A 106,395-nucleotide genomic window follows, 5' to 3' on the forward strand; every position below is an offset into this window, starting at 1 on the left:
GATAGTCAGGTTACATGGGGTGCCAGCGAGCATTGTGTCTGATAGGGATTCTAAGTTCACTTCGGTGTTCTGGAGAGCGTTTCAGGCATAGATGGGCACTAAGGTGCATATGAGTACAGCTTATCATCCCCAGACAGATGGACAGTCGGAGAGGATGATCCAGACGCTAGAGGATTTGCTGAGGATGTGTGTGTTGGAGTGGGGAGGCCATTGGGCAGATCACTTGAGCTTGGTAGAGTTTACTTACAACAACAGTTATCAGGCAAGTATTAAGATGGCTCCTTATGAGGCTTTGTATGGGAGGTCGTGTCGTACACCGTTATGCTGGACTCAGGTGGGGGAGAGGAGCATTTACGGGGCAGATTTTGTTCGGGAGACCTCAGAGAAGATTCGGGTTCTCAAGCTGAACATGAAGGAGGCTCAGGATCGGCAGAGGAGTTATGCGGATAGGAGGAGGAGAGATCTTGAGTTTCAGGTAGAAGACCGAGTGTACCTCAAGATGGCCATGTTGCGGGGTCCGAACAGGTCATTGACTGAGACTAAGTTGAGTCCAAGGTATATGGGTCCTTTCAAAGTGATTGAGCGTGACGGACCAGTGGCTTATAGACTGGAGTTACTTGAGGTTATGTGTGCATTCCATAAGGTTTTCCATGTTTCTATGTTGAGGAAGTGTCTCCGTGAGGATGATCAGTTGTTAGCTAAGATTCCTGAGGATCTTCAGCCTAACATGACTTTGGAGGCGAGACTAGTGAGGGTTCTGGAGAGGAGGATCAAGGAACTTCGGAAGAAGAAGATTCCTTTGATGAGAGTCCTTTGGAACTGTGATGGTGTTGAGGAGCAGACTTGGGAGCTGAGGCGAGGATGAAGGCAAGGTTTAAGAAGTGGTATGAGAAGCAAGCCGCGACTTAAGCTTGTCTGGCCTGGTCCCATCTGTAATCCGTGGCTGGAGCGGGAATGGAGTATTTCATCCCATCTCTCTTGTTTCCTTGGTCGCTTGGGGTGGTTGGTTGTGCGACTAAGTAACAAGATGAGGTGGTGCTAGGGGTAAAAAGTTTCCGTGAGGCGGGGGTTTTTGGAGGAAAGTTTCCTGAATTAGAATTTTCCAAAAGTGGAAAGTGGGAAAAAGTGGAAAGTTTTATGTGAGTTAAAATTTTGTCCATTTTAGTGGAGGAAGCCGTGGAGGGGCTTGTTTGGTCTTAGTAGCGGACTTTTTAGTCATTGTGTGGCCTTAGTGGCAGTCTTTTGAGACATTGTGTGGCCTTTGTGGCGGGCTGTTTAGCCAGATGTGTGGCCTTTGTGGCGGGCTGTTTAGCCAGATGTGTGGCCTTTGTGGCAGGCTATTTAGCCAGATGTGTGGCCTTTGTGGCAGGCTGTTTAGCCAGATGTGTGGCCTTTGTGGCGGGCTGTTTAGGCAGAGTGCCTGTTTAGGCGGTCCTTCGGGACAATTGGTCTTTGTGACGGTCCTTTTTAGGACATTGGTGTGGTCCTTGTGACGGTCCTGTTTAGGACATTTGTTTGGTCTTTGTGACGGTCCTGTTTAGGACATTTGTTTGGTCTTTGTGACGATCCTGTTTAGAACATTTGTTTCGCCTTGGTGGCGGTCCTGTTTGGGACATTTGTTTGGCCTTTGTGGCGGCCCTTGCGGCAGTGAGATGATCAATGTGTGGTCATGAGGTATCCCAGTGAGGGGATATGTGGTTTGTAGGACATTGAGATATTTTACACGAGCCACGGGAAGGAAACCTGGATAGGGATAGGACTAAGACGTGTTTAGAATTGTTTGCTCGCGACTCTTGGGGGACTTAGGTTCTCCTAGTACTGCCATATTCTGAGACTTTGTGGCTAGGGGATATGGTTGGTATATCAACTTCGGATGACGATCCGGGGGCGCGCTGTAGGGTGGCAACCCGAGAGATGAGTATTGGATTTTCCCTTATATATTATGGCATGCGGGCTTTGGCCCGATGAGGAGCCAACATTATGGCATGCAGACTTAGGTCTCATGAGGAGCCAATAAAAACTCAAGGTTTAGGCCTATGAGTAAAGGAAAGTCCAAAAGTCGAGAGCAAATAATGCTTAGAGCGTGGGTCTATCGCCTAGAGGTGACCTTTCATAGATCGGTCGGAGGAGTGCGGGTCGTGGAGACGGTGGCACGGGAGTCCTTGACTGATGGTTGGTTGAGATTCGAGGACGAATCTATATTGGTGGGAGAGAATTGTAACACCCACGAGCCAATCTCTTTGTTTTGGGGGTGGGTGTCGATCGACACCAGTAATTTCTGGTTCGACCAGATGGATTCAATTGGCTTTTTTGGATGGTTTGGTTTAGGAAAACCACAGAACCGGACTATTAAGTGAGAAAAACGACCTAGGTCGTGTTTTATTGTTGTCTCGCCGCTGAATCAAAGCGGAAAAAGAAGAGAAAAGTTGGTTCTTGAGTTTTTGGTGAGTTTTGTGAGATTTTAAGGCTTTGTGGGTGAGATCTTGCTGTGAGAGTGAGGATTCAAGGCTAGGAACATGTGGGAAGCTTTCTGGGAGTGTGGATTCGTTCATTGTTGATCAGAATCTTCCTACAGAGAGGTGAGTGCATGACCATGGCTAATCTAAGCCTTTGATTTCCTTGCTCTTGCTTGTTTGTTGTTGTTTTGTGTGTTTTTCTTGCTGGGATTGGTTGCTACAGGTTCATATGGATGTTTTCGGCTTGGGTTTTGAGTATTGGACGATTTGGTGAAGGTTTGGGATTCGACTCTCGGCTTCGTGCGGAATGCAGTTGCAGAGGTAGTGTCGATCGACACCAGCAGAACGGCATCGATCGACACTGTGGGGTAGTGTCGGTCGACACCAATGCTAGTGTCGGTCGACACTTGGCTGGTGTCGGTCGACAGTTGGCTGGTGTCGGTCGACACCTCCCTTCCAGCGAGACGATGTTTGTTTTCCTGGTTTGTATGTTTTGTTTGTTGTTTGTTTGGAACATTGGAATCATTGTTGCTTTTGTGTATAGCCCAGTAGATGGGAGGATTACCTCACTGAGTATTTATCAAATACTCATGCATCTCAATATGTGTTTGTGGGGCAGGTAAAGGCAAAGTGTGATCGTGGAATCAAGGCGATGAAGAGGAGGATGTTCTAGGGACTCGATTATATGTTGTCTGGCGTTGCTAGGTTGGTAGAGTTGGGTCTTTAGAATCATTGTTAGGTTGCCAGTTTCATGTTTCCTGATGTTTGATTATTGGATTGTTGTTATGGATTATTATTGGTTATGTTATTATTAGATATTTATTGGTATTGTTATTTCGGCTGTTGATTGTGGTTGTAGATAGGTGGCTAGTGGGTATGGGACCACTAGTTGTAGTTTATATTATATTTATATTTATTATTTATTAATTTAAAAAAAAAACGGGTCAGGTCGTTTCAGTTTGGCATCAGAGCCCACTAGCCCTCCGCTAGCTGCCTCAACGGACCGTCCGTGGACCCCACTAGCCCTCCGCTAGCCGGCCCAACAGACCCCAAGCTGGCCCTACAGGGCATCGATCCTAACCCATCACTGTGGATATCCAAATCCACCAGTAGGTTATTGGTGCGTCATGCGTTCCTCGAACCCTGGTCCCCACCCTTTAACAACCTTCCCAGAGGACAAGTTGCCACCAATTGAGACCTTTCTTTTTTCCTTCAAGATCCAAAACTTGTTCCGTCTTACTTGACCAGAAGTGTACCGTTGACTTTTCTCTCTTTGTTGGTGCATTAGGTGAATCATCCATACTACCAAGGTTGTTGATGATCATGCCTTCTTTCGCAGGTTCCTCACTATGATCTTTTCTGATCTCTTTTTGCTTTGGTTCGTCGGCTTCCGTTTTCTCACTCGGTGAATTTGTTATTTTCAACAGATTATCCTGAACTAGCAACTCCTTATGCTCCTTTGGTGATGGTAACGAAACAAAAACAGCTTTCTCTTCCTTAGAAACACGAGACATCCTTTCTTGTTGGTGATGGTGCGGAACAAATCGCTTCCTCAACATAGACTTCAATTCTGCCCAAGTCTCAATGGGGTGTTCTCCATTTCTCCTCTTGTTTATCACCAACTGATCCCACCAAGTAATAGCATAATCACAAAATCTAGTGGCTGCACATCGTACCTTCTTCATCTCACAATAGTTTTGACAACTAAAAACCGACTCAATCTTTTTCTCCCACTCAAGATATGCATCTGGATCGTTTTTACCTTCAAAGGTTGGAATTTTAAGCTTTAAACCACCTAAATTGTCATTTCTTGTACCAAAAGGATTAACATCACCTTGATCACGATTTCTATGACTTCGTCTAAGTCGTTTGATGGATCAATCATCTTCTTCATGGAACTCCTCTTCTTCAATTTCCTCCTCGGGCCAGTGAGTCCTCCTTGAACGTTCTCTCCTGGCTGCGGCTCTAGAATTGGTTTGTTGGCCATTCTGAATCTCGTCGACCCTCTGGTGTAGTTCTTCTAGACCTGTAATCATAAGGTTAGTAATAGTGTCTTTCAATGCCCTCATTTGCAAGTTAGATAGCCCAGCAACATAATTTCTTGGCCGATCTCTTTCTCCATCACTTTCCATGGTTTCCTGAAAACTTAACACCAAAACTTAGCAGATAAAAAATCCTCACACACAAAAGTGTTTCTCTCAATTTTGGTAGGTCACTCAAGAGCTTTCTCTCTAAGTTCTAAGAGAACAAATCCAAGCAACCCAATAGAATTCCCAAACAACAAAGGAAGAAGGAAGATAGAAAGACAAGAGAATTTTATGAAATCTGTTTTAAGCCAGCAGGATTTCTCCAAGGCTGGATTTCTCCTCAGCCAGCAGGATTTCTCTTCCACCACCTAGCCAAATGCAAATATTATTTTTTTTTTTAATATAAGGATTTATTTTTCTCTTTTTTTTTTTTTTTTTGAATATAGAAATGGCCTAGGTAAAGAGATGGCCCAGATTTGAGATAGAAAGAAGAAGAAGTATTTAGAAATGGAAGATGAGAAGATGAACAGACAAATACCGGTTGAGTGGCTCTGATACCACTTGATACACCCAAATTCGAGGATCACTCAGCCGGATTAGAAAAGATAGATACTCGCCAAGGTGCAAGGTGCAACAAGGGAGATTTAATGGAATGAGGGGTCACACAGCAGTTGCGGAAGGCTGCTGATATTCCCAACTCCAATGGCTGCTAGATATGACTCACTAGTCCAGCAAGAGGAGGTTGTTGCTTGGATATTACACACCAAGAAACAAAGAAATGTTCTAGACAAAGAACAAAGAGATAAACTCATAAAATAAAAAGGAAATTGATTGATTATTCTCAAATGAGATTATATGAGTTTATATAGGGATAAGAAACTTGGTAACAAAGCCAAGTATTAATTGTTCTTGAAACTAAAAGATAATAAAGATAGTAAGTTGAATGAAGATTCAACCCTTGGTGCATGTCTCTCTTCCCAAGGTGTCTTTCCCAAGGTGTCTTTCCCAAGGTGAGTTAAACTCCATTTTCGTCATCCCTCTTTGACCACAAAATAAAGTGATTATTTTGGGCTTTCTTGGACTTGTATTAGACTCAAAGTGGGCTGGACTAGATAGGTATTATCCCCAATATTTTTTTCCATGCTCTCGTTGGCCATAAGCTCTTGAATAATCCCATTTAGTGCATTTCTTTAACTTCTCTCTCTTTCACTCCTTGGTCCAATTTTGCTGATGAGAAACAAAATGGGATGTACCATTTCTTTACCTTGGACTTAGTAGAAACAACACCTGGTTGCCATACATAATTCTGGAAGCTTTTAAACCAATTGGACCTCAAACTCTTCAAGTTAACAACTAAATTAACCTCCTTTGGCAAATGGAATGTATCCCAAATGGTTGTTTGGCTGGAAGAATTGATCTTCAACTGTGTTCGTGTTGAACAAGGCTCAAGGATCTTCTTGGATGGTCTCATGATCATATCACTGTAAAGAGTGTCAAGGTCGTGTCAGTGGAGAGGAAACCATACTTCCAACATCTGTGGACTGAAGATGATGAGATGCTTGTTTTACAAGGTGATGATCCGACATTTGTCAAAGCTTGTTATCACAAGGCCTTTGACTTGTCTAAGCTTGTTTGGGAAGAAGTCAAAGAATGGCAAGTCAAAGAATGTTGAGTCTTCTTCTCTTGTTGGAGCTTTAGTGGGTTTTGGTATGGATGAACTTGGTGCTGAAAAAGGTGTATGTAGGCTTTTTTCAGAGGATAAGAAGATATTTGAGGAGCAGTTCGAAGCTTTGCAGTCTAGGAAATTAACTTTCACTTGGAGAAGGCCGGGTTTCTTCATCAACTCTTAAGAAAGATGGATGAATCATCTCGTTAGAAGATTTTATTATTAGTTTAAGCTTTATTTGTTGCTCTCTGAAATGGAAATTTTGTTAAGCTTTGCTGAAAGAATTATTCTTGAACTTTTTGTTATCAATTAGCAAACTAGCATATTCTACATACTAGTATTGTTCATGGCTTCATAAAGTAAAGTATGTTGTTAGGTCAACTGAATTAAAAAAGAAGAAGTTGTAAAGTCGTAAAGCAAAATCTCAAAAGGCACTTGTGAGTGAGAGAGAGTCGTGTAAACACTTATCGCACGATGTCAAGGAAACGAGAAGATGAACCGCCTACAGTTTCTGTAAGCGGCGAAGAACTTTTTTCGTCGAGGGAAGAGAATGAAGTGTCTTCTAAAGAACCATCAGCCGTGATGAAGGCTGCTCTGAAAGTGATTCCAAATCGGGATCCGAGAAGGTTGTGACGAAGCCTTCTGTCGCCACCACAAAGGAGAAGGACGAGAGGGTTGTGACAAAGCCTTCTATCACCGCAAGATTGATTATAACACCCCCGAACCGTCCTATGACCACGCAGGCCAACAGACAGCCACGGAACGCTTCTGTGGGAACTGCACTGGGGTGGTCCAGCCGAGGGACAGAAGCTGCAGCTTCTCGACCGGTCCTCCCTAGATGCAATTCCGCCCGCGACCGAGATTGCTTAGGCTTTGCAACCCTCGCAGCCTGGTGCGTTGTGTTGGCCCGGACAAGGCTAGTACCACTCGAACCCACACAAACATAAATAAAAAAACCAACTTCCATACTTTAATTACTTAACGAAATAAGTTCACAAAACATTTACAACATTTTTGGTACCAGGATCTAGAGCCAAAACGCGATTGTTCTACAACAACACAACATCTTGCAAAGGCAATATAACACTACACCGGCAGGCCTAACGTCATGTGCTCCCCTCTAAGGCTTTCCCCACTAAGGTTACCTGCAAAACAAATTATGGAGTCTTGAGTGCTAATCACTCAGTGAGTTCGGGAACCTAACAAGAAACCAAACCCAACCCCAACCCCAGCAGGCAACACACAACATGCAAACTAAACAAGCTACCACTACATGCAACACTCAAATGCAACATGAAAGCTACATGCAAGAAAAAAAAAGCAAAAAAATATGCAAGTTAGTCATGCAACAAAGTATACTATCAAAGTATACGCATGCGGAAGCTAACAACTCTTTTTCATCTTCAAGGTCCCTTCACTCCTTCACTCCATCACTTCATCACTTCATCACTTCCCCCATACCCGTGAACACCTATACTCACAGCCACAAAGGCACGCGAGTATAGAACATCACCTGCGAGTCCCTCTCTTCAGGCGCACTCGACTACACCATCGTGTAATACTTGGCCCTAGGCTGCCATCCCGTCTCTCCGAGTCTTATCCACCCTGATTACAGCCTTTGGGAAGTCTTCTACTGCAAAACCTCAACACACCACCAAGCAAACATGCAAGGTACACCAGCTACATGCAACAACAACAACATGCAATGCACACAAAGCAACATGCAACAACAAACAAGCAACATGCAAGCCTAAGAATCTAGAGAAAATCTAGAGACTAAAGCTAGACACAACATCACACCAACATGCAAACAAGCAATAAACGAGACTTAACTTCCTAGAACTCAATCTAGAAGAAAAGAAACAAATCTACCCAATAATGCCTAGATTTAACACAAAAATCCTTAGCAAACTCATCACTACCCAACAAACCTAAACGCATAAGTCTATCACACAAAACTTAAGGAAAAACACCTAACAACCCAACCTATCATGTACCATATCACATGCTTCGAGACTCACCTGGTCTTGGATCTACTCGGAATCCTAATGCTAACTAGCAAGAACTGGACGCGTACAGATCCTACGGCGACACACGGATACGGACGCGAAATGCGGCCTTGGTTGACGCTAGACAGACGCAGCTAAGGACGCGCGGGACAGAAAAACTCTACCCGGAACTCTCTCTCTTTCTCACTCTTTAACTTCTCTCTAACTCTTTTCTAAGCGTGGAAGGCAAACGAAAACGTCTTCCTAAAGGGCTCTATTTTTAGCGGAGAGTGTGAGTTTTGGTCTTGCTCTTCCTTCACTCTTTTTTCTTTCCTTTCTCCCTTTCTCTCCTTTCCCTCTTTTCTCTTCTTTCTTCTTTACTTTGCGAAAATGAGAAGGAGAGGGCTTCTTTATATAGAGAAGTTGGGTGGTGGCACTCGCCAATGCATGTGGAAAAATTGCCTTCTCTCCTTTCTCCTTGGGTGGGCAAATGGCAAGAGAGAAAACTTGCATGCTGAACACTTGGAGAAATCGAGCAAGATTTATTGATGATGAAGAAAAACGTGCGATATTACTGACTTTGCAACCCACTACGTCTCTTGAAAAGTTGAAGGTGATGGTTTCAGAAGACTATGAAATAGAGCAAAGTATGTTTGATGTTGGATGTCACCGATGTTTGAAAGGGGAGAAACAAAAAAAGGGTTTTGATGGTTGTTGAAGTCTCTCAATCAATTAGAGGTTTAGGTTTCCTATATTATTATCTTATTTTTAAAAATGAGGGTAAAACTGGGTAAAAAGCATATTAAACCTTATATAACCAAACCTACAAAAATAAAGTGTAGATGGACAAAGATTTGGAAAAAGATCATTTATTTCCAATTTTCCCTTTATTTTATCATCATTTCATATACATTCCTATTGTATACTTTGGTCTTCTGTGTGTAGTGTTTCCTTTGCCGCACCCAAACTCATGAGAAGACGACCAAAGTTTCAAGAATATTGTTGATAACATACAATTCAATTTGGGCTAACCATCACCATTCTTGAATTTACGAAGATTGTTCTCATACTTATTCTTCAAATCCCTAAGCTTTTCCATAAATTGAACCTTACTACATTCAAACCCTCTTCACATCCCTTGACACTCCTTCGTCTGACTCACGACACAAGAGTCTTTGGATTCGTTTACAACTTCTTCTTTTTTTTTAATTGACCTAACTACGAATTCATTAGATTTATTCTCGGAAGAGTTTCACCAAATATATATATTTAATTGCATTTCCAAATTTTGCAAAAAATAACCGAGTACTCTAGAAAAGATTATGTGTTAAATTTTACAATTACATTGCACACATTAACTGTCAGTGGGAGTAAATTGAAACATAGATTTTAGAAGCTAGAAGATTATGTAGAATATAATAAATTTTGGATTTTAGGAGACTAAAGTGAGTTTTTGGATTTTTTTGGTGAAACTGATATTTTATTTTATTTAAAAAAAAAGCAGTTTGTGATTTTGTGAGATTTTAAAGAATAATACTATTGATTGTAGAAGATTTTTAAAACAAAATATTACAAGACAAGTCACATTACCGGCAGGCCTAATGTCCTGTGCTCCCCTCTAAGGCTTTCCCCACTAAGGTTACCTGCAAAATAAATTATGGAGTCTTGAGTGCTAATCACTCAGTGATTTCAGGAACCTAACAAGAAACCAAACCCAATCCCAACCCCAGCAAGCAACACACAACATTCAAGCTAAACAAGCTACCACTACATGCAACACTCAAATGCAACATGAAAGCTACATGCAAGAAAAACAAGCAAAATAATATGCAAGTTAGTCATCCAACAAAGTATACTATCAAAGTATACGCATGCGGAAGCTAACAACTCTTTTTCATCTTCAAGGGCCCTTCACTCCATCACTTCATCACTTCCCCCATACCCGTGAACACCTATACTCACAGCCACAAAGGCACGCGAGTATAGAACATCACCTGCGAGTCCCTCTCTTCAGGCGCACTCGACTACACCATCGTGTAAACTCGGCCCTAGGCTGCCATCCCGTCTCTCTGAGTCTTCGTAATCCACCCTGACTACGGCCTTGGGGAAGTCTTCAACTGCACAACCTCAACACACAACCAAGCAAACATGCAAGGTACACCAACTACATGCAATAACAACAACATGCAATGCACACAAAGCAACATGCAACAACAAACAAGCAACATGCAAGCCTAAGAATCTAGAAAATCTAGAGACTAAAGCTAGACACAACCTCACACAACCATGCAAACAAGAAATAAACGAGACTTAACTTCCTAGAACTCAATCTAGAAGAAAAGAAACGAATCTACCCAATAATGCCTAGATTTAACACAAAAATCCTAAGCAAACTCAACACTACCCAACAAACCTAAACACTTAAGTCTATCACACAAAACTTAAGGAAAAACACCCAACAACCCAACCTATCATGTACCATATCACATGCTTCGAGACTCACCTGGGCTTGGATCTACTCGGAATCCTAATGCTAACTAGCAAGAACTGGATGCGAACAGATCCTATGGCGACACACGGCTACGGACGCAAAATCTGGCCTTGGCTGATGCTAGACGGACGCAGCTAAGGACACGCAGGACAGAAAAACTCTACCCGGAACTCTCTCTCTTTCTCACTCCCTAACTTCTCTCTAACTCTTTTCTAAGGGTGGAAGGCAAACGAAAACGGCTTCCTATGGGGCTCTATTTATAGCGGACAGTGTGAGTTTTGGTTTTGCTCTTCCTTCACTCTTTTTTCTTTCCTTTCTCCCTTTCTCTCCTTTCCCTCTTTTCTCTTCTTTCTTCTTTACTTTGCGAAAATGAGAAGGGGAGGGCTTCTTTATAAAGAGAAGTTGGGTGGTGGCACTCGCCAATGCATGTGGAACAAATGCCTTCTCTCCTTTCTCCTTGGGTGGGCGAATGGCAAGAGAGAAAACTTGCATGCTGAACACTTGGAGAAATCGAGCATGAGTTGGTGGAAGGAATCTCTCCTTTCTTCTTGTATGAAACTCCATTGGCCATTTCTTAAGAAGGAAATGATTATGTCTCTCACTTCTTTTTGCATGAAATCTCATTGGTCACTTTTTAAGAAAAGTAATAATTATGTCTCCACTTTCTTGCATGCAATTTCATTGGGAAATCAAGACGAGATGAATCTCCTCCTTCACGCGCTCCACATGGATGTACAAACATTCCAGGTCGCGGTTCTGCATCGAAGTCAACGGTACGGCGTATGGGTCAATGGTCCGGTCAACGAACGGTGTATTGTCAACGATCGGATCATTGTACTGTCACGGATGGACTTGCGGTACATGGTACCGTCCATGGTACGTGGTACGGTACATGGTACGTGGTACGTGGTACGGTACCATCGTCAGTTTCTCGGCCCTTTCTTCTTCTGTCTCGACGGTCTTTCCTTGTTCAGCCTCCTTTGTCTTCCCACCTCCCTTGGTCCGATGAATTTTGACTTTGGATTTTTACTCTTAGCACGGTCACTACATTCTCCCCTCCTTATAGGAATTCGTTCTCCAATTCCATTGAACTCCTCTGCTCCTGCTTCTAATGCGTCTTGCCTCATTTCTTCTCTTCTCCTTTGTGCACTTGAACTTGACTAACTCTCTTGATCACGAACTTCCTTTCAGCCACCAATCCAACTTGCTCGACCAAAATCAACTCTCACAGGCTCCTCTAACTGGCTAAGGAAAAGGGTTCAACCTAGTACACTAAGGTTTCCCTACACGGCCTAACACTAAGGGTTCTCTAACAACGCTTAGCTAGAAGGCTCCCTACACACAACAACTAGGACTTGACTAGCACCACTAAATGCTACAAAAGCCTAGACCCACAACAACAAACACACAAACACACCAACACACAACAGGACAACAAACACGCAAACACACAAACACACAATCACACAAAGAGGGAGTTAGCACCCAAACTTACCTTCCCGACGACCACAAGATCCTGAAGGTTTACAGGTTAACTACCTAAGGGGAAGGATACACACGATCCTCTTTAACTTGCCACTTCACAAGTGGCTCATCTTCGGGACTGGTCAGTGGGGGATATCTTTCTTCTGGTACTTCTACAATGGCATTGATCATCGGACATGATGCTTTGTAATGGCCACTCTCGCCACAATTATAACATATGATGGCACTAGGCGATGACTGTAACGCCCCCGAACCGTCCTATGACCATGCAGGCCAACGGACAGCCACAGAACGCTACTATGGGAACTGAGCCGGGGTGGTCCAGTCGAGGGATGGAAGCTGCAGACTTCCCGACCGGTCCTCCTTAGCACAATTCCGCCCGCGACCGAGACTGCTTAGGCTTTGCAACCCTCGCGGCCTGGTGCGTTGTCTTGGCCCGGATAAGGCTAGTACCAGTCGAACTCACACCAAGATAAATTAAACAACTTTCAAACTTTTATTACTTAACGAAATAAGTTCACAAAACATTCATAAGTTTTTGGTACCAAGCCTAGAGCCAAAATGCGATTATTTAAAATACAACAACAAAACACCTTGCAAAGGCAATACAAAACTACACCGGCTGGCCTAACGTCCTGCGCTCCCCCTCTAAGGCTTTTCCCACTAAGGTTACCTGCAAAACAAATTATGGAGTCTTGAGTGCTAATCACTCAGTGAGTTCGGGAACCTAACAAGAAACCAAAACTCAACCCTAACCCCAGCAAACAATACACAAAATGCAAGCTAAACAACTACACTACATGCAGCAGTCAAATGCAACATGCAAGCCAAATACAAGAAAAACAAGCAAGCTAATATGCAAGTTAGTCAAGCAAACTCCAAGTATACTATCATAGTATACGCATGCGGAAGCTAACAACTCTTCTTCATCTTCAAGTCCAAGGGCCCTTCATTCCTTCACTCCACCACTTCATCACTTTCCCCATACCCGTGAACACCTATACTCGCAGCCACAAAGGCACGCGAGTATAGAACATCACCTGCGAGTCCCTCTCTTCAGGCGCACTCGATTACACCATCGTGTACTACTCGGCCCTAGGCAGCTATCCCGTCTCTCCGAGTCTTCGTAATCCACTCAGATTACGGCCTTGGGGAAGTCTTCTCCTGCACAACCTCATCACACAACCAAAAAAAACCTGCAAAGCATACAAGCTACATGCAAGCAACAAACAACTACATGGAAGCCTAAGTAACTACAGAAATATCTAGAGACTAAGCGCTAAACATGCAAACAACTAACACTTACATGAAATGCACACAAAGCAACATGCAACAACAAACAAGCAACTTAAGAACTAGAATGAAATCTAGAGACAAAGAGCTAGACACAACCTCACACCAACATGCAAACAAGCAATAAACGAGACTTAACTTTCTAGAACTCAATCTAGAAGAAAAGAAATGAATCTACCCAATGGTGCCTAGATTTAACTCAAAAATCCTAAGCAAAACTCAACTAAAAGCCCACCTATCATGTACCATATTACATGCTTCGAAACTCACCTGGACTTGGCTGAAAGAAACGACTCTAACAGACTTCTAGTCCTAACTGGTGAGACCTAGACGCGAACAGCTCCTACGGTGGCACTCGGCTAACGACCTATGCGGACGCGGCTAACAACTCGCGGAAGAGAAAAGCTTCTAAGGAAGAACTCTCTTTCTAACCTTCTAACTCTAACTTCTCTCTCTAACTCTCTAACTTTCTCTCTTTTTCTCTAAGGGTGGAAGGCAACGACAATGGCTTCCTAAGGGGTCTCTATTTATAGTGGAAAGGTGTGAGTTTGGGCGGCTGGAGCAACCAATGCATGGCGAGCAAGTGTTCTCCTTTTCGCAAACTTGGTGAGCAAGTTTAAAATCTCCCATGGAATATTCTTGTCTCGCAATCTTTTGGTGCATGCTTCGTCATTGGGCGATTCATAGGTGAAGAAATGATGATGCTTCCTCCTCCTTTATTTGCATGAGAGACCATTGGTCAATTCCAAAGGTGGACAATGATGTTGTCTCACTCTTGTTTCAACCATGAAATGATGATTTTGCATGCAATCCCATTGGTCAATTTTGTGAAAACATAATGATTATGTTTCTTCACTTTTTGCATGAAATCCTATTGGTCAAAATAAGGAATCTTGTCTGGTCGCGACGCTATACCGTGGTGCAGTCGACATTCCTCGTCACGGCACGGTCTCCAAACTGCGGCAAGTCCCAGACGTCTCTGCGGTATGTCTCGGCTCTTTGGTACGCGTTACATCCGCGGTACGTGGTACGGTACATGGTACGGTACATGGTACATGGTACATGGTACGTGGTACATGGTACATGGTACATGGTACATGATACATGGTACATGGTACCTCGGCCATCTCCTGGTCCGTCCAGAATTTCTCGGACACTTCTTCAGCAAATCTTCTACCTTCCTTCCTCGCCTTCTTTTCATGTCCTTTCCAGGTCCTTTGGCCAGGGGTTTTTATTTTAAATTTTACTCCGCGGTGATGGTCATTACATTCTCCCCCACCCTCCCTTATTAGAATTCGTCCTCGAATTCTAGTGAACTCCTCTGCTCCTCCTTCTAATGCGTCTTGACTTGCTTCTCTTATTCTTCTTGTGCGCTCGAACTCGACTAACTCTCTTGATCACGAACTTGCTTTCAGCAACCAACTCTACTTGCTCAACCAAACTCAACACTCACCAGCTCCACTATAAGGCTAGGAAAGGGTTTAACCTATAACACTAAGGTTTCCCTACACGGCCTAACACTAAGGGTTCTCTAACCACTCTTAGCTAGAAGGCTTCCTACACACAACAACTAAGACTAGACTAGCACCACTAAATGCTACACAAGCCTAGACACGCGACACACCACAAAACCACATACACACAAACACACAAACACACAAGCACACAAAAAGGGAGTTAGCACCCACACTTACCTTCCCGGCGACCAACGGTCATGAAGGTTTAAGGGTTAACTACCTAAGGGGAAGGATACACGCGATCCTCTCTTACTTGCCGCTTCACCGGTTGCTCATCTTCGGGACTGGTCAGTGGGGGATATCTTGCTTCTGGCACTGCTACTATGGCATTGTTCATCGGACATGATGCTTTGTAATGGCCACCCCTGCCACAATTATAACATATGATGTGAGATGGCACTGGGCGATAACTCCTTTCTGCCTTTGAGCACTCTCGAAAATAATGGCCCGACTCTCCACATGAGTAACACACAACTCCTCCTTTCTTTGGCTTTGGACTACGCCCTTCTTGGTTGAATTGACTCCTCTTTCGACTTTTGCCATCACTTGACATCATCTTCGCCTTGTTCTTCTCTTGGTCTTGACGGATGGCTTCCTTCTCCATTTCTATGTTCTCCTCCATGTTTACAGCTCTCTCAGCCAACTCATCAACTCGTTGGTAAGTTACAGACATGAGCCTACCCTGGATGTCTGGTCGTAGCGCATGTAAAAAGTGACGTGCCATAACTGCTTCATCTTCTCGTCCTCGGTACACGTACTTCCGTAGTCGAGTAAAGATTGATTCAAGTTCTCGAACGCTCTTCTCGCCTTGTTCCAAGCTTATGAACTCATTCTCTAATCTATCTCTAGCCTCCGGTGGAAAATACTTTCCTTTAAACTCCTTTCGAAACTCCGTCCATGTTGGATTTGTTTGACCATAGTGTCTCTTCACACTAGCCCACCAATCACTAGCATCATCCTTCAAGTAGTATACTGCAACGTCTTTCTTGTAGTCTTCTTGGCATCGGGTTGCGTCAAAATTCTTCTCCAGGTTTTGCAACCATTGATCTGCTTCAAACGTGTTTGATCCTCCTCTAAAATTATCGGTTCCCAAATCTTTCATGATCTTCACAATCTTCAGGAAGCTCGGGGCCTCTGATGCACTTGGGCGTGACGATTGTTCTCGCATATGTGCTAATATCTCTTGGAACACAGATAACATAGGGTCTCTTGCTCCACTCTCTGAACGTCGTGGCTCTTCGCGCGCGCTCCGTTGTCTTGGCTCCTCGGGTGCACTCCTTTGTCTTGGCTCCGCTGGTACACTCCTTTGTCTTGGCTCTTCAGTGACATTCATTTGTCTTGGCGGCACCCTCCCTGGTTCATATGGTTCGTGATATGCAGATCACACTCCATATGGTGTTTGATGGAAATTTGATGGTTGTCGACCAGTATTGTTAAATCGCGGATAAAACCAATCTCTTCATCTAAAACACCAAATAATGATTCCATCATGTATATTGATCTTTCATGGGATCTAGATCGGGATGAAGATCCTTGCGACCCACTTCTTCCGGAACTCGACCTCTCTGTCGTTAGATCGTCAGTCTCTCTTGATTTTGTTTCTCCCTCGATATCATATGGATCACCCTCCAATGGTTCTTTACACTCCTCTTCGACTTCATATGGATCATCCTCTAACGGTTCTTGACAGTCTTCTTCAGCATCAAATTGATCATCCTCCAATGGTTCTTGCCATTCTCCCTCGACATCATATTGATCACCTTCTAACGGTTCTTGCCATTCTCCTTCATTATCAAATTGTTCACCTTCCGATGAGTCTCGCCACTCCTCTTCATCAGCTCTTTCATCAGCCCACGACCATCCATCTTCGCTTCCACGGTCATACATCTGCACGAGCATCCAAGAGTAAGTCCTAATCCCATCTACCTAGAATGCACAAGGAAATACCGCTTTCCTAAAATTACCTTTGCGACTCATTTTGACTGGGTAAAAAATTTGAAAACATGTTTTCCGCGAGCATCATAACCATGCTCTGATACCACCGTTGTAACGCCCCTGAACCGTCCTATGACCACGTAGGCCAACGGACAGCCATGGGACACTACTGTGGGAACTGCGCTGGGATGGTCCAGCCGAGGGACGGAAGCTGCAGCTTCCCGACCAGTCCTCCATGGATGCAATTTCGCCCGCGACCGAGAATGCTTAGGCTTTGCAACCCTCGCGGCCTGGTGCATTGTGTTGGCCCGGACAAGGCTAGTACCATTCGAACCCACATAAACAAAAATGAAACAACTCCCATACTTTAATTACTTAACGAAATAAGTTCACAAAACATTTACAACGTTTTTGGTACCAGGCCTAGAGCCAAAACGTGATTATTTTAAACTACAACAACAAAACATCTTGCAAAGGCAATATAACACTACACCGTCTGGCCTAACGTAATGTGCTCCCCTCTAAGGCTTTCCCCACTAAGGTTACCTACAAAACAAATTATGGAGTCTTGAGTGCTAATCACTCAGTGAGTTCGGGAACCTAACAAGAAACCAAACCCAACCCCAACTCCAGCAAGCAACACACAACATCCAAGCTAAACAAGCTACCACTACATGCAACACTCAAATGCAACATGAAAGCTACATGGAAGAAAAACAAGCAAAATAATATGCAAGTTAGTCATGCAACAAAGTATACTATCAAAGTATACTATCAAAGTATACGCATGCGGAAGCTAAAAACTCTTTTACATCTTCAAGGGCCCTTCACTACTTCACTCCATCACTTCATCACTTCATCACTTCCCCCATACCCGTGAACACCTATACTCACAGCCACAAACGCACGAGAGTATAGAACATCACCTGCGAGTCCCTCTCTTCAGGCGCACTCGACTACACCATCGTTTAATACTCGGCCCTAAGCTGCCATCCCGTCTCTACGAGTCTTTGTAATCCACCCTGATTACGGCCTTGAAGAAGTCTTCTACTGCACAACCTCAACACACAACCAAGCAAACATGCAAGGTACACCAACTACATGCAATAACAACAACATGCAATGCACACAAAGCAACATGCAACAACAAACAAGCAACATGCAAGCCTAAGAATCTAGAAAATCTAGAGACTAAAGCTAGACACAACCTCACACCAACATGCAAACAAGCAATAAACGAGACTTAACTTCCTAGAACTCAATCTAGAAGAAAATAAATGAATCTACCCAATAATGCCTAGATTTAACACAAAAATCCTAATCAAACTCAACACTACCCAAAAAACCTAAACGCATAAGTCTATCACACAAAACTTAAGGAAAAACACCCAATAACCCAACATATCATGTACCATATCACATGCTTTGAGACTCACCTGGTCTTGGATCTACTCGGAATCATAATGCTAACTAGCAAGGACTGGACGCGAACAGATCCTACGGCGACACACGGCTATAGACGCGGAATGCGGCCTTGGCTAACGCTAGACGGACGCAGCTAAGGACACGCAGGACAGAAAAACTCTTCCCGGAACTCTCTCTCTTTCTCACTCTCTAAGTTCTCTCTAACTCTTTTCTAAGGGTGGAAGGCAAACGAAAACGGCTTCCTAAGGGGCTCTATTTATAGCGGAGAGTGTGAATTTTTGTCTTGCTCTTCCTTCACTCTTTTTTTCTTTCCTTTCTCCCATTCTCTCCTTTCCCTCTTTCCTCTTATTTCTTCTTTACTTTGCGAAAATGAGAAAGGGAGGGCTTCTTTATATAGATAAGTTGGGTGGTGGCACTCGCCAATGCATGTGGAACAAATGCCTTCTCTCCTTTCTCCTTGGGTGGGTGAATGGCAAGAGAGAAAACTTGCATGCTGAACACTTGGAGAAATCGAGCATGAGTTGGTGGAAGGAATCTCTCCTTGTCTCTCCTTTCTTCTTGCATGAAACTCCATTGGCCATTTCTTAAGAAGGCAAAATGATTATGTCTCTCACTTCTTTTTGCATGAAATCTCATTGGTCACTTTTTAAGAAAAGTAATGATTATGTATCCACTTTCTTGCATGCAATTTCATTGGACCATCAAGGGGAGATGAATCTCCTCCTTCACGCGCTCCACACGGACATTCAAAAATTCTAGGTTGCAGTTCTGCGTCAAAGTCAACGGTACGGCATACGGGTCAACGGACGGTGTACGGTCAACGGTTGGATCATGGTATGGTCACGGATGAACTTGCGGTACATGGTACAGTCCATGGTATGCGGTACTGTACATGGTATGTAGTACGTGGTACGTTACCATCGCCAATTTCTCGGCCCTTTCTTCTTCTGTCTGGACGGTCTTTCCTTATTTGGCCTCCTTTGTCTTCCCAACTCCCTTGGTCCGATGAAATTTGACTTTGGATTTTTACTTTTAGCACGGGTCACTACAATGATCCTCCAGCTGATGTGCACAGAAAAGCCCGAGAAGGCGTAGTTGGAGGCATAGCGAAGTAAGATCCCTAAGTTTATGAAGATATCAGGGAACGACGTGAAAAAGCCTCTTGCTACAGTTGGGGATATCTCGGCGATGTAGACAGGCGCGATCATGACACCAAGCCCAATCCCAATGCCGACAAAAGTTCTTCCGATTATCAAGACCTCGAAGGACGGAGTCACAGCCATCACTGCAGCACCGGTCTAGAAGACAAGAGCAACCAAAGCCATGGTCCATTTCCTATCGATGGAGTCGGAAGTCCTACCACCGGCTAAGCTTCCGAAGAGAGAAATGATGTTGAGGCTTCCAATGAGTACTTCAATCTGCACGTCCGTTATTTTATGATCCTGCTGAATGAACAACATCGCACCACTCATTACCCTAACATCTGACATATACCAAAAACAGAGGACACACCTTTTAACAAAAGTATAGAAGAAGAAGATGAAGAAGAAGAAGAAGAAGAATTGAATTGGTTGTATATATATATATATATATATATATATATATGTAAAAGTCTCACTGTAGCCGAGAAGAACATTGTTCAACGACGCAAAAAAAGCACAAGCCATAACGTATTTTCTGGTTCTGCTGTTTCTTGCCTCTGCTTCAAGATGAGTCTGCGATTCATCCGCGTCGGAGTCCATTCTCCTATACTTATTCATCTTTCTTCCGACGGAGACCACCGGAAAACCCTGAGCCACCGCCATTTGAAAATGGACAAAAAAAAAGTGAGCATAGTTTAGGAAGGCTGACTATCACACCTCATTGATGATTCCATCGCCTCCAACACAAATTATACCTAGAAGAATCATTAAGATCTCATAAGTAACAGTAAATACGTAAGATAAAAATATGCATATTAGAAGCAGTGGTACCAACCGTCTGAGCACAAGTTAATATCGACAGTGGAAGCCAACTCTCTCGCATGGCCTGCTTTAGTTGTCTTGACTACCTCCAACTTAATCCCGGCCAGCTGACAGTTTACAAAATTACACCCAAGGTAAGAAGAACATAATATTTTTATGAAAAATGCAAAATGGGGTTAGATAATTGGAAATGTTCTCCAGAGTATAGAATATGTAGACAATTTCATATAAAACCTAAGTTCTATTAGTACCTAAAAGTGGAAAGTTATGTTGATGTTGGAAATAGTACCTTGAAAATTGGTTCCACTATATTGTGGAAAACTTTGATAGATCGTCCATGCCCTGACCTAGGGTTTAATATGACAAGCATTTTAGGTGCACTCTTACACCTGAAGACCAACTCAGGAGGGGTATCAATTGGGACCGAAAATAAGTCAGACGAAGCATGTTTCTTTGAGACTAAAGGATGTGACAAACAGTTGATAAAACATTGTTGATCTCCAAAACTGGCCACCCATTGAACTGCTTCTTCTACCGTAGGTGCAACAAAGCGGAAATCCTTGCGGCTTCTCTTAGGTTTCGCGAAGCAAGAAAGACAACAAGAACCTTTTCCAATTGGGTAAGCATGCACAGTGAAATGCCTAAGGCCAACATTGTATGTCACCTAAAAAAATTAAACAAAACATAGATAAGTTTGTTGACTCAGTTCACTCAATACACAGAGTTACTTAGTTCATTGCAGGCCAATTAATTTCAAGAGAAAGAAAAACCTACGGAGACAACGTCGTCAAGCTGTAGCATGTCAAAACCCCAAACCAAGGCCTTGCGTGTAAGATTTGCATCAACTGCATTTTTATTAGAGGTATCCGTGGCAGATGGTTGTTGTACCTCAGTAGCATCTTTCCCAGTTGCAGATTTTCTCTTATCCAACACAAGCTTCCCAGCATAAACAAGACTACCTAACAAATCCGATTTCTCATCCCCACCAACAATATCAATCCGATTCCCATCAGGTTTTGGTTTCACCTGTTGTGGATCACTAGTCCTAATATAGATATACAATGCAATTTCCAGGACATCTTTTTTTAATAATATAACGTATTTATAGAATTTTCAATTTTCTAATCTCTAGCTATGACTATCTTAAAATCCTCTCTCGGATCTATTGTTTAGGTTATAATAGAGTTAAGGTCGTTTTTGGGTAAAAGAATGTCTTCTACAACTGTCCGGAGCATGAGAGAACGTTCTCCTTCTTCCTATTCACTGAAGATCCAAAACTTCTCCCAACTTGAGAAATCAAATCTTTTCTCTGATGGCAAATATCAATCCCGTATCTTCTCCTCTGGTGGCTACGACTGGTACGTATGCATGGCAATGCATAGTCACTATAGTGCGTATGAATGTAATGTCGAAAGATGATCTTATTCATTCACAATGGGATGGTATATATACATATTATACAGAGGAATTAGGGTATTAGACAATAGTTATTGAGAATATACAGTTGACATAAGTGGAGATTCTAATGAAATCATATCCCTTTGATTACTCCTTAATAGTGCGTGTCCTTAAAACAATATTTTCTTCATGCTCTTCAAAATTTGAAGAAGATGCATTATCTTAACTTACGCAAGCGCAGGAAACTGATATTGTATCCGAAAGGAACGATAAGGACAACGGGAGTGACTTTATTTCAATGTATTGAAATTAGATAGCACTAGCTTGTCCTCCAAACCATAAAGTGAGGTGTTTGCGGATTTTCGGTTTTTGTCTTTAACAAAAAAGCAAACAAGTACTTTACCATTCATGGTATGTATATATATGTACATACATATCTCTTATCTTACTATACATATGTATCTTCTTTTATTCTATTTCTAATCATTAAAAATATGTGTACAGATGTAGAATCAAAGCCGTTCAATAGTTTAAGATCTATGTGGGGATTGCCACAAGTGCTTCCGCTTAATATATTCAAAGACCCTGATAATGGATATGTCATTCAAGATCAATGCGCGCGAGTTTGGTGTTGATGTCATTGTTGCTCCACCTACTAATTGGGAAATCATCTCTTTTAACGACAAACTCCCTCATCCCAAATTCTCTTGGAGAGTTAAGAATTTCTCTGAGCTGAAAGAGCATTGTTATTGGTCGCGCAGTTTTACAATTGAGGGAAGAAAATGGTAAGTACATGCATATGGTATATGAATATGATTACTCTTTTTTTTTCCTCATTTTTTCTTGAGAAACTTCTCTTGTCTTAGTGATTGTTTACATGTGCATGACATATCTAGGATTCTAAAGTTGTATCCCAATGCCTACTTAACACGGGACGGGACCAAGGAAAATGGATCTCCATTTTTCTGACTCTCGAAGAGAGTGAAAGACTTGACCAAGATGAAAAGATTTTCAAGCAAGCTAATATTCGAGTGCTAGACCCACGTGGATCCAACCATTTATCACTTTCAAGTAGGTCTTGTAAGCATAGTTTAGGAAAGCAAAAGTATAAATTAAAATACAAATTCTTGATATTCTCAAAACATAAGATTCTGATCAAGAACCTAAGCTAATCTTACAAAAAAAAACATATGGAAGTGTTGGATATTATTACATATTTTATTTCAATTAAATTTGTAACTCTTCGACAATCACTAACCATTAGAAAAATAAAAAATAAAGACCATCAATCCATTATAGTAAATAGAACACATGAAAAGTACCAAAAAAGAAAAAGAAAAGATATAACACATGAATACTTGGTTTGAAGCGTTTTCTAACATCAATTCATCATATCATAATTCATACAACAACAACACAACTAATAAACATTCCCGAAGTATATTGATTCGCTGTTAAAAAAAAAGATTTTAAGTTTATTTTATCATCATTTCATGAACATTCCTATTGTATACTTTGGTCTTGTGTGTGTAGCGTTTCCTTTGCGGCACCCAAACTCATGAGAAGACCAAAGTTTTAAGAATGTTGTTGATAACATACAATTCAATTTGGGCTAACCATCACCAATCTTGAATTTACGAAGACTGTTCTCATACTTATTCTTCAAATGCCTAAGCTTTTCCATAAATTGAACTTTACTACATTCAAATCCTCTTCACATCCCTTGATACTCCTTCGTCGTTCTCACGACACAAGAGTCTTTGGATTCGTTTACAACTTCTTTTTTTTTTTTTTCAATTGACCTAACTACGACTTCATTAGGTTTATTCTCGGAAGAGTTTCACCAAATATATATATATATATATATATATATATATATTAATTGCATTTCCAAAATTTGCAAAAATAACCAAGTCTAGAAAAGATTATATGTCAAATTTTACAATTACATTGCACACATTAATTGTCAGTGGGAGTATATTAAAACATAGATTTTAGAAGCTAGAAGATTATGTAGAATATAATAAATTTTGGATTTTAGGATATTAAAGTGAGTTTTTGGATTTTTTGGTGAAACTGATATTTTATTTTATTTTATTTTATTTTTGTAAAAAACAAAAAAAAACGCAGTTTGTAATTTTGTGAGATTTTAAACAATAATACTAGTGATTGAAGAAGATTTTTAAAACAAAATATAACAAGACAAGTAACATTACAAAAAAATTCTCCAATAACTCTAATGAAATATCATATATATAACAACATTAAAGATGAGAAATACCAACAAGTAGAATGCACTAGCTATGTACAATGTTTTTTTGTAACATCCCTAAACTCAATTGTGGGTCATTTTAAAAATTGCAGCTCATTAGGGCCCAATAAATTGCAAAATGAAAAGGGTTTATGGTTAGTGGGTTACTTTTGCAAATGCAATTGAAAAATGGCAAGTCAAAGAATGTTAAGTCTAATGGGAAGAAGTCAAAGAATAGCAAGTCAAAGAATGTTGAGTCTTCTTCTCTTGTTGGAGCTTTAGTGGGTTTTTATATGGATGAACTTGGTGATGAAAAAGGTGTAAGTAGGCTTTCTTCAGAGGATAAGAAGATATATGAGGAGCAGTTGAAAGCTTTGCAGTATAGGGAATTAAACTTTCACTTGGAGAAGGACGAGTTTCTTCATCAACTCTTAAGAAAGATGGATGAAGCATCTCGTTAGATGCTTTTATTATGAGTTTAAGTTTTGATTGTTGCTCTCTGAAATGGATGTTTTGTTAAGCTTTGCTGAAAGAATTATTCTTGAACTTTTTGTTATCAATTAGCAAACTAGCATATTCTACATAATGCTTTTATTATGAGATTAAGCTTTTATTGTTGCTCTCTAAAATAGATGTTTTGTTAAACTTTGCTCAAAAGAATTATTCTTGAACTTTTTGTTATCAATTAGCAAACTAGCATAGTCTACATGCTAGTATTCTTCATGGCTTCATAAGCATACATTTATACTATTAAAGCAGGAGTACTCATGGACCAACTTTTGGACCGTGACTGACTTTGTTTTGGTAGTTTTTAAATAAAATGGTTAGTAATCAATAATTACTAATACATTAGCATATCATGGAATTAAAACTTTCTAACCATTCAAATTAAGTCGGATCCTGCGCGGGTCATTTAATACTCGATTAGTTGATCCGATTTTCTCATTAAACACTAACCATTGATTCTCAAAATTAAATTAAATCTTGGCCACTGATTTTTCAGTGGTTTTAATTTAAACCATATATTTTGATTTCAGTAACTGCAAATCTAAACAATCTTTTGAGATAATTTTGCCTAAATCTTAATCGATTAGAATATTTAATTAAGGAAAACATATATATCAGAATTAAATAAGGAAAATGTTTAAATACATCATAAATCAAATCTAAATTTCTAATTCTTTGTAAATATTTTTAAAAAAATGAATAACAAGAAACGAAAATTACAATTAATATTTGTGCATATTTTTCCTCACAGTTTAGGAACATATAAGTAAATCCAGTTTAATTTTGAAAACAATAAACTAATTACAATTTAACTAAAAATTAAATTACTTTAAGAAGTATTTTAAAATAGTAAAGTATTCATTATAGCCTTAATAATAGAAAGTTAATTAATATATAAGATATGTGAAATTAATAAAAATAATTTCAAATTTATTTTAATGGATATATAAAATATATTTAATATCAACTCAATATATCTAAAATAAATTATATGTCAAAAAATGTGACAAAAGTAAAAATTTAGTTATGTTTTAACCCAAAATTTTTGGTTGATAAAAATTGTTTAATAGTTAATTATTTAAAAAAGAACAGTTATGGGACATAAAAAAATTTACGGATAGGGACGAGATGAAACAGGAAGGGACAGTACAAAACGGGATGGGACGAGATGTCTTTGCCATTCAAAAATATTTACGTGTAGGTTATATATGTGCAATAGTCCAAACTAAAATCAAATTAAAATCTGTTATTTAGATTTAACACCTATAAGCACACCACTATCGCTTAAAAACTGCAAAACAATCATTGTATATTTGTTACCGTGCAAAGTATTAGTGATGTCTAAACAACGTACTTATCTAAATATGTTTTAACATTTAATATGTAAGTAAACCAAATATACAATATTCAACACTATTTAAAAATACATAAACCAAAATATTTTATTCATTCGAAATATACATAAATTAATTACAATATATGTCATCTTGTGCTGTAGCACGGGGTATCACCTAGTCATCGTTAAGAAAGATGGATGAAGCATCTCGTTTGATGCTTTTATTATGAGTTTAAGCTTTTATTGTTGCACTCTGAAATAGATATTTTGTGAAGCTTGCTGAAAGAATTATTCTTGAACTTTTTGTTATCAATTAGCAAACTAGCATATTCTACATACTATTATTGTTCATGTCTTCATACATCATCAATAAAACTTTTAGACACAAAACTCAAATTGGTTTATTCAATAAACTCAATACAAATTCGTTTTATCTATGTCTCACTCACACCAATAAAAGTGGTAAGTGTTATTGGTTGGCAAAAGAAGTAGAAGTGATAAAAGTGTTGTTATTGTAATGTTGTCTCATTCTTTGTTTGATAATCCGAATCTTGAAACCTTAACCATTTAGAATATGCAATGGTTCTATTACTCTATATACCATCATCAAAGGCACTTAGAAGATCTGTCTTACTTTCTTTGGATCTAAAGCACGAATATCTCTTCTCTTCTGCCTCTTCTACTTTAACATGTTCATTTCTGCGCCCAAAGTATATATAACATTCAAAACTCTTGTTACTTGCGCATAAGACGCTCAGCATCTCCAAGCTCAACTCAACATCTTTTCTTTCCAGCCCTCCATGAGGCTGAAACATCAACTCTAACTGCTCCAGCGACTTCCCACTTGTCTCTGGGACTAGCACATACACGAAGATAACCGAGAGCGCAGACACCAGGGAGAAGACAAAGAAGGTTCCTCCGACAGTGATGGCACGTGAGACGGAGAGGAAGGACATGGCCACAAAACCGCTGCACACCCTGTTCCCAACCGCCCCAAGCGCAGAGGCCTGGGCTCTTAACCGTAATGGGAAGATCTCGGAAGTCAAGACCCAGCAAACAGATCCCATCCCTATAGAGAACAAGGTAACATTCCCACAAACAAACAGAAGCGCCAAGGTTATGCCAAGAGTTCCTTGGCCGAGGAATGTGAGCGTGAAGCTTAGACAAAAGAGACACCGAGTCATTCCAATAGTGCTCACATAGAGCAGTGGTTTCTGGCCAAGGCTATCGATCAGGAAGGTGGCAAATAGTATGAAGACTGTTTTTGTGACCCCAACAACCACAGTTGCAGCAAGCAGTTTTGTCTCCCCATGTATCCCTGCTTCTTTCATGATCTCTAGGCTGTAGTAGACGGTGGCGTCGATACCTGTGATCTTCTGGAAACATTGGATCCCAAACCCAACGATCAGAAATTTTTCCTTACAACATGAGATGGGCTTAGAAGCTCACGCCACACCGGTCTCTCCTCGTCGCCGCTGCCTTGTGTATGTGCAGCCGCCAGTTGTATCTCTGCGAGATGCTCTTCCACCTTGTCATATCGCTCGTTCATTTTCATGAGCACCTCTCTTGCCCTGTCCACTCGGCCTTTCATGACCAGCCACCTCGGCGAATCAGGGATCACGCACAGCGCAAATCCTATGAAAACGAAAGGAAGAATACCAACTGCAAGCATGATTGTAACGCCCCCGAACCATCCTATGACCACACAGGCCAACGGACAGCCACGGAAGATTCTATGAGAACTGCACCGGGGTGGTCCAGCCGAGGAACGGAAGCTGCAGCTTCCCGACCGGTCCTCCCTGGATGCAATTTCGCCCGCGATCGAGACTGCTTAGGCTTTGCAACCCTCATGGCCTGGTGCGTTGTGTTGGCCCGGACAAGGCTAGTACCATTCAAACCCACACAAACATAAATAAAACAACTTCCATACTTTAATTACTTAACGAAATAAGTTCACAAAACATTTACAACGTTTTTGGTACCAGGCCTAGAGCCAAAACGCGATTATTTTAAACGAGAACAACAAAACATCTTGCAAAGGCACGATGTCAAGGAAACGAGAAGATGAACCGCCTACAGTTTCTGTAAGCGGCGAAGAACTTTTTTCGTCGAGGGAAGAGAATGAAGTGTCTTCTAAAGAACCATCAGCCGTGATGAAGGCTGCTCTGAAAGTGATTCCAAATCGGGATCCGAGAAGGTTGTGACGAAGCCTTCTGTCGCCACCACAAAGGAGAAGGACGAGAGGGTTGTGACAAAGCCTTCTATCACCGCAAGATTGATTATAACACCCCCGAACCGTCCTATGACCACGCAGGCCAACAGACAGCCACGGAACGCTTCTGTGGGAACTGCACTGGGGTGGTCCAGCCGAGGGACAGAAGCTGCAGCTTCTCGACCGGTCCTCCCTAGATGCAATTCCGCCCGCGACCGAGATTGCTTAGGCTTTGCAACCCTCGCAGCCTGGTGCGTTGTGTTGGCCCGGACAAGACTAGTACCACTCGAACCCACACAAACATAAATAAAAAAACCAACTTCCATACTTTAATTACTTAACGAAATAAGTTCACAAAACATTTACAACATTTTTGGTACCAGGATCTAGAGCCAAAACGCGATTGTTCTACAACAACACAACATCTTGCAAAGGCAATATAACACTACACCGGCAGGCCTAACGTCATGTGCACCCCTCTAAGGCTTTCCCCACTAAGGTTACCTGCAAAACAAATTATGGAGTCTTGAGTGCTAATCACTCAGTGAGTTCGGGAACCTAACAAGAAACCAAACCCAACCCCAACCCCAGCAGGCAACACACAACATGCAAACTAAACAAGCTACCACTACATGCAACACTCAAATGCAACATGAAAGCTACATGCAAGAAAAAAAAAGCAAAAAAATATGCAAGTTAGTCATGCAACAAAGTATACTATCAAAGTATACGCATGCGGAAGCTAACAACTCTTTTTCATCTTCAAGGTCCCTTCACTCCTTCACTCCATCACTTCATCACTTCATCACTTCCCCCATACCCGTGAACACCTATACTCACAGCCACAAAGGCACGCGAGTATAGAACATCACCTGCGAGTCCCTCTCTTCAGGCGCACTCGACTACACCATCGTGTAATACTCGGCCCTAGGCTGCCATCCCGTCTCTCCGAGTCTTATCCACCCTGATTACAGCCTTTGGGAAGTCTTCTACTGCAAAACCTCAACACACAACCAAGCAAACATGCAAGGTACACCAGCTACATGCAACAACAACAACATGAAATGCACACAAAGCAACATGCAACAACAAACAAGCAACATGCAAGCCTAAGAATCTAGAGAAAATCTAGAGACTAAAGCTAGACACAACCTCACACCAACATGCAAACAAGCAATAAACGAGACTTAACTTCCTAGAACTCAATCTAGAAGAAAAGAAACAAATCTACCCAATAATGCCTAGATTTAACACAAAAATCCTTAGCAAACTCAACACTACCCAACAAACCTAAACGCATAAGTCTATCACACAAAACTTAAGGAAAAACACCTAACAACCCAACCTATCATGTACCATATCACATGCTTCGAGACTCACCTGGTCTTGGATCTACTCGGAATCCTAATGCTAACTAGCAAGAACTGGACGCGTACAGATCCTACGGCGACACACGGATACGGACGCGAAATGCGGCCTTGGTTGACGCTAGACAGACGCAGCTAAGGACGCGCGGGACAGAAAAACTCTACCCGGAACTCTCTCTCTTTCTCACTCTTTAACTTCTCTCTAACTCTTTTCTAAGCGTGGATGGCAAACGAAAACGTCTTCCTAAAGGGCTCTATTTTTAGCGGAGAGTGTGAGTTTTGGTCTTGCTCTTCCTTCACTCTTTTTTCTTTCCTTTCTCCCTTTCTCTCCTTTCCCTCTTTTCTCTTCTTTCTTCTTTACTTTGCGAAAATGAGAAGGAGAGGGCTTCTTTATATAGAGAAGTTGGGTGGTGGCACTCGCCAATGCATGTGGAAAAATTGCCTTCTCTCCTTTCTCCTTGGGTGGGCAAATGGCAAGAGAGAAAACTTGCATGCTGAACACTTGGAGAAATCGAGCAAGATTTATTGATGATGAAGAAAAACGTGCGATATTACTGACTTTGCAACCCACTACGTCTCTTGAAAAGTTGAAGGTGATGGTTTCAGAAGACTATGAAATAGAGCAAAGTATGTTTGATGTTGGATGTCACCGATGTTTGAAAGGGGAGAAACAAAAAAAGGATTTTGATGGTTGTTGAAGTCTCTCAATCAATTAGAGGTTTAGGTTTCCTATATTATTATCTTATTTTTGGAAATAAACACACTTTCAAAATATATTTATATTTTTCTTATTTTGATTTTTTAAAAATGAGGGTAAAACTGGGTAAAAAGCATATTAAACCCTATATAATCAAACCTACAAAAATAAAGTGTAGATGGACAAAGATTTGGAAAAAGATCATTTATTTCCAATTTTCCCTTTATTTTATCATCATTTCATATACATTCCTATTGTATACTTTGGTCTTCTGTGTGTAGTGTTTCCTTTGCCGCACCCAAACTCATGAGAAGACGACCAAAGTTTCAAGAATATTGTTGATAACATACAATTCAATTTGGGCTAACCATCACCATTCTTGAATTTACGAAGATTGTTCTCATACTTATTCTTCAAATGCCTAAGCTTTTCCATAAATTGAACTTTACTACATTCAAACCCTCTTCACATCCCTTGACACTCCTTTGTCTGACTCACGACACAAGAGTCTTTAGATTCGTTTACAACTTCTTCTTTTTTTTTAATTGACCTAACTACGAATTCATTAGATTTATTCTCGGAAGAGTTTCACCAAATATATATATTTAATTGCATTTCCAAATTTTGCAAAAAATAACCGAGTACTCTAGAAAAGATTATGTGTTAAATTTTACAATTACATTGCACACATTAACTGTCAGTGGGAGTAAATTGAAACATAGATTTTAGAAGCTAGAAGATTATGTAGAATATAATAAATTTTGGATTTTAGGAGACTAAAGTGAGTTTTTGGATTTTTTTGGTGAAACTGATATTTTATTTTATTTTATTTTATTTTAAAAAAAAGCAGTTTGTGATTTTGTGAGATTTTAAAGAATAATACTATTGATTGTAGAAGATTTTTAAAACAAAATATTACAAGACAAGTCACATTAAAAAAAAGTTCTCCAATAACTCTAATGAAAGATCCTATATATAACAACATTAAATATGAGAAATACCAACAAGTACAATGCACTAGCTAGTACAATGTTACAATGTTTTTTTTAACATCCCTAAACTCAGTTGTGGGCCATTTTGAAAATTGCAGCTCATTAGGGCCCAATAACTTGCAAAATGAAAAGGGTTTATGGTTAGTGGGTTACTTTTGCAAATGCAATTGAAAAATATATATATTTAGTGAAACTTAACCTAATTGAAAAATATATATTTGGTGAAACTAAACCTAAAGAATGTCGTTAGGTCAATTGAATTAAAAAAAAAAAAAAAGTTGTAAAGCCGTAAAGCAAAATCTCAAAAGGCACTTGTGAGTGAGAGAGAGTCGTGTAAACACTTAATCTCACGATGTCAAGGAAACGAGAAGATGAACTACCGACGGTTTTTGTAAGCGGCGAAAAAGTTTCTTCGTCGGAGGAAGAGAATGAAGTGTCTTCTAAAGAACCATCAGCCGTAATGAAGCTTGTTCTGGCCGCCGCAATGGATAAGTATATTAAAACATAAATTTGAGAAGCTAGAAGATTATGTAGAATATAATAAATTTTGGAATTTAGGAGATTAAAGTGAGTTTTTGGATTTTTTTGGGAAACTGATATTTTAGTTTATTTTATTTTTGTAAAAAAAAAAGCAGTTTGTGATTTTGTGAGATTTTAAAGAATAATACTAGTGATTGTAGAAGATTTTTAAAACAAAATATTACGAGACAAGTCACATTACAAAAAAAATCTCCAATAACTCTGATAAAAAATCCTATATATAACAACAATAAAGATGAGAAATACCAACAAGTAGAATGCACTAGCTATGTATAATGTTTTTTTGTAACATTCCTAAACTCAAGTGTGCACCATTTTGAAAATTGCATTAGGACCCAATAACTTGCAAAATTAAAAGGGTTTATGGTTTATGTGTGCAGGACTGGTCCACAGGGAAAGCCAACGATTTGGGCCTCTAATTTTGAAGGCATCTTTAACTAATATATATGTAAAAGTCCTTTTTTTATTGTATATAAGATATGTATAAGGGCTTTTATATTTATATGTAAAAGGCTTTTCTTTGTTGGATATGTAAAAAAAAAAAAGCTTTTAAAATTGTGGCCTCTATATAAAACCTAAAACTTTAAAACACTGGTGCACAAAAAAAAAAATAGGACGACGTTACGGCTTCTGACTTTTTTTTTTTTTTTTTTTTTTTTTTTTACGGCTTCTGACTTTTGTTGCTAGCACATATGTGAGCGAATTTGTAAACGTTTTCTTTTTGTAATATCTGAAAATGGCACATTTTTTAATTTTTGCGTAGGGTACTCGTGCAATGTATAATGTATGTACGCATACATACCGCCGTCTTGTTAACAAAACTACAGGAGAGGAGACTTTGTGAACCCTAAGTCCCTAAGAGAAGTCAACCATGTAGATACTTGAGTCTCTTGTTGTTGATGCCATTCGTTCGTAAAAGAAGCAAAAGAGGTCGTGATGTTGTTGTGGTGATGAGTCTCGTGGAGGAGAAACGTACCGTACGGACCCGTGGTTCTCACTGGTCACCGTCGATCACCGCCATTGGTCAATCAGCCACCGTGTGTCACTGGAGATGTCACCCGCTGACACCGGAGCAGCCGTAACCCATCGTCGAGGCCATTATAGGTAAGGAAACTTAGATTTGTTTTATAACTTGGCTGGAAATTACCGACTGTTGTAGACCTAATCCTTCATCTGTTGCTTGCTTGTGATGTATGTTGCTGCGCCATGGGGAAGTAGCCACCGTGTGACTAAACCGCCACGTTGAGTCGTCGAGTAGACCCGCCGAGAAAAGTTGCAGAGATCTCAGTGTGTGTTTCAGTGTTTGTGTTGTGTTGTTTTGTTGATTATTAAACCGATAGCTTAAACCAAGCTAAACCAAGAGATCTCATGTTTAATTAAACCACAGTAGATTGGTAACGTGATAATACACGTACGGGATTATGGAGTTGTGCGATTAGTATGAATTGGGTTTGTGGAATTGATTAAAATCGGTTATGTAGTTACGGAGATAAATTGGGATTGCAAAACCGGAACGTATTATATCATAGTTGTGGGAATGAAATTGTGGTGTATTAAATTATTGGATTTCGGTCTAATTAATTTAATAGGGAAACATCAATTAACAATTAAACTGGATTTTGGTTATTAGATTAAACCATAGATTATTATTGGAATATAATCTTTGATCGATTAATCTAAACCATGCTGATTAAGAAGTGTTGTTGAACCGTATTTGCGTTGTTGTTATTTCTAAACCGAGGATTTGACCCGTTTGGCTAAGGTGAGAACTAGTTGGATAGTTACTTACTCTAGAGTTAAGTTGAGCATACCTACAAGTTGCATATATTATGAATAACTGTATTTTTTTGTTGAGTATATTAATATTTATTAGTATATAAATATATTTTTATAAAGTATAAGAAAAAGAATTACTATCTTAGAGTTGAATATTGAACTGAAATGGATATTTTATGTGTGTTGATTGATGATGGCGTCATTACGGAAATGCATATTTGTTTGTGGTAAAATAAGTGTTTGTATGTGAGGAGATAGGTGCCAAGGGCACGTAAATGCGGTGAGCCGCAGAGAGTCATGCAAGGAGAGATCCTTGTAGTTGTGTGGTGGTCTACGGGCACAGAATGCGGGTAGATCAGGATTGGCTGACGAGTGTGTTGTGCGTGGAAGAAGTGCAAGAAGCAAGAGGAATCCGGATACGCAAGCGAAAATGTGCAGGAAGAAGTGCGAAAGCATGAAGAATCCAGTAACGCACGGGTTGGCGTGTCATGACACGTGTTATCATGGGATGTAATTCTATTTGTGTGATGTGTGCGTATGTTTGTGTGTCACAGGATTTAGGACACAGTGATTGATGCTTGTCTGTTTAGACTTTGGGGTTGTTTAAACGTACTTGGATGTGGAGACTTCGGGAGCCTTGAGGCTTTCCCTCACTGAGTAATTATCAATTGCTAATCTCTCTCTTTCTTTTGCAGGTTTGTTAAGTCAAGTGTTTGTTTTGTATCATTAGTCGGTGGATTTGCAATTAAAGAGTGTTTTTAGGTCGGGCTATGAAGTCAACCTTTTGACCAGCTCCGGATACTGAGTTCGGGTATTACAATTTTCCTAGAGCTTCATAAGAAACTACCTTTAACGAACGATCCAGAGTTAACATGTAAACAATGAAGAACTTATTCATTTGATGCTTTCAAAAAAAACGTCAAGAAAAGTTATGAACCCACTGAAGTTATGGACATATAAATCCTTAATCCAATTCCAAAAAAAAAAAAAAAAATCTCAATTCTTATTATCTTTTTGCTCATTTTTTTTTTGCAACAAACAATAAAAATGGAGGATTTTGGATAAAAAAAATAAGGAAAATACACAATAAGAATATGAGAGAAGATTATGTGGAATTTTTAGATTATGGGAGATTTAAATGAGTTTTTACAATATTTGGTGGAAATGCTAGATTTTTTATAGTAAAAAAAGAAAAACAATTTGTTATTTTGTGAGATTTTTTAAAGAATAATAATAGTGTTTGTAGAAGATCTTTAAAACAAAATATTACAAGACAAGTCACTCTACAAAAAGTTTCTCCAATAACTCTTATGAAAGATCTCATATATAACAACATTAAGAATGAGACATACCAACAAGTATACTGCACAGGTCTCTCTCTGTACAATGTTTTTCCTGGAGCTTCATAAGAAACTACCATTAACAAAAGCTACAGAGCCAACATGTAAACAATCAAGGACTTATTCATTTGATGCTTTCAAAAAAACGTCAAAAAGTTATGAACTTCATGAACGCATTGAAGTTATGGACATATAAATCCTTAATCCAATTCCAAGAAACAAAAAAAAATCCCAATTGTATTATCTTTTTGATTTTTTCTTTTAGTAAACAAAAACAATGGAGGATTTTTGGATAAAAATATGGAAAATACACAATTGATTGAGAGTCAGGAATCTGGATTCAATATATGAAATGGAAAAGTAGAATCTTCATTTAAACCCAGTAACGTTTTGAAATTGAAGAACAAGAGACATATTAGAATAAGAACAAGAGAGATATGACTATGTAGAAAAGAACGACAATTTTTTTTCTTGTGTGATTTTTAGTTTATTTTTGTTATTAATAACAAATCCTATGAAATAACCGTTTTATTGGTAAAATATGCTCTTTTCAAGTACACAAGTTTTCAAAGTCTCATAACATATGTACTTGAAAGGAGAAAATCTCACCTATCAAAATGTTATTTCATAGGATTTTATTTATTAATAAAAATAGAATAATACTAAAAAATCAAAAAAAAAATTATTATTCTTTTCTACGTAGTATCTCTTCTGTAGGGGAAAATAATTAGAAAACATAAACTAATATCTATATTAGTATCTTATTATATAAAGCTTGATGTCAAAATTACTAATTAACGAGATCATGACACGTGTCAATTGTATCATTCAGATATTGACATGTGTCAACTACAGATTTATTAGCTTGATATCAAAATTACTAATTAATGAGATCGTGACACGTGTCAATTGTATCATTCAGATATTGACATGTCTCAACTACAGATTTATTAAAAATTTAAAATGTAAAAATTCAAAACTTACCATAAAAGATGTTTTATATAAAATTAAAATAGATAAAGAAAATCTAATTTTATTTTAAAAAATTAAAAAGAAAAAAACTTTTGTAAACTTCCAAATATAAAACAAAAGTTTTTTTAACAGTTTTAAAAATATTAACAGATTTAAAATTTAGAATGATCATTATATAAAAATTATATATATATCATAAAATTCGAAATTATAATAATATTTATTTATTTTAGTTTTAAGTTGCTAAATTCACAAAAATTACTTTTTATATAAGATAAGAAAAATGATTGTGAAAATTATAATTACTAATTAACGAGATCGTGACACGTGTCAATTGTATCATTCAGATATTGACATGTGTCAACTACAGATTTATTAGCTTGATGTCAAAATTATTAATTAACGAGATCGTGACACGTGTCAATTGTATTATTCAGATATTGACATGTGTCAACTACAGATTTATTAAAAATTTAAAATGTAAATATTCAAACTTACCATGAAAGATGTTTTATATAAAAGTAAAATAGATAAAGAAAATCTAATTTTATTTAAAAAATTTTAAAGAAAAATACTTTTGTAAACTTCCAAATATAAAATAAAAGTTTTTTTTAACAGTTTTAAAAATATTAACAGATTTAAAATTTAGAATGATCATTATAAAAAAATTATATATATATATATATATCATAAAATTCGAAATTATAATAATATTTATTTATTTTAGTTTTAAGTTGCTAAATTCACAAAATTACTTTTTATATAAGATAAGAAAAATGATTCTGAAAATTATAATTACTAGTTAACGAGATCGTGACATGTGTCAATTGTATCATTCAGATATTGACATGTGTCAACTACAGATTTATTAGCTTGATGTCAAAATTACTAATTAACAAGATCGTGACACATGTCAATTGTATTATTCCGATATTGACATGTGTCAACTACAGATTTATTAAAAATTTAAAATGTAAAAATTCAAAACTTACCATAAAAGATGTTTTATATAAAAGTAAAATAGATAAAGAAAATCTAATTTAATTTAAAAAATTTTAAAGAAAAAAACTTTTGTAAACTTCCAAATATAAAACAAAAGTTTTTTGTAACAGTTTTAAAAATATTAACAGATTTAAAATTTAGAATGATCATTATAAAAAAATTATATATATATATATATCACAAAATTTGAAATTATAATAATATTTATTTGTTTTAGTTTTAAGTTGCTAAATTCACAAAATTACTTTCTATATAAGATAAGAAAAATGATTGTGAAAATTATAAAATTAATTATTGCTTCTAAAATAAATGTAAATACTCACCTTTACATAAAGAAAAAGATTGTTGAAGTAAAAAAAAAAATCGTCTCATATTTTTTCACCAATCAAATAATTTATTTAAAAAAATTGCTATTGTAACATATAAGTTAGAAGTATGTAAGATTAGCATATGCGTTTAACTATAAAAATGTTAAAGTGATGTAGATAGTAGATTTGTAAATGAATATACATTTGTGTATTATAACAAAAAAAAAATAACTATTTTCTATAACTAAAATTTTATCTCTTTACTTTTATATATTGTTTATACTCACAAAAATAATTAAATATATATTCTTTGTTAAATTTAATATGTTCATAAAGACAATTTGTTGGTAGTAGTCACTAAAGAGTATATTTTATCAGTAAAATATATTTGTGTATACAAATACACTTTTAATGGTAATGTAGATAGTGGTGTATTATAGCAAAAAAAACTATTTTCTATAACTAAAAGTTTATATCTTTACTTTTATACATTGTTTATACTTACAAAAAGAATTAAATATATATTCTTTGTTAAATTTTATTTTATTTTGACTTTGAATTCATCTACAACTATTTTCTTTAACTAAATTACTTGGTTAGTTGCCCAAGCTGGAGAGAAGGGTTTACAAAAGAAACTTCAGAGATAAGAGAACACGAAGCACGGGGAAGACAATCTGCCTTCGTATTTGATGCATGCAGATCCAAGAGATGGAGAATAGTAGGAAGGACTCCAGCGAGTTAAACTCATCGAGCAGGTTGGAGAAAGACGACCAATCTTCAGGGGACTGCACCATAGTAAGTAACTCAGCACAATCAGTCTCGAAATATTGACAAGCGATCCCTGCAGCATGTATCCGCTCCATGGCCCACAACAACGCTTCTAACTCCGAATGTAGGGGGAGGGACTCCGTGTTAGACACTTGGCCCCCACCAGCCCAATCTTTAATGCACATTGGTTTCTTTCCAAGAACCATCAATCTGACAACCAGATGAATAAATCTGGACATCTGAAGACGGAGATGGAGCTGACATGACCACCGTAAAAGAGAACGCCTATTCTCAGGCTAACTTATCACCCGAAGCTTGAGCAATTATATCATTCGCCTCGATCTCTAAACCTTAGAAAAACTCTTTAATTGATGGCCTTACAAATTACCCATAAAATCTATGGTAATTGAATAAGGCAGGATCCCCCTATTGAGAGGCACCCCTCCAGAAAACAAAATCCAAATTCGAGTAAACCGAATCATATGGAAAATCTTCTGACGAGAACAGAGTTGGAGATAAATTCCAAACTTCACATGAGCGAGGGCATTCAAAGAAAACATGATTAATAGTCTCAACCGCAGAGTCCTACTTTTTACACCAAATATCACATTGGATACCTCAGTGTGTCTATTTAATTTTATCTATAATTTTTACTTATTAAAAATATTTATTTTATATTATTTGTTAAACTTAATTTTATTTTAAAAACTCTAAACTCGCACATTGGACGGGTCCTAATCTAGTTTTTGAAATAAATTCTCATTTCAAAAAAATTACAAATAATATCATTAACTTTAATATTTTTTAATCAAAACTTCAAAATCAATTATAGGTAAGATTATCAAAACTTAAAATCAATTATTTATTTAACAACATATTACAGGGCAGGATAACAACATAAAATCAATCGTCTGTTATTGAATGTGAATATAACCCCGCTGCGGAGGTCGAAAAAAAAACCATCTATGATCATGAGGAGAGTCTCGTCGGAGCCGAAACTCTGATCGGATCATCTCTACCGTCGCTCTCCATGTCTCACCCACCTCCGCAGCGGCGCCGGTCAAAACCTTCAGTTTACCATATACACAGTCATGTACATATAAGCTTTCTCATCATCATCTTTTGAAATGATCACTTGGAGGAGCTTGTAAAAGGTGATGGCAACTGAAACAAGAGATCTGCTTCTTTCCATAAAACATCCAATACGACATTCGAAGTTGCTCTTTTTAAAAAAATATATATCAAAATCACTTAAAATTCAATAATCAAATCTTAACAAATTCTAAAATTCAAATCTCACCAAATGCTAAAATCACAAATTCAATAACCAAATCTCCTACAATTACACTCAAATCTCTCAATTTTTTAAAATATTAAAATCACATCAAATCTCCTAAAATATTTGTCGACTAATTAAAGAAAACATTATTTAACGAAAGATGAAACCTATGGAAAACTGGAGGAAACACCCTGTGATATCTTAGGGTTTATATAATAAAGATAGTGAGTAATGGTGTTTTGAGCCAAGAAAGTAAAAAAAGAAGATCAAAAGAAATGAATTTGAGATTACATCTTGGAGAGATGAAAGAAACATTTGATATGGAGAAAGCAGTGTGTAACCATGGTTTCTTCATGATGGCTCCAAACGTGTGGAACCCTTCATCAAAGTCACTACATCGACCGTTAACCCTTTCGGATTCTTCTTCCACGGATGTGACCATTTCTCATCCCTCCGGACTCTCAATTCTTGTAATCCAAGTCCACGGCATCAATAATGTTTCGAGAGTGGACGAATCACTCATCTTGCAACAAGTGGGGAGGATGCTGAGGTTGTCAGACAAGGACGAACGTGACATTGTTGAGTTTCAACAAGCCCATGAGGCCGCAAGGAAGAGTGGTTTCGGTAGGATTTTCCGCTCTCCGTCTCTCTTTGAAGATATGGTCAAATCTATTTTGTTGTGTAATTCCGATTGGGGTAAGACACTACTCATGGCTTCTCGTCTCTGCAAATTGCAATCAAAGCTAGCTGACGGCACAGTTAGGCCTCTTAGCGTATCAAAAAAGAGAAAACTAAACCCAAAACCCTGGAAGGCAGCTAATGGAAACTTCCCGAGTGCCAAGGAAATAGCAAGCCTTGATAAAGATGTGATAAATGAGCACTGTAAACTTGGATACAGAGCAAATCAAATAGTAAACTTAGCAAAGAAGGTTGAAAATGGTTCACTGAATCTTGAAAAGATGGAAATGGGAGAGATGGAAGTGGATGAAGTGGTTGGGAAACTGAAAAAGTTAAAGGGCTTTGGTCCTTTTGCTAGTGCTACAGTGCTTATGTGTATGGGTTATTACCATCTTGTTCCATCTGATACCGAAACCTTAAGACTCTTACGTGAGGTATATACTTAACTCCCTTTACATTTATCACTAATCTAATTTTAATTTGTGTCATTTAATGTTTGGAGGTGCATGAAAAGGAGGAGTGTTCGAAAGAAACGCTTGAGAAAGCAGCACAATCATTTTACGACCGATTCTCTCCATTCCAGTGCTTAGCCTACTGGTTAGTTTCTAGTCTTTTATATTTTTATTTCCTAAGCATAGTTTTTGAATCTTTTATATGGCTTCTCTTCTTGCAAATATATATATACATATATATATAGGTTTGACTTGATCCAAAACTATGAAACAAAACTTGGGAAGCTTAGCAAATTGAGTCCCAGTGACTACAACAGTGTTAGCGGATGCTGCCACATGAAGCAGCTTAAGGCAAACTGAATGATTATCTTACTTCTTCTATTGATTACATTATATTAAAGTTTTGTTTTGGGACTTTTTTTAATTATTATTCGTCTCTCTTGCATGGTGTGTTCGTTGAGGTTACCATCTTAATAAATTAAAAATCCATCATCTGTTTTCCAACCCAAGAAAGTTCTTTGGATTTCCTAATTAATCATATTATGCATGTTGGTTAATGTGATTTGATTCAGTCTAAATGACGTCACCGATACAAATTACTTTTGCTTTAAAAATTTGAAAAAAAAAAACAAACAGAGACGCAAAGCTTTGACATGGTCTACTACCCAAATTCTGTATCAAAAGTCTGCTTGTGTTGAATCATGAAGCAGCACTTTAAGCTCCTCTCCTGCATCTGCATACATCCCAAAACACGATCAAAAACAGAAAATCAGATCAGATCAGGTCTTCAAATGTTCATGCACACACAGTTTTTTGTACCTCTAACTCGGTAATCATTCTCATAAGATCATGGCATTGCTCCAGCATCAGTTTCTCCTGTGCAGCCACTTCCGCAAGTTGGGAGGCCAGTGGAACAATACCACCCTCCATCTGCTAATGAAAAGTTTTAGTTTATTACACTGGTTAGATACTATTGAATCTTGTCACACTTCTCCGCAGAGCCGCAAAAACTTACCGTGGGAGCATAACTATTTAAAGTTGAAATAATAGCATCAGTGACTGTTTCTGCGGTCTTAAACATAGTTACAGCTGATTCAATGTTCATCTGAAAACCGCAGGAGTTGTTGGAAAAGAAAAGAGACAATAAACAAACTTGTTTTGAGTTCAAAACATACCAGAGGAACATGATTTTGTATCTTGATTTACCTTTGCACCTTCTTTGAGGGGAAGCCTGGAAAGAACAGAATGCAGGGATTCTCTAGTCATAGACAGAGCTGAAATGTGTTCTCTTTCCATGTCCTCCCAAGCTTCAAGATGCTTAACCTGTTTCATATATATTGTATCAATCCGGTTTAAACTCGCTTACCCCTCATGGCTTGGAATTTAAAGTAAATGGAGTTGGATACGTACTTGAGAAAGCAGCACATAATTCAGCTTCATCTCCAGGTTTTTCTTCTGCAGTTTGATTCTCTCTTGCAGAAACAAATGTTTTAACTTGGTCAGAGCATCCCACGCACAGAGTAGCTGGTTCTGCAATGAAGAAAACCATGGAGTAGAGGTGATGATGACTGTATATTGCTGCATGGAGTAGAAAAACATTACCTTTTCTTGGGAGGCTACGCTATTGTTTGCAGCACAGGCTCTAGCATTGACAAACCTCCACTGAACCAACCGGTTATTCATAAGCTTCAGCTTATGAACAGATTCTGCGTCACATGTCTTTGGTTTTAGTGGTGAAGACTTGTTCTTGCTCCTAAAGAAATCGAAGCCAAGGTTGATTAGTTTACCCACGCCTTTGCCTCTCGGAGGCTTAAGTTTTGAACTTGGAACTGTCACTGCCTGAATGTCCAATGACCTTCCTGGTGAAAGCGCCCACTGAGACATGGAACTTCCGTACCTTGCCACTGAATTATTCCTCTTCATCCTATTCTCAATGCCCCTAAAGCTATTGGCTCTCTGCAAGTCTTCTTGTGACCTTGGTTTGGTCTCATTGTTGTTCCCTTTGCTTGGTCTAGCTGTTAAATCACGCAGATATTTAGAAGAGACCTTGATACCAGGTTTATGGTTCCGGGACGAACGGTTAGTACTAACACTTGAAGAATAGGATACATCGCTCAACTCTGAATCTGATTCATCGTTTAAGGACTCATATAGTAGAGAGCATGAGTTCGTCGTTGATGATGCTCTGTACAATGCACATCCATCAACGGAGAATCTGCCAGGGAGTATGACGCTGCCCTCATCATCGATCCGCGGTGAAGGCCTACGGTTTTCTTTTGTGTCAACTTCTATGCTACTTTGGTTAGGTAACCCGAGACAAACTTGTGTGCCAATTGACATCCTATCATGCTTTTTCATACCGTTGTTGTTCTGATCATCTCTCTTTGTAGATAAATTAGAAGTGGAGTTTCTGCGGTTGGGAGAAGAAGAAGACGCGGACGGAGAGGAGAGAAAACGTGAACTAACCTCGCGGGACTTTCCTCTTCTTGCTTTGAGTTGCTGTTCATGCTCACAGCCCTTCATTGTTACTCTGCTTCCTGAGTGAGAGAGAAGAACGCTTGTCAACTTTTTTGTTTTAAGAAGATACATAGAATCTTTTTGAACTTTCAAAAAAAAAAAAAAAAAAAAAAAAAGCAGGATTTTCGAAGTTGCGGCTCAATAGACGAGTTGGTTGCCAACATTATAGCAGTTGAAGTTTGAAGCAAAATAAAAATAAAATAATAATAATAGGAGTGAATAGCTGATGATGCTTCATTGAATTTGAATATCACATTCACAAGATACAGTAAGTGATGGTGCTAGAGCATACAAAACTCTTTTAGCAAGTGTGTCTCTCTGTAACCAAAAGTGGAAGAGTATATGTAGCTGACTAAGAAGAAGTGGAAGTAAAAAAAAACTAAAGACCCTAAGGAATCAATGAAAATTGCATTGTTGCATAAAAGGGTGACTGTAATCAACGTATTTCTCCCACAGTGGTTTGTACTTTTCTAAGCCGATCTTCAACCACGGCTTTAAGTTGCCATTGAAGTGAAGAACAGCTCCTTTCTCTATGACACGAGCATCGACATTGGTGTATCCTAATCCCAGGATATGCCAGGACGCGTCCAGTGCCTCTGTTAAGCCGTAAAAGGTGAGAAGCCCTGGAGGTAGTGTGCCAAGTTTCCATAGGGTGCGGTCCACATTCTTTTCTTGCCAGTAGTGGTATATGCCGGTCACATTTCTCTTCCTCCATTCAACTAAATCAAAGACGTTCATCCCAAACGCCCAGCCACACGCATCTGGATCAAAGTGAGAGCGGATGAGGGGATGGGAATAGTTCAAGTACTTGTGGTAGCGGTGGAAGGTCTCCATGCATGTCTCAACAGCCCCGTTGACATTTTTGTTTAAATCGATGGAAAAGAGAGCGGAAAGATCCTTCTGAACAACAACATCATCATCAAGAAAGACCACCTTCTTGAGCGCAGGGAACACTTGCGGGATGTAGAACCTAAGATGGTTGAGCATGGAAAGATACTTGGGGTTTCTGAACTTGATTGGCGTGCGGCCATCGTCGTTGTGCCCAGAGAAGTAGTAGCTCTGCGTATCAGAGTCTTGGAGCTGCTTGAGGACAGGGACATAGGAAGCATTGAGCCAAGAGAAATCCTCGAATTTCTGAACCTCCACGGTGACTCCTCTGAGGTTGTCCATGCTCATGGCGAACCAAGCCTTCATTGCAGCGTAGTTGATCTCGTTGGTGACAAGATGAAACACGACTTTCTCAGGGGACTTGGAATTGAGAGCAGTGGAGTTAACCACAACAGAGGTAGCAATGATGTTGTCAGAGAAGACACAGAAATGGTAGAGCGAGTTATCGGTGAGCTTGTTGGAATCATCAGCCTTGAGGCTTCTCTCCTTAGTCTGTAGGTTCTGAAACCATTCGGTAGTGAGACGAACACCAAGACAGTAGAGACTCTTGGGGACTTCCTCGGCAGCAATCTGTCCGTACTTGGAACTCTTGTCAGCAAGGGAACTCATCTGCTCTTCAAGAGACTGGATGGAGGCCTTGAGCCTCATAATCATGGTGGCACTATCGTAGTGAAGCAGCTGCTGGGCTTGGTATAAGAGAAGAGCCATGTCACGAATAGTAGGCTCGGACTCCAAGACAGTCAAGGGCCTTCTACTAGTGGCAGCAGAGGACAAGAGCAGCTGAGAGTTACGGATCTGAGCACTCAAGTCCCAAGCAAACTGAAGATTCTTACTTTCTTTAGCAATGACAACGAAGGCTTTAGCAAGAGCGATCTGGTCATTAACTTGACGAGCAACGGAAGTAGGACTCAACATTTCCTCAGTCATGTTCATACCCTCTACAAATTTGTCATTACGGTAGCGTCGCTGCCCCAGATTTTTTAACAAAAATCAAACAAAAGGAGAAATCCAAATTTGAGTCCGAATTGAATGAAATCCACAGAAACAAACAAACAAAAAAAAAAAAGAAAGAAGAGGGTGGTGGTACCTTGGGAATGGAGGGTCTGGGTTCAATATGACGAGCTTTGGAGACAAGGAGGAAGAAGAGCAAGAGGACAAAAGCAGAGAGTACCCACCAGACTACATTCGAGATCTTCCGACGGCCAGCTCTCCTGAAACTATCTCCTCGCCTCCTCATACTATTACACTACTACGCTCTATGTAAAACCCAGATAGATCTTATAAATCGAATGAAGAACTCCTATTCGGGATCTGGGGATTTTTTTCTTTTTTTCTTGGTCGAGAGAAGCTAACCAAAAAAAAAAATTAATTCCACCGACCGACCGACCGACCGACCGACCGACGACCATCTTCTTTCGCTTCGCTGCATAAAGACATATTTACCCTCCTTTTATTTTTGTTTAGTTTTTGGTGGTGAAAGAGAGAAAAGAAAGAGAAAGACCGTTCTTAAGAATTTTTGTGAGTTTTTTTGTGTCTTTTCTTGAAAGATCTCGTCTGTAGGGTGGAGATCTGTGGTTGGAATCATGGTAGGAGTTTGCTACGAGACTTTTTCGTGAGTTTAAATCCAGTTTTTATCATTCTCAAAGGTAAGTGCGGGACTTCTAAGCGAATTGATGGTTGATTTGTGTGGATTTTCGTTGTTAATTTCTTGTTTAATTTCGAAGAACCTAGACGGCGGCGAAGGCTTGTTCACCAGCGAAGCCAGAAGAAGGTGGAGACTGGCGACCTCCACCCTCTGGGGCACTATCCCAGCCTTTTTGCCGGCAGATTCAGAGTCCTCCTGCTCTTCTATGTTTCAATATGGACTGCGTTTTGCCTCTGGAGAACCCTCTCCTTCCTCGTCAACTAAGTTCTGCGTGGCGGAGACGAAGACGATGGCTAGTGATGAACCCTTCAGAGACGCGATTATCCTCCGTTATTGGACTCTCGCTTCAACGTCGTGTCACCTTTTGAGCTTGGCAGAACCAAAGCTGCTTCCATCAGAGAGGCTGAAGCTTCATGCTTTCTCTCCGGTTAGCCACTGCACAATTCATCTTCCCGAGCCATTCACAGCAGCCTCTGGATCTTTGTGGATGAATCTCATACCTGTTTTCAGCTTGCTAGCACCTCATGGTTTCCTGCCCAATTTCCAAACGCCCAGGTCCTTTCTATCTACCCTATTGTTGCCTATTAGACATTGCCTAGGTTCATTGGTTAATCTAGATGTTCGAAGACTGCATCTAAGACTCCGGTTACCTAGAATGTTTGGGATTTACATAGGCTATGCTAGAATCCTGGTTAATGCTCCCTTTGTGTCATTGTTTGCGACTTCTTACAACTGGAAAAAACAAGGTTTTCTCAACTATTTACCACTAGCATTTCCAGTTCTCAACCAAAACCCCTCAACCGAATCTTGATAGTAGTATCCCCAACCGATCTGACCAACCCTGAAGTTTATCGACTATTAGCAAACTGGCTACATGCTTTGTGTGGATTTCTTAATCTCTTTGGTAAAGGGCGCCATATGAGAGAGAACCCACCTATACTGTTACGGTTTGTCTTACATTTGTGGCTTGGTCCACCTCCTTTTTCCCTGGTATGGTGTGTTGATAAAGGTTTGCAGCTCTATGGTCTTGTGCCCTGGACCTCAATGTTCTCATCTGACGAAGCTAAGCAACCTGCTTTCAGCAAGTCATCCACCAACCGAACCCTATCTATGTCATCACCAACCCGATTTGTAACCCACCAAATCAGTCCAAAGGCTTTGTCTTTACACCTTAATCCGGTGAGACTCTTGGCTCTGTTTCTTTCTTCAACGTCGAAGTGTCCTATGACCAAGACTATTATGCCATTCGTTGACTCTCTTGAGGATGAGCAATCAAGTAACCGTGACCTCACATGTTTCAAGCTGCCTTTGTGTGCTTGTATCACAGCTCTCATGGATCTTTACTTGATGTTGTATGTTTTCATATCTTTGTTTAAGGCTTTGGGGAAAGCCATCCTTTGTACTCTTTTAAAACTTTGGGATTCTGCTCCCTATCTTGTATTAGTTTGATTTGAATGAATGAAGCCATGGTTTGACAAAAAAAAAAAAAAAAAAAAACTGTAGAAACATAGCCGAAATGAGAGTATAATGTACTATTTTGTAATTATCATCACAAATTTTTTCAAAAATATAACCAAAGAGTCAAAATAATAAAGAAAGAACAAAATTACTTACAATTTACATTTGGAATGGTGGCGACTATGACTTGCAGCTGAATATAGAACGATGTAAACGATGGTGAGAGGACACATTAGTCCTGAGCATTCGATTTAATCAGGTTATTCGGTTCGATATTGGTTTTTTTTAATTTCGGTTATCTAAAAATCTTGCTGAAATAACCCAAATTAAATTTCGATTCGGATTATTTGGTAGTCGGGTTAGTCGGGTCGGTTTTTGAGTTTTAAATCAATTCTGAATTGAACCGATATTTTTTCTATTTCGGTTAATATTAACCGAATTACAGCAAAATAATGTTAATGAGCTCAAAAAAAACAAATCTAATTACAAACTAATTAAAAACCCGATTAACAAAAATTTACAAAAAAACAAAATAACAGGCCCAACCCATTAACAATTAGGGTTTTCGATACATTGCTCATGGTGAGCAAGCGGCAGGAACGGCGATGCCAACCACGACGGCGGCGATTAACTTCCCTCTCTCTCTCTTCGAGATGAGAGATCCACTTGTTGGACTGGAAGGACTAGGTCATGCTTAGAGATGTTGTGGTGGGTAAAAAAACCCAGTCCGGCCCAAACTTGAAAAAAACCCGCCCAAAAAAAACCCGAATTCATAAAACCCGAATGGGTTTTAAGTCTTCTGGGTAAACCCGAACGGGCTTTTAGTTTTGTGGGTAAACTCATGGGTACCCGAATGTTTTTAGTGTTATGAGATGTAATTTGTATTTTGCATTATGTATTTTTGTGTGTTTTAGCTTTTTGGTACCAAATATGATTTATATTATGTATTTTATTTATTTTATGACAATTTTCAAAAATTTATAATCTTATATCATATAGATAAAGTATACCAAATACATTTAAGAGTTTTGTTAAGAGAGATAATATTTGTTTGTGTATTTGTTTGTATTGTTCTTTCACCAAATATGACTAAAGTCAAATTAAATCTTAAAGTCGTATGATACAATCATATTTTGCCACTTTGGGATTTTAGTTTTAGGGTTAACTAAAACTAAGTGTCGGCCAAAAAATAAAAACGACATCGTTTTGTCACATGTGATTTTTTATTTTTAAAATCTCGTGGGTACCCATAACCCAATAAGATAAACCCGAATGAGACTTTCCAATTTGGGTACCCAAACCATTTAAAGCCCACAAAAATTTAACACAAAAAGGCAGATTTTTGGGTTTCTTATTTTTTATGGGTCCCGGGTACCTATTGGGTTAAAACCCACTATTAACATCCCTAGTCATGCTATAGTCCAAAGGCGCAAACTATAGATCTACGAAAGAAAAAGAGAAGTACATCACAAACTGAATCAATAAATCACGAACTGAATCAATAAATGGCACAATAAGAGAGGGACAAGAAGAGATGCATACCTTGGGTTGGATGTGAGTCTTCTCGATATCCATTTGCGGTACAAGAAGAACAAAGAAGAAGGACTGAAACGATGGCTTCAAGTGGTAAGAAGAACGAAGACGAAGAAAGTAAAAGGAGGAAGAAGAAGAGGGTTTCTTTGTGAGGAGAAGCGGAAGACGGAAGAGATTAGAAAACATAGTTGCATTAAGAAAATAGGGTTTTGTCTTTTATATGGTGTTCCCTTTAACCGAGAAAACCAATCGGTTATCGTCTACCGAACCGATAACCGAACTCTAATTATAAATCCGCCGATTGGTTTATAACAGTAAATCGGTTCGGTACCAAAAACCGAAATCGTCGGTTTATTCGGTTCAGTTTAAACGGTTTTGGCCGATTGCCCAGGACTAGAACACATAATATGAACTTTGACCATCTTTTCCTTTGTACTTGACGATTTTTTATTATATATTTCTTCAACCAAAGACACATTGTTCCACGCTTTAAACACTAAACTTAAGTATCAAAAACTTAAATTAGATTTTTTTAACAATTAGTAAAAAGAAACAAAAAGATGGCCAAGTGCTATAAAAATAACTTCTATGAGTTCAGAATGTGTATTTGATTCTTATATTTATAGGAAAAGCATGTCACTTTCAGAATATGCTTCGAAAATCCTAATATATGCTTGATTGTTATAAATGTAAATGATACCAATATATTTTCCGAATAAAAATTTTCCATAAAGATTTGGTTAAGTAGCTATATTTTTGATGCTTTGAGTAATTAGTTAGTAAAAACAGAAAAAAAATTTAAATTTTCAAAGTAGGTAATTAGGTAAATATGAGGTTAACGTAATAGAAGAAGCAATCTAGGTAATATTGAAAGATATTTGTGATTTTAACTTAATGATTAGCATTTAATCGATTTTAAATATGGTTACTTTCAAAATCATATTATTCTCACAAAGATTTAGTGATTAAATATTTTTTAGGTGTTATCACAATTATAGTCAGTACTAAATATGCAGAAATTAGTCGGCTGGAAAAATTCTTATGTTGTTATTAAAATATATATATATATATATATATATATATATATTCAAAACTCATGAAATTAAGGGGGTGTATTCAACTTCACATTTTAAGTGATTTGTGTCGAATTTACAAATTTTATGTTATTCAATCATGAATTAAAAAAGTCTATTTAATCCACTGTTATTGAAGTGATGATTTAAAATTTTATTTTAAAATCTACTGTTATTCAAAACAGTTTGTGGAATGAAATTTTAATAAGTTTTAAAGATTCTGGAGGATTTGAGAGGATTTGTTTAGTTAAAAAATACAGAAATCAAAATCTCATGGTTTTAGGTGGGATTTGAAACAATTTTACCATAAATCATATCAACTTCCCACAAATCTATCAAAATTCCAAATTTACTAAATCCCATAAAATCCTCCAAAATCATGATTTAATACACCCCCATAAATTTAAAATAATCCTGAACTTGAGATAATTGCGGGATCAATATCTCAAATATTTGGTTATCAAGACAAACATTAATGTAGACGATTAAATCAATTAAATTACATATTCAAAATTTATGAAAACTGCAATATTTGTAATTTTAACAAACTTTGACACCAAATTTTTAAAAATTTATCTTATTATCACAATTGATGTTTTTATTAAAATTTATGGAAACTATTATATATAGTAGTTATTTTGATTTATCTTGTATTTAATTAATTTATTTACTTTAAAAAAAACAAAGAAAGTAAAAAGAATAAATAGGCCAACGAAAGGGGTAAAGAGATAAAACAAAAAAAAATTATGCGGAGGTTCTTAATTTAGAAAGACTAAACAAATGGGGAAGCAAATAAAACAAAAAAAATAATCTATAAACTTGACATCAACAAGAATCAAACTTGGTACCTTTGACATATGTACCCACTATACTTAACCACCAGACCATTTGTACTTTTCGCAACAGATGACAAAACTAATTTATCTTAAAGGGTTTGAGAGATAAGGAAAAAATTAGGAAAATGTAAGATCCGACACGGTAATCTGCGCGTTTACCCAGCTGCCAGAAAAACCTACCTCCATCTCCCAAGTATTCTGACTTCCAATCAGGTTCCTCCTCCAAACAGTAGCCACATGAGTTTTAAACCCAACACGGTGTTCCATGGCATCATTCTCTTCAACCCCATGCCTCCACTCTCTTTATTGGTGCATACTTTCTCCCAGCTGAATTTGGCTCCTCTGGCCGAATTTGGAGCTCCTTGCCAAAGACAAAACATTCTCTCAATCTCCTCAATGCAATTTCTAGGGAGCAAAAAGATGGATGTCCAGAAGGTAATAGTAGAGTAAATGACCGACTGTATGAGTTGTAACCTCCCTGCAAAGGATAAATGTCTGACCGGCCAGGCTGAGAATATGTTCCTAGTCCTATTTAGAGGAGGATGGTAGTTTTGTCTCCTTATTTTTCTAGAGGATAGAGGCACCCATACGTATTTCATAGGGAGTGAACCTTGAGTGAGTCCTAGTCAAAATGCTGATTATTCTGAAAATTTCCTCTATCCAAAAAAAATTGGTTTTCTCTCTATTAATCCACAAACCTGATTGAGCTTTAAATTCCTCAAGAATATCCAAAATTTCTTGGAGAGATTGCTCTGTCCCATCAAAGAAAATCAGTATAAATTAAGTTACTTATATCTAGTATCTTTGCTTCTAAAGGTGCATAAACATTAATTACTTCTTCTTTACAAAATCAAATTACAATCCTTTTCCCTTTTGTAGCATGTATGATGAGATATAAATTATGATTCTCAAAAAGTAAGTGAAAGATGAAACGGTATTTTAACATTGTATACGTCCACGATTCTTTCAAAAGCAAATTTTAAAGTATCATTTTTGTCAAAAGCTAGATAGTAGATATATTCAGGTCCGTTAACACGAGTACTTCGAAAATTTAGACTAACGCAGGTTGAACTACATACGTACATGTCCACATTATCATTAAATCGAAAAATTTCGTTAACTCATAAACTTTGAAATATTTATACATGTCTTACGTTCAAAATGCAGATTTATCACTACTTTTTTTTGTTATAATTGATCAGGTATTCAGGTTAATCATTCCTCGACACCAAAACAAGTGTTCACCCACGTTATAGGTTTTGATTGGTTGCATATCTTAACTCTGCAGTAATTTATCTGGGGGTTGGGATAGCCGGATAGGTAAAACGCGTGTCATCGACAAACCTTATACATGATTCAAAAGGCTAGCCATAATAACCTACATCCATCTCAACCGCCCAAAATTCACCTGCATCTATCTCGCAAAAGATCAACGGTGATTAATTCTTTGGTACGACACTTAAGAGTAGCAGTTCATTAATAACAAATCTCAAAGCATTCTTTTTGTTTTCTCTCCTTGAAGAAAGTACATGCAAAATCAATGGCTCCGAGTCCGAGGATCACAACAATCACCGGCCAAGACTACTCTATCGATTTCTAAAGGTGCATAAACATTACATATTCTCTATATTTAAATCAGATCCTTTTCTGGTCCTGTCCCTGTGATGGTATATGCCTATTTAGTGAGATATATCATATATATTGTCTTAAATTTCTATGAATCAACTAAGTTAAAAATAATGGCTCACGAGCCCGGCCCTTTCGTTATTTTGTTTTTTGGTAATTATATATATATAGGCCTTAAAACCCCTAATTATCGGCCCTTTCATGTTCTTCCGATAATTACTGTTTTAAGGCTTAAAAATCCACTTAAATGCTATACTGCCAATCAAGACTCAAGACTCAAGAGGCTCGGTTAAATAAAACGAAACCCAAAGGAGTTAAGACCTCTTCACTTCCACCAAAAAGCAAAACCACCGAAAACTCTTCATCTCCCTCAAAACTTGAAATGGAGAAGACGACTCAAGCGACTTCCCCCAAGGTATCGCCAATGGTTTATTTTATCATTTCATGAACATTCGTTTTGCAGACAGAATCTTATAATTTGGTCTTGTTTGTGTAGCGAAAACCATTGACGACGTTAATTGACTCATACGCTGTACAATGTGGAAAGTGTAAGAAACTGAGATATATAGAGACACAAGAAAAGTATGAGGAGACTCGAAGTAAATCACCAGAGACATGTTTTGAATGCAAGAGTTGTGAAGAACCTGGATTTGTGGTTGTGGACTGTGATTCCCCTGGTGTGCGTTGGTTTGTGGATCAGCATGGTATACCCAAAACCCCTCAAGGGTTGAAGAGGCTGTTGGTTGTCAGAGAAAACGGCGAGAGAGTGGATGTGTATTACGAATCTCTCCAACAAAAAAGACTAAGGAGTCTCACGGAAGTCGCTAAGTATATTAAAAGCAACGAACAATTCAAAGACGTAAAGATTCAAGACGTTTCCTTTGCCGCACCCAAACTCATGAGAAGACCAAAGTTTTAAGGATGCTGTTGATAACACAAGATCTCAATATGGGTTAAGGTTTATCATGTCTCTTTAGCTTTTTCTTCTTCTGCATATGATGAACAAACTTAAGCACTAGCCTTTTCTTTTTAATGTTTGTTATGAGTCTTAAGTTTTTTTTTTTGTTATCTATTTGCTCTTAAGGGATGGTTTATAGAGAATCAACTGTATCATTTTCTAAGGATGTGTTGATGCTAATGAAAGACTCAAAGATGGTAGTAGAAATCAAAATATACACCTAAACATCATTTTTTTGGTATAGAGTTGAGAAACAGAGATCAAAAATGCCATGAGGAAAAAAAAAATCAGGGAAATACTATTCACCCCAATTCGTTCATTTCATTTTTTCAACCAATCAAATTATGCCAACTAATAAAAAAATTAGTATTTTTAGAAAACTAGAAATATTATTAAGTTTTGATTCATGAGGTTATATGTTGGTTTAGATTTATAAATATGGTTTAGATTTTACAATATAAAAGAGAATAAATATTAGTTTACGTTAACAAATGAGAATTAAAATTTAGATTTTATAAATAAAAAAGATTACACATCCAGTTTGAGTTGACAAATGAGAATTAAAGTTTATATTTTATAATAGAAAATAGATTACATATCGGTTTGAGTTGACACATGAGATTAGGGTTTAGATTTTACTGTTAAAAGAAATTACATGTCGGTTTAGATTTTTAATGATATTTTAAAATATACTCCCTCCGTTTCATAATATAAGATGTTTTAGAGAAGTTTTTTGTTTCATAATATAGGATGTTTTCAATTTTCTATGCAACTTTTAGATTAGTTTAGTATTTTATATTATGCAGTATTGTTTCTGATTAGTTGAACTTGTTAAAAGTAAAGACTTCTTATTCTGCGTGCTTTAGTTAAAACATCATATATTTTGAAACGGAGAGAGTATATTTTATATATCATATTTTAATGATATTTTAGAGATTAAACATCATATATTATGTATTGTTCGAAAGTTTTCGCTTAGGACCCTCTTTCTAAACTAGTGTCTTCCATTAGGGGTAGAAGAGAGATTTGACCGGAGTAAAGCACTCTCCATTACGACCTTTCAACCTGTTTACGCGTGTTTAATCGATTTTCACCAAGATTATCTCAAAGGAAACTAGGGTTCTTATGCTGATTTGGGTGTAGATTACTTTTCAAAGGAAATTTTAGGACGAAGGAAGTAGATTCGACGGGCTTAAGGTGTGGGCGTTGAATCGCAGGTCTAAACAGCTAAAGTTTAGTGATTGGATTTTAGATCTCAGATCTAGAAGTAATCGGGTTTGAAGTAAGTCATGTCTTCTGCTATGGATAGAGCGCTCATGGCTATGTCCTTGGAAGAAGAAGATATCCCGTTTGAGATGCCAAATTTACCAGAGTACTCGTCGTGTGAACAAAATGCTCTAAGCTTGGTTGGCAGAACTCTAAATCCAGAGTGTCAACCGATGGATCAACTGATCCGGAATATGCCTCGCAAATGGCAATAACTTGGAAGGACTAGAGGGGTTGCCCTGTCAAAGGAAAGATTCCAGTTTTTTTTTCACATCGGAGCATGATCTAGAAGAGGTGCTGGAGAAAGGTGTCCATACCTTCAATGAGTGGATGATAGTAGTCGACCGGTGGTACGAGAATCCTCCAGATAACTATCTACAGTTCACGCCCATGTGGGTTCAGATGTGGAATCTTCCAATTAACTACTATACAAGGGAGGCGCTTACAACCTTAGGAGAAATAGTTGGGCAGGTCACAGAGGTGGCTTTTGATCCTAAGAAGCCTCAGATCCAAGACTATATCAGGGTTAAGGTTTTATTTGATGTTTTGAAGCCTCTGAGAGGATCAAAGATAGTTAACTTGCCTAAAGGGGGTTCGACTTCTGTTAACTTTGAGTATGAAAGGGTGCAAAAAAGGTTTTTTGAGTGCCAACGGATGACACACGATAGAGAGTCTTGTCCTCTTATCCTCAGAAAGAAACATGATGCAGAAGATGCTAGGAAAGCAGGGATACCTGAAACACATATTTATGTATGGTTGGTTGAATGATGTATGGAATGATGACTTATGAATGAATGGATGGCAGGGTGTTTCAATTCCCCTTATGCAATTGTAGTATAAGAGGTGTCAATCCAATCTAAGTGTTTGTGAACAATCAAGATGTGCATATGAGTCTAAGTCAAGCCAGATGTAAAGGTTGTTTGTCACTAACAATCCTATGATAAAATGGAAAGTGCAGAAAGTAAAACTACAAGAACTAGGAGCTAAATGCAAATGGAACAGAATGATTATGACAAACAGAAATAGAAACTATGGAAATGCAAGTATTGAACTAATGCAAGGTAAGTAATGAACAAGATACTAAATGAATGTAACAGAAATGCAACTAGAATGAAACAGGACAAACATAAATCATAAACACAAGTTCTGGGTTGGAACTCGAGCAAGCACTCGATCGAGTGTAGATCGAGTGCAGGGTCGAGCTGGACTAATACGCAAAACAGAGCAACACAAAAAAAACAGAGCAATACCAAAACGAATCAAACAACAGGATTTAAGCTAAGAAATCAATAAACAAGAAAGGTCTTGAGGAGGGATTCATGGGTTGGACTATGATTGAGGTCATCTAACTTGGTCAACAAATCTCAAACAACTTGAGCTAATCTCTAGACATATATTTCTAAGACATGTTTAATCCACTCTCATGGCAAGAAACAATCAAACTCATGCATCTCTAGACTTGTTCTCACAAAGTAAAGAATCTACACAAGCAGGCATTAAGCAATATGTCAAAAATCAAACAATACTTCTAATTTCTTAGCAAGCCTAATGATAGTCTCTAGATCTAGCTTTATCTATGCTCCTTAGACATTGATGTGATGCTAAGAGGCTTGAAATCAGATCCTACCCTCTCAGATATAGGATCAGCATTAAGAACATCTAGCCTAGAAGAGATCTAAAACAATCAAGCTTGACCAAATCCAACAAACCTCAAACACAACCCAGCCTAACCCATCCTCAAGATCCTAAGCAACTACTCACAAGCATACATGATGAACAATAAAGTCATAAACCCAGAAAATACTGAAACTTGCATCATTAGAAAGATAAATCAAAGATCTACAATATTGAAGAAAGAACCAAACTCAAATTCTCAATATTAAGAAAGTTATGAAACCAACAATATTAAAAAATTTAGTCTTTTTCTCCTTTAAAAGAAGTACAAGATCTAAGAAAATTAAAATGCAAAAGGAATAATCCCAAAAAGGTAAAGACTAGGTTTTTGACTCTCTAAAAAGCTGGACTTTTTTTGGTGGCTGCAGGTACAAGCCCTTATATAGAAAAAATAGTGGAAACCCTAAAAACGCTAAAAGACAAAATAGCCAGGCGGCTCGACCAATTCGACCTGGTGCTCGGTCGAGTTGGCTCCTCTTGTGCTCCTCCCACTCGATCGAGTCCCTCTCAGCACACGGTCGAGTGTCTGGTCGAGTGGGCAGTCGAGTTGGACTCCGGACCTTGGTTCTTCAGCCTTAGCTCCTTTGTTTTCTCCTCATGATTGCTTCACTTCTCCTCAGCATTGCTTCCATGCTCCTTAAGCTCCAAAATCACCTGTTTATGCATGAAAAGATGCAAATGCAATGCAACTAAACTCTAATGCAAGAACAGTCCTAAAGTTATGCAATAATGGTCAAAATGGATAGCAAAAGATGCAAAAGATGTGAATATATTAAGGGAAAACAGGGTAAAATATATGAACATCAACACCGCCAAACTTAGTCTTTGCTTGCCCTCAAGCAAATAATCAAGACATAAGTAGGTAGGTGAGGGTTGAAAGTGGGATCTCAGCTCCTAAAGCTTGCAAATAGACCATCTAGAATCAATGTCCAAGTTACTAGTACTATGATGCAAGTTGAATGAGCTGTACTTAGAGATTTTAGACAAGCATATCACAACCTTTACTGATTTGAGCCTTAGATGTCCACATGCATTCAAATCAACCATTTCCTTTAACATTCATTAATCAAGAACATGAATCAATTCTATGCAATGCTTAAACTCATTTGGCTTGGTAGTAAAAGGTTTAGAGACAATGATGGTCTCTCTTTAGAGTGGGGCTTATCAATACCAAGGTTCTCTCACAAAAATAGATTGAGTTTTAGAAGAATGCTAAAGGTAAGAACACTTAGACACATACAAGAACAAAACCTTGTCTACCCAAAGGCACCCAAAGTGTTTATCCTATCAATCTAAACCCAATTGATCCTAGTGCTACCCTTTAACTTCTTCTCTTCTCTTTCACCCTTTTCTCTTTTGATTTTAAAGTTTTAGGAGAGGTTTCTTATTTGATCTTTCTAGTGGAATGAGAGATTCTTACTTATTTGCTATGGTTTTATTTTCTTCTTATTCTTAAGACATAAAAGCATTTTGCTAAACTCTTCTTTTTCTTTCTTTATTATCTTTGACTGAAACCATCTTTAAATAATATCATACTTCCTATTCTTTCACTAGACTTTGATTTTACTTAAAAATATTCCCCTCCTAAAGACTCTAACCTTTTCTTTCTCTTTTCCTCTTTTCTTTTCTTTCTTTTTCAAACAACCAAATCCCAAACCCAACAATGAAATCACCTAGTCTTATCTAGTTTGGAAAATACAAACTAGAACTACACAAGGCATTATTTTTGTCAGTTCAAACCTAACACTTTCTACCAAGCTCAATCCCAAAAAGGCCTCACACACTCAAGAATAAACATGGCTTGAAAGAAGGGTTGGTTAAGGGTATTGGAAACTGATTTTAATGATTCAATCAGCTACTTGGATCAACAAGAGTGGTAAAAAGGAGAAAGATGATCCAAATATGTATATGGTATCCATGAGTTTAAAGCAATGCACACATTGATATTTAACAGTCAATATTAAGTTCTTATAAGTAGGAAATGGTGTCAAATCACAACATGCTTCAATTTAGACCAAATGCAATGCAGGAATTCAAGGCTTGGTTCAATATTATGCTTCTAACCACTCAACTAGCATCAAAGTACTATTAACTTGGGCATTGATCCTAGTCTAGTGAATCAAGCAAACTAACAAGGCAAAGCTCATCATAGATCCCTAATGCAAATAATATACAATCCTACATGAAACATGCTAAACAAGATCCTAATATGCAATGGAAACTACATGAACACTCTTTTTTTTATAAAGATTTTTGCAAAAAATTTCAAATTTTTAGAGTTTTTCTATGTCTTAGATGCTATGCAAATACTAACATGATGATGCTAAAAATTTGAAATAAGAACACAAAACACAATATCAAATGCTATCTCAAACCCTCCCCCAAACTTAAATCACACAGTCCTCTGTGTGAAAGAAATTTGTAAGAGGATTTAAAATCAAAAACAAAACACAACATCAAATGCAATGGTATTTACAAGGGGAGGTGATAGTGGTACCTCAAGGATTGGAGAAGAAACTGTCCACATCCTCTTGCATGCTGTCAAAGGTGTAGTTGGGGTCTTGCTGATGACTTGGAGGTGGAGATTGGGGCAGCTCGACGATGGGAATCGACTGGGACTCGGTCGAGTACGTGCTCGAGTGGGGGGGGGGGGGTCGAGCTGGACCGCGAGTGTCAAAATTCTGACTTTTTGCTGGTAGAACTGTTGGTAGAGTGCTGGATCCATGAAGTAATGGGGTGGGATGGGAGGGTAACCTGGATATCCTGGATAAGAAGCTGGAGGTGGGAAGCCATAAGGTGATCTGGGCTGGAACTCGGCCGAGTGCATCTGGGGTGCTCGGTCGAGTGGGTGCTCGAGTGACCCGGTCGAGTGCCTCGAAAATTGTTGGTCTCGGCTACTTGAACTCCTCTTCTATGATTTGGCTCGTACATTGAAGCTCTAGCTGGTTCCACAGGGTTTACAACTCTTGAGAGTGCTCTAGTTGAGCTACTCCTCCTCAAAGGGCTTGAATGGCTTGGAGATGAGTTTGCACTCTTCAGCTCAGCAATCTCCTTTTTTAGGCCCTTGATGGACTTAGCCATATTGGTCACCTTCTTCTTAAGCTTATCAAACCTCTTCCCATGCCACTTGCTCCACTTTTGTAGGAGAGTCAACCTCTTGCTAGTCTCTCTCACTCCTCTACTATCCCTTGGGTTGGACTCATAATCTTCAAAGTAAAATTGCTCCTCCCCATCAGCCATTTGTACATCTCCAGCTTCATCAACTCTAGGTTGAACTATCCCATCAAACAAGAACTCATCAGCTGGCCAAAAGTCAATGTTAGCTCCTTTTTGAATGGTGGTGAGCTCTTGGTTAGGTAAGATCAACTGTTTTTTCCCAACTGTTGGAAGCTCAAAGTTGAAGATGTGATTTCCTTGATGCATTTCCTTGCCCAATATGAGAGTAGAGGTGAGGTAGCTTGAGTCAATCCATCTTGGCAAAACCTTCTCTCCTCTAAGTGGGACCTTGGCAGCCTGTAGTATTGGAGTGATGATGCCTCCAATGGCTAAGGCTCCTCTTGACCCTTTGTTTTGTAGCTTGCCTACCCAACTTCTCAAATATATCATGTGGTCAATGAGCACCATTGCAAGTTCAGTCTCCACAGTGGTCCCAAGAATGATGGTTCCATTTCTTGCCTCAAGGATGATTCCATTGAGAGCCATGTCAATTATCTTGAGCTCACCCTCATTGAGATTTCCAGTCTCCTTCATAGCAAAGAATGTATTTGCTAAGGCCTTGTGGAAGTACCTTAGGACTGGGCTTCTTATCTTTGAACTCTTGGTCTTGGAGGATGAATAGGTGATGTTGTCTCCAATGGTTTCCCAAATGGCATAGAGCTCCTCTCTTGGTATCATCAAGCTCCTATTACTACCAACTTCAAAACCAAACACATTTGCTATCTTCTTCAATGAAAGCTCATAGTTCTTTCCCTTGATTGTGAAAGCAATATGACCAGCTCCAAACTCATCATTCTTCCTTGCATATGTGTGCAGCTTGACTGTGGCTAGAAACTCACAACTTTCTTCTTTATACCCCTCCATGCAAAGCCCCATGAACTTGATTAGGTTTCTCTTCTCAAACAGATATTCCACATCTTTATCAATGGCTAGGATCTCCATGGTTTCCTTGTGTGGATACCTAGTTCCTAGGAACTCCATTCTCATGAAGGCTTCATAAAGTTGTCTCTTTGTGAATCCACAAGATTATGCTTCTCCATCATCCTCTAACTCTTCTTCTTCACTTTCTTCCTCACTTTCACTTTCAATCTCCTCTTGTTCAATCTCAACTGCTGGCCTCTTCCCCTTGGCCTTGTTTCTCCTCATGAACTCACTAAGAGTTGGCTCCCTTTCTTCTTCACTTTCAGTTCTCTCAGGATCTTCCTCAACTGACTGATTTCTTGAACACGGCATCTGACTCGATCGACCACTCGGACCACCACTCGGTCGAGTGCATGCTCGAGTAGGGCATCGAGTGGTTCTTCCAGCTTCTCTCCTTGATTGTAGGCGATCATCACAACGTTCCATGGAGCTTGCAACCGCTTGTTGAGACTTCCTAGTAATTCTTGAAGACATTTTCGAATAGAACTGAAGGGAATAGACTCAAAGCTTAAGGTTAATAGGTTAGTGACCCAAAAACTTAAAAGAGCTAAGCTTGAGCAAATGATGAACTTTGAGAGAGATTTTAAAACTTGATTTTAGTTGTTTTGAGCAAATGAGAGAGTGTGAGAGATATAGGATCGTGTGAGGCTCTATTTAAAGAAGCTAAGGGGACAAGGAGACAAGGGTGGAGCGTCCATACCATTCAAATTTGAAATAGGAATCTTTGACCTGCTTTTTGATGCCACTCGACCCTACACTCAACCAGCACGTGGTCGAGCTCCTTGACCAAAGTTTGAAATTTCCAAAATTTTCTTCTTTTTCTTCCCTCCACTCGATCATTCTAGAGAAATGAGAATCGAGTGGGCCTTACTTCTTTGCCAACTCGGTCGAGTACCTCTCATGGGCTGGTCGAGTGGGCTTGCGAATCTCCTTCCCCAAGTCCAAATCTCTCCATACTCATCTACACTTTCATTGAAAGGCCTGTCCAACACAAACATAAAAGAAAACACATCAAAACTACTAAGAAAATAAAGCATATTTACAAAGGATACCTTAGGGACTTCCTCCCTAGTGAGCTTGTTTAGAGTCACTAAGCTTGAATTTGGTTGCCTTCTTAGGCTTTGTTTAGATACCAAGGAGGTGATGAAATCCTCCCTGGTACTTCTTGATCACTGTGAGTCTGATCCTTGATCACCTCACCCTTAACACACAAACTATATTTCTTCTTGATTTTGAGCCTTGGTCTTGCTTTCCTCAAAGACCTCTTGTTTAGCTTGACTTGGAGATCTTTAACCATACCAGTCAACTCTTGAACTGACCTCCTAAGCTTTTCCATAGAATCTTCTTGAAGAGAGAGATTGTCCTTTGGAGTTGCCTCTTCACTTAAACCTTCATGACCACGTTTGTCCTTCATAGTAAAAGGTTGATCATCAATGGTAGGAAGGTTGGTTGGGTTATAGATGTTAAACTTCATAGCTATACCCTCAGAAATGTTCAAGGTCACAAGACCTTCCTTAACATCAATAACAACTCCAACTGTGGCTAAGAATGGCCTCCCAAGGATGATAGGATCTTCAGGTTCCTTTTCCATCTCCAATACCACAAAATCTGTATGAACCCTTGCTTTTCCTATCTTGACTAGAATATTCTCCAACTTGCCAACCACATCTCTGTTTGAACCATCAGCTAGGCATATATGAAGGTTGGTGGACTTGAAGTCAGTGCGCCCAAGCTTTTGTGCTATAGAATAGGGCATCACACTGATAGATGCTCCCAAGTCACATAAGCACTGGTTGTAGTGAAGATAACTAAGTGTGCAAGGCAGATAGAATGGACCTGGATCCTTAAGATTAATTGGGATGATTACTCCTCCAAGGTCTTCAAGATCCTTCTCATCTTGAGCTTGAGCCTTCTTCTTTGATAATTCAAGCAAAAAATCCTTATAGAGAGGATATGGATCATACTGTTCCAAGGCAGGTCCTCTCTCTTCTTCTTGGTAAGCAATGATGATCTCTTGTATGGCCATCACTTCTTCTTGTTTCTCAATCACAACCTCTTCTTTCAAAGCTTTCTCTTCCTCTTGTTGCAAAGCCAACATTTCTTTTTTCTCAATGATTTGCCTTAGTTCCTTAAGCTTTTGTGCCTTGAAACGCCCTGGGAATGCTAGTGGAGGCTTGTAAGCAGGAGGGATGTACTTAGCAGGCTTGACAGCTTCTGACTCTTCAGCTCGATCGACCACTCGAACACTCACTCGGTCGAGTGCTTGCTCGAGCACCTGGTCGAGTGCAATACCGGATTCAGACTACTTTGCATAGACTTCACTCTGAGCTTCAAAAAATGACCAATCCTCCCCAACTTGAACTTCACTGTCCCCAGTGACTTTTTCTTCAAAGATATGAATGGCTTTGGCAGTAAACTCCCTTGTGTTTTGAACTGCTTTTCCAGGGAGTTGGGTGGGTTTTGGAGCTGAAGTAGATGCTATATTGATCTCCATATACTTCACTCTTGAGTTCAGACCTTCAAACTTCATATTGAGATCATTATACTGTGATGTTAACCTTTGATTCAACTCAGCAAACTGTTTGGCTTCCTCAATCTTTCCATTGGTTTGCCCAATCAACAGCTGTTGTATCATTGCTCTTAGGTCTTGTTCCTGGCCTTGGTTAGTCTGAAACCCTGGTGGGGGACACAATTGGGGCTGGAACACTTGTTGGTGCTGCTTGGGTGCATAGTTGTTCTGTTGTTGAGGCTGAGGAGGTGGATAGACTTGGTCTTGAGGGTTGGCTACATTAGTGCTCCTATAAGAGAGGTTGTTCTGCTTGAATCCTCCACCTTGGTTGTAGCCTTTGTATCCTCCTCCTTGGTTCTGCATATAACACAACTCAGCAAACTCCCTATCTCCTTCTTGGACTGGAGCTTCTTCTTCACCAATGAAGTGAATGGTTTTTGACTGGCTTAGGAGAATCTTGTCAAGCTTCTCATTGACCATCTTTAAATCATGCTTGTGTTTGTCCTCTTGATCAGTGGAGGGGATCCTTATGGTTCTATCATAATCTTCATTATAATTACCATCTGACTGAGCAAGGTTCTCAACCAATTCCCATCCTTCTTCCACATTCTTGTTGAGGAAGTTGCCATTTGAAGCTGTATCAAGAAGCATTCTTATTTTGGGAAGCACTCCTCTATACAAAGTGCTTAGAAGGGACTCATTGCTGAAGCCATGGTGAGGACACTGAGTCTGGAATCCTTTAAACCTTTCCCAAGCTTCACAATAGCTCTCATTATTCCTTTGAGCAAACCCAGAAATTTCATTCCTCAACCTAGCAGTTCTTGCATTGGAGAAGAACTTGGCCAGAAAAGCTTTCTTGCATGCATCCCATGTGGTTATAGCTCCAGTAGGAAGAGTCTTCTCCCATAGATGAGCTTTGTCTCCAAGGGAAAATGGGAATAACCTTAACTTGAAGCCATCTTCACTTACTCCATTGATTTTTGTGAGTCCACATATTCTGTCAAACTCATCAAGGTGATCTAGAGGATCCTCCATTGGCAACCCATGAAATTTGTTGGCTTGTATCATGGAGATCAATCCACTCTTGATTTCATAATTATTATTGGCCACAGCAGGAGGCACAATACCAGCTCTTTGGTTGTGTGTGTTAGGTGCATCCCCAACACCAATGTGTCTAGGTCTATGATCATGGTTATCTTGCTGCTCCATGACTACTTGTTCTTCTTGTTCTTGAACTACTCTTCTTTGCTTATGTCTCAAACCGTTTTGTAGCCTATGGATGTTGTCAATAGGCCTTTGAAGACTGTCTTTGCCTTTTGACCTTGTGTGCATCAACAAACTCGAGTACAGACTCGAACAGGTACACGGTCGAGCGCAGGCTCGTGTGGGTGGTCGAGTCGACTAGGAAGTGATGGCTATTTGGATCCGGCTTCTGACTCGATCAAGTGCTCGACCACTACTCGGTCGAGTGGTGGTCGAGTGGTTGGTCGAGTGGGTACCTGAAACTCAAGACAGCCAAGCAAAGGAAGATTCGAGTTCAGTAACTTCACAAGTGTATAAACGAACTTAATCTTAGACTAATAATGATCCTAAATGTCACAAAACAAACTCAAATGGGCAACGGCGCCAAATTGAAACACATATTTTTGTATGGTTGGTTGAATGATGTATGGAATGATGACTTATGAATGAATGGATGGCAGGGTGTTTCAATTCCCCTTATGCAGTTGTAGTATAAGAGGTGTCAATCCATTCTGAGTGTTTGTGAACAATCAAGATGTGCATATGAGTCTAAGTCAAGCCAAATGTAAAGGTTGTTTGTCACTAACAATCCTATGATGAAATGGAAAGTGCAGAAAGTAAAACTACAAGAACTAGGAGCTAAATACAAATGGAACAGAATGATTATGACAAACAGAAATAGAAACTATGAAAATGCAAGTATTGAACTAATGCAAGGTAAGTAATGAACAAGATACTAAATGAATGCAACAGAAATGCAACTAGAACGAAACAGGACAAACATAAATCATAAACACAAGTTATGGGTTGGAACTCGAGCAAGCACTTGATCGAGTGTAGATCGAGTGCAGGGTCGAGCTGGACGAATACGCAAAACAGAGCAACACAAGAAAAACAGAGCAATACCAAAACGAATCAAACAACGATCAAACAACATGATTTAAGCTAAGAAATCAATAAACAAGAAAGGTCTTGAGGAGGGATTCATGGGCTGGACTATGATTGAGGTCATCTAACTTGGTCAACAAATCTCAAACAACTTGAGTTAATCTCTAGACATATATTTCTAAGACATGTTTAATCCACTCTCATGGCAAGAAACAATCAAACTCATGCATCTCTAGACTTGTTCTCACAAAGTAAAGAATCTACACAAGCATGCATTAAGCAATATGTCAAAAATCAAACAAGACTTCTAATCTCTTAGCAAGCCTAATGATAGTCTCTAGATCTAGCCTTATCTATGCTCCTTCGACAATGGTGTGATGCTAAGAGGCTTGAAATCAGATCCTACCCTCTCAGATATAGGATCATCATTAAGAACATCTAGCCTAGAAGAGATCTACAACAATCAAGCTTGACCAAATCAAACCAACCTCAAACACAACCCAGCCTAACCCATCCTTAAGATCCTAAGCAACTACTCACAAGCATACATGATGAACAATAAAGTCATAAACCCAGAAAATACTGAAACTTGCATCATTAGAAAGATAAATCAAAGATCTACAATATTGAAGAAAGAACCAAACTCAAATTCTCAATATTAAGAAAGTTATGAAACCAACAATATTGAAGAATTTAGTCTTTTTCTCCTTTAAAAGAAGTACAAGATCTAAGAAAATTAAAATGCAAAAGGAATAATCCCAAAAAGGTAAAGACTAGGTTTTTGACTCTCTAAAAAGCTGGGCTTTTTTTGGTGGCTGCAGGTACAAGCCCTTATATAGAAAAAGTAGTGGAAGCCCTAAAAACGCTAAAAGACAAAATAGCCAGGCGGCTCGACCAACTCGACATGGTGCTCGGTCGAGTTGGCTCCTCTTGTGCTCCTCCCACTCGATTGAGTCCCTCTCAGCACACGGTCGAGTGTCTGTTCGAGTGGGCAGTCGAGTTGGACTCCGGACCTTGGTTCTTCAGCCTTATCTCCTTTGTTTTCTCCTCATGATTGCTTCACTTCTCCTCAGCATTGCTTCCATGCTCCTTCAGCTCCAAAATCACCTGTTTATGCATGAAAAGATGCAAATGCAATGCAACTAAACTCTAATGCAAGAACAGTCCTAAATCTATGCAATAATGGTCAAAATGGATAGCAAAAGATGCAAAAGATGTGAATATATTAAGGGAAAACAGAGTAAAATATATGAACATCAATACCAGTTGTAAAATTGGTAAAGGCTCCGGTGCTGAAAATGACTGACCCTTTATTTGGAGTGCTGAAAGAAGATCAAGTGGGAATTGATCCTGTTTCAGGGAGACCTGGGATCTCAGCCACTGTCTTGGAAGGAATGATACAATACCTAAGAGTCTCTTCTGAAGAAGAAAAGTTGCTCCGGATTGATAAAGTGAAGACGTCAGTAAGGGAGGTGGAGAGAGATCTGTTTGCTCAGAAATCAATACTGCGATTAGAGCCCCTACCTTTCTTCCATCAGGATGTCAATAAAGGAAAAGGTAGAGTTTTCAACTATGATCTTACTGGGAATGCAGAAAAGGAAAGGATGGGAATTACTAAAATGAACGATAAGAGCCAAGCGGTAGGAGAGGATAGAATGTGGCTAGTGAAGAAGGATCAAGGGGAAACACAGGAAGTTCCTCAAACTGCCTTAGCTTTATCTCAACCTTTGCAGAATAATCCAACAGTTTATGGAGCCTACCTTAATGAAGCTGGTTCCTCTAGGATTGTAAATCATAATTCAACGGTTTATGGAAGTACCTCATTTGTGGCTGGTTCCTCCGGGATTGAGAGTGGCAAAGGGAAGAAAAAGGACAGGAAGAGACCGATGAAAAATGCCAGGAAGCCTAAAATATCTAAAACAGATTCAGAGAGGAATGAGGAGGATATGAGGGAAGGGATACAGATGGGCTTATTGGTGAAAAGAAAAGCAGATGATGAGGATACAAGCACTGTAAAACAATTAAAGCTTAATCCTCAAGAGGTGGTCCCAAAGGGGGGACTGCCTACTTTCTACTGAGCGTTTTAAGCTGGAATTGTCAAGGATTGGGACGGTCTCATGACTTGACAATTCCTCGTCTAAAGGAGATGCATAAAAAGCATTTCCCGGAGATGTTGTTCTTGATGGAAACGATGCATAAATGAGACGTGCTAGTGGATCTATAGGAGTGGATGGGGTATGATCGTGTATATACGGTGGATCCGGTAGGGAAGTGTGGAGTCTTGGCTTTGTTTTGGAAGAGCAGTGTAAAGATGGACCTTTTGTTTGTGGATAAGAATCTGTTGGATGCTCAAGTACAGTTTAGAGCTTTCAACTTTTTTGTGTCGTGTGTATATGGTGATCCCGATAGAAAGAAACGAGCTCATCTATGGGAAAGGTTATCCAAGATTGGGATCGGAAGAAGGGATAGGTGGTGTATGTTTGGGGACTTCAATGATCTGATGCATAATGGAGAAAAGAATGGAGGGCCTAGAAGAGGGGATAAAGAATTTGTACCCTTTAATGATATGCTGAGAGTGTGTGATATGACAGAGCTTCCTATTACTGGAAATCGGTTAACATGGGCAGGTAGAAAAGGAGATCATTGGGTACAATGTCGACTAGATAGGGTTTTTGGCAATAAAGAATTCTTAAAACATTTCCCAGTGGCCAATCAAGCCTTTCTAGATATGAGGGGATCAGATCACAGACCTGTTCTGTTAAAGCTCATGGCTTCTCAAGATTCTTATAGAGGACAGTTTCGATTCGACAAGAGGTTCCTTTTTAAAGAAGATGTTAAGAGAACAATTCTTGGTACATGGAATAAGAGGAGAGGTGGTCTTTGTGTTTCAGATACTGAAAGAATGCGAGACTGCAGGAAAGCGTTAAGTATCTGGAAGAAGAAAAACAATTTGAACTCGCAAGACAAGATACTTCTGCTAGAAGCTGAGCTGGGGAAAGAGCAATCAACGGTATGGCCTATAGCACAAAAGATTCATAGGCTCAAAAGGGATTTAGCAAAAGCATATCGTGAGGAGGAGGCTTATTGGAAACAAAAGAGTAGGCAGAAGTGGATGAGATGTGGAAATAGAAACACAAAAATTTTCCATGCTTCAGTTAAAGAGAATAGACAAAGGAAGAGGATTGAAAAACTGAAAGATTTGAATGGGAACTTCCAAGTGTCTGAAGCTGCAAAGGGGGAAGTGGCGATAGCTTACTTCCAGAATCTCTTTACATCGTCAAATCCTGCTAGCTTCCAACAGTGGTTTGTTGGCATGGAACCAAGGGTCTCAGACGGAATGAATGCATGCTTAATTGCAAAAGTTGAGGCGTTGTTTTCTATAAATCCGGTCAAGGCTCCCGGAGCTGATGGTATGTCTGCCCTTTTCTTCCAGCAGTATTGGCAAACGGTAGGACCGCAGGTCATTGGAGAAGTTCAGAAGTTTTTTGAAGAAGGTGTTATGCCCCCGGAGTGGAATTACAGACATCTCTGTCTGATCCCTAAGACGAATCATCCCGCAGAAATGGCTAACCTCAGGCCGATAAGCTTGTGTTCAATGCTGTATAAGATCATTGCCAAGATTATGGTGAAACGGATGCAGACATTTCTTGCAGACATAGTTTCAGAGACCCAGTCAGCATTTGTACCTGAAAGACTCATAACAGACAATATATTGGTGGCTCATGAGTTGATTCACAGTCTAAAGGTGCACCCTCAGATGTCTGGTGAATTTATGGCGGTAAAATCGTATATGTCCAAAGCGTACGATAGAGTGGAGTGGAGTTATTTAAGAAGCTTGTTGAGTGCTTTGGGATTTCATGGGTGGATTGGATTATGGTATGCGTATCCTCTGTTACGTATTCGGTTCTGATAAATGACCAGCCGTTTGGGATGATTACTCTACAGAGAGGTTTGAGACAGGGGGACCCGTTATCTCCATTCCTGTTTGTTTTGTGTACGGAAGGACTGACATATCTACTCAATAAAGCTCATAGTGAAGGGATGTTGGAAGGGATGCATTTTTCAGAGGAAGGTCCGGTTATTCATCATCTCTTCGCGGATGATAGCTTGTTTCTGTGCAAAGCGACTCAGGAGCAAAGTTGGGTGTTACAAAATATTTTGAAGGTCTATGGAGACGCCACAAGGCAGAAGATTAATCTGAATAAATCCTCCATCACTTTTGGTAGCAGAGTTCCAGAACCCATAAAAACATCTATACAAGCGACCTTAAGCATTGAGGCAGAGGGAGGAGCGGGATCGTATTTGGGGCTACCAGAATGTTTCAGTGGTTCAAAAATAGAGATGATGAGCTACCTAAAGGAGAGGCTGAAAGGCAATTTATCGAGATGGCACTCTCGGTGCTTATCTCAAGGAGGCAAGGAGGTCCTTCTAAAGTCAGTTGCCCTATCTATGCCAGTATTCGCTATGTCCTGTTTCAAACTCCCAAAAAAAACATGTGAAAATTTACATAGTGCCATGGCGGCTTTCTGGTGGAGTTCAGGAGAGCATGCAAGAAAAATCCATTGGCAGAGTTGGGAAAGATTATGTCTAAATAAAAATCATGGAGGATTGATTTAGGAATATCTAGATATTTAATCAAGCTTTGCTAGCAAAACAAGCATGGCGGTTGCTACAGGACCAAGATTGTCTTCTGTCTAAGCTAATGAAGAGCAGGTATTATGAAGAGACATCTTTCTTGGAAGCTACCATGAGCAAACGACCTTCCTTTGCTTGGAGGAGTATCTTGTCAGGAAGAGAGTTGCTCAGTAAAGGTTTGATTAAGCGGGTTGGGAATGGTGCCTCTATGTCTGTATGGACCGACCCATGGATAGAGGATAATGGACTCAGAGCTCCGTGGAGAAAGAATCGATTCTTTAATGTCTTTTTAAAGATAAGTGATATCCTGGATCCATTGACTGGCTTTTGGGATGGAGAGATACTTGAGGATCTCTTTTTCCTGAAGATATTACTAGAATAAAGGCCATCAAACCCTTAGTAGCTCAGGAAGATTTCTACATTTGGAAGCACAATAAAAGTGGAGACTTCTCAGTGAAGTCGGCGTATTGGTTGGCTTACCAGATCAAGAACAAGGAGTTAATACTAGAGGTAACAGAGCAACCCTCGACCCTGGACTTAAAAAAGCTGGTGTGGAAAATACAAACCGATCCAAAGATAAAGGTGTTCTTATGGAAAGTCCTTAGCGGTGCAATCCCAGTAGCGGAGGCACTGAATGGGAAAGGATTGAAAGTGGATGAAACGTGTCAAGTGTGTGGACAAAATGGAGAATCGATCAATCACACGCTTTTCTTATGTCCAATGGCGCGAAAAGTATGGGCTTTATCGGATTTCCCGTCTCATATTGATGGATTCCAAAATTGTTCAGTTTTCTCCAATATGTATCATTTGCTGGAAAATAAAGATAATAGAGGATGGCCTACACAACTAAGAAAAAGTTTCCCGTGGATCTTATGGAGAATATGAACCAATAGGAACTCTCTTAATTTTGAAGGGAAACTCTACAATGCAACAGAGACAGTGGAGAAGATTAGAGAGGATGTGTTGGAGTGGTTTGAGGCTCAGAGCAGGGAAGATCAAGAGGAGTCTTTAAGTAGACAAAATCGATTGGTCACTCATAGGAGTGATGAGCAAGTAGCTGACACTTGGAAAAAGCCACCTCAAAATTGGTTCAAGTGTAATATTGGTGCATCGTGGTCAAAGAGGAATCAGTTTGCAGGAGGAGCATGGGTTTTAAGAGCTGACAGAGGGTTAGTCTTGCTGCATAGTAGAAGAAATTTTGCTAATATCAGCTCTAAGGAAGATGTTATGTTACGTTGCATTTTGTGGGCTATGGAGAGTATGGCTAGTCATAAAGTTGACAATGTTATTTTTGCGTGCTCGGATAAAGTTCTTGTGAGGTGGCTGCTGGACCTCCGATATGGTTACAAGGGCTCTTCATTGAAGAAAAGGGTTTGTCTCCTGTTTGAAAAGGCAGAAGGGTAAGGGTTCTATGGTTTCAAAGGGTTGGGTGGGGTAGAGAAGTAGAGAAGGTTTTTTGTATATGTATGGGGTTTTTTGTGTTCTATGGATTCTCTCTTCCTTTAATGTTAGTAACCAATTTTTTGTGAAAAACCCACACAATGTTTGATGTGGGAGCTTTTCTTGTATAGATCAATAGGAATGGTACGGATGGATACTCTTCAGCATATGTAAACCCTTGGTTTCACAGTTGAAGTAATATTATTTATATATATATATATATATATTAAAGATATTTTAGAATATATATTTTATTTAATTAATTTAATATGACCTGTAGATTGACTTACGTATGAGAGGTGAATGCCCAATCGTCCAAAAATCAGTAAAACAAGTGAAAAAGTCCACAAAAGAAAGCCTCTGACGGAGAAGGAGGTCTTCAGGTGTTTCCAAGAGACAAATACGACGACGTTTAAGATGAAGAAACAACATTTCTTAAAGTTCCGGGGGTGTGACAAGCTTGCTTCCTTCCTTCATCATCCCAAATCGATCTCTCTCTCTCTCCTCGAAACTCTCGGAAAACCCTAAAAATCAGAAGTTGAGATCGATGGCCTCCTTCGCTCGCCGAGCCATGAGCTTAGCTCAGATCCAATCTTCCCGTGTTCACGCTTCTATTGGTCAGCGTCGTGGTCTCGCCGGCGCCGCTGGTAACTCCCCTTCTCTTTTTCGACATTTGCATTTGAATCTACGATTGTTCCGGTATCAATTTTGGGGGACGCATAGCTAATTTCGCACATTGTATGTCTAATTCGCAAATGTTACAGCTTTGCCAAGGTTTTTGTAATCTCTTGTTTGTTATCATCCTTCCTCCTAGGTTCTAAGTTGAATCACTGTATAGTATATATTATGTTTAAAAATAAGAATGTGGTTTTGAGCAATTTTTTGGTGGCAGATCACCATGGATCTACCAAGGTTGACTTCTGGAAACAGCCCACGAACCCAGGAAACTGGAAAGAGGAGCATGTATGTGTATCATCATCATCTTGTTTTTGTTATATGAAGCTGCCTGTGATCTTTTGGTGATATTGATCCCTTCTTCCCTGACCAATGTGTGCAGTTTGTGCTTATTTCTCTTTCTGGCTGGGGCTTGCTCTTCTACAGTGGATACAAGCTCGCCACCGGGGGTAACAAAGAGGTACTTGCTTTTGCTCTTGCTCTTCTTCCGTTGCAATGCGGCTTCATGTTCCTTCCTTCCCTAAAAACTTGTTTTTTTTCCTTTTTCCTTTTCCTTTTTTAATCTTTGCAGAAGCCTGTGGAGAGTACACAATGAGTTTCGCTGTCACAAGGAACCTCTTTTATGTCTCATTCTCATGCACTTTGTTTTCCCTTTCAGCATACAATTGTGAGACTGGTCTTGTGTTTTCATTTCAAAATAATGTGCATCTCATGATGTCTGCAATGAATTATGATTCTTTATAGTTTTGTGTTTCATAATATCCTATGTTTGAAACAGTCAGGATTTAAGCAAAACCATTGTCTCACTTTATGTACCTTGATATATGCTTTACATTCTATTTGTGTGTCCTTCGGATGCCAATTTTTTGTTGGAGGTGATTCTGCCCATTTGAAAGTACATGTTGACTGATCTCTGGCCTTATGTGTATCTTTGGTGAGGTTAGAAAGTTGAAATTAGATGAGCTGCATGTTCTCGTAGTGCGAGCTAAATTAGCTTTTCAAGCCCGACTTGTTTGTGTTTCCTACTTTGTTTTCCCAGTCACATAACAGGTGCAACAAGCTAATGATTAAAGAAAATACAGAGCATCCACCATACAATACAAGTGTTTTGCAGAAGAATTTAAGTTAGAAGTCAAATGAGTTGGGTGTGTTGGTGGTGAAGTCGAGGCAAGTCTGGCAGTTACAATCAGAGAAACGACAGAGCTTGCAGCAAGAAGTGCAGCCTTTGCAGGATGGAGAGCGAGTGCATCCTCTGTATACTTTCCTGCTTCCTCTTTCTTCCCCCTCCTCGCATGTTATCTTGTCATATGGATAATCACAACACTTCCAATTGGGCTCTGCCATTGCATCATGGTGCACCCGACATTCCCCTCTGCTCCGCAACCTGAACCTTCTTTCCTTCCCGCATCTGCTGCACCCAACAAACTCATCCCGATGAATGATTTTTGATCCGTTGGATTTCTTTAATGATTGGTTATAGTATCTGAGTAACACTGTCTTTGAAAGCGGAACCTTGTCTCCCTCGATGCACACCCACACATTGTTCCTCCAGTTTCTAGAAGCCTCTCTCTCAGAATGCTTTTGGAAGGCAGCAGGCGTTAACTTGTCTACCATCATAGAATCGAAGATGTCAAGATCACTCTAAAAGAAAGTTTAAAATGGAGATACATGAACATGTAAGATTTTAAAAGACTGCACGAAGCATATTGCATCTAGCAAATAACAGCAGCCCTGGTTCACTGAGGCAGAGACAACTGCATTGCATTTTCTGACACTATCATGATCTCCGTAAACGCTATACAAAAGAAAGTTGCATAGATAATGTCACGCGATGAAACATGCACAAATACAATACGAAAACCCATTTAGATAAAAACACAAGAAAAATATCTATGCGAGAGAGAAGAGAGACCTTCGGGGCAAGCGGGAGTGCATTGGCAGGTGATTTGAAGTTCTCCATCTGAGAAAACCCTAAGCCTCGCAATTGCGTCTCCGTAACGGTGGCTGGTGCAGCCACACATCACCTCGACGTAATCGTCTCCCACATGGACTTGACTTATTTCTTGCAGCTCCTCTTTGCTGAACAACTCCTTCGACCCACATTCTCTCTCCATCACCGATCGGGACTAGTAAAGAACGAAGAAGGGATTCCTCCTAGTTAGTATCGTAATATCAAGGATCTTAGTTACATATATTATATGTCTATAATCTATAGGATTAGATTAGAGCCCTAAACACCAAGGGGCAAAAAGGTAATTTAATATGAGTGAAAGGAGAAAAAAGCCCTAGCATCAGTAGCAAGGATCTGATAATTATATCAAAATCTCAAAGGCTAAAATGCTTTTGGAGTAAGAGAGACTTTGGTGTCCTTCTAGGTTTTTTAAGGATTTGAAAGACAGAAAGAAACTCTCTATACTATACAGACAGAGAGATGATGGATGCGAATTAGGTGGGTGGCCAAAGAAAAACACCAAGTCGTGGGGCATGGCCGCATGGGAATTGTGAATCTTTTTTCTAAAAAAATATATATATTTATCAACTTATTTTTTAATAACATATGTATACGTTAAGTAAATAAAAATATATATCACTTATTTTTTAATAACATATGCATACGTTACGTAACGTACATACATAGATGATAGGTTGATGTGTACTTGTAATTGTGGTGATTGTCCATATTTGATGTTTGGTTGGTTGATAGATATATAGAAGAGAAGAGATTAAGTAGGCTGGTTCTATATATGCCCATAGAAATTAAATTACCGCTTCTCTCATTTTCTTTCTGACTTTAGAGCTCCGAATAATTAAGGTTTCTTGGGTTTACCATTTATGTACAGGAGAAATGTTTTTCTTTGAGTTAGGTATATGACAGTCACATCTCTGACCTTACTCTCCACTGCGGCTCAACCCCTAGCTATGTGCCCATGCATATGTACATTATACACATATATACCAGTACTAGACTACTAGTACACACCTAAACTTTAATTGTCTCTTTCAATGTGTGTAGGCATGTCATAAGTTACATGTATTAATGTATAACGTATACAACAACATTATCTCCTCCATCTTATTGCAAACCCCAAAAAAGTAACCAAGACGATAGAACTCAAGTCAATAATGTGCTGCACCAAACTCCACCTCATCCACGTTGTGTTTCAGGACTTTGACCCTCAAATTTTACCTACGACCAAATTAATATTAAAGCAGTTGTCTTTTCCATTTTAACAAATCATTTCATATATATAAATTTCAAGGACATAGATGTTAATTACTACTACACGGAACATGGTCACAATGCTACCAATAACATTAATTACACATTAGTTGATATGACTTGCATAAATTCCCTCCTTTTTTTTTTTTTAACAGCACATCAGTTCCCATTTAGATATGCAAAATAAGGCAAAAATGCTAATGCAAAAGACAAGGCTACACAAAAGAATTCTCTCACAGTTGTCGCTGAGAGAAAAACACCAATGATGAGATTTTATGTTTTGGCCTCAACGAACGTATCATCTGTTGATCATTTCACCTTTTTAGTTCATCTTTTGCTAATTTCAATATATACTCATGGCAATATATAGCATATCTAAACACAAAATGAAGACAAATGATCGATGTCCGTAATAATTCGTTCCACAAATGACAACATCATAATGTTTTTTTTGTTTACTTTGAAAGTTTTGAATTGTTGAGCAAGTCAATATATCGTTGAGCAATCTGGTCGGGTGTATAGTCCGTATAATACCCTTTTCCCACAAGCAGACCTTCCTCTCTGCCAAGCCTCTCAATCAGTCCCTGTACTTCATCTCCTCCCACTTGACTTGGATTCAACAAGTTACAGGCGACCTCTATAACTCCTTCCCCATGCACAAGCGCCATTGTCTGCACTGAAGCCAAGCCCCCTCCTCTCTCGCTCGTCTTCCTTGATATTCTCCTCACTGCCTTGAGATTGTTTGACATGACTGGTACGTTATAGTTACTCACCCACCCGCACGCCCCAACCGCTACAACCCCTTTGGCTTTGCTCACCTCTTGTGGCCCTGCGTCTGGCTTCACTGGCACCATCTCCAGCTCCAACCCACCTGCCCATTCATGTCCCTCCCTGTTTGCCTTGAAGTATCCCAGCTTCCTTCTGATCGAATCCAGCGTGCACTGCTCCTTATCTGCTGCTCCATATAGATATGTAGGAACTGCACCAGGGAGGGTCGGGTATCTCATTCCACATACCAATATAGAGAATGCTACAAAGACTTTCATGTTCTATGGCCTAGAAGATGGTGAAGCCATAAACAAGACAGGACATAACTCTGGCTATCACAAAGTACACATCAACTACAGCCGACAAAACTACAAACAATGCTCTGCTAAGGCCTAAGAACAACAGAGTATTACTACAAAGACTTCCACGTTCTATGGCCTAGAGTTGATGAGATAACAAAGACAGGACACCACTCTGCCTATCACAAACATCAACTACAACATACAAACAATGATCTGCTAAGAGCAGAGTGTTGCTACAAAGACTTCCACGTTCTATGGCCTATAGAGATAATAAAGGCAGGACATCACTCTGCCTATCTCAAACATTAACTACAGCATACAAACAACGCTCTGCTTAGAGCAGAGTGTTAATACAAAGACTTCCATGTTCTATGGCCTAATAAAGACGATGAGATAATAAAGACAGAACAACACTCAGCCTATCACAAACATCAACTACAGCATACAAACAATGCTCTGCTAAGAGCAGAGTATTATTACTTCAAAGACTTCCATGTTCTATGGCCTAATAAAGATGATAAGATAATGAAAGACAGGACATCACACAACCTATCACCAAGTATACATCAACTGCAGCATACAAACAATGTTCTGTTCTTAGCTTAATAAGTGTCTTTTAAAATGGAGGAATTCACAGGTTAGTTGCTAGTGAGGTGTTCTATTAAGTTACTAACCTCGAAGAGTGGAGCCGATGTCCATTGCTAGGGAATTGGCAACGGAAGAAACTTGTTCAATAGAGGTTTGAGACAAGGGGTGAAAGCATATGTGGTCGACCACTCCAAGGCGGGGATGGGATCCAGAGTGCAACTCAAGATTGATGGTGTCGAGAGCAGTCTTAACCATTGCAAACGCTGCACTCTTCAGGGATGAAGATGACCCAGTAGCAAGCGAGGATACAACAGTATAACCGACCCTGCCATAAGCCGCATCTTCAAACTTGTTGACGATTGCAGCTGGTGGAAAAGGCTTTACAGCTCTCTCAATGGCTTCGAGGGCCGTCTTGTTCCGCGCTTCAGATATGTATACCTTGCAGCAACCAAGCATCTCTCTCAACATCTCCTCGGACCACCCCCTATAGATATATTTTACAGATGTGAGAACGTTTGTTCGTTGTAAGGCCAAAAAAAAAAACAAATAAAAGAAGCTCTGACAGTATCCATCCACCACAATTAGATATGTGGTCAGAAGTCACATGTCGCAGAAAAAAGGAAAAGCCAATAAAAAAAAACAAAAAAAAACAGAGATTGACGTCGACACACACGCCTCTTGAAAGCCATACATACAAATACAATAATAATACAAGAGAGTGCTCGTATGGAGGAGGGATGTCCTAGAAGTCGAGATTGGAGGAAGGATTTGGGTATCCTTTGAACTCCAACTGTTTCTTGGAAACGCCGAGAGATGCGCAAATGATGTTGAATTTGACTCGGAGATGATCCTTGATCCGGTCTTTGGCTTCGTCCTCGGGATCCAAAAGAGGGAACTTAACGAGCAAGACATGGAAATCATTGAGATGCTTGTGGAGCTGAGGGGAGAAGCGAGTGGGATAAACACGGAGAGCTGAATTCCAAAGAAAAGAGCAGCCTTTGTAGAACCCGATGAGCTCGCCTGTCTCGAACCCGAGTTTCAAACCCAGATGACGAGCGTCTTCCCGACCCGACACAAGACCCTTTCCGTAACCCTCGTCGAAGCCTTGTTGAATGTGCGTCTCCTCTAAACGCACGATACAATCGAGGAAATCTTCCTTCAGACCGGAACTCATAGAAACGATTGAACACCCAAACCACACCACACCACACCAAATAGGAGATGATGATCGAATTGCAGCTGCGGCAGATTCAATCCAATGGAGAGAGAGACGTAAAAAATGTTTTTCTTTTTATTATATTCAATTTTAGGGTATTTTTGCTTTTTGGACCATGATGAATACTTGGGCCTTCTTGGGTCATCAAGTTAGCGCCCGATATAGCTTGGTTTCTTTTCTTTTTTTTGTCAAGCTTGGTTTCGTCTTTAGCTTCTTTTTTTTTCTTTTCTCTTTTTTTTTTTTTTTTAGTTCGTGTGATATTTACATACCTAATAAAGATTATTTCCACAATCATTGGAATATAACAAACAGAAACTAATAACCTTTAGACAATATAGCCAATGGAAACTAATTAATAAACAACCGAAATCAAATATACATTTCCTATTCTTATTATACATTAACTCGATATAGTATAGAAAATGTAAATTAATTACATATAGAACAACTTAGTGAAATATTGGTTGTCTTAATCATAAACCTTTTGCATTAATTCAAAATTGCCATATATATATTTTTAGATTTTTTGCTTGCTCACCAATATTTTATCGATCTCGTATCACATCTAATTTTACCATCTTCAAAGAACTATATAAATAACGTCTCAATAGCAATACAAAAATGCATCAATTCATACACAACTTCTAAACTCCAAATACTAAACCCTAACCCTCCAAAACTATATCCTAAATATAAAATGATAACCCAAACCTAAAAAAAAATTCTAAAAATGAATTTAACACATTAAAATTATCTAAAAGAGGGTAAAAATGAAAATGTTAAAAAATAGGGTATTTTTGAAAAGCGGTATCCCAAAAAGGGTATTTTTAACAATTTTTAACAAATTCTCTTAATTTTAATAAAATTACTTCTGATTATTCGGTTCAAATATTTCAGATTTTTGGATTTAGAGATATGGAACCCGTTCGGATTTAGATATCGAGTTCAGATCAGGTATTTCGGGTTTGGATTCAAATTATTTAAAATTCTCAAAACTTAAAGTCTTGGTATTCAAATTTGTCTAAAATACTAAAAAAATATCCAAAATATCCTAAATTCCAAATATTTTGGACACTTACAAATATAAATATTACTTATGTATTATTACTATATTGCAGATATATTCGGGTTCGAATTTTTGGATAGTAAGATATAAAATCTGTTCAGGTATTTATAAATTTTGTATTCGGGTTCAGATATGATCGTTGGATTCGGATAATTTGCCGAGACCTACTTCTGAATAAATATTTTATTTTATAATACGTAAATAAACATTTTCAACTCATTATTGGAATACTAAATTAGTAAATTTATGTACTTATATGTAGAAACTGAGTTTCACACAATGAAGTTATATGAAAGGGGAAACAAATTTACTTAATAACTCTCTCAAGAAACTCGATTAAACCTAGGAATAAAAAGGGAATTTAAATCTCTTGGGAAATAAGTTAGGGTTTTCGCTTAAGAAAAATGAAAAACTATGATTTTTTGTAATAATTGTTGGATGCCTTACAAGAAGGGGATTCCCCTCTATTTATATTATTTTCTTAGATTACATATTATGTACACTTTGCTAATGCTTCGAATTGAAATGAGGAAAATTTCTTCTTCCTATTCAGGTTGATCATGAGGCGACCTAGAAGGTCGACTTGTTGTTTTTGGACTGGGCCTTTCAATCTTGTTGGATCTTTGTCCAAAAGCCAGATTTGATGTTGGGCCAAATTTCCGGGTTGGATAACTGGTTTGCTTTTTGGTTTAGACCGGTATGTTGGGGGTGCCAATTCCCCCATCAACATTATAGTTTCCAATTTTTCAAAAAAACTGAGAACTGAAACTTAAACTTATAAAAATATTAGATAATGATCCGCCCGACGTGCGGGTTTAAAATTTTGTAAATAAAATTTAATTTAATAAAAATGTAATAAAATTTATTGTACATTATTTATAATTTTTTTTGCTATATACAAATCTTTTATGTATGTTACCATTAAAAGTATTTTTACACCTAGATATACTATATGTTACAAATATATTATTTACCATTAATAATCTCTGTTGTTATCTTGTATTTGTGTATTTATCTTTTTTTTTTATGCTACTTGCCCTGCAAATTAATAGAAATAATAATAACACCGTGAGAAATTTATTAATCCCAAAAACCTTAATTATTATGCATAAGAAACATAGTTAACACTTCAAAGTCAAATATTGCGTAGTATGCATTATGAAATTGAGAAACAAAACAAAATTCAAAGAAACAACGACGAAAACACGTGGGTTTATCTAGGAATTTTTTTCTATAGTTCTTTCGATTAGACACCAAACAAAATGCCTTCGAGACTTGTTCAAGAACAATGATGTGTCAAACAAAAGGCTAATAAAAACAAAGAAGAAAATTTTACCAAGAAAAACAAAGCTAGTCGAAATTATTTTGTTTGGTGAAAAATATGTAATCATCTATTTGCTTATATAGAGTGATGTTTTTACAATCCTTTTCCTTTTAGGATTAACAAAGTTTTTTTTTAATATAATAAGGTTACAATTATCTTATGCATCGTTTTACCAAGCTTGAAACTGTGATTTCTGATCGTTAAAATTGACACATGTCACGATCTAATAAGTTAATAATTTGGATATTTAATTGTTAAAACTGACACGTGTCACGATCTGATGAGTCTTTAACTTTGATCGCTGATCGTTAAAACTAACACGTGTCACGATCTGATGAGTCTTTAACTTTGATCGTTGATCGTTAAAACTAACACGTGTCACGATCTGGTGAGTTACTAACTTTGAGAACCAAGCTTTATATAATAAGATATAATACCATGTGCAATGGCGTCTATTTGAGCCGTCCCCCAGCATTTCTTGTTTAAAAATAAATAAAAAAAGGTCCAATAATGAAGAAACGTATCTTTAAACGGGACGTTTTACGTCCGTCTACTTGGACACGTGAAAGCTGGTGATTGGGAGAAGATTTTGTGTAGGGTTAACACAAAACACTTTGTCGAGAGAAAGTTCTCAAATTCTCTCTTCTATCTCGACGGCGACCCATTCCCGTCGTGTCGTTCTTCCTCTTTTCCGCCGGTTTCAAGCCGAAAACGATCTGCTGTGTCTCCCGAAGCTTGTCCGGCGGTTCAATCGTGCAAAATAAGGTTTGTCTTCTTCCTCCAATTTGAGATTTCGCTGATTTGCTTCAGGGTTATCGATTAGTCTCTGTGTGTATAGGGTTATCGAAATAAGGTTTGTCTCTGTGTATATGGTCTATGTGTCTGTGTGTATGGTCGATTAGTCTCTGTGTATAAGGTCGATTAGTCTCTGTGTATAGGGTTATCGAAATAAAGGTTTGTCTTATTTCGCTGATTTGCTTAAGGGTTATCGATTTGTTTTCTTCCTCCAATTTGAGATTTTGCTGATTTCGCTGATTTGCTTCAGGGTTAGTCTCTGTGTATAGATTGTCTCAATCGTTGTGTGTAGGATTATCGATTTAGCTATAGTTTATTCTCCGGTAGTAACTCAACAAAAGTAGTTGTAACTCATAAAAGCTCAGATTCAGATTTGGTAGTAACTCATACGAACTAGGTCATACGAACTAGGGAAAGAGACTAGTAATATCTTGTTAAATAGCCCGATTAATTGATATGCTTGATGTGTAATGTATACGAACTAGCTGTGTAATGTATACAAACTAGCTGGTCCTGGTTGGTGACATTTTGGTCTGGTTTGTTCATAGTTTCTTGTTTAGTCACATAAATTGAATGCTTTTGTGAAGTGTACTTGTCATAAATTGTGATTAGACTTTGGTTGTTAGGTCATTATGTTTTGTTACTTATTGCAAGTTATCTTTTAACCTATTAAACCCCAACCATCTTCTTTCTATTTCCATCATAAATCTCTTTCATTTTGTAATCCCTTCTCAGTTCTACTCGCGTCTCTTATCTAATCCCTTCTCTTCTCTACTCATTCTCTAAGATTCTTCATATGGATTCTACGAATCCCTTTTATCAGTCTTCTTCTTACTTAAACCTGCTTAACAGTCAAGAAGAAGGTGGTATAAATGAAAACTTTCGTTGGGAAAGTAATCCACCTTCTGGACAGAACAGCTCACAAATGCCTTCTCACAGCTCCCAACCTTCTGAGGCGCCAACTCTTTCTCAAAGGATGCCATTGTTTCAAATCAACAAAAGGGAGGAAGCTTCTGGCAAAGGATTAGCCGGTACTATGCTAACACTCCTCATGCTAGAAATGGTGGTGAACAGATGCTGGTGACACATTGCAAGCAGCGTTGGCACAAGATAAATGACCAAACTAACAAGTTCTGTGCGGCAATCGCAGCTGCAGAGAGACTGAACAGCTCTGGTCATGCTGAAAATGATATCTTAAAGAATGCACATGATATCTACTTCGCTGACCATAAGAAGAGGTTTAACCTTGAACATTGTTGGTGTTTGTTAAGGTTTGAGCAGAAATGGCTCAGCCTTAACACTATTAACACGCCTCCATCTCAGCCTGCGACAAAGAGGAAACCAACTGTTGAAGGTTCACAATCATCGAGCTGCAATGTTGAGGACTATGAGAAAAGGCCAGAAGGGATCAAGGCTGCGAAGGAAAAGAGGAACAATGCTCAGTCCACAAACATGAAGACTCTTGCTGAGTATAAGAGCATGTGGGATGTCAAGAAAGATGAATTGGCTGAAAAGGAGAAACTACAAAAGCTGGCCATCCTAGACACTCTCTTAGCCAAAAAGGAACCCTTGAATGCGAGTGAAGAAGTTATCATGAACAAGATAGTGTCCCAGTATTTCTGATATTAACTATGTGTTTGTTGTTTGTATTTCTTGCTTAATTTCTATGCATTGTATTTCCTGTTTGATTTGTATTTCATGTTCTAGTAACTCGGCTTTTGTATTCCATGTTTTAAACTGAATCTATAAAAGTCTATTTCATGTTCTAGTAACTCGACTTTTGTATTAACTCACATAATCAGATTGTGATTTCTTTTTAACATTTGTTCTATTAAGTCTAATCTGCTTCTTCTTGTTTATCTTCAGGTTAACTCAGAAATGGGCCAAGACTATAGCTACTCTCAGCCTGAGTCATCCGATCAGTATGATAGGTACTCAGAGGACACTGCGGAGAGAGAAATAGAAGCTTTGATTCTTATGGATGAAGCAGAGAGTATATTCATCAATGCTGAGTCGAGGCAATACCCACCTCAACCTGAGGTTGAGCATGGATTCCCCAAGGTATGCTATTGTGGTGCGCAGCCTATTCTATCCAACTGCTACAACAGAAGGTATGTGATTTTAGCTGTTCTGTTTTTAATGTTATTGAAGTAAAAGTTTCGCTATATATGATAACTCTGTTACTTATTGCAGGTTCTTCACATGTCCAAATGTCGATGATGGAGAAATGCATATTCACAAGTGGTGGGATGTGGCTGTAATGGAGGAGCTGAGAGACAGTGATAGACGATATGAAGTGATGGCTGAGAAGGTAGATTACTTAACCTTCTTCAATGACTTTGAATCAGACATCAATCAGGTTAGAGATCAGAGTTACGCAACTGAACAAAAGATGGTTATGTTAGATTATGTAGTTTCTGAGCTACTTAAGGAAAATAGGTTTAGAAATGTTACTGATTTGCTGGTTGTTGTTGTAATGGCTATTTTCATAGGTCTTCTAGGTATCTTGTTCATGTCTACTTAAATCAGATTGGAGACATTTAGTTAGGGTGTTCATGTAATGTAATTACTCGGATGTTCATGCTATGTCTTTTTAATGACTCTGCTTTTGTAATGGACTTTGTGTTTGTTTGGATAATCTAATTTTCTGTTTTGTAATGACTTTCTTTTTGCATTATGTACTTGTTGTTACACTCTCTCCTCACGGGTTGAGGCTCACGGGTTGTTACACTCTGTTTTGTAATGACTTTCTTTTTGCATTATGTACTATGTTTCTTGGCAGTATTTAATATCACGGGTTACACCATAATGCAACACCAATTTTTAATATCACGGGTTACACAATGAAGCTCACTAGTCTTCCATTATATATATGCAAACATATCAAAGCAACAAAACATTCACACCAAACAATATTAAAGCAACAAAACATTCACAAGTTATTTCTTCCTTTCTCTTTAATACAAGATATCTCTTTCTCCTCAATACAAGATCTCTCTTCCTTTCTCTTTTTTTTTTTTATTTGAAATGGGATCATCTTCAAACCATTATCACTACCAAGGAGATGATGGTGATAATTTTGATGCTTATTTACAAAATATTTATGATGTTTCGCATATTATTCCGGAACCAAAGGAGCCAAACGAAAGGATTTTTATCGAGAGAAACCGGGAAGAAGGCCACAATAATCTTTGCAATGATTATTTCAGTGACACTCCAACATTTCCAGAAAATTTATTTCGGCGACGGTTTCGCATGCACAAGCCATTGTTCATGCGTATTGTGCAACGTCTCTCTACCAAAATCAAATATTTCCGCCAAACCCAGGATGCAACCGGACGGGCTGGTCTATCACTTATACAAAAATGTACTGCAGCAATTCGTCAATTGGCATATGGTAGTTCGTCTGACAGTGTTGACGAGTATGTACGAATTGGTGCTTCAACAGCTCGAAAATGTTTGCACGAGTTTACCGCCGGCATCATCCAAGTGTTTGGAGATGAATACCTAAGACGTCCTACACCGGAGGACCTAGAAAGGCTACTCTATCAGAATGAACAGCGTGGATTTCTCGGGATGATTGGGAGCATTGACTGTATGCATTGGCGGTGGAAGAATTGTCCCACGGCCTGGAAAGGCATGTATTCACGATCAACCGGAAAACCGACAATCGTGTTGGAAGCGGTAGCTTCGTATGGCCTCTGGATATGGCATGCCTTTTTTGGAGCTCCAGGTACTATGAACGATCTTAATATTCTTGATCGATCTAATGTTTTTGATGACATAATAACCGGTCAAGCTCCGGAAGTCAACTTTGTTGTCAACGGAAGGGAGGACAATTTGGCGTACTATCTCACTGATGGTATTTATCTAAATTGGGCCACTTTTATTCAATCTATCCGACTTCCACAAGGTATGAAAAAATCTCCCTTTTCTAAAAAACAAGAAGCTGTTCGGAAAGATGTTGAGCGTACCTTTGGAGTCTTGCAAGCTAGATTCGCCGTTATTAAAAATCCATCTCGTTTATGGGATAAATACAAAATGACAAATGTTATAAGATCATGCATAATACTCCATAATATGATTGTCGAAGATGAACGACATACATACAGTTACCGAAACATTATTTCTGAATTTCAACACGGAGAACATTTGGATCAAACATATACCGTTGGTGCCGCCGGTGTGGGTTCAAATATCAGCACTACGATTACTCGTCAAACAAGACTTCGGGATAAACTAGCCCATGACCAACTAAAACATGATTTGATTGAGCATATTTGGACTAACTTTGGACATTTTCCGGATAATGAAGATTAAATTTAAAATTTCTATGAGTTGAATAAAATGTTTGTTTTTTACTTTTGATGTTTCTATGTTTTATGTTTTTTTGTTTTTAATGTCTTAATTGTATGTTTTTGTTTTTCAACTTTTTGTAACTTTGAAATTTTTAAATGTTTTCAATATTAATGTTATATGTTTTATTTTTATTAAATCTTTACTGTGAATTTACTTTTTAATTTAAATAATTAATGTTTAAACTTTCAAAGTATTATTATTTTATTCGGGGGACCAAATACAAATAGACACCAATGATCATACTAAAAATAAGAACCTTTCAAAATAATACTATTAAATTTGGGGGACCAAAAACCAGGGGACACCAATGTCCATGCTCTAAGATCTTTTACAAATAGACTTAGGGGGGGTGTATTGAACTTGATATTTCAGGAGATTTTGGAGTATTATTAAATATCCTGTTATTTAATTGGCGATTTTTAAAATCAACTAAAATCTCCTTTACAATAAAACGGAAGTACACAACATTGTTTTGTAAACTATATAATTTTAATAAGTTGGTTACAAATAGGTTATACATTAATGATAGATTAATTGGTTACAAATAGGTTATACCAAAAATTTTCAAGAGAATATTCTAAAGAATCATATCATCTAACTTACCATATTAATTTCCTTTGTTAAATTATTCATCAAATAAAATCTTTTGATATCTAACTTAACATATTAATTTGTTAATTATCATTATACTTCACCTCTCATTTTTATATATGAGTCTATTTTGTGAAACAAATAAATTATCATATTATTTATTATAATTAAAATATAGTTTTATTTCTGGATATACCATAAGTTGAATTTTTAAAAACAAATATAAATTGTTAAATCTATAAAATATTCAAGCTTCAATAATATTATTCTTTAGAAATAATACCTATTGAATTAAAAAATTTACTGAGTAACGGGTCAAAATTTGAATATTTCAATTCAAATTTACAAAATTATGTCTTATAATGACATTCAAGTCATAATGTAGAATATACATTGTTAAAATAACTTCACATATATAACCTAATACAACATATAGGTTATAATAAAACGGAAGTACACAACATTGTTTTGTAAACTATATAATTTTAATAAGTTGGTTACAAATAGGTTATACATTAATGATAGATTAATTGGTTACAAATAGGTTATACCAAAAAATTTCAAGAGAATATTCTAAAGAATCATATCATCTAACTTACCATATTAATTTCCTTTGTTAAATTATTCATCAAATAAAATCTTTTGATATCTAACTTAACATATTAATTTGTTAATTATCATTATACTTCACCTCTCATTTTTATATATGAGTCTATTTTGTGAAACAAATAAATTATCATATTATTTATTATAATTAAAATATAGTTTTATTTCTGGATATACCATAAGTTGAATTTTTAAAAACAAATATAAATTGTTCAATCTATAAAATATTCAAGCTTTAATAATATTATTCTTTAGAAATAATATCTATAGAATTAAAAAAATTACTGAGTAACATGTCAAAATTTGAATATTTCAATTCAAATTTACAAAATTATGTCTTATAATGACATTCAAGTCATAATGTAGAATATACATTGTTGAAATAACTTCACATATATAACCTAATACAACATATTAAAATTTTATTTTAAAATATAAAATATACAAAATTTTGTATTAAATAAAATTTAACCAGTGTTATAGCACGAGTACTTTTCTAGAATCAGTAACAATATAAAACTTACAAAATAGGTATATTTTTTCAAGTCATCATATTTAGCATATGATTTTATTGCATAATATTTTATCCAAATTTTTGTTTAAAAAACAATCACATAAATTATATTTTATATAAAAATTAAAATATAAATAAAATGAATTTCAATCCGTGCTATAGCACGGGTGTTAATCTAGTCCTATGTTATTGAATTTGAAATTTATAAAAATCATTTACAATCTCTTGTTATTCAATCAATAATTTATAATTCTCACCTCACCTCAAATCTACTACTGTTATTCAAAAAATCACATTTTTTTAAAAAGCTACAGAATGTGATTCTAGGAGATTTTTGTATCATTTTAGTTAAAACATATGACTTACAAAATCACACCTTTGAAGGTGAAACTTTGGAAAAAAAAATCTTTTAAAAGAGATCGACACCTACTTGAATTATTTTTATAAGAGCAACTCTCTTTCTCAGTCTTCTCTCTTTGATCCTAAACTGATTCGCTGGAAAACACAAAAAAAAAACATAATAAAAAGAAAAGCAAGAAGCGAAGAAGAAGCAAAGAAGCACTGATAAATCTTTGCAACTCAACAAATTCGTAGATTAGCTATGGCATCTTCGTCTTCGTTAGTCTCCAAATCGGACAATGAATTGGATGAAATGCTCGATCAGATGCTGACGAGACTCGCTCTTTGCGACGAATCCAAGCTCGAATCCCTAGTCTCTAACCTCCTTCCTCTTACCATATCTTCTTTGTCTTCTCAATCTCCCCTTGTTCATAACAGTGGGTTTTGATTTCAATTGTCAGGTTCTTGAGATATTGAGTCATGTTAACAAGAGAGTGAAGCATCAGCTTGAAATTGGTTTGCCTTTGTTGGCTTTATGGAAATTGTATACCGATCCTGCTGCTGCTCCTATGGTTAGGAACTTTGCTATCGTCTATGTTGAGATGGCTTTTGAAAGAGCTCCAGCAAAGGTTTGGTTCATCTTATTTGTTTTGTTTTTGGGTTTTACTTTTGGTTTTTGATATTGTGGAAATGAGAGGACTGATTTTACTGTTTTGTTTTAGTAGGAACGGGAGGAAATTGCACCTAATAGAGGATGTTTCGAGTGTAAGAATTACGAACAGGAGTATGAGAAGAATAGAGAATGAGATAGAATGATCAAGAGAGAATGAAAGAGAGAAAGAGAGAGCGGCTAGGTTAGAATAGGGGAGAAGGACAGATTCTCATTCCTTGAATAATAATGACCTAATTACAAACTATTTATAGGGATACAATGGAGTCTATATAAGGAAACTACTAGAATGTACATTTATAATCGTAAAAAGAACGGGTTTTTATATCCTATTAAGAACACGTTCTTATATCATAAGGAGAACACTTTCTTATAACACAAGGAGAACGCGTTCTTAGTGTGTTCATGTTCACACTCCCCCTCAAGCTTAACCATTTGGAACAGAGGTTAACCTTGAAACTATGAACACCCACCTCATTAAAAACCTTAGTATGGAAAACCCATTTGGGACAAAAACATACTAAGGGAAAAAGAGTATGGAGTCAATAGCTTAGGGTCTTCATCGGTGGCCTGGTTAGGTCCATAAGTCCAAGTTTAGAGTGTATATACTCGCAAACCTTGGGACTCGCGGCTTTGGTGAAGATGTCCGCCAGTTGTTCAGAACTCTTGGTGTGACATGGCAAGATAACTCCTAACTGAACTTGTTCTCTGACTTTGTGGCAGTCCACTTCTATGTGTTTCGTCCTTTCATGAAATACTGAGTTTGATGCAATGTGAATAGCGGCTTCATTGTCACAATGCATTGTGATCGGCTTTGGAGTCTCAATGCCTAGATCCTTCAAAAGAGCTTTGAGCCACATGAGTTCGGTTGTGAGCTTCCTCATTGCCCTGTATTCAGACTCTGCACTTGAGAGATACCACCTTTTGTTTCTTACTCTTCCAAGTGAAAAGATTTCCTCCAACAAACGTGCAATAACCAGATGTTGAGCGTCTATCTTCATGATCTCCAGCATAATCTGCATCACAGTATCCAACCAGCTCTGCATTTCCATTACATCCCATCCATATGCCTTGTCCTGGTGATCCTTTGAGATACTTGAGTATTCGGCTCACCATTTTCCAATGATGTACTGTTGGCTTATGCATATGTTGACTCACCTAGTTCACAGCAAAGCATATCTCAGGTCGAGTTATGGTGAGATAAATAAGCTTACCTACCAACCGTCAATACTGTTTTACATCTTCGAAAGGAGCATCATTTAGCTCCCCCTTACGACCAGCCTTGTAGTCTTCTTCAAGTGGAGTTTCAACTGGTTTTGATCCAAGTTTACCTGCCTCATTCAAAAGATCAAGTGTGTACTTTCTTTGTGACAAGAAGAGTCCTTCTTCAGAATGGCAAACTTCTATCCCAAGAAAGTACTTTAGTTCTCCAAGATCTTTGATATCAAAAACTGATTTAAGATAGAGTTTGGTATCTTGAATACCTACCTTGTCATTCCCGGAGATGATAATATCATCAACATATATAAGAATGACTATAATACCTCTTTGGCTTGGATAAGTGAAAAGAGTGTGATCAGCTTCTGATCTTCTAAATCCTTTTTCCATCAATGTTGAGCTGAGTTTATGATACCAAGCTCTTGGTGATTGTTTCAACCCATATATTGCTTTCTTTAATTTAAACACCTTTCCCGGACCAATAGTGTCTCCAAGTCCTGGTGGTGGTCTCATATAGACTTCATATTCTAGTTCTCCTTGTAAGAACGCGTTCTTCACATCCATCTGCCACAATTCCCAAGATAGATTAGTAGCTAATGAGAGCACTACTCTTACCGTGTGAAGCTTGGCCACTGGAATGAATGTGTCACAATAGTCTTCTCCATAATTTTGAGTGAACCCTCTTGCTACAAGCCTAGCTTTATATCGTTCTATCTCCCTATTACTCTTATACTTTATAGTGAATATCCATCGAGATGTCACAGCTTTCTTCCGTTTTGGTAAATCAGCTTCATACCATGTGTGATTCTTCACCATTGCATTAGTCTCATCTCCGACCGCATCACGCCAAACTCTATGTTCTTTAGCTTTCTCATAACTTTGTGAAATCCAATGCTGATCAATTTGAGTGAGAAACACTTGATGCTCAACAGGAAAATGTGCCAGAGTGCATACAACTTGTATAGGGTGAGCACCGCCTGACTATTGTAGAAGATGAGAGGATTTTTCCAGTTCTTAGGAGCAGACTTGAGTCTTTCACTTCGTCGGAGGGGAATAACTTCAGTAGCCTCATCCTCTGTAACCTCAACCTCTGTAATAACTTCAGTAGCCTCATCCTCTGTAGCCTCAACCTGAGTCGGGTGTTCTTCCACATGATCTTCTTCCTCTAATGTAGGTTCTTCTCCCCCGGAAGCAAGATCATCCTCCTCGGATACACGTTCTTCACCTAGAGAGTTCAGTTCATCTTCAGCTTTATCATAATCATCTGCTTCTTGACTAGAGAAGAACAAGGTTGATGTTGATTATTCGCAACTCCAAGCTTTTCAAGAAGAATGCGGAGATTGTCTGCTCTATCTGATGAAGAGTAGGGAAGATCTTTCAAATCCTCCCAATTACTTGTATCATAGAATCCCTTAGATTCTAAGAACTTGACATCTCTTGAGACCAGAACCCTCCTAGCTTCAGGTTCATAACACTTATATCCCTTTTGAGTAGTCGAGTAGCCAATAAACATGCTCTTGACACTCTTAGCGTCAAGCTTGTCACGCTGCTCACCTGGTTTTAAGACATAACACACACACATCCAAATACACGTACGTGATTGATAGATGGTTTAATTTTGTTAAGTACTTCAAATGGAGAGATGTCACTCAGTATTTTTGTTGGAGTTCGATTGATCAAGTAGCATGCTGTTACAACAGCATCTCCCCAGAACTTCTTTGGTACATTTGTGTGGAACATCATAGATCGAGCAACCTCCATAAGATGTCTATTCTTCCTTTCATCTATGCCATTTTGTTGGGGTGTATAAAGACAACTTGTTTGGTGAACAATCCCATGTTTGGCCAAATGATGTTTGAACGCATGACTTGTATACTCCCCACCATTATCTGATCTCAAAATTTTAATCTTGGCATTATAATGGTTAGTCACATAGTTTTGAAAGTTTGTAAAAGCATCAAGAACTCTATCCTTAGAAGGAAGCAAGGTTAGCCAAGTATGTTTTGATTTTTCATCAATAAAAGTAACAAAATATTTCTGATTTTCACGAGATAAGCAAGGTGAAGTCCAAACATCAGAATGAATTAAGTCAAAACAATGCTCATATATAGTTGAGGACTTAGGAAAAACAGTTTTTCAATGTTTACCAAGGATGCAAGCTTCACAATAATTATTCTTAAACGAAATACTAGGCAACAAAAGTTCCAAAGCACGAAAATGGGGATGACCAAGTCTAGCATGTCACACTGAACTATTAGCCTTATCAATTATTGATTTAAAACACGAAGAAAGGGAAGTAGATAGGTTTGAATCCTCAAGCACATAAAGATCATCTTTAGTGGTTCCTTTGCCAAGCACTATACTTGTTTTAATATCCTGAAAATAAACATCATTAGGGCCAAATATTGCATAACAATTAAGATCATTAGTCGCTCTTTTAACTGATAACAAATTAGAGGTGAAGCTAGGCATATAAAAAGCTTTAGAGGTTTTCTCATACAAGTTTAAGTTCCCTATTCCTTCAATAGGTATTTTATCTCCATTGGCTATGATCACATTTCCTAAAGCCGGTTTTATATCTCTAATTAGCTTAGAATCACTAATCATATGGTGAGAGGCTCCAGAATCAACAATAAGAGGTTTCATAGCATTGAGAGTAAGGTAGGCGTTACCAGAAGACTCTTTCAGAGCCTTGATGAGTGCATCGAGATCAGATTTTCTCACCAACTCCGAGGAGGCTGCTAACGCTGATCCGTTTCCTTCAGTGATTAGAGGAACCGTCAGAGCTTGTCCTTCACCATATCCACTCGCTTGATTCGCTCTTGGATTCGTTCCTCTCGGGCGAAGATGTGGATGAAGAGCCCAACATTTCTCCTTAAGATGTCCAGGCTTCTTGCAATGATCACATATGAACCGGTTCTTTCCATCATTTCTATAGTAGCCCTTGTTTGCAACAGCTACCTCTCCTTTGTTGGATGTGATAAGATCACCTTTTGCTCCAAACAAACCAATGGAACCATGCTCCTTTTGAATTTGATTGCACACATCATCAAGACTTGGAACCATGCTCTGATACCACTTGTCAGAACGAAGAATATGCTTGATGAGATCATTGTATGACGAATTCAATGTCAAGAGCAAGCCAAACACCTTGTCTTGTTCACGACATTCATTTAGAACCACTGGCTCCACCGAGTTAGGCCTTAACATTTCCAACTCTGCCCAAAGAGATCTGAACTTCCCAAAGTGTTTAGTAAACTCCATGTCTTCCTGGTTGAGATTGTTAATTGCTCTATTTACCTCAAACACACGACTCAGATTGGAGACATTACCAAACACATTTTGTAGGGTATCCCAAAGATCCTTAGCTGTCTCACAATATGAGTAAGACTCAAGAATTGGAGCATCCAAGGAATTTTGGATGAAGGCTAAAACACTTTGGTTCTCTTGGAACCATTTGTCGTTGTCACACACAACGGTCTCCTTTCCTTCTTGTTTGGTCGTCGTCTCCTTCACAGCTTCATTGCTCTCAATGTGCTTCCAGAGCCCGCGACCGCACAGTGCTGTCTTTGTGGTTCTTGCCCATAGCAAGTAGTTTCCACCTTTGAGTGTAACAGGGATGATTAGGGTTTTGCTGAGATCCATGATGATATTCTGGTGCGGAAGATGATAATTTGAGAATAAACACAATAGGAGCGTTGCTGCTCTGATACCATGTAAGAATTACGAACAGGAGTATGAGAAGAATAGAAAATAAGATAGAATGATCAAGAGAGAATGAAAGAGAGAAAGAGAGAGAGCGGCTAGGTTAGAATCAGGGAAAAGGAGAGATTCTCATTCCTTGAATAATAATGACCTAATTACAAACTATTTATAGAGATACAATGGAGTCTATATAAGGAAACTACTAGAATGTACATTTACAATCGTAAGAAGAACGGGTTCTTATATTCTAAGAATAACACATTCTTATATCATAAGGAGAACACGTTCTTATAACACAAGGAAAACACGTTCTTAGTGTGTTAATGTTCACACCGAGTAGGGAGAAGGATCCGAAGCATCATGAGGGTTTGTCTACTCGTCTTGGTATTTGTGACCCTTATAAGGAACCAAAGCTAGATTTTAGTTTTCAGAATGTGGAATAGAGGTTCTGTTCTTTTTGGCCACTATACAAGAAATTGTTACATTATTAGTAGTTTCAACCCCTGTTTCAAAAATCGGCCGATTTGACCGATTCCACGCCGTGTAATCGCTAGGCAGCAAGAAGCCGCCATGATTATACTCAAATCGGAATGAAAATCGGATCAAAAAAAGAAATCTCATTTTTGAGTTGATTTTCCACTTAAATATGATGTTAAGTATGTAGATCTACTATTTCTACGTCATAACCAGATAAAAAGATAATGAAATCTGTAAAAATTGAGTTTAAAAAAATCAGCTGCCTTAGATTAGGGTTTTACAGTCTGTAAATCGTATGTGGAGAAGATGACTGACAAATTATCATTTTGCCTCTTATTATTAAAAGAGGTAAAATGGACAAAAATGCATTATCAGAGAATTGAACTCGTCATCTAAAGGGTTCTTAGCAAGCCTTGAACCAATTGAGCTGTCAAATACTTCAATAATATTTTGGTACAACCGATATATAAGTATAACTATTAGATATTTTATTATTTATCACATATAATAATAAAAACTCCTAAAACTCGTTCTGATTAATCCCCGACTTATATCCGATTTTCTGATTAATTGCTAGGCACTCGCTCACCGCCCGACTAACGCCTAGCGATTTTTAAAACAGGGGTTTCAACTAATCATTTTATTCTGTTAAGACAGGGTGATGGGTATTATTGATGAAGTGGAATCCTCGTTTGACTTTGATGAGTTCGTTAAGTCTCGCCGGCCAAACCATATAAAATCTTATCACTCAGGACATGATATCAGTAAGAACATCACAACAGGATTGGTTAAGACTCATGTCAATGTATGTCACTGCGATTGTGTTTAAATCATAGATATAATTTGACTAGCAGCGTTGTCTCCCTGAATTTTAACAACTGTTCTGCATGCCGCCCGGGCTGCCTCAAGAGATCATTCTAAAAATTGCTATTAAGGTGGTCTCTCAGCTCCTCCTTTAGTGTGAAATTGGATATCTATTCTATGACCACTTTTTACATCTTTTTTTTTCTTTAGTTGTTCGAATTGTTATGCATTGACAAAGACAATATGTTTGCTTTAGTTTGTCTTCATGCCCTTTTTTGTGTGATCCTTTTGAATTTTTTTCTCTATTTGATGGGGTTCTTCCGTTTATGTGGTTAGTGCTGCATATAGTGCTAGTCTTAAATGTTCTATGTAGGGAACCATATCTGGTGATCTACACTATTATAAAACGTAAGAGAAGACCATTGGCAGCTTTATTAGTGGTTTCACTTGGATAGATGACAATTTTCAAAATCTATAAGCTTGTTCCTATTAGTCCTCCTTGGGATGTTCAGTTACAATATTGCTCCAATCTCAAAGGTAAGACAAATTTGTTTATATTCATTCTCTAGTCTTTTTGTGATATATGTTTTGCAGGTGGATCTCTACTTGCTTTCTCAGGCAGCTTTCCCAACAGGGAGGATTGTATTTCAAAAACTTGATATGGGTTACAGAGACAAAGAGAAAACATGTCTTCTTAATCAAAGTATGAAAGAACATGGCCAATGTTTATTTTAAGTGTGCAAAAAGCTTACTGGATTTATAATTAACCAACCGCATTTGATTATGTTAGTTGCTCCTTTTTTTTTTTTTTTGAAAATATCAAAATCACCTAAAATTCAATAATCAAAGCTTAACAAATCTTGCTAAATCCAAAATACCAAATTTTAATAATCAAATCTTCTAAAATTACACTCAAATCTCTCAAAATATCAAAATATTAAAATCCCAGTAATCTTCTAAAATATCAAGTTCAATGCACCCTTAATTAACTTTTTATACACTGAACTGCTTCCGAGTTCCCAGATACAGTAAGTTTATTGATTCTTATTACTTTTTCTTATATTTAAGACATGCACATTGGAAGTTGAGGACTTCACTTAATGGTGAAATTAGACCAAACTTAATACTCGAGGCATTTCTGGAGAATCAAGGAAAGTCCACATAAACTGAGAACATAAAAAAAAAAAAAAAAAAAAAAAGTAGCTAATATGTTATAATTCCCAAATGCACCACCCACCACCTGTTTAAAGATGACTCCACCAACTTTCAGTTTTTGTCATTTAAAGTTTTAAATGAAAGACACAGATGCCTATAATAATATCTAATACTAAAAATGACATCACGACAGCAGATATGAAAATAGAACAGATCTTCTCCAAGAATCAAGATCATCATTCCTTGCGTATCTTCTTTATTCTTCTTTTCGTCTTTAACTTGGAATCCGAAAACTTAAGTGGAGTCGGTAAGGTCGCAACTAAAGTTGACTTCTCCCACGACAATTTGCAGCCAAGACTGACAAGGTGTTTCCTCAGGTCGATAGCGCTCATCCTCAGATCTTGAGCTATGTCCTCTGGATCGGTCTTGAAATTATCGACATGTAGAGAGAGCACAAGAACATAGCTTATCAGAAGGTTGGTCTTGTCAACAGTTATCTCATTTGTCCTCGGAAAAGGATCCTTGAACAAGCTGAAACATTTCTGACGGATGATTCCTGGGAACTCATGGCCGTTAGCAGAATCGAGACCAACCGTTGAGTTCATGTCCTTGAATTTAACCAGATAGGTGAGGAGCGATAAGGCAGCAGAAAGCATCTTCTTCTCGGAATCAACCTGCAAACAGAACAAAATGAAACCAAGGCGTAAAGAATCTGAGCTATGGATGCAACTAGGATGATCAAATTAACGAGCTAGATACTAGCACAAAGTCTCTCTTTGAATAGAGCAAACAAAGACGAAAAGGCGAAAGTGGTGCAAGTCAACAAGATGACCAATGTATATTGTAAAAAGTAATCAAGTGTTACCTCGATATTTCGCAACTTGTGCAATCTGTTGCGGACAAATACAGGGTAAGCACTGATGATTGCTGCTGCTACGGATTCCTGTTGGAGAAGGAGGTAAATATCTTGAAGGGCTTCCCGTTCATCCTCATCGATGATTTTATCTAAAGGATAAGCTTTAGGAGGAGTAGTTGCAGAGGCATCATAAGGAGGAATGTTGCGGGCAACAATAGAACTGGTGCTTGTGTCCTGCATAGAGAGACACATTATCATTTACAAAGTATACATTACAATCCTTTTACGAGTCTCAATAAAACAAATACCAATACGCAACATTGCATACCATATAGCCGTTCATGAGATGCAAGCAAAGGACTAAAGTAGTGCTATGGATATCTCAGCAATAATACCAGTACGAATGACTGATACGATAGAGTAGGAAACAAGCTAGACAAAGAAAAGATGTAAAGATAGAGTGGCATAGCGATAATAGTAGTAGTAAGATGCGAGCTTTAAGAAATTAAACTAAAGCTTTAAGAAATATACAAATGATAACAGTAAGACTGACTGATACATTTGGAAACAAGCCAAGCATAGAAACGATGTAAAGAAACAGTAGGAAACAAGCCAGGCATAGAAAATATGTCAAGATAAAGTGGCACACCTGAGGCCCACTTCCTGAAGCTTCTGCTTCTTCTTCTGTTTCTTGACCTATTACATATGGCTCCAATCGGATACACTGCAAGTAAAAAACCCAGAACACTCAGAACTTACAAAAAAAAAAATCTAACACAAACCAAATCCAAAACATTTGTTTTTTCTCCAATTCACAACCCATACAGGACACTGGGAAAACATTGAAAATCTAGCCAACCCTAAACACTGAAACATTCTTACTAGCCACAAAAGAAAGCAATTAATCAACAAAACACAAATCAGCAAGAGAGAAGAGACCAGAGAGTGTCAACCTTGTTGGCAGCAACCGGAAAGATTCGGATTGTCTTGGCCTCTCGATTTACCACGCCAAGTGCGTACGCAGTATTCGTTTCCACCGCAGTCTCGCCGGAGTAGCTAGTGCCCTTGAAGTACACGTTTGCACCTGGCGGGCGTACCACAACCTGAAACTTCTCCTTGGGCTCATCCCTATGCGTGTAAACGGTAACCTCCGGGGTCTCATGTACTCGCTCGCCTGTTTCAGGATCGACCTCAAGAGGATCGTAGCTGGTGCTGAAATATGCCACGATAGGAGACATCCTATCGGGTCTCTCGCGGATCTGCTTGACTCTGAGCCTTATCTTCTTTCTCTCTTCGACATGATCTGTGGACTGGTTGTTAGCTCCGGACTCCTGACTATGGAGGTGTTCGTCTCCCATGGTTTCCTCAAAAAGTGGAAAAACTATACATATATAAATCAAAATCGAAACATCAATCGAGAAGTACAGTTGTGGGAATCGCTAATCAAGTTTTGTATACAAAATAAAGAAAGACAAAAAAAAAAAAAAAAGGAGAACATGAGAGAACTTACTGTGTGATCTTGGAGACACGACAGAGGAACTGCGGAGACTGTAAAAAAAGAGAGGAAAGTATATAAATACCGGACTTGAGTGGAGTGGAGTGCGTCGAAAACCCTAATTTAATAATCTCAAGTGGTTAAAATTCCTTTTTTTTTTCTTTTTTTTTTCAATGGTTTGGCATAAAACTCACAAAATCTTTATATACTTATTTAAACAATATTATAACAAAATACACCTATTATCTTATGGTATATTATACAAAATATCACTATATTTTTATACAAAAATAACTTATAAAAAAAGAAATTATATAATTGTAACAATGTAATATTATCCCACTTGAATAGCAGTTAAAGTAGTTTCAATTAAGTTATAGTTATAACAATCTTTTTATTCTCTAACTTACATATAGCTAGAGATTAACATTTTATAATTATATTATATAAGATCAATGTATGATCAGCGCCAACAATTTCTTATAGTCAGCGTCAGCAATTTATTTTGTAATTTAAGTCAAAAGCTAATTACTACTCCTATTGGACACCAACAGTACCAAATACAAAATGAAGTATAAACTGTGCGGCCAAGGGCATAAAAACATTAATGATAAATGAGATGTATCAAAAAAAAAAATGAGATGTATACTTGTTTAAGCAATATTGTTAGAAATAAATTAGTTGCCAAATAATTATAGTATATAGTTGTAATAAAAAAAAACAGCACAAACAATTAGTTTTGTTATTTCTCCGTGCTGCAGCATCTCTACTATTAAAACAAAAGTCATTTATAAAACTAATTTTAGTTTTGTAAAAAATTACATCCAAATGTTATTGGAGTTATGACAATTTTTTTTAAAGGATAAAAACGAAATTTATATAAAAATATATGATCATGATCAAAAAGGAATAAAACCGTGAGTATTTAATGTTTTAAATGGAGAGAATATCGGCATATAACTGTTTTCCTTTTTAGAAACCGTAATCAAATTAATTATTTCTAAATTTTCTTATTTTAGAAATTTTAGGAAACAATAACAAAATATTTAATTCCTAAAACCGAATTTAGATAACATAATATTCCCTATAAATATAATATTATACACATCCGATTACTTCATATTTTTTTTTCTGAATTAAATTATGGCTAGGTATAGGATCCGTTCGTTGCACGAGAGTATCCCTATTAAAATTTAATTTTATATAATTCGATATTTGTTATAAATAAGAGGTTTAGGGAATTATTCTCTTGTATTATTCTATCCCATAGGATATAACATATATATAGTGATACAACTTTAGGATTTAGGGTTTACACTAATGGGCCGATAATAGGCATCCACATAATACAATATATTCATAACACTCCCCCTTGGATGACCATTATAAAAATGTAGTCCCAAATGCGCATATGAGATGTTGCCTCGTTAAAAACCTTACCAGGAAAACCGAATGGAAAAAACCATGGTTAAGGGAAAAAGAGTGCAGCGCGCTTTTACTCCCCCTCATGAGTACATCACTTGAAATCTTCGAGATGACCAATCCAATATGATGAAGTATCTTCTTAAAAGTAGTGATTGGAAACGCCTTGCTAAATGGTTCGCCAAATCTTCACTTGAACGAATCTGTAGTAAATGTGTATCGCCATTCTTCTATTGGTCATGGGTCTCGCAAGTGACTTATCTTTACCATTATCTTTGTTTCTCACAATCTCATCATTGTATTTCAAAGACTTTGAAGATGATAGTCTTTCACCATCAGAATCATAATATTCCTCTTCAGGTGTTTATCTTTCGCGTGTTCTTTTGTTGTCTCGTTAAAAACCTTTCATGGAAAAACCCAATGGGATAAAAACCATGATAAAGGAAAAAGAGTACAATCACCCATATAAGCATATTTCTCCCCCTGAAAGCATCATCTTCAGGTTATGCATTATGATCATATATAGCATCTATTTGGAACTGTTATAAACAGTGCTTTAGTGTACAAAACTCATATGATCATCATATATTCTACTGGGTCATTGAACTTCAAGTCATTTGAACCCCTTTCATATAGAAGATCTATTTGAACTTTAAGCCCAAATCTTCTTTTATATACAATCTTCCAAACAAACATTTTATACATATGAGTTATTCTTACTCTCCTTATAAAACTTTCTCTTTCAACTATTCTTCTTAGTATGGTACTTCAATACTATTTTATATGTAAGATACTTTTATCAACATACTTTACACTTGTTCTTGTACATTTCTCTTAACAAGAACCACTTGTAAGTGCAGAAGAGATAAGAGACACACAAATTTTCTTTTAACGAGGTTCAGCAAATGCCTACATCCTCAACTTTTTTTTGAAAATATTTCATGAACACAATTACAATTAGTGTTCAGTCTCGGATTTACACAACCCTAAGATCTTCTCTTAGCTTGTTCCCGATCTATTTTCAACCAACAATGAGATTCCTAAGATCAACAACAATGATCTACACCAATGATTCTCAGATAGAGAAAAACTCTCACCATTTACTCCCCAAAGCTGTCAAAAGGTATCAAAACGTTTTCTCACTTTAACAACGTTCTCGAGAACTATAATATATTGCTTTTAGCAATATAATCACTTTAATGGATACTTATACAGTTTGAAAACATGCTGGATAGACTGAATCAAGTCTTGCTCTTACTGTCAAACTCATAAGGGATCTAAAATAGTTGCTTCCACCATATGAGAGTACATTTCTCATAATCAATATCAAGAATTTATGAGAATCATTGTACTACTAATCGTACTTTATATCTCATAAAGATCTTCTTATATCCCACTCATTTTACACTTTCAAGTGTAAGGACTACAAGTCCAAATATTATCTATTTAAGAGACTATAACTATTTCATAGTTACTTCTTTCAATGATTAACCAATCATTCTTTGTGTACACTTTTCAATAAACTTTTTCTATTAACCGCGGTTCATGATCCTTGATTTTATCCATAACATAATCAACTGCAACACTGCATGCAAATATATTACGACATCGATTTGCTTATTGGTTCCTTTTCATTCTAGACATGACTCAACTTATTGAGATTTCTTTTCATTATGATTCTCAGGTACCTGAATCTCTTTCTTACTCATATCTACATCTCTTCTAGAGATTTTCTATAACTCTTTGCTTTTTTGGTGCCATATTAAATTATGCTCCTTTTCTTTTCCGAGGATGCTTATATTTGGAACCATAAGTCTATTACATTTCATGCGATCTTTAGACTTACTAGCAGTTGATCTTATCCTTCTAGGACATTAATTGGAGCACAACTGGTATATGAGAATTTTCACTCAAGGTCAGAAAATGGCTCTTGCATGCTTTTAGCATCTTTGCAAACTTTGCCAATAAATTATCTTTTTAATTTCTAACGCACATTTCTTAGTACGAGGATCAAAATAATTTCTTACAATATATTTCTTTACCAGCTGTTTATTTTCTCCCCCTCATGTTGGAAAGACTGACTCACTAAAACAACAGTCTCTGCATCTCGAGATATTCAATCATCAAGAGAGATTTATATCCAACATATTTCCAACATTCTTTCAAATTCCATCTTATATCACTGTGGTGGAGCAACCAAGATGGAATATATCTGGTTCTGACCCAAACCAATTGTAATGGGGAGTAATCATGATTATTCATTGGCATGATGCGAATGACTTGACATATAAAGTCATTTATGTCAATTACTTGGCATGGTTTCACCACCATTGTCAATTAACCAAATACTCTTGCAAACTCCATGTTGCAAGTTAATAACAAACATATATAGTGGATGATCAGTCCACAGTATCTCTTTGTATATGTACCAGAAAATTGACATTATCCAAATTCATGGAGTCGGTAAAAGCCATATAATCGGCTTGCTTTGTAAAGCAGCACACATAATAAATTACTAAGAAAACTCTTCAAGTTCTCTAGTGAATGTTTTCAGAAATTTCTGATTATTCTTTAGCATCATTACTGAACCGGAATGGCTTAACCGGTCATGCCAAACAGTGAGATTTTCAGAAAGCATTTTATCTCTATATAATGCATGTAATCTGCCAAAAACTTATATTGTCTTGGGTAATAATACTTATGATTTCAAAGTATTTTTCCTTCCTTATTGTCTCAACATGATTACTTTTCAAATCCTCAAGATTTGCTCTTTCATATGAGTGATTAAACTCATTTTGGGTGTGAACATAATCTTATATTTGTTTCATCACCTCTGTATGTGGGATTCATTAATTCTCTCCCTCGAGATGATGACACTTTATATCTATCAATCTCGATTTGAATCCCACTCTGTAATCATTAACATCCTCAAATTGGGTCATGTTTATATCTTAGACCTTTTTTTTAACTTTGAGACTAATTTGGGAGATTATAACACATTAATATCAAATTGTGTTCCCATAGACAATAGTATATATACTCTTCAAGAGTTTACAATACTTTTTTTTACTACTTAACATTATAGTAGAATAGTGGAAATTGTCTCCCACTAGGTTCTTTTATCGTCATATATATATATATATATATATATGAGATAAGTACCTTTAGTACTTATTATTCACTTCTAGTGGAGATACTAGTCGACTTAACCGCGATCTTATATATATATATCATACCCACATTTATAACCACTTTTATATCAATTTTCTTACCATTGATGTGACATTTTCCTTTTTCTTTGCATAAAGTCATATTCACTTCAAAGAATAGACTAAATCAATAGGATGTGATTCATGATTATTCATCAACATCTCAAGATTTTACTTAGTCACAAATAACAATATTCTAATATTTTAAATATATATCTATATATATATATATTGTTTTTACTATATTGTGTCTACATGACAACAATAATTTTTGTGACTTTTAATGTATATATTTTCTACTATATTTCCATAAATGATATTTTCTATTATATAATCGTGGTAATAATAGAAACAAGTTGACTTGTATATATTCTTTTACTTTCTTTAGATTATTCTAAAGAATAAGTGAATTTATATTGTCATATACTTGGACTTAAACCTCCTACTAGAAGTGATGCCAAGAAAATATTATCAATAATTATTATTTAGTAATTTGTTACTAAATTTTCAATGTATTCACCAAGAAGGTTGGGGACATGATTTAAAATATTTCATCATAATATTATATCTAATTTTGATTAGATTTAGATTTGTGATTAAACAAATAAATCACAAACATTATAAACAATCACATAAATGAGTGTTAAATAAGTAATAAGCATTATTTCTCTCTCTATATATATACATATATTCATCATTTACTAGTTTGAAACTATTATGTCATTAAACTAGATTTTTAATTAATCAACTAACTTTCATAGAAAGTAATATGAAAATATTTTTCAAATTCGTGATTATGAAATTTCTATTAATTTTTTTTTTAAATAAGATTTTCACTATTCACGAAAACATATGGTGCTTAATAATTAGTTTGCTAATGGATAGAAGTATGAAAGTAGTACTTATCTCGATAAAAATGTGAAGGAGACCGGTTGTTTCCTCCTAATGATTACTTGCTCCATCCTTCGCTTTAAACCGTTATGCTACGGTGGGTTATAATGTGAAGTATGAAAGTAGATCTGAAACGATATGCTACGGTGGGTTCGGAAGCAGAGATCTAAACGTCTATTAATGATTACTTGCTCCATCCTTCGCTTTAAACCGTTTTTGTGAAAGCAAGCTCTGACCAAATAAACCAAACAAACCGAAAATCATATAAATTTGATCTTTATAATCAGCAATAATAAAAATCATTAAACATGAGAAGAGATTGGATAATATTCTAGTAAATTTCGGTAAGTAAACAATAGTCTCAATTCACCAAATCAACGATTCATCAATCCAAATAATAAAATAACAATAACGCATCATAAAGTAGGCGATCAAACATGACAAACAATAATGTATAGATCTCAATAATGATTAAATCATCAATCGATTTCCATAATATGTTACAATTTCCCAATGAATATTATGAGTAATAGCACTTAGCGTGATAATATTGACTAGTTGGGATGAAACAATATAATTATATTAAATAAAGCTTTCATCGAAGCATGCATGGTGGAATTCTCAAGCATGAGAACGCATGATATCGTATGCTAAATTCTAAACTGATATTAAAAATAAGGTTACTTATCTTGATGGTAAACGGTGGTGAGACAAAGACGGCGAAGATTTGTTTTTCTCGTATGGTTAGGGTGTTGCGTTTGCTCAGTCGGCTAGGGTTTTGACATAATTTTTTTTTCGTTAAACTCACACGGCTAGTCGTGCTCATAACGTGTTATAAACAATAGGTTTTGAGAATTATTCTCTTGTATTATTTTATCCCATAAGATATAACATATATATAGTGATACAACTTTAAGATTTAGGATTTACATTAATGAACCGATAATGGACATCTACATAATACAATATATTCATAACAATATTATAATTTAATTTATTTTAACATACACTTTTTCATTCTTTTTTTAGTAGGTCAATATTATCTTATACATTTGTAGTGTTTTTTTAATTTATAAGAAGATGGATTCGGTAAAATAATATAACAATAGTATTTTGTAATAAAATATTATAGTTTATATTAATTTTCCATACGCTTTATGAAACGATAACTCAACTGACTGTATTACCAAAATGAAATGAATATCCTATCAAATGTTTAGAAAGAAATATGTTTTAAAATATATAATAGTGAAGATCTGAATGACTGAATGTAAAAGACAATGTGAATCTTTAAATCATTTTGAACTTCGGAGTGCATATATTTCATTTTTTTTGAAAATTTATTTCTAATTGAGTGAGGCTGTTAATACGTAATTCCTTATTTAACGGAAAATAATGGATAAATTTTTGTATAATAGATATTATTTCGGTTTGGAGTATAATTGATTTTATTATGTGCTGATTTATTGGAAAGACTGTGAATTCATTTAGAGGATTCGCACTTATTTAGGAGAATATTACAATACCAAATCATACGTCATTTACATCTATAATCTAGGAGAATAAGTTATTAAAATCTTATTTGAAATATATAATTGATAGACCTGTTAGTTATGTAGTTTTCCAAGGGGATTTAGGTGTTAATTAGGAAACGAATATTCGTTTTCTGTTTAATTGATTATTCTCAAATAGTTTAAGGGAAATTATCCTTAAATATCGAACAGTCGATGAGTTATATTATATATCGTCTTTCTTTTTTAATATTTTTTAATTAAATAATTATTGTTAATTTATAGAAAATTATGAAATGCATAACAATTGATTTACCAAATCATCAAAATAGATATATTTTCGTTTTAGAACAAATTATTATGCATTTGTTCCCGAGATAAGGTGATAGAGTGAATTTTTAAAATCATCAATTATATAATGATTGGTGTAAAATTAAGAACATTTTTAAAATAGCCGTATAATTATATAATTATTGGTGTAAGGCAAAAATTTATGTGATGAATAGAAAGATTAGAATATCTTCAATATTATATCCAACTAAAATTTTGTATTTGATTAACTGCTGAAATCAAATAATTTTAAAAAAATTTAAATTATTCGAATGTAATACAATTAATAATGAAATTATGGCAATCACATTATCGTGCTTATTCCTAGTTATTAATACATATGAAATCCTTTATTTTTTCGATGAATTAATTTTGTAGTCTTCATGGGTTATTTTGATTCTCTTTCTGGAATTTGGTAAACCGTCTCCTTTGCTTAAATACTGAAACCAAATCTTGATCTTATGTGTCTGGTTATTTGGTTCATGAAGTACAGCTTTTGAAACCTATTCAAATGTAAGATAGATCTTGTTATTTAGGTGTTGGATGTGTAAAGAAATTAAATTGTCGAGTTGATCATCATAAAACTTTGAATACTTACCGAGTAAAGGTTTCCAATTGCTAAAAAATCCTATTTTTTTCTGCCACTGTTTTCCTCCACATTATAAATGAACTAAGAAGGATGTTCATCATAAATTATATTTGTAGATGACTGGTATTTGCTATTACGTTCGAACCATGATGAGAAATGACTCACGTAAAGCTTGGCGAAAGAAGGCATGTGAAAATTGAAGATTAAGTTTTTTTGTTTGCTATGGTGAGTGTTAAGAAGAATGTTATTTATAGGTGAGGATAGGCTTGTGTAGGGTTTTCGTTTATGGAGGATATATTTTTTTTAATTTTTTAAAAGTAAATACAATGGCACAGAGCTGTAATTAATTAGAAAAACTAAGACTATTTTGCTAAAAATTGCATTGAGCTCTGTAATGCTGACACGTCAGTTTTTTTGGTCAAAATGCTTCTCTTTTAATATATAGGGGATGATTGTTTTCTCTTCTTTTTCTTAATCTATATAGTCATAAATTTCTTCTGATTTGTTTTAGTCCAATATAAAACTAAAAAATGCTATGTGTGTTTCTTCTTTTTACAACCAGCTCTATTTTGAGTTTTAGTTAATGTTTCGTTCGACCAAATATATGGAAGTTGATTTCTTTTAATAATTTATCTTTACATGGAAAAAAAATTCTCATCGGTTTTGTATAATTTTGAAAAGCTAAGTTGGATTTGTTTGTGATATTTTTAAAATGAACTGTTTGTCTTTTCTTTTCAAAGGATTTTCAAGATAAAAAAATGTTGCGATGTCTCAAGAGCCACTATAACGTCCAATTTTTTTCCTTTTTATTATTCTGCTATAAATTACGGTAATATTAAAAAAGATATCCCTACTATTAAAAGAAAAGTCATTTATAAAATAAACATCAGTTTTGTAAGAAATTACAAGGGTATGCCATTGGAGTTAAGACAAAGTTAATCATTTACGAGAGGGGTATAACCGTATTTTAGTCTTATCCTAAACGGATAAACATGCGGATCCCGGGTCGGATCTAAAGGTATTAATAATAAAACATACTTCAATATAAAAATAAAGTTAGGAAATTTTGTTCAAAATGGTCCGTTGTCAGGTGGTAAAGGGAATGATTTCATGTGTTGGAGGTCCCCTGTTCGATATCCCGATCCTCTTAATATTTTAATTTAAGTAAACTATTAAAGCTAAACTTCCCGAATACTCTTCATTCATTTATATAAAGAAAATATTATTTCAACCATTGATACCCATTGTTTAAC

The 106,395-nt window shown here is 37.4% G+C and overlaps 9 protein-coding genes, 1 long non-coding RNA gene, 1 other non-coding gene and 2 pseudogenes across 16 annotated transcripts; 6 read left to right on the forward strand and 7 right to left on the reverse strand.

Annotated features, from left to right (window-relative positions):
• Positions 1–20,140: 20,140 nt before the first annotated feature.
• Positions 20,141–20,698, reverse strand: LOC147950399 (uncharacterized). Its single transcript, XR_015596317.1, has 3 exons — positions 20,537–20,698; positions 20,261–20,354; positions 20,141–20,180 (listed from the first exon to the last, which is right to left on the reverse strand). It is a non-coding gene; the product is annotated as an uncharacterized LOC147950399 (long non-coding RNA).
• A 5,621-nt stretch (positions 20,699–26,319) lies between these two features.
• On the reverse strand, positions 26,320–27,411 carry LOC147950400 (putative polyol transporter 4 pseudogene; annotated as a pseudogene).
• Positions 27,412–39,267: 11,856 nt separating this feature from the next.
• LOC147950401 (uncharacterized) lies at positions 39,268–40,482 on the forward strand. Its single transcript, XM_087509477.1, has 3 exons — positions 39,268–40,104; positions 40,173–40,267; positions 40,368–40,482. The coding sequence occupies exons 1-3, from the start codon at positions 39,268–39,270 to the stop codon at positions 40,480–40,482; spliced, it is 1,047 nt and encodes a 348-aa protein (XP_087365603.1).
• Positions 40,483–40,618: 136 nt separating this feature from the next.
• Positions 40,619–42,749, reverse strand: LOC104768013 (QWRF motif-containing protein 3-like). 4 transcript variants are annotated; one of them, XM_087463061.1, is made up of 7 exons: positions 41,910–42,722; positions 41,725–41,828; positions 41,533–41,652; positions 41,329–41,445; positions 41,138–41,227; positions 40,942–41,052; positions 40,619–40,855 (listed from the first exon to the last, which is right to left on the reverse strand). In XM_087463061.1, exons 1-7 carry the CDS (start codon positions 42,709–42,711, stop codon positions 40,784–40,786), a joined length of 1,416 nt encoding a protein of 471 aa, XP_087319187.1. In that variant the 5' UTR covers positions 42,712–42,722; the 3' UTR covers positions 40,619–40,783. The 4 variants fall into 4 exon arrangements, with proteins under 4 accessions (XP_087319187.1, XP_087319183.1, XP_087319186.1 ...); XM_087463057.1 differs by having other exon boundaries at positions 41,725–42,749; XM_087463060.1 differs by having other exon boundaries at positions 41,533–41,828.
• A 100-nt stretch (positions 42,750–42,849) lies between these two features.
• LOC104768012 (putative galacturonosyltransferase 10) lies at positions 42,850–45,085 on the reverse strand. Its single transcript, XM_087463051.1, has 2 exons — positions 44,615–45,085; positions 42,850–44,493 (listed from the first exon to the last, which is right to left on the reverse strand). Exons 1-2 carry the CDS (start codon positions 44,762–44,764, stop codon positions 43,036–43,038), a joined length of 1,608 nt encoding a protein of 535 aa, XP_087319177.1. The 5' UTR covers positions 44,765–45,085; the 3' UTR covers positions 42,850–43,035.
• A 6,860-nt stretch (positions 45,086–51,945) lies between these two features.
• On the forward strand, positions 51,946–52,617 carry LOC147950402 (methyl-CpG-binding domain-containing protein 3-like). Its single transcript, XM_087513234.1, has 2 exons — positions 51,946–52,113; positions 52,195–52,617. The coding sequence occupies exons 1-2, from the start codon at positions 51,946–51,948 to the stop codon at positions 52,615–52,617; spliced, it is 591 nt and encodes a 196-aa protein (XP_087369360.1).
• A 1,328-nt stretch (positions 52,618–53,945) lies between these two features.
• On the forward strand, positions 53,946–66,450 carry LOC147950403 (uncharacterized; annotated as a pseudogene).
• Positions 62,949–63,055, forward strand: LOC147950404 (small nucleolar RNA R71). The gene has a single exon (XR_015565360.1). It is a non-coding gene; the product is annotated as a small nucleolar RNA R71 (small nucleolar RNA).
• A 4,382-nt stretch (positions 66,451–70,832) lies between the features above and the next one.
• Positions 70,833–71,928, forward strand: LOC147950405 (uncharacterized). The gene is made up of 4 exons (XM_087463069.1): positions 70,833–71,094; positions 71,340–71,410; positions 71,505–71,582; positions 71,694–71,928. Exons 1-4 carry the CDS (start codon positions 70,995–70,997, stop codon positions 71,715–71,717), a joined length of 273 nt encoding a protein of 90 aa, XP_087319195.1. The 5' UTR covers positions 70,833–70,994; the 3' UTR covers positions 71,718–71,928.
• A 129-nt stretch (positions 71,929–72,057) lies between these two features.
• On the reverse strand, positions 72,058–73,792 carry LOC104766744 (protein ULTRAPETALA 2). Its single transcript, XM_010490686.3, has 2 exons — positions 73,035–73,792; positions 72,058–72,729 (listed from the first exon to the last, which is right to left on the reverse strand). The coding sequence occupies exons 1-2, from the start codon at positions 73,234–73,236 to the stop codon at positions 72,248–72,250; spliced, it is 684 nt and encodes a 227-aa protein (XP_010488988.1). The 5' UTR covers positions 73,237–73,792; the 3' UTR covers positions 72,058–72,247.
• An 882-nt stretch (positions 73,793–74,674) lies between these two features.
• Positions 74,675–77,579, reverse strand: LOC147950406 (formiminotransferase cyclodeaminase-like protein). 2 transcript variants are annotated; one of them, XM_087463063.1, is made up of 3 exons: positions 76,692–77,579; positions 76,087–76,484; positions 74,675–75,321 (listed from the first exon to the last, which is right to left on the reverse strand). In XM_087463063.1, exons 1-3 carry the CDS (start codon positions 76,919–76,921, stop codon positions 74,798–74,800), a joined length of 1,152 nt encoding a protein of 383 aa, XP_087319189.1. In that variant the 5' UTR covers positions 76,922–77,579; the 3' UTR covers positions 74,675–74,797. The 2 variants fall into 2 exon arrangements, with proteins under 2 accessions (XP_087319189.1, XP_087319192.1); XM_087463066.1 differs by having other exon boundaries at positions 76,696–77,395.
• A 4,700-nt stretch (positions 77,580–82,279) lies between these two features.
• Positions 82,280–82,925, forward strand: LOC147950407 (uncharacterized). Its single transcript, XM_087513242.1, has 2 exons — positions 82,280–82,512; positions 82,595–82,925. The coding sequence occupies exons 1-2, from the start codon at positions 82,280–82,282 to the stop codon at positions 82,923–82,925; spliced, it is 564 nt and encodes a 187-aa protein (XP_087369368.1).
• Positions 82,926–94,819: 11,894 nt separating this feature from the next.
• LOC147950408 (uncharacterized) lies at positions 94,820–97,365 on the reverse strand. Of its 2 annotated transcripts, none has more exons than XM_087463072.1 (5): positions 97,206–97,365; positions 96,649–97,076; positions 96,345–96,419; positions 95,705–95,929; positions 94,820–95,513 (listed from the first exon to the last, which is right to left on the reverse strand). In XM_087463072.1, exons 2-5 carry the CDS (start codon positions 97,051–97,053, stop codon positions 95,076–95,078), a joined length of 1,143 nt encoding a protein of 380 aa, XP_087319198.1. In that variant the 5' UTR covers positions 97,054–97,076; positions 97,206–97,365; the 3' UTR covers positions 94,820–95,075. The 2 variants fall into 2 exon arrangements, with proteins under 2 accessions (XP_087319198.1, XP_087319201.1); XM_087463075.1 differs by having other exon boundaries at positions 96,649–97,059; positions 97,206–97,284.
• Positions 97,366–106,395: the final 9,030 nt, after the last annotated feature.

This window comes from Camelina sativa, chromosome 1 (assembly GCF_030686135.1).
Source record: "Camelina sativa cultivar CO46 ecotype springtype chromosome 1, ASM3068613v1".
NCBI classification, from domain to species: domain Eukaryota; kingdom Viridiplantae; phylum Streptophyta; class Magnoliopsida; order Brassicales; family Brassicaceae; genus Camelina; species Camelina sativa.

Excerpts from the sequence above, each read along its gene's own strand:
- LOC147950401 (XM_087509477.1), top strand. The coding sequence starts at position 39,268 with ATGAATTTGAGATTACATCTTGGAGAGATGAAAGAAACATTTGATATG. Across the intron at positions 40,105-40,172 it reads CCTTAAGACTCTTACGTGAG|GTGCATGAAAAGGAGGAGTG; the intron begins GTATATACTTAA and ends TAATGTTTGGAG. Across the intron at positions 40,268-40,367 it reads TTCCAGTGCTTAGCCTACTG|GTTTGACTTGATCCAAAACT; the intron begins GTTAGTTTCTAG and ends ATATATATATAG.
- LOC147950406 (XM_087463063.1), bottom strand. The coding sequence starts at position 76,921 with ATGATTTCCATGTCTTGCTCGTTAAGTTCCCTCTTTTGGATCCCGAGG. Across the intron at positions 76,485-76,691 it reads TATTATTATTGTATTTGTAT|GGGGTGGTCCGAGGAGATGT; the intron begins GTATGGCTTTCA and ends ATATATCTATAG. Across the intron at positions 75,322-76,086 it reads CATCGGCTCCACTCTTCGAG|TTCCTACATATCTATATGGA; the intron begins GTTAGTAACTTA and ends TCCCTGGTGCAG.
- LOC104768013 (XM_087463054.1), bottom strand. The coding sequence starts at position 42,711 with ATGTATCTTCTTAAAACAAAAAAGTTGACAAGCGTTCTTCTCTCTCAC. Across the intron at positions 41,228-41,328 it reads CCCTCAAAGAAGGTGCAAAG|ATGAACATTGAATCAGCTGT; the intron begins GTAAATCAAGAT and ends TGCGGTTTTCAG. Across the intron at positions 40,856-40,941 it reads GAATGATTACCGAGTTAGAG|ATGCAGGAGAGGAGCTTAAA; the intron begins GTACAAAAAACT and ends GGATGTATGCAG.
- LOC147950402 (XM_087513234.1), top strand. The coding sequence starts at position 51,946 with ATGCTATACTGCCAATCAAGACTCAAGACTCAAGAGGCTCGGTTAAAT. Across the intron at positions 52,114-52,194 it reads CTCAAGCGACTTCCCCCAAG|CGAAAACCATTGACGACGTT; the intron begins GTATCGCCAATG and ends TTGTTTGTGTAG.
- LOC104766744 (XM_010490686.3), bottom strand. The coding sequence starts at position 73,236 with ATGGAGAGAGAATGTGGGTCGAAGGAGTTGTTCAGCAAAGAGGAGCTG. Across the intron at positions 72,730-73,034 it reads CACTCCCGCTTGCCCCGAAG|ACAAGTTAACGCCTGCTGCC; the intron begins GTCTCTCTTCTC and ends CTATGATGGTAG.
- LOC147950408 (XM_087463072.1), bottom strand. The coding sequence starts at position 97,053 with ATGGGAGACGAACACCTCCATAGTCAGGAGTCCGGAGCTAACAACCAG. Across the intron at positions 95,930-96,344 it reads CTTCAGGAAGTGGGCCTCAG|GACACAAGCACCAGTTCTAT; the intron begins GTGTGCCACTTT and ends CTCTCTATGCAG. Across the intron at positions 95,514-95,704 it reads ACAAGTTGCGAAATATCGAG|GTTGATTCCGAGAAGAAGAT; the intron begins GTAACACTTGAT and ends TTCTGTTTGCAG.
- LOC104768012 (XM_087463051.1), bottom strand. The coding sequence starts at position 44,764 with ATGAGGAGGCGAGGAGATAGTTTCAGGAGAGCTGGCCGTCGGAAGATC. Across the intron at positions 44,494-44,614 it reads CCAGACCCTCCATTCCCAAG|CGACGCTACCGTAATGACAA; the intron begins GTACCACCACCC and ends AATCTGGGGCAG.
- LOC147950407 (XM_087513242.1), top strand. The coding sequence starts at position 82,280 with ATGGGCCAAGACTATAGCTACTCTCAGCCTGAGTCATCCGATCAGTAT. Across the intron at positions 82,513-82,594 it reads TCCAACTGCTACAACAGAAG|GTTCTTCACATGTCCAAATG; the intron begins GTATGTGATTTT and ends TACTTATTGCAG.
- LOC147950405 (XM_087463069.1), top strand. The coding sequence starts at position 70,995 with ATGGCCTCCTTCGCTCGCCGAGCCATGAGCTTAGCTCAGATCCAATCT. Across the intron at positions 71,095-71,339 it reads TGGTCTCGCCGGCGCCGCTG|ATCACCATGGATCTACCAAG; the intron begins GTAACTCCCCTT and ends TTTTGGTGGCAG. Across the intron at positions 71,411-71,504 it reads GAAACTGGAAAGAGGAGCAT|TTTGTGCTTATTTCTCTTTC; the intron begins GTATGTGTATCA and ends CAATGTGTGCAG.